Source organism: Leptinotarsa decemlineata, unplaced genomic scaffold (assembly GCF_025532065.1).
Source record: "Leptinotarsa decemlineata unplaced genomic scaffold, Ldec_3_MD MMD2_tig00001365_RagTag_RagTag, whole genome shotgun sequence".
NCBI lineage: Eukaryota > Metazoa > Arthropoda > Insecta > Coleoptera > Chrysomelidae > Leptinotarsa > Leptinotarsa decemlineata.
Genome location: NW_027412561.1, coordinates 119,444 through 263,622, shown reverse-complemented (window position 1 = coordinate 263,622; position 144,179 = coordinate 119,444). Strand labels below are relative to the sequence as shown.

Here is a 144,179-nt window from a genome sequence, read left to right as displayed (position 1 = left end):
AACATAAGTAGATTTGATACATCCAATTACAGTATAGTTAACCAATTCAATATTCGAGTAACAAGTTCAGTCTTGGGTAACTTCAAAGATGAATTTTCAAATGATCCAATCATGAGTTTTTATGGTACAGGTGCTAAAGCATATGATGTGAAATCTGTTGATGGTGAATTTAAGAAAGCCAAAGGGATTAAACGATCGGTAATAAAGAATGAATTGACATGCGAAGATTATCAAAAAATCGTCGAACAAGGTGGTATGATATTCAGAAACATGAATTGATTCAGAAGCGTGTTGCATGATATGTATACTGAATTGAAAAATAAAGTTGCATTATCATACCACGACGATAAACGATTTATCATTCCGAATACTACCCACACTCTTCCTTGGGGTCATAATGATATTGAATTTTATGAAAACGATCCAAATGAGAACATTCGTTGGATAAGTAATATTATTCAACAATCACAATCTCAGGAGAGTCCACTGGATCAATTGATTAATTTATTGTCTGCCGAGATCAATGACTGAAATACCATTCAATATCATTAAAATCGGAAAAATTCAATATCTTCAAAACCGAAAAATTCAATATTGATGTTTATGTGATGTGATATTATTGTATTATTATTGTATATATATTTCTTTAATGAATATAAAATGATGAAAATGTTATTTGTTTTATTTCTATTTTCCTAATCAACTAATGTATATAGTATAATGTAAATGAAAGAAATATCAGTTTGAAAAGAATCATCGTGGGTGCTCAATGTCTAAAACAATTGATAAATTTGTCAGAAAAAGAAAATGGGGAGGTAATGTCATTCGAGGCCCACCCGGCAATGGATTCAAATTAACAAAAGATGGTCATTATGACATGCAAACAAAAATATTGAAAAATACAAGCGAACCAATTGAAAAGAGTGATTGTGTAACTGTATCATATCTTGAGGGAGAAATTAATGCAACAAAGGAAGTCATACTTCAGGCCCTACAAGCTGCAATACAATCCACAATAGGTAATGTTGCTCGCGATGCACGTCAAGCATTCGACGACAAAATTGCAGAGGCTCGGGTAACTTTGAGTCGTAAATACGATAGTCTTGAAAGTGATGTAGAAATGAAAATTTCCGATATAACAACATCTACGGCATCTACAGTGAAAAAATATGATTATTTGGAGCAGAGAGTTGTAGTTCTGGAGAAAAACATAAAATTAATTCAGGTAGTTCAAGTAGTGCACATGGTCTGTTACTGTGGTATCCAGGAATGGACATAAACACAAATGTCAGAGTATTAAAACCAAAACCAAAAGCAATAGATGACGTATTAATTGAACCTACATGGTGAATTGTGGAGTGGAATAGCCCGCCTGGGCAGGGCCTGATTAGGTTAGGTTGGGTGAGAAAATGTTTATTTGAAAAATTAATAATGAAACTTATCAATAACTATTATATATATATATATATATATATATATATATATATATATATATATATATTCTGACTTGAAATTTTCCCAAATGCTAAAATTTGAAAAAAAAATTTAAATTTGACAAAAAAAGTTTTTTAAATTTGAAAAAAAAAATTAAATTTGAAAAAAAAACAAATTTCAAAAAACTATTTTTTTATATGTCTATATCCCCCCCTCCCCCCCTTTTCCTCCTTCTTATTATGTTTTCTAGTTTTTTCTAGTTTTGCCATTCGTTTCACCAAGATTCGAACTTGGATAGTCTGCGTGGTAGGATAATACCTTAACATTCACGCTGCCACAGGCCCACTTATACTAAGAATTTGAATTCTATTCAAATCACAAGGAATAATGGTGAGAAATAAAGAAAAAAATTTTTGGTCACACGGATTTGAACTCATGTCATACGTCTTCATAGGCTAGGGTCTTAACCATTACGCCACAGGCTTATATACTGGTGTTAATAATATTTATTATTCTATATAAGATATGAAAGCTTCATTATTTACAAAAATGAGAATTTGAAAAAAATTAAATTTATATAAAAATTATTGATTTTTTTTATGGGTAGGTAATCCGGGATTTGAACCACTAATATCAATATTTTACTTTTTTATGAATTATTAAAGGTTTATAATTCAAAAAAAAATTTGATCGTCAAGATTCGAAATCTTTCTTGAGATTACAACCCGTTCTTTTCTCGAAAAATATCGATCCTACGAAAAAATTAATGGAGACCAAATTTGTTGGAAATTGAATTTTCTACAACTTTTGTCATTACTATTTTTTTGTGTAAAATTGAAAATAAGTAATAAATTTAATATTACATAATGAGATTACAACCCGTTCTTTTCTCGAAAAATATCAATCCTACCAAAAAATTAATGGAGACCAAATTTGTTGGAAATTGAATTCTCTACAACTTTTGTTTTTATATTTTTCGTGTAAAATTGAAAATAAGTGTAATAAATTCAATATTACATAATGAGATTACAACCCGTTCTTTTCTCGAAAAATATCAATCCTACCAAAAAATTGATATAGACCCAATTTGTTGGAAATTGAATTCTCTACAACTTCTGTCATTACTATTTTTCGTGTAAAATTGAAAATAAGTGTAATAAATTCAATATTACATAATGAAATTACAACCCGTTCTTTTCTCGAAAAATATCGATCCTACGAAAAAATTAATGGAGACCAAATTTGTTGGAAATTGAATTCTCTACAACTTTTGTCATCACTATTTTTTTGTGTAAAATTGAAAATAAGTGTAATAAATTTAATATTACATAATGGGATTACAACCCGTTCTTTTCTCGAAAAATATCAATCCTACCAAAAAATAATTGGAGACCAAATTTGTTGGAAATTGAATTCTCTACAACTTTTGTAATTACTATTTTTTGTGTAAAATTGAAAATAAGTGTAATAAATTCAATATTATAATAATGAGATTCCACCACTCTTTTCTCAAAAAATATCGATTCTACATACACACTGATTATTAAATTCCCCCATTATTGATTTCAATAATATAGATTTACAAAAAATATAAAGATTTTTTTCTCCAGTAACAATTTAAGTAGATGACCAATGCCGGTTCTATGACTGTAGATGACCAATGCCGGTTCTATGACTGAAAATTTTTAATTTTATGTTTCATTAAAAAAACTTTTTTTAACAACACACTGTAGTCCCCGCCCACTCTCCTCCACTTTTAGCCCCGCCCCCTTCCCACCATTGCTCGCCTCACCCAACCATTGCGCATGCGCGCCCCCACCTCACTCCCATAACTCCTACTTCTGCCTACACCCCGAGGAGCGCACTTCTCGGCATTCAGTACGACAAGTCTTCTCATCGAGTGCTGTCCAGCTACAGCAGTCTACTTCAACAGCAGTCTACTACAGCAGTCTTCTACAGTCTACAACAAGCGACTTTTGAGTAAGTTATCAATGTTACTTTTTTATAACAACTAACTTTGTATTATTTTACATTTTCAGAATGGAAAACTACACGCAGGAAATCGACAACGCTGTGGCATCGATCATACCTGTGGATGTTGAGGTGGAGCGACCAGGCAGCCCTGACATGTTCGAGGGAGACGAGGTGGTGATGGTCCAAGAGGTGAAGGCTTCAACTTCGGGTGGTGTGCAGCGGCCACGCAGCCCTGTCTCATTCCAGGAAGACAAGGTTGTTAACAAAGCCAAGCGGCAACCTGCAGCAAAGGTTGGTCCCATTCAAAGGTATAGGAGTAAATGCAATAGGACTAACCCTCATGCAGGTAGTTGGTCGACCGCCAAAAGGAATCCTCCGAGACGTCCCGCACCGCTTGCATTGACAGTGGAAAGACGGAGGGCATATAAGCCGGTGCCGAGGGTGCCATCTTCAGGTGAAATCCTCACACAATTCGCACCATTAGCGATGTTGACACCCATGGAACTTACACCGGTGCCAGAGCCTGCCATGGAGGTCGTGCCACCAGTGTCGAAGCCTGCCGGGGAGATCGCGCCACAAGTGCCACCAGTGCCGGAGCCTATCGGAGAGATTAACCCCCAGGAGATGGAAACTTTCCTACAGAGGTGTAGGGATGTTGCACTCGCTTCACGAAATAGTGAGGCCGCGTTGGCTAGCATTTCCCGGGAGGAGAATGAAATTGCTAGCCAACGGCGCGAGTTGTTAATGGGGATGGCCGAGCTAGATCGAAGGACTGCATCTCTGGAAGAAAGGCGGAAGGCAGAGACGTCTTCGATAGAGCTCAATAATGAACTTAACATATTTATTAAGACATTTTTAAGTAAAGGGAAATAGTTTTTAGGTCAACTAGGATAGTTTTAGGATGATTAGGTAGCATGGTAGTTTTAGGTTTGTAATTATAATTTTAGGAATAAAAAAACAAAAAAAAAACAAATGAAAAAAGAAGTGAAATAAAGGGTGTACATTGTTTTGGTTTGGTACACATTGAACAATGCGATGGTTGGAGCATTTTTCTTCACTCCGTCTTTTCATTATTTTTTTTTTTCAATTTCAATTCCAAGTTCTTTCATCCCCACTCCTCCCCACTCCCTTTCAAAAGTATAAAAGTAGGAATTATCTGTTGGAATATTCAGTTGATCAGCCACCTCCAACATCGAACCTGATTCAACTACTGAGCCCTATAGTGTCCCGGAGCCTCAGATGCCTTACTATGCATATATACAGGAAAGATTGGTTCACTCCACAACCGCACCTCATGACATTCCCTTCGAATTCATGAATAACGACTACAGGATGCAGGTTCAGCATGTCACTGGGAGTGATGAAGCTGACCTATCGGACGGGGATTATCCGGATCCAAACGGATGGGATGACGAATGGGATGACCCACCGCCTGGAGACACCACAGATGATGACGATGACGACGACGACGATGACGCTGGCGATATCAGACATCTACCATCCCCAATCCTTATCGAGGATAGTCCTCCACCATCTCCCATCCTAATTGATGACGATGATGTCCTAAATTCCGACGACGATATGTAATCGTTCCCCTGTTTCTCCCACCCTTTCCTTTCCTTTCCTTCCACGGAGTACACACTTTTTGGTTGGTGTACACGAGGCACTGCGAGGCTGGGGCAGTGTCTTCCTCCCTCTCCCTTTTCAGTTTTTCATAATAATCATTAAGAGTTTCTCTTGATGATCACTCAGAGTTTTCATGTAGATCGTTAGTCTTGGTGCTCTCGAATTTCAAACATTGAATTGTTCTACATTTACACTTCAACCCCCTCCATTTTATCAATATGAATATAGTATCAATCCCAGTTCTACATCATTCTTCCACAATGTCGATTGCTGATTCCACCACCGAACCGATGAGTGTACCAGAGTCTTCTATGATGAGTACAGGACCCATCCAGGTACATGAAATAGATTCTACGTTTGATCATTTTAGTACAACCTTCGCAGAAATGCTGCAACGCATCTACGATCTTCCTGATGATTTCCCGGAACGTATGCAAGAGGAAGTAGATGAGTTAGACGATCTACAGGATAACGAGCTAGATGATCATGCGGACGACATAATTAGTATATCATCTGATTCAGATGAATCTGATGAATATGAGGACGACATCGTCAGTATATCATCAGATACAGATGATTCAGATGATGACACCATCATGATTGTTTCTGATGATGAGGAGCGTTAGTCCATACCATTGTAAGGATTAATAGGAAAAACAGCCCTTTTGAGGGCTACAATTAAAGACAATGAACAACTATTTTCAGAGCTATCATTATACTTTCAATCAGAAATAGGTTAACACTATAGTCAAACTTATGTGAAAGTATCATCATCCAACTCTGTAGTACTCATCATTATATTCAATGATTGAGAAATTACCAACTTCGACTTTTCAGTCAAAGTAATACTCATCATATGTATAGATATTCAATGATTGACAAATTACCAACTTCGACTTATCAGTCAGAGTAGTACTCATCATATGCACAGATATTCAATGATAAACAAAATCCTAACTTCGACTTTTTAGTCAAAGTAGTCATTTATTACATAATCTGTGAATTCTACTACTACCGTTTGTGTGAATAATGTAGCCCTGAAAAGGGCTGTTGTTTTCTTTTGACCAGTAGGTCCACGGTTATTGTGCCACAGGTTGGACATTATTACATATAATACATGTAGATACTCGGGTGAAGTTTGTTAGTGGCCTCTCGCAAGCTTCACACCAATTCTGTCCCATTTCCATAATTGAGACAGTGTTGTGGGTGTTGACATGGGCATACCACCCTCCATTATTGTTTCTATACGAATAAAACCGAAAGCAGCACCAACATAGTTTATTGTTCTCTCCATCTATTGTGCTGATCAATACGTATGCATCCATTGCACAATACAAATCCAAGGGATCTTCCAGTGTCTCACTGACATTGAGTGTTCGCATACCGATCCTCATAGCACCATCACCTTTAGTTGTGTCAGCTTCTATCCCTTCATCATCTCCTTCTTCATCCATGACCCTCTCAAACTCCATCACGTCATCATCTTCGTCGCTTTGGTTGACCTCGTTTTCAACTTCGTCTATCTCATCTTCATCGACTCCAACATCTTCTGCTTCAACTATCACTTCCTCTAGCGGAACATTGACATCCTCATCATCTGATTCGTCTATCCAATTGTTTCCATCAACAGCAGATATTCTATTTAATGCAGCATTTATTTTTGCAGAATTCATCTTGTTGTTGTTTGCTCACAGTTGTAGAGAGTGAATGAATGAACTTCAGGATCGCAAGTCGACTTATACGATTCAATAGGAAACGGAAGTGGTACGACTCCCACCTATCACTTGACTCGTTTTAAGTGGGAGAGAAGGAGATGGCATCTCTAGTCGATGAAAGAGTGGGCTAGTTGACGAAAGAGCGTATGCGCTAGTTTATTTTCTTCTATAAAAGGTGAAGTATCAGTAACATCATCACTTTCCTATCCACATTCTATTGCTATCACATATCATTCCTCCAAACCTAAATAATCATTATCATGAGCTCCATGCCACTATTGATTGCTGAAGATGTTTCACCACTTGTTGATATCGATCACACTGATTTTGAAAATATTCCAGTATTACATTTACAGTCTCAAGACTCGATAAGTGATTTTGATATTAGCGACTTCGTTAACTTCGCAGATGTGCCGGAACCAATTCAACAAATTATCGTTGAAACTCCAATCATTTCACAATCATCATCATCCAAACACCCTTCATCTACCCCCCTCTTGGTGTTGATAAGAAATCCAGAACTATCAAAAGGAAGGTTAATAATGCATCTTCATCGATTGCCACTGAGTTGAAAGAAAAAAAAAACAATCGAAAAGTGGTTTGCGGGAGAAAAAACCTACAACGAAAAGTGACAGATCGAAGAGGAAGACAAAATGTGAACCCAAAGAAATGAAGGGTGATTTGATGACTGAATCGCTATCTTCTTTCACAATACTTCGGTTTGGAGATATGAAAAAGAAAGCGAAATGCCGTCTTGTAAAGGCACAAATGGCTATTGCTGAACATGAAAAGGGTGAGCAAGCTATTAGTGTCAATAAGGACACTCTTCAAGCATTAGATGCTAAGATTGCATTAGCGAAAATTGAATTGGCTAACATGATCAAAGAAGCAGATGAACTACGTTCAAAAATCATGAAAGATGACAAATTCAATCAACGTTCGAGAATGCAAGCACAGGCAGAGCTTGAGGAGTCGACTCGACTTTATGAGACGGCATTATCAGTGAGAGATAATTGGCGAAAAGAGTTGGAGAAAGCATTTCAAAGTGACAGCGATTAGTTTTGGGAATGGTATTGTGTTCTCAATATTGTGAGTTGAAAAAAATTTTAAGCGGGAATGGAGTATACAATTAATTTGATTTGGTATACACAGAACATTGCGAATGGTTGGTGCAATGTTTACCGCTGCAATATTTTTTCAATTCACTTACATATAATTAAAATGAAAACAATAATGAACTTTAACATTACTTTATTCATAAATACATTATTAGATACATTTAAAGCATATTTGATTCATCAATCCAAGAATTCTGTTCACTAGGAAGTCCTAACCACTTTACATATACTTTATTTTTCCTTTTCTTCAGCACTTTCTCGATCAGATATACGTCAGGATTTTCGGTTCGCAATAACTCTTCTTCGTAAAAACATCTTCTAATAGGTTGTTCATTCATATCTTCAAGATTATAGGTTGTGGGGAAGGTTTTGTTAATTTTAACAATCTTGAAGAGTTCCGTGGTAAAGTTCGCAGTGTAAGACTTTGTCAACTCCATTGATACCTTTGAATATCAATCTTGTTGATGGATCAACATTAATGGGTGCCATACCTATTGTACGATGAACTTTATTGTTATATCTACTAGTTATAGTTGGAAGAATATCAAGCCATTTGTGGTGACGTCTCATCGAAAATTCCTTGTAGAGCCACCCCTTTATTGTACGAATCACTCTTTCTGCTATAGCTGCCTTCTTTGTGCTAAATGTTGAAAAATGATTGATATTATATTCTCGCATGAGAGATGAGAAGTTTTTATTGAGAAATTCTTTCCCTTGATCGCTTTGTATGTGTTTGGGAGAGTATTTGGCTTCTTTCAGTACATGTTTTATTGCATTAGTTACTGTACTATCTATTTTATCTTTAACTGCTACAGTCCACAGATATTTGGAGTAACAATCTATCACTACAAGTATATATCGGTATCCTTTATTACTTTTTGCATAAGGTTGCAGTTCAATATATTTGCCATAGATCTGCAAAACCTTCGATGGTGGTTATTCTTCTATGAAAATTACGTCTTGCAGGTTTATGTAATTCATTAACAACTTGTCGTTTGACATCACTTATTTCATTAGTCATTCTATTTATTAGGTTATTGGTCTTTCCTATTAAAATATAACCTAAAACTGTATTCAGAGCATATGGTTCATCACACTTCCCAGATATTTTTCCATTCAATCTGATCTGAGACAAGACGTCTGCCCCGAGAAGAATATCAATATTCCCTGGACAATAAAATTTAGGATCAGCAAGTTGCAAATTCAAAATATGATTCCATGATTTGTATTCAATGCGGAAATTGGGAAGATTGTCACATATTTCATCAAGAATAATAGCATCAGTGCGGAATATCGGTTCATTTTTAAATGAGGGCTTGAACGAAAGAGAAACTTTTCCTTCAGAAGTCGAGGATTTCATCGAGCCCAACGCTTTGACTTCAATAGAAAAGGCTTTCTTTGGCAATCCCAATTGCATTACAACTCGTTTCGTGATAAACGAACTCGTACTTCCACTATCAATTAAACAGCGAAAGGTTTGATAATTTCCTGAATTGTCGGAAATATCAATAAGAGCGGTTGCCAATAAAACATTATGAGATTTGGCAGTAACATTCGAAGCAGCGAGAATACTAGTAGCGGTAAGATGAGGAGAATTATCTTGATTGGCATTCATAATTTCCACAGAAGTAGTTGTGGATGAAGTAGCACCACTTCCCCCCACAGCAGGATTTTTATCGAAATGTAGAAGAATATGATGACTACGCGAAGAACATTTTTTACAACAAGCAGTCGATCGGCATTTATTCAAATCATGTGATCTACTCAAACAATTGAAGCATAGATGTTTGTTTTTACAAAAGTTATAACGCCCAGAAGGTAGTTTATTCGCGAAAGTCGGGCATGTATAAAGTGAATGACTCTCCTGACAGAATAAACAATTTGATGCAGGAGATTTATTCGCAAATAAAGACGTTATTCGAGCAGAAGAATTGTATGTTCTAGTAATGGATATGCCAATAGCTTTTTTCGATTGAGTACGAGAAATTTTCAAAGTATCAAGAGTAACACAGCGGTCATTCAAAAATTCAACTAAATCTGAAAATGTTGGAACTTCGGATGAACAATGTTTCATTTCAAACATGGTGACTGTATTATCGTCTAAACGTTTCAAAAGCATCATAACCAACATAAAATCCCATTCATCTGTGGGAAAATTCATAGATTTGAGAGAAGCTATATTTTCTTCGAATATATCTAATAATTTTCGGATTGAGGAAGAACAATCACCATTCACTCTTGAAGTTCCATCAATCTCATACCAAAGATCTTGGGCGCACAATCTCCGATTCGAATAACGTTTATTCAATGCATTGTATGCAATTTTATGATTTTCATCTGTTACTTTCAATGTCTTTACAATTCCTGAGGCCGGACCTTGCAAAGCAGAAATCAAATAATCGAATTTGTCCACATTCGATAAGGTATCATTATTGTGAATAACTGAGTTGAAATGATCGATAAAGGATGGAAAATTCTTATATTCACCAAAAAATTTTTTAAGTTCCATTTTTGGAAGCTTAACTTTAGAATAATTCGTAATCGTTTGAAGAAATGAAACAGGTGCCTGTGTGCTATCAACCACTTCATCAATGAATTCCATATAAACAGCCTTTACAGCGTAAAACTCTGCAAGAAACGCTTCTTTTACCGCGTCCTCTGGAGCGGCATCTTCATCTGGAAGTGTAAGCAATGTACTGATAATACAATTATGCTGTTTTGTGAACTCGTCTTTTATCGAGTCCAACTCTTCGCATCTAACTTTAAATAAAGTTCGAATAGACTTATCAGTTTTAACCCTATCTGAAAGGGCTCTCAATACTGTAATTTCATTTATAGCAGAATTACGATAAATTTTGTATTTTTTAACCTTATCCATTTTGATATGGGAGCGAATAAACAAAGTGAATTCGAAAGGAATACCCAGAAAGTAACAGGTGATAAAAAACGCGAGCAAAAAACGACAGCGGGAATTGAGGAATTCCAAAAAATATAAAAAAAGTTCAGCGATCGACGGAGCAATGGTATGTTGAGCGCAAGATAATAATTAGTTGGTCATGCGCTGTAGATACACTTCCACTTTTCAACGAAAGTACTGTTTGGCAAGAATATGAAAATAGAGACGAAAATTCAATTTTATGTTTATTAGAAATTATAATTTCGCTACGGAATTCACAAAATTATGCAAATTTGAGAGAGTCACTTTGAAATTAGCAATTTTCAGAATGAAATTCAAAAATGAGCGGTTCAAAAAAAAAATTTTTTTTCTTTTGAATGATATAAAAAAAATCTTATAGAAAACTCTGACTTAACAGAAATGATTCTAATCGCGGCTCGAAGGACCATGTGAGTGGATTGCGGCTGTCTCATCAGAGTCCTGAGATTGGTACCAGTTCTTGTGGTCGAAGCTAATCCGTGTATCAAGAAGCACGATATTATGCGGTGTGATAAACATAAATATTATCAGCAAAAAAAACGAATAATTCACATTTGAACTGGGTAGTCGAGAATGGCGGACAATCAACCACACAGAAAACCAATACAACAACACTGTTTCGTCCCCTTTCATCGCTCCAACACACCACAGAGGACACAATCATATTGAAGTCGTTTTGAGGGTACAGGGTGAAGCAAAATTAAAAAAATAAAAATGAGTATGTTAGCCGTTCCGCAACAGAGTGTCATACGATTTTCAATATTATCATTCTTGATAGAATTGAAATTTTGTCTGACAGCTTCTGTTGTCTCAACTAGTTGACGTTTCTCAAATCCATTTCATTGTTTTTATTTTTAGAATCATTTTTTGTATTCATATTGTCTTTTTAAATTATAGCTTAATTCGCTGATGAAGTGACCTCTAAGATATTCAGTGATCGAATAAATATGAATAACAAGATCATGGGTACATAAAACTATCGAATCCTTTGCGATATCTACCTTCATCTATTTTTCTAAACTTATCGATGACTAGAAATCCATATTGGTCCTCCCAGCATTTAACACACATCAATTGGAATTGTTTGAATGTTACATCGGGTGATACATGGTCTGAATAAATGTGATGTAAATTCGTCTCATCTTGTTCGAACATTATGATGAAATTTGTATTGTCACGCACTAACTGTTTAGGTACCCGTGAATATGTCTGTGCGAGAAAAAAACAATCAACATCCTTATGACGTCCCATACAGAAATATGATCTAATAATATCCTGCTTTTCACATATCACATCATCGAAAATGAAAACAGAATTAGGCTTAGCATCGGAGGGTTCCACAATTTCTGCTTTATTGCTGAATAAAGCAGAAATTGCAGTATAAAAGCCTAATCCTTTTATAGGTTCCAACACATTTCGCAAGTACTGATATTTAGGTTGATTGAGTGATTTCGAATAGAGATACACATTTCTAAATCTCAGTTCTTGTGGATGTGTTAATAGCGATATCATTGCATTCGTCTTTCCACAATTTGAAGGTCCTATAATGAGTCCTCGAACTGATGATGGAAGTAGTGGACCATGTCTGAATACTCTTTGTCCATTCAATCCACACCCAAATTTCTCATGAAGATTATCTACAGCAATTTTTTTTTCTGTTTTACAACGCGCATCGGCCGTGGTTGGATACTATATAAATGTTATTAGCTTAATCATTTCAATGTGTATCATCAAAACGATACGGACGTATTGAAAGTGATCGTAAAATTGAAATAGGTTGTGGTTTTGTTAATGATTTGATAAACGAACTTCCGTTCGAATTACACATACCCGGAGGTTATCAATACTGTGGACCGGGTACAAAATTGAAACAAAGTTAAGCTCGCAACGATCCTGGAATCAATAAATTAGATATTGAATGCAAAAAACACGATATTCAATATTCTAAGCATCCATCCGATCTTGCAGCAAGACATTCAGCCGACAAAGAACTTGAATACAGCACTTGGGATAGGGTTAAATCGAAAGTCGCGAGTATTGGGGAAAGAGCAGCTGCATTACTTGTCACCAACATTATGAAAACAAAAAGACATATGGGCATGGGTTGTAGCAGCACCAATAAGAAAAAAAGTAGGAAGAAACAAACGAAGAAAAATAAAATAAGAAAAGTTGCATTTGGTGCTGGGATAGTTCATAAAGTGCGAAATGTATTGAAGAAAGCTGGCGGAAATCAATTTGTGACGAATAATAACAAAAAAGCTATCACTGTAGCATTGCAGGCGGCACGTAAATACCTCAAAGTTGCCGGTGGAAAGAAGAAAATACGCACACCACGCATAATTCCTATTCCCAAGATCGGTGGACTGTTACCATTGATACCAATTTTTGCTGGACTATCCGCACTAGGGAGTTTGGCTGGAGCCGCTGCTGGCATTACCAAGGCTGTGAATTCAGCAAAAGCCAGCAGAGCGGCTTTAATGGAAGCCAATCGCCACAATAAAACCTTAGAGGCTGTAGCATTGGGAAAACGCGGTAGTGGAATATACCTTAAACAGTACCGTAAAGGTTTAGGACTATATTTAAAACCATAGAAACCCACAAACAAAACAAAAAACTAGTTGTTCCCCTACCTCAGAGGCCTCTCACCGACTTCGATCTCACATATTATGCACAAAAAATGAAAATTCCACATTTTCGTGGTGTTTTTATGCTTGACACATTACCCTCTTCAGGTCCAAGAAAAAACGAGACAGCTATTGTAAAGTTAGATGGAATAAGTGGACCAGGAACACATTGGGTAGCATATAAAAAATGTGGGAAAGAAGTTACATATTTCGATAGTTTTGGAGATCTACCACCACCATTGGAATTGACTAGATTCTTTCGAAAATGTTCGAATGTAAAAATCAAATATAACTATGATCGTCGGCAGAAATTTAATACAGTTCTCTGTGGTCACTTGTGCTTACAGTTTCTCTCTGAATAATTTTCCAAATAAAAATGGATACAACACCAAAACTGGATCGAGAGGTTATCAAGAGAATGGGGTTTTCACTTAGGATGTTTTCAAAATATGGTACCTTGAAAAAAATGGATAAAGTGATGCTTGCAAATATGCCCAAGAAAGTGATACTTGCATGTGTTGCTCATGAGATTGCATATGTTTGGGAAAAGTTACCCAAACATCTACAAGATGACATCGACATAATGAAATATAGATATTGTTACGAACACCATGCCAATGAAAATTCAGATTCGGATGTGAATGATGGTCCAATACCTCGGAAATCTATGTGTTGCATTTGTAATATAGAGGGTATGAATATCGGTATCGATAAAAATGATATTCATTTCAATACAACACCTTCGAAAAAGTGTAAATTGTCTCAGATGTGCTGTTGCTGTGCACAACAATATATTGAAATGTGTTTCAAAAGGTTCATGAGTCATGTCACGAAAGTTCGAGCTACAAGCTGTCGGGACAAGTGTCTTGAGTGCAGATTTTTTTCCACCCATTGAATTGGATAGGAACAGTCGTTATGGATAAGGATTGTTGGGATTCTATGGATTCAATACAATCAATAATATAACTGAAGCAAATAATTTAATAAGTTTCAGAACCGGTAATGACAATCCATCGATAATCCAAAAGTACACAATTGAAATTCCATGTGGTGCTTACGAAATAGAAGAGATCAATGCCGTCATACAGAAACATAACATGTTCAGATTGTTTCATGGTAAAAAACCAAATGATATCGCTGCAGATGACATTTTCTATCTACACGCCAATAATAATACATTCAAATGTGAAATGCGATCCAAATATGAAATTGATCTGACACATCCAAATTCTATAGCAAACATGATGGGGTTTGCTCATGGCATATTTCCACCGAATCAGATACGTGAATCCTCATTACCAATAAATATTACAACTGTGAGACTTATCCGCTTAGATTGCAATATAATATCTGGTTCTTATATAAATGGTGAAGAATCCCACATTCTTTTCTCATTCGATATTGATGTTGAACCTGGATACAATCTTACAAAAGAACCACACAATATTATGTATATGCCTGTCAGTCCAGAAGGTCGTCAATTGATTCACAACATTACAGTGCGTATTTTGGATCAGAAAAATAACTTTATCGATTTTGGAAGCGAAGAAGAGATTTTCATTATTTTGGAATTGAAGAAAATCGAATAACTATTGTTATGGGTTTCCTTTATAACAAACAAAATCGTATTGAACAATCCCAAATCAGAACCAAGTGCACAATTAAAAAGAAAAGTGCACATAAAAAAAAGATCATTCCACAAGTGTATGCTAAACAGTTAACACATAAAGCTCTGTCTGCTAACGATCTGAAATTTTTGAAATCGATTGGATTGAAACAACTAACGCTCTGGAAACTCTTCGTTTTGTCATCATAGCATTCCAAAGTACTACCACATCTGGAGATAGAACACAGGATGTTACAAAATTCATAACTGCCCGATATCAATAGTATTCGAGTATCCTTGAATTCTGAAGTTCATTCATATGAGCGTTGGAATTTGAATTTCGATAGATTGGACAATTCAGAGAGAATCCACTATTCATCATCGATTGTTCCCATCAACCGAATGCAACAAAATCATCAACTGTTGATATAAAGATTGAGTTTGAGACCAGGAAGATCAATTTTCCAGACAACACCAAAGTATATGCATTAATTTTGCATGTTACAGTTTTAACATACAATGCATTGGATGGTTCAGTTCATAGCAGATATTGACACTCTTCAAATTATTGATACTATTTCATTTTTCCACTCTGTAATGTACTGTTTTATAATCTTTTCTTTTTTTTTATTTGTAATTGACTTATATCATGTATTGTAATTTTTCTTGATTATACTATATATATATATATATATATATATATATATATATATATATATATATATATATATATTAATAAAACAAAAAGAAATTCATTATAAATAATTACTATTATTATTCAATCATATTGAATTTGACAAGAGATCGCGTTTTCATGCCAGCAAAACTTTGTGGGCTTTGACCTAAATACACCATCGTATATTTACCACCCGATGAGTTGATACAAGCTATATCATCATCACTGAATTGCAACGAAATTCGTTTTGGTAGCCATGTTTTAAATAATTTATCATTGCTCACATCTTCCAAAGTTAATAAAATTGATTTACCAAACCTTGTAGAATGAGTTGACATATTTTTAATTATGTACACTTCATCAATTGGCAATGATGATAAGGCCTTTTGCTCTAATATTTCAACCTCCTGTACAATCAAATTATTGATTTTATTCAAGTCTACTTTTGAAACGGACATGATGAAAATATGTATGAAAATATAAACAATTTCCAATAGAAAAATACCCTCACCGTCTTCCTTCTATTACGAACTGAATAACACTCTACCAATTGCTAACTGCTGCAGAACTGACATAAGCAACACTTGTCCGCTTCTTAAATACATTCTCCCCACCTCCCAGATACATGCGCCAACGCAACGTCTCAACACTGGATGCGTTAGCAGATGTGTCATTACGAACAAGCCGTGGTCGTTGCGCTCTCGAAGAGGGTAGACGTTAACACATTCCTCGCCGCCTGCGTGTCACCATCGACCGTGAGGGTAGAGCGATTCATTACGTCACAGCCTTCACCGAATCGAGACAGAGGTGAGGACATACCGATGAATACGCATTACTCAGCCATACGCCGTGGAGTGCACATCTCGCTCTCCTACTGCTGAACGGTTGCAGCTGTCACACCACTAACTTGGTGGGCTCACACCGATGGAACATTCATTACTTGGAGGATCTTTGAAGTATGCAGACGTATGTTTGTATACAGACATGCACATGATAACCCTGTAGCTTGCCTGCTGTGACGTCACACCGCTTGGTGGACTCACACCGATGGAACATTCATTACTTGGATGATCTTTGAAATATGCCCCAACAACCAAATGCAATTACGTCATTACGTCACACACACACACACAAAATTTCGAAAAAATTCTGAATGGTCAATGCACCAGACACTTCAAGATCACATCACCTTGATTTCACTAAACCAACAAAAATAAGCAATTAATACGTCATAGTGGTAGGGGGGGCCGAGAATCAGCTGTAAATATCTGCTAGTAGTCCTTATGTTATGTTTGATAGTTAGTTGAGAATCTTTATCGTTATACAAGTGCCAAATTCAAAAATATTCTTCTGAATTGAGGTGTTCTCTTCTGATATTCTTTTTAAAATCAAAGTTATGCTTTATTTTCATAGGTTTTCTAATTTCCATATTGACAATTGATTCAACATCAATCGGCTGATGAAAATGAATTTCAGATTCTTTTACTTTGATAGGTCATTCACAGTATCTTTTATCAGAATCAACAATTGATTTGGGAATATAGGTTTTTTCAAATTTTCATTTCGCTAAGTAGAACTGGACCGTTTTCGATATTGATGAGAAATTTTAAATGGGGTGATCAGTAGTATAACAAGGGGAACCTGAAGTAATTCGAGATCAAGCACTGTACTTATATTTGCTATAATGATAAATATATTATCTTCTGTGATTTGGATTCAAAACATTATGGTGAACATACCAGAAGTTTTGGATACGTTATTATGAATGTGTCGAAATTGGGGACTCGTCACACATCGCAGTCCATTTTTTCTAATACGTTATTGAGATTTTGTCAAAATTGTGGGATCCGACACTACACACGGTTGACATCTTAGCAAATTTTTCAAATGCAATCATGGCATCAACAAATATGGGAGGACCCCGTACTTCAGTGCCTCGTGGGGGAGTACCTCATTGCGAATATTATTTTTTTGTATGCTATCAGAATCAGTTTGCTATGATGGAAGAAGACACAGTTATGAAGCAAAAATGGGGTTTGAATGCATCATGAGAATTGTTTATGAGATTTGATAAATTTTCATGTTCAATCACCTAAATGAATGTCTAGTTTTTATTTTTGTTTTTAATATCAGCTTTAAAAAATATGAAAAGTTGATTTCATTCTTGTAAAACTTTTCCAGGTTCAAGATCAATATCAAATTTAATAGTCCTCCTTTGAAAATCATAAAACTGAACAATGAAAAAATTGTAATATTTTCAATTGTCTTTATTTTTTTAATGTGATATATTTTTATTTCAAGGTCCTGAAAGTGATAAAAACAAATAAATCTGTCTATATTCCTACCAGAGCAACTTTTGAATCTGCTAGTTGTGACCTAAGATCTCCATTAGATTTTTCAATTCCGCCTAGAGAGAATACTCTTAGATAGTTTTTTGAAAATTCTGCTCCCCGAAAACGTATACGGGAGAATTGCACCAAGATCTTTATTAGCGAACAATTTTCAATATAAACATTTTAGCTGGTGTGATAGATCAAGATTATAAGGGAGACAATTATTTTTTTTTATATAATTCATCAAACGAAAAAGTTGATTTTAAGAGAGGAGTTAAAAAAGCTCAACTGATATGTGGACGTTATTGTATCCCAATTATTGAAGAAGTTGATGTTTTAAAAACTACTGACCGGGGAGACAAAAGTTTTGGTTCGTCTGACATCCTTCCGAATATTTCACAATGATAATAATGATGATGGTGATGATGAAATGGAATTAGTATCAAACAAAACATTCAGTAGGGAAGACAAATAGTTTTCATTGAAGAAAAATGACTATTGAAATCTAATTATATTATTTTGGTAGCTATTGTAAATGGTATACTATATACGAATGTATATATACCGAAAGAAGCTCAATATAATGCAATATGTTTTGATATGGAAAATATGAATAAAGAGTGTAATAGACCTACTTGGAAAATATTGAACCTTGCAAAGGAAAATAATGGTGAATTGCCAGTGTTTCAAATGAAGATTCCAGAATCGAATGCAACACATTTCAACTATTAATTCAAAATGATATACCCCAATAAGTCAGAAAATGATCAACGGAATGGCAAATTCTGACTTTTGATAGGAGCTGTGCAAAGAGAAACACGCAATATTTTTCAAATCGTGTATAACCTTAGTTTTAGTAATTATTATATATTTTTTTATTGTTCTAAAAATGGGAAAATTGAAGTATGTCTTTCACTATATAATTAGTGTCTTATTAGTTTCGAAATGATAGGAAATGAATATTTCATTTTGTTCTCTGATATCATAAAAAAATGATTAAAGTTGTTGTTTGAACCTTGAAAAAAAACTTTGATCCTCTCCTTTCTCTTGTGATATAAATAGACAATGAACTAGTGATAATGACTCGAAATTAATTCGTTTCAAGATAGACAAGATATATTTTTAGGAGAACGTAAGTTCCACCTAAATCCAGATAAATCAAAGTATGCATCGAGTTGCTTATGTTGTAATAGCTGACACTGGAAATGGAACTCTAGTATTTGACGAACGGGAATGGACAGAATTAGTCAAAAGTAAGTCAGTCATTGATAGTTTACTAACATCGAGAGAAAATGTGAACAGATCCACGCAAATACTATTTGAATTTACAATGGTGATGCTAGTATCCGTTTGAATTGTCAATCGATGTCAAAATTATAGCTTTCCATACCTATTTTCCAATATAGAATGGATGTATTTGAGTCATGAATATTCTTCAATTGGGAGTAAAGTCGAATATAATCAACAGGTCATTGAAGGTACTTGAAACAATCAAAGAAATTCATCCTGAGATATACACTTTAGGATTGGAAGTAACGTATCATCATCCAGAACTCCTTCAAGGAGAAGAACAGGCATATTATTAGATATGACGGAAAAAGTTACATTTGGTAAATCAAACATTCATTTGCTCTACTCATGGTAAAGAAATAGGGCGTGACCGAATAAGATTCCAACGTCATATTGAAAAATCTGCCACACGTATAAATCATATTTTAGATGTTAATCATAGAAATAAGGTGTATGAACGAATTGAATACTTATATGTTTACATTCTTCATTATTTTTTCCTTACATTTCGATATCTTTTATTTATCCAAGAATTAGGCGATGAATCGAATCCTAACCATTTAACGCTAAACAATAGCTTTTTCGAGTGATTAATCACTTGAAGAAGCTAATATTTAGCAGAACATCTGCAATAAAGTTTGTGGAGATCAAATCGTTTAGGTTGTAGTTTTTGAAATTACTATGGATCTTCATCAAGTAACGGTCGAATCAATCAGAACATTTAACGTACAACTTGTTTCCCTTTTTACGAATAACTTTTTCCACTAGATGAATATCTGCGTACTTGGCTCGTTGTAATTTCTGAGTGGTCCAATTCAGAGTATAAGACTTAATTGAAATAATGTCGATATTTGGATAGGCGAACCTGATCTCCTTTCCTAAACTTGGGTTTTTTGGGTCACCGGTTTTCAGATGTTGGAATGAATTGATGAATTTTGCATTTCTTTTATTCATTTTACTTGGTATTGCCTTAGTTGTGGAATGTTTAGTGTTTTTATATTCTTTTACAATTTCAGGAAGAATGTTGATCCATTTATAAGATCCTTGATAGCTAGATTCCATAATGATGATTCAAAAGTTTCAATCAATCACACGTTTACAAATAATAGATTTTAAATTTGAAAAAGTACTATTATAATTCCTGCTTCAGATTTCGAAAGTCCTCAATCTAAAATTCTTGTACCATATCAGTTTGTAAGTTTTTTGCATTGGCGCTCATTTGTTCTAATACATATTTCATAGCAGCAGGGATATCTTTTCGTCTTCACTGATACAGCCCAAACATATTTACTAAAAGCATTGATGATTACAAGAATGTAATTATATCCTGTTTTTTTTTGCAAATTGATTCATAATAGCTAAATCATATTAGGTCATTTGAATTTTTAACTACATGTCGTCTTTTGAAATTTTTTGTTACTGGCTTACAATCTGCCACTTACTACTCATCTCTTACTATCGGACACAGTAATAATATGTCAATAGAAATCGTTGGAGACGTTCATAGTTCAAATATCATTTCGTCTCCCTTGATGATAGATTTGTTAGCGAGTTGATGAAATTTTTATGTTGTATTATCCTTCTCCATCTTTATTATCTTCATCTTGTCATTTTAGAATACTTGGGAAATTTGAATGAAAAACCATCTCCATTTACTTCAGAATGTGTTATGCTTTCAATCTTGGCAGACATGGGAAATTTAAAGACTATACCTCCATTATCTAATATATAATAATTTTTATTCAAACTATTTTTTCACCTTTCAAGCGAATTAAAACTTCAACGTGGTAATCAAAAAAATCAAAAACATAAAATGAAAAATTCAATTGTTGTTGAAGACATCTGATAATGCTTCTTCTACTTCTCTTTGAAGTTTTGAAAAATGTTGATTGAATCTATTCAAAGGCACTATAGAATAAATTGAAAGTTCAACCTCGAGAATGTTATTGTCAGAGCAAAAACCGTTCGTCTTTAGAATCGTTCACAAGTCGAATGAGAAAAAAGTGAAGAAGTATAATATATACAAGTTGTAATTGTTGTCGAGTACTGAATGAGTATGTACTTAGTAGTACTACAGAAGTGTATGCAGATAAGACCTATCAAAGTGATAACTAGATTTTCAATTGTGGCAAGTGAAAAGAAGGATAATTCGAAAGATGAACAGGCGGAAGATCAATATCAATGTTATGTGTCAGTTATGTGTCAGAGATTAAGAATCTGCAAGAAAAAAAGAATTGGGAAGCAAAGGTTTTCAAAAATGTGAAACGATTTTTTTCTAAATAAAAATTTTGTTTTTCCAAAGATGTTTGTTTTTCTGATTGATTCGGCCGTTACTTGATGAAGGTTCATAGTGATTTATAGCGGAACATGTGATATATTTTTCAAATAAAGTTTGTGGAGATCAAATCGTGAGGTGTAGTTTTTTGAAAAAACAAAAATGTTTAGTTTCAATCAATATTCAACATATCATTCACCTTTCTCCAAAGGGCATTGAATAGTGTCAGCTTTTTTGAGAATTTTATGGTACAAAATATTGTCAAAGTATCGTTTCGATTCTGTCCAATATATAATGAGTTTGACTGAAAGAATGGTTTTTGCTGCCGCGAATAGTTAATATACATTTCCTGTTGAATTTAGGTTGACAAATAAAAAATGGTACATCTATTTGTGCTGATGGTAATTTTGTAACACCTCTGGATAGAGATGTTGGTATTGAACCAGATCTAGGACGAGATTTTTGTAAATGAGGTTTTATAATGTGGAAATGAATATCTCCAGGAAATTTTTTATTGGTAAATCAGCGTTATTTTCACGACGATATGCATTAGTTCTTTTTACAATATCTACATCGTATTGAAATTTCGGTAACAGCAAACAACTTTTTTGAAAATGAATTTATCATCAAATGAAACAAATGTTACATTTTCTCATTTATTACATAAATCATACACTATTCTTTGTTTATAATAATATAAATATACTCGAAAAGCTAGCATGCAGACTATCTAAAGCTGAAGCTTGACATAAACCTTCTATGACTTCTTCCAAAGTTAAATAAGTATTATTTGCACGTTACCATGATTGCGAAAACACTTCGATAATAATCACAAAAGTTCAAAGCATCTACCATAGCGATACAGTCAGAGAGTACACCAAGGTGAGAATTCAGGATTTTGTTTACATCTCTTTGAAACAGCTCCATGTTCGTGGTGTCCTTGGATATGGAAACCTGTTTGATATTACTTTCGATGTATGTGTGATATTAATGTAATCCCCGCATCGTGTTGTAATTGGATCATATTCATACATATTCATCGATTTGTGATTCAAAGAAATTTTTCTTCTTTTGTTGCAGGTTGTCAATGAGGGTTGCCCATTCATAACTTGTTTAATCGATAGAACGAATGGAGACCTGCTGCTTCAAAATTATGCACGGGCTAAAGTCTCTGCATGGACTTAGGCCACATCGAATTTCATAAGATGACATGGAAAAAGCCATCAACAGCAACGCTCTGTCTATTGCATTCTGAGTTCCATTGTAATCTTCACCATCACTTCAATATTACTTCAATTTCACTACCGTAACCACTATCGAGAGACATTTTCAAACTGAATATCCATCTGTGTTTGCATGCTTCAGATCACGTGGTACATTTCATATTGTGCGTTTGTTAAACACACAAATATTTTTTCACAAAAAGCCCTTCCAATACATTGTCAGTGTGCTTGTTTTCCATAAGATTCCATACAAAATCGACATTTTTGATCCAACTGTTATGTTTGTTATCCAAACCCAACCATTTAACGTACATTTTTTCATCTTTCTTCATCAAGACTTGATTTGCAAACAGATTTGCAGTTATTTGTAATTCTTCCCCATAGAAAGCACCCCTAGTAGGTGCACCCTGCATATCTTCTAGCATGAAGATGGCGGGGTGGTAATGTTGAGTTTGATAATTTTGAATAATTCCTAAGTCCAATTGGGCGTATAGCCTTTTTCGAAAACGTGTTTTGCCTTACTGATTCATACAACATCACCGACTTTGAATTTTCTCGGTCCAGCTATATTCAGATGGGTATATATATATATATATGTTGATTTGAGAATTTGTTTTTAGTTGGTTTTGGTTATTTTCGAAGGTTGTATGCCCGTCTTCGAGTGTCGCGTATTATTGTAGGATTTTGTGATATCAGGGAATACAGTCTTTGTTTCAACGTTCTAATGGTACGTTCAGCCATAGAACTCTCAGTGATGCTATATTGATGCGTATTGTAGTGATTTATTCCACGGTTTTTCATCAAAGTTTGAAACTTCTGGACAACGTTTCGTATGCGTCAAGATATCTGCAAACGTTTTGGTAATTTTCTCTCCCGTTTTTTATTTCAGTGGTCTAATCCAATCGAAAAACAATCTATGACGACTAGAATCAGTTTGAAATTTCGATTTTGGTGAGCGGACGCTTTAACTTCTTTGATAACTGTACGGCGTCAAGGATAATTTTTGGTTTATGTAGTTCGTTGACAAGATGAATCTTGTCTTTGGCAGTCATGACGACTGATGGTGAAGTTGTGTGAACCCCCCTCTTTTATAATGGTTATGCTTGAACTGCATTTTGATTTCCTTGATAGTATATCGTACTTCGAATTTATTTCGGTGATTTGTTTGGAGATGTCACCTTGAAATTTAGTTAGTTTTTCATTAACTTGGGTTACTTCTTCTCCGTGTTGATATATGAATGAATCTGATATATAAATGAAGCAAGTTCTTTATCGGTTCCATTCATATATTTTTCATTAGCAACATCATAATCTGTGGTGGCGCTTTTCACATGACACAATTTTACATCACAATGAATATTACCATCTGTATAATGCAACAAACATCCTCCAGAGGGCGTTGGAAATTTTCGCTCTCTGTTGCTGTCGCTACGTCCAAACTTATCGATAACCATTTTGCAAATGGTAATGTATTGGGGAACGTAGTGTATCTTATAGAATTATTTTTGCCCCAGCTGAATTCTTGTGAGCGCTCGATGAATCCAAAATCTTTTTGTATACATTAAAATCCTCAGTATTATGATTTTCAGGCATGTCGAGAAATAACAGTGTTCTTTTCCAGTGATACCCATCCAATTTTATGTATCCGCTACGCTTGTCAAAATCGATTTCTTTTTGGCCTGGGAACCATTTTGAAGATACCTCATCATGTCATTTCCCCATTGTTTTCAAATGTACGGTTGAGACATTGAGACATTGAGACGGTTGATATATTCTTCTGAACTTGTTCTTTTATGCCTGACGCAACTTGTCGTCTTGTCAACTTGTCGTCTTGTTCGTCTTCTGCATACCCACTAAAGACGTTTTCATCATCATCCTCATCTGTACCAGCAGCATGTACGAGGAATTGGAATGGAGTCGTTTCAGACTCTTCCACTTTTTCTTGTTTGACTTCGGTTTTTGCCTCAGTTTTCAATGGGGTAGTAGCTGACTGTGTTGTTGTTTCATTCTTTTTTATTCTTATTTCATTTCTTCGGATTCTTATTTCTTTCATCTTCTTCGGATTTACACAATTTCAGAGCCAAATATTTTTTTTCGAATGATGCGCAATTTCATAGATTTCATTCTTTCGAATAACATCATCGAAAATGAATAGGAATTTGATTTGTCATCGTGAGGGCTTATGATATCCTCATTTTCCCTGAATGGATAATATCCCAACCCTTTGACTTTACTGAAAATTTCTTGAACCACTTGATATTTAGGTTGATATAGGTTGATACAATGGTTTTGAATATACGTAGATATTTTCAATTTTGACACCATTCGGGTGGAATAGCAATGTTAAAATAGCGTTTGTCTTCCCAACCACACTACTATTTTTGGCTTCATTCAAAAAGTCTAAATTTTCAATAGGTAATGTCTTTTCTAATTGAACGACTTCTATGATGTGATTTTTGGACAATGAGTGCGCTACGGTTATAAATAAAAATATCTCAGTTATCACCTAATAATTCTCAATGTTGACTTACTTACTCCGGTGCAGGTATCATCAATAAGCTCCCGTTCGAATTACATCTGCCTGGTTATTAGTAATGCGGACCAGGCACCAAATTGAATAAGAGATTGGAACGCGGTGACACCGGTGTAAATCTTTTGGACGAATATTGTAAAGATCACGATATCGCGTAATCTCAAAGCGACTCCTTAGAAGACCGTCATAAAACAGATCAAGTGTTGGAAAATAGAGCTCGGGAACGCGTTAGATCGAAAGACGCTAGATTTGGTGAAAACGCTGCAGCTTGGCTCGTAACTACAACAATGAAAGCGAAACGTAAGCTCGGCATGGGGTTATCCTTTCGACGTAATATGCTTCAAATAATTACTAAAAATTGGAAGCCACATCCTACCAAGATTGAGAAATCTAGTGCTTCTTGCGAGCTGCTAAAATGGCATTGAGTCAAGCTGAAGGACGTAAAAACATACGGATACCTAGGATAATCCCATTCGAAGCAAAATCCGGAGGAATCCTTCCACTCATACCTATATTCGCTGCCCTTTCAGCTTTGGGTTCGTTGGCAGGTGGAGCAGGCGCTATAGCAAAAACCGTAATAGATACTAAAAATGCCAAAAATAAATTCGAAGAAGATCCACGTCACAATGAAGCTATGGAACATTTAGATTCTGGTTTGTACCTACGTAAAACACCTCGAGGATTTGGTCTGTTCCTAAAGAAACAACAGCAACGCAAAGGGCGAGGTCTTTACTTTAAAAAGCCAAAAATTATACGATTCGGAAATTCAAAAATGTGTCCGTCAACAACTGAGAATTCCACATTTTCGTGGAGTCTTTATGCGTGACACGTTGCCAACTTGTGGTCCTCGGCTGCGAGAATGTGCTGTATTGAACGTGGATTCTCGATTGAATTAAGGCACTCATTGGGTAGCTACATGAAAAACGGCAATGCTGTACAATATTTTGATAGTTTCGGTGATCTCAAACTTCCAATGGAATTGGTAAGATACATATGACAATGATCAGTATCAAAATTTTGACCAGAGTAATTGCGGACATCTGTGCCTACAGTGTCTACTCCATAATGTCTGCAAAAATAGTTGGAGCTGAATTGAAAACTTTATCGATCGACTATTGATCGAGATTGCTGAACCTTGGGAATTATTTGATGTTTGGCATAGATTACCAAAGGACTACCAACATCGATTTGCTTTGCAGATTCGTTTACCATGTTTGATCCACCCGACATGAGGTACAACATCTACATCAGCTGCGTCATCCCTACAAAAAGCAATATATTATGGTTCTGTGAGTTCACAAATAGATTGTTATCATTGTAGAAATGAATGATTTTTATTCAAAATGTCATATTGTCACATTGACGTCATATATTGATATTGATACCATATTTACATTATAATCACCCATTGCGGAATGCATAGCCATAGTTCGGTAGTGACCGGCGGACTTTCAAATTTTGTGCATCGAATCGGGGCAGACGAATGTTTATCACTACATGGTTATCGAAGTATATCACCAGGATATAGGGGGTATAGCGATTAACGGAACTACCACAGCTTCGCTGACCATCGCTGGAAAGGTGAATGCAGAAGGTACATGTAAAGGCACTACCTAATACGAAGCAGGGCACCTGGAAAGATGTAATCATAATCATAATCTATAAAAATTCAAGCTAACGATTATTGGGCAAAAATCGAAATGGACGAAGACCAGATACAGGTAGTAGGAGGAGTAACTTGCTCATTTCTAACAGGATACTGTTTAGGAGAGAACGTTTGGAGAAGTAAGTAACACCCAAATCCTGTGAGGATAAATTGAGCTTACTTTATCAAGGAGAAGCGGAAGTGGTAACCAATAAAATCAATAGTAAACGCTATGTAATAGTAGAAAGTGAAGACAAGGTATTTGCTCTCACTTTACTGAAAAAGGAAAAATGTGTCATGCCGAAATCTGGCAAACCGAGCACACTAGGATAGTAATCAGGATGAACGAAACAGGAAACATATTAACCCACATATGGAAATACTACCATACAATATGGACCTTGATGATCTATGTAAACAGTAAATTCCTATACGTAGAGCAAGCGTATGAGAGGAATCTGGAAAAACAACTCCATTTAGATACAATTCATCGAAAATGTCTGGTACATCGAGAAGTACTCAAAAACCGTTTGTTAATGGCACTCCTGATACCAACCTTGATTAGTCAGATAGTCCAGGAGGATGGAGGATATGTTGGACGTGTTCTAGGGGAAGTACTCTACAATATGAAATGTGTACCAAAATCAGCAAGTATTAGGCGAACCGACAAATGTTACCACGAATTACCCATAGAGGTAAATCCCAAATCCAAGTTTATGGCCCCCGTGACGCGGATCATTCAATATCACGCGGAGAGAATAGACTGCAACGGACTTATTCCCCCCTTGTATTTCATAGACAATGAATTGATTGGCCTAGACATACCCCACGATTAAGAGAGCGCCAAATGAACTAGAAGTGGAGACTTCGCCCAAGTTGAATTTTTCTCCTATACAGGGTAACTGAAAAGTGTAAAACATTAAAGAAGGTGATTCTTCATCGAAAAATAGATAGGATCTTTCATATAAAGAAATTTCATTGGAGCATCCCTTGTTGAGATACAGCCCCTTAAAGGGGGTACATAAAATTTGTATAACAATTTTTTCACAAGCACTAAAAAAGTTACAATATTAAAATTTATTTGGTTTATACCATGGTTGTAAGGGGTGGAAAACGAACCCCTGAAATTTATTTTCAATGTAACTTTTTGTCTTATTATTTGTTTACTATTCAAAAATTTATTTCCGATAGCCTGTTTCATTCATTCAACTTGGGTTTTTTGCCCAAAATAACCAGTTCGCAGCAAAAAATTATTTTAGGAACAACTACAGAGATACATGGTCATAAATGCGAAAATACGAAACTAATCTAGTAGGTCGCTATTAGCGATAGTGACAATTAAATTGGTATGACGCTGTCAGTTTGTGAATTTTCGAAATTGAATTGATACTAATTGTGTGTTGTTCTGTTCTTAATTTGTTACTTTTATAATTCACTTGTTATTAAAATGGCATACACAAATGAGGAGATGGCTGATATGCATTACGTTTACGGTCTGTCGTATATCCGGACTTATCCGTCGAACTCCATGGGACGAAACGAAACGAGAAGCGAGAAACATTGAACCCTTATTGAGTAATGTCAAACGGCAATTTAGTGCGGTCCGAACGAATCGAAATCGACGGATTCGAATTAGCGGAATGTCAGAAAAGGTAGCCTTATAACACAGCATTCCAGCAACGAGACAACAAGGCCAGTGTTCTAATCAAAAGTGCGTCGAAAACTAGGGAGTGTCAAGTAAAAAAGTCAATTCCTAAAATACCGATACCCGCGTCCGACAATATGAACATAGTGATTAATTAGGTCATAGGAAGATAAGAGTCTCTCAGAGGTAAGGCGAACCTCTATATAAAAAAATGAAACATCAACACGAGATGAAAATTAAAAAATTATTAACAAGAAATGAAAATTACAAATTAAAATATTCCAAACCAAGTTAATTTACGACGTTTCAATTGTTATTATTCACAATCGTCTTTGGATGATAAATGGACTTTTTCCTCAGATATCTGACTATTTATAGATCACTCGAGTGCTTTCACTTATCCCCTCTTCCCTTCCTCCGCTTCATCGGATTTAGCGTATGCTCACCGATTGGAACTTGTCCAGATTATGGAAAAACACGTGTCAATTTGAGCAGGTTCATTCTGGACCTTTTTGGACCTCAGGCCCACTTCACACGTCAGCGCCTCGTCTCTGCCAGATGTCCATTATGTGTGAACTGAGCTTCAGCCCTCAAAGCCCACTTCAGACCACCTCTACTTCTCCACTTTTACCGTCATTCAGTCAACCAATAAGCTATCGCGCATACAGTGGGAAATTTGAACCCCCAGTAGATAAGCAAGCTTGGTCCGGGCACAAAATCCCATGTATTTTCTTATGGAGCTGAACTTTTTGCAATTTTTGGTTCAAATAGGAGTGGGTGAAACGTGTGACGTCATCGACGCAGGATGGAATGAGTATCAAAGAGATTCAAGCGTGGAACTTCGCCCCTCGGCCCCCACAGTACTCCGCATCACCGATCGGTTCCTCTTGCGACTCCGCCTCATTCCTCGGTCCCCTTGTCACGTTCCAGTCACGTGATCCTAATTAAAAAAAGTTTATAGTTTATAGATTCGAACCCGGATCGTCCGCGTGGTAGACATTGTCCTTAGCCTCTACACCAATGTAAGACATTGGAAGTAACTGCGAATGATGGATAAAATATCCATATAACAAACATATAACAACAAAACTAACGCTATAAATTCAGCGTTAGTTTTGTCGGGACTGAAATTGACTCATTCATTATACTTGATCGCATTTTTTAATTTCCGTGGAATGTTAGGAAAATTGTGATCGTCATTCCTTGTAGAAGGTAGAAAAATTCACTTAGATTTGGGAAATAATTATTATTTCATATAAAGGTGTGTATACGTGTCTGTATGAGTGAGAGAAACGTGTGACGTTATCGAAGCAAAGAGAGATGGGATGGTATCGATGTTTTACGTTCCTAGCGCAAGCAGGTGTTGCCGGTTGTAAAATAAATCGTTGTTTTTTGCGCAATGTTTGCCGGTTTCAAAATCAAGCAGGAAGGGTTACGCTAGTTGCACACACACCGATTTTGGACGGCCAGTATAAAATCGGCCGATATTTTATTGGTAGCGGGTGCATGCACACTCACCGGATTTTTATCGATCAAACAATGAGTTGCTTTGTTGTCGTAATTAGCACGCACCACCAAAACGAAGTTAATGCGTAGTAACTACAATTTCACCAAGCATTCGAGACTGGAATGGCCGGTAAAAAACCGGTGAATATGCAAGAGTGTATTTAGTTATGTACGCCACTACTTCCCGGTACTGCCGGCGATACAGTGGCAGTGGACGCTGCTCACTTGTATTTTACCAGCGACGATCACCGGTCGGCGTGTGTGCCAGGTCCCATTCCCACATGTGGTTCTCCATTGGAATTAGGACGACCGGTACAAAGTCGGCCGTCCAAAATCGGTGTGTGTGCGACTAGGTTAGGAATACGACTCGATGAAAATTGGAAGCGCGAAAGTGATGTATCAGATTCAAGAAAAAATATGACAGCCCATCAGTTCAACCTGATCCTCTCGATGTGTACGGGGTGTCTCAAAATACATCATTGAAGAAAAACTCATGGCGTCGAAGTGTATAGGGTGCGTCAAAATACATACATCATTTGAAAAAAAAAAACATAAGTTCCACGAGGCTGTAAGTTTTCAACGTGCGATCCCTCAATGTGTACAAGGTATCTCAAAATACATCATTGAAAACAAACATGGCGTCGAAGTGTACAGGGTGCGTCAAAATATATCATTTGAAAAAAACATGTCGGTTCAATGTGTATACAGGGCGTTTCAAAATACATCATTCAAGGAAAAAACATGTCGGTTTAACAGAAGTCTAGCGTTCCAACATGTTGGAAGGACACTAAGTCTAGTATCTTTGTTAACTAAGTTAGCATCATCAGGAGAAGGAGAAGATGACACCAAAAGTGTCGAGAGTATTGTGGAGTTAACATTCGAAAATGGGGAAAGCGATCGTTTCGCGTGCGTTTCGACCGTTTTGCGTACGTTTATTCATTATCGTTTCGTCGGTTTTTTCGTATTTCAATGTGACAGTCATTTATCACTTAACGCGTTTCGCTAACCAAGTAGCTCATATACTTAATCAGTTGCATGTTTTATCGTATGAAGGTTCGTTTTGCGAATTTTCAGACTCCTGAACGAAAACTTGTAGAAACTCAGCCTAACTTTTCTTGAGGAGTGATGTCAGTCAGCCGATCAGAATGGAGGAATCAAATATCGCTCGATTGATTGTATTAGATGATATTGAACTGGAGAATGGAGGTCAAATTTTTTCAATTCTCTGATCGTCTCGAATTCATCTCGAGAATTTTCGAAACTCAAAATATATTACGCATTTCTCACATAATTCACACGAATTTTTTTTCAATGCTTCTCATAATTCACGTAATTAGGGAATTTCCACCAACTTCCTTCAGTTTTCAGATACTCCTGTTAAATTGTTACAAAAAGGGTAGAAACGTTTAATAAGAGTTAAATTGTGTATTTCTCAGGAGATTAACAAAATCATTCATCAAATAACACAAACTCAAATAAAACAAAATTTCCTAAATGTTTTTCAATTCCTGTTATTTTCAGAAACTCATGAAAATATCACACATCTCTTACATAATCCACACGAATTCTTCTACAATTCATGTATCACAAAACTAAGAAATATTCATCAACTTCCTTCAGTTAGGAGATACTCATCTAAGATTGTTACAAATGATGTAGAAACGTTCATCAAGAGTGAAATTGTGAATTTCTCACAAGATCAACAAAATCATTCACCAAATAACCAAAACTCAAATAAAACAAAATTTCCCAAATTTTTTTCAATTCTCTCATACTCTTCTCGAATTCATTTCGATAATTGTAGAAACTCATAAATATATCGCATTTCTCACATAATTCACACGAATTTCACTTCAATTCACGCAACACAAAACAGGAATTTCCACCAACTCCCTTCAGTATTGAGATACTCATCTCAAACTGTTACAAATGATGTAGAAATGTTCAACAAAAGTGAAATTGTGTATTTCTCACAAAATTAACAAAATCATCCACCGAATACAAAATTACCAATTTTTTATCAATTCTCTGATACTCGTCTCGAATTCATTTCAAAAATTGTAGAGACTCATTCATGAGTCTCTACAATTTTTGCGTGATATATTCTATCACGCATTTCTCACATAATTCACAGGAATTCTTCAATTCTTCTCATAATTCATGTATTACATTCTTCCTTCCTTCAGTTTTGAGCATCTCAAATTGGTACAAATGATGTATAAACGTTTAACAAGTGTGAAATTTTGCATTTCTCACAAGATTAACAAAATCTTTCACGGAAAAACACAAACTGATGTAATACAAAATTTCCCATTTTTTCAATTCTCTGATACTTGTCTCGAATCCAATTCGAAAACTGTAGAAACTTATAAATATGTCACGCATTTCTCACATGATTCACACGAATTCTTCAATTCTTCTCATAATTCACGCAACACAAAACAGGAATTTCCACCAACTTCCTTCAGTTTTGAGATTGAGTATCTCAAATGATAAAAAAAACGTTCAAAGAAGTGAAATTTCATAAGATTAACAAAATCATTCACATAATAATACGAACTCAAATACTACAACTACAACAAATTGTTACAAATGATGTAGAAACGTTTAACAAGAGTGAAATTGTGCATTTCGCACAAAATTAACAAAATCATTCACCGAATAACACAAACTCAAATGAAACAAAATTTCCCAAATTTTTTTCAATTCTCTGTTACTCGTTTCGAATTCATTTCGAATATTCCAGACACTTATAATTATCTCAATTTTCACACATAATTCACAGGAAGAAGAGTGAAATTGTGCATTTCTCACAAGATTAACAAAATCGTTCACCGAATAACACAAACTCTATACTACAGAATTTCCCAATTTTTTTTCAATTTGATACTCGTCTCGAATTCATTTCGAAAACTCTTAGGAACTCATAAATACATCACGCATTTCTCACATAATTCAAACGAATTCTTCTCATAATTCACGTAACACATAACTAAGAATTTCCACCAACTTCCTTCAGTTTTGAGATACTCATCTCGAGAATTTTCGAAACTTATAATATATCACGCATTTCTCACATAATTCACACGAATTTTTCTTCAATTCTTCTCATAATTCACGTAATTAAGGAATTTCCACCAACTCCCTTCAGTTTTGAAAGACTCCTGTTGAATTGTTACAAAAAGGGTAGAAACATTCAACAAGAGTGAAATTGTGTGTTTCTCACAAGATTAACAAAATCATTCACAGAATAACACAAACTCAAATAAAACTCATGAATATATCACACATCTCTTACATAATTCACACGAATTCTTCTACAATTCTTTTCATAATTCATGTATAACAAAACTACGAAATATCCATCATTTCCTTCAGTTACGAGATACTCATCTGAAATTGTTACAAATGATGTAGAAACGTTTATCAAGAGTGAAATTGTGCATTTCTCACAAGATTAACAAAATCATTCACCAAATTAACACAAACTCTAATACTACAAAATTTCCCAATTTTTTTTCAATTTGATAATTATCTTGAATTCATTTCGAAAACTGTTAGGAACTCATAAATATATCACGCATTTCTCACATAATTCACACGAATTCTTCTTCAATTCTTCTCATAATTCATGTATCACAAAACTAAGAAATATCCATCAACTTCCTTCATCTCAAATTGTTACAGATAATGTAGATACGTTCAACAAGAGTGAAATTGTGTAGTTCTCACAAGAATAACAAAATCATTCACCGAATAACACAAACTCAAAACAAAATTTCCCAAATGTTTTTCAATTCTCTGATACTATTCTCGAATTCATTTCATGTAGAAACTCATGAATATATCACGCATTTCTCACATAATTCACACGAATTCTTCTTCTTCAATTCTTCTCATAATTCATGTAGAAACGTGCAACAAGAAAGAAATTTTGCATTTCTCACAAGATTAACAAAATCATTCACCGAATAACACAAGCTCTAATGCTACAAAATTTCACATTTTTTTTCAATTCTCTCATACTCGTCTCGAATTCATTTCGATAATTGTAGAAACTCATGAATATATCACGCATTTCTCACATAATTCACAGGAATTCTTCAATTCTTCTCATTATTCATGTATCACACTTCCTTCCTTCAGTTTTGAGATACTCATCTTAAATTTTTTCAAATGTACATCAAATTGTAACAAATGATGTAACAAGAGAGAAATTGTGCATTTCTCACAAGATCAACAAAATCATTCACGGGAAAGGCACAAACTCAATAAAACAAAATTTCCCATTTTTTCAATTCGCTGATACTCGTCTCGAATCCATTTCGAAAACTGTACTGAATCCAGCAAAGAGTTTGTTGTCATTATTCGAATAACCTCGCATGATATAATGTAAACCACAAAAATCCTCCAAAAATCTTGTGTTTGGTAGATTTTTCAGTTGTTCCGGGAGACTGGCTCACTTCCGTCAATGGCGGACCATGGCCAGTGCTTGAGCAATATGGGTGAAGTCAACCGGAAGGAAAGATTACAACGCTGACGCGAATAAATCGCTTTGATGGTGTATATTTATCAGGACTAACTGAGGACATTGAGTGGAAGCAGGATTGAATGCATTTTGTAAAGCTGGCAATTTTGCCATACCCTTGGAGTTCTATGAATATGAAGGTTACATTTGAGCGCGGCATAAGATAAAATATGTATAAAAACCAAAGAAATCAATCAGTTGATGACCTACAAAAAGCAATTGAAAAGAAACACAGTAAAATGAGCAACTGAAAATAATGATGATGAATGAGATATCTATGTAGCTCTTTCCAATTCTAATGACGAAACGGTAGTTTACCTCTGATGGCATAACTGAAGCCACGGTAATTGGATACAGAGATTCGTAATATCCTTACAGAATAGAAATGACATGACATATTAATAACACCGTATACTATTAAAAACGTATATTTTTTGCCGACACTTTCTGGATCGGAAAAACAGAGTTTTGGCCTGTCGGTCTAAAATAATTCGAGATTGATTTCTGCAACATCAAAGGACTCAACTGAAATATAAACTAAGTGCACTGCAGACAAATAGTCCTCCTAATCTTGCACTCACAGAACACTCCAGATTCAGACGTAACTTCGGAATATTTCATTGTACCAGAAGCGATCTCTCATGTCAACGAGAGGAAATAGTGGAACCCCAAAACTGTGATGTTGAGTGGTTTAAAATAATGTCACAGAATACTGAATTCATATGCTGCGTTCATCGAACACCAAGCTATACACAATATAGGGCACTATTCTCTTCACTTGCAAACACCATCGACTTCCTGCAAATCAATCATCGCGTTGCTGAGGCTTTTGCAATAGGCAGCGGAATTACTCTGATTATAAATGAGCTAACTAGATTCCTGACCGTGAGGAGAGATGCTAGTCGTCTGGATTTATTCACAACAACCAAATCCAGAAATTTACACAGTCGCCGTTAGTTCTATGGGATCTCATGACCAAAAACCCATTTCAGTGTTGAATGAATTATCGATGAATATTGGGGAACAACCTAAGCCGCAGAGTTCGGCATTACGGATTTGTTAAGTGGGAGGATCGAAAAGATCCCTTCCAAAATTTTCTCTGGCAGATGTTTGTTTCAGCTCTAATGATCCAATAACTTGCGATCCTAAAGTCACGAAAGTTATTATCATTTATGGATGCATATATTCCTCTTTCAATGAAACAATCTTCTAACGGCAAACCTTGGTTTAACAAAAATTGTGAGCAAGCCGGCAGTGACGCTAGAATCCCAGTGCCGAAAACCAAACTAGGTTTGTTGATGCTCGCAACAGCTGCAAACTTAGAATAAATGGAAGAAGCAAAATACTTCACGATCAGAAAATTAGGGATAAACTGATTGGTCGGTAGCTAATGATGTTATTCAAAAGTTTACAAATCCATATTCACACAACTAACACAACAATTACAACAACCATAAAAAAAGCAGATCTACAAGCTGAACAATTTGCGTCCAATCCACTATCGATTTTCTGGGAGAGGCACCACCTACTATTCCCACACTCGAATCCACAATGACAGAAATTACTTTTCGACAACGTCTTGTCATATTCCTTTTTGTTGAAATATTTCCCGCGTTCAGCATATTCCCAAAAAAGGCAAAAATAATCTTCCAATTGATATTATTATTTACCATTTTTTAATTGTACTTCAACGACATTTTAATTGTACATCAACGAAATATCCAATATACTGCTTTGCTGACGACAGTACACTTATCTCGTCATTCCATTTGGATTCCTAGATATCGGGTGCGGATGCACATCTTCCGGTAGCAGGAGGATCTAGAGTGATTTCGAATTGGGGTGAAACTAACCAGGTTCGATTCAATGCCATAAAAACCAAGGCATCGGTGTTCTCCAAAAAGATGAATGTCTATGAACGGGATAAAATGATGCCAGGACAGATAATTCCACTTTTTGTTACATTGGACACCAATATGTCTTAGCACAATTATGTCGCTGGAATTGCAAAGACTGCTTGGACCACTGTTACGAACCAGAAAACTGTACACACCTCAGCAACTTTTGATGCCTTAAAAGCTAATATCAAACCTTCTTTGGAGTATTGTTCTCATGTATGGAGCTTCGCCCCTAAGCATACCCTGAGGCTGATGGATTCCATTCAGAAAAAAAATATCTGCCTGATTGGAGACGCGAACATCACTTGCAGACTTGATAGTCTGGAAAATCGAAGAAGGGTTGGATTTGTCTTTCTTCTATAGATACTTTCGTGGGAAGTGTTCAAGTGACTTAGTACATTTTATTCCACCAAAAGCAGTACATATCAGAAATACGCGACTGTGGCTGCTCATCATTTTGAGGTTCAACTCAATGCACCTGTTTAAGAACTCTTTCATTTGGAGAACTGCGAATAAACTTGCTTATAAGGTTTTTCCAAGTGGCACCGCTCCTAGAGCGTCTTAAGGGTTTTTCTGTAGTGCTCAGTCCCACGAGAAACCTCGCTTATTTCAAGAATCTCTACGAGTTGTAGATAAACTAGTATGAATTTTATGAAAATCAGATACTACTCATGTCAAGCTCCTACACCCTCAACACAATGAACTGCGCAACACGATAATGTTCATAGAGCCCATGTGGGTTCGAATATCTTTTCTGCGCCAGATGGACTAATCACTTTCTGGTGATAAAAACTATTCAGCTTTTGCAATTATCTGCTCGGAGTTTCCAACTCATATCCGTAGAGTCCAAACAATGGAGATTACTTTCAGAAGGAACTTATTTCTGGTGATTCTCTCAGCTCAATACTCTTTTCTGCATATCCACTCTATTCATCAATGTTGTGCTTAGAAAAACTTGTGTGAATATACTTGTGACACCCCTATGTCCTATGGAGAAGTATTTTCTCAAGAGTACCTAAGAAAGCTAGTATGGATTTGAAATGTATATCTGTGAATTTCAATCCATTAATGCGAAAGGCAACCGACTTAAACATAATGAAGAATATTTTTCAATATTCCTTGAAAATCCTCATAGAACAAATTTTAAATCATGATAGTCATCAAAATCATCATAAAAACCAATCACCAAGAAAAAAAAGTAGTATCGAGTAAAAATCATCTTCACCATCCCCAACCCCCTAAAATTATAAATACGAGTGAACACAGAACTCCCCTGTCATTTATCACTGCAACTACCAAATTGAAAAACATTATTTCGAATGAAAAGTGTAGCCATTACGCTCCCTTGTTATAAATAATTGAAAACACATACATTTTCACAATCGAATATAGTTTTGCAACTCGCTTTCTACGCCACTGATTCTTCAGCCGTCTATAAGATTAAAACGCCGTATTATCTGAAATCAGTGAAATATGCAAAACACAAGTGTCTGTCTGCAACCCTTAAAAATATCCCCACAGATGCGTATGCGATACGGCCTAGCTGCCAACTGAAAAATAAAGCAGGCCTCGTCTCGACGACATTGACAAGTGCCTGCACAATAATGCTGAGCCAGACCCTTCACAAGCTACTTCACCAACGGCGGATTTCATATTCTTTTGTCTCAAACATGAATCTTTCTGCTGGGATATCTAGACCCCTCTCTTGATAGCTGTCGCAAGTGATTGGTAATCTCAACTTCTAATTTCAGAAAATGCATTTTAGTCCTTTTCTTGTGATGTGAAAGTTAAAATATACTGTTAACTTTCAAACTGTTAACTTTCAGAATTCACCTTGTGACTAAAATTGATGATATCAAATACTAGACACTTTTTACATCTTCAGAAATAATAAGGAAACTCAAATCGGAAACCTTACGACATTCCTTTTCAACATTTTGATAAATGCGAAATGTTCAGAATTAAATTTTATAATAATTATCTAAGCCACAATTTTCCTACCTCGTCGCTCTTTAGAAATCAGTTATGAGTGATTTCTTCAATTATCAGCCAACATTTCTAGATAGAGCATAACTATTGAGCTGAATTCACTATTTATTTGATGTTCTTGTTTAAGAAAAACGTTTGTTTGAAGGTGATTGACAATGTTTCATGATGAATTTCACTAGTTCGGACTTCCATTGTCTACTATATAAAATGATTTGAAAACCCTGAAACAACTAAAAAAGAAGAATTAAAAATAGATAGCTGTAAATAACGCTTATATTAGACGAAAAAACATTAACCTCAACTTGAAATAATAGTGAACTAAAATACAAGTAAAAATAAAACAATTGAAGAAAAAATAAAAATGAAGAAATACAAAATGAAAATAAAGATAAAAATAAAAAAGTCAAGAGATTTCAAGCCAAGTTAGTTCACGACGTTTGGATTGTTAATATCCACAATCGCCTTCGGGTGATGACCCGAAGATGATTGCGGATACTAAATAGTGGATAAATAGTGAATTCAACATAAGAATAATATAATTTTTGACAATTTTATCTTCATTCTTTCGCTATTGGTATAGGTATAGACAAATAGTATGAGATTCCTTGATTGTGATAGCTTTGTGTTTTGAACCACACCCTGAATTTCAATTTTTCATATCTTCATCAGGAAATTGCTGAATCATTTCGTCGACAATACTTATGGCAGCTGACTAGGTAAACTCAACGAGAAATTTGATAGAAAGTACTAATAAGTCTAACTGGTACCTTGCCCTAAATTTATTGAGACTTTTCCATTTCGTTAGATCATTACAAAGAAAGGGAAAATTCAAAACTTACAATTCTGGAACTGACATGAAGGTGGGCGGGAAAATTGGCAGTTGGTCATGAAAGTTGTGAATTTGAAGAAGGTTGGTTAATGGGGTAGTGAATTTATTTCAATCATTTGAGTCGCCGGAATCAGATGACATTTGCTGTGTTGTTGCAGAAAAGGACGAGGATTTCCAATTCAAAACCTGTACCTATTCGTGAGAGTTAATTTAACTCTGGGATACATACCTGAAAATCGGTAAGATATGGTGTATGTAATCAACCTTATATAACTTGCATCAAAGGTATTTAAAAAACTACTTAGGCATATTAGGCATATTAGGGCGTATTCCTGACTATCAAAGCCTGGTGTGTCAAGAGCAACGCCTTTATGTCCAGTCACGGAAAGCAAAATATGCTTACAAGAATAAAAAAGTACTTTTGGTTGCTATCGTCCATCATGAGAAAGCATTCCATAATGCGTTTTCAGAATCAGTCAGCCAGCTATTCAGCAGAAGAAGTGGATAAATCGCATATTTATATTGGTATACGGTCGTTATGGAGAACACGACCTTTATCCCCACACTTAGGAAATCTAGTTATAGATTTTACAGTAGTTATACAAAATCAACGCGAAGCGGCCTGGAACAAGAAAAAAAATCCCAAGAAGAGAGGGTAAAATGAGCCTATTCAAATCGACCATAGCGGTATTAACCTACATGCGTGAGATAAAAAAACTACAATTTCTACATCTTTGATGAGAAGAGATTCAATAGTCGAGGTTCAAATAGCTGGCCATGATACTAGATCCCAGGTTAACCTTGAACCAGCATTCAGATAGGAAGGAAAGAAAAACTGACATAACAATAATATTATCCAGACTATAGAAAGACATGGAAGCTGAAATCAAACATGATTCACTGGCAGTTTACATAATGCTGGTTGAATCCATGATAATAAAAACATTAGTATATTGGTCAAAGATGAATCAAGCGACACCTATTAATAAACTCGGTAGCGGATAAAAACTTGTTCGTTCGAGAGTAACGGGAGTAATACACTAACAGCAGCTTCGGCAACACTCTTGAATTTACCTCATTTAACATTTTAAAATTACTGGGATGTCGAAATGACCCAATTCACATTAACAGAGTTTCAACATATACACAGAAACGAACATCCAACGTGTTCACGGACCAGATGACACGAAAGTACCTTTTTACGGAAACTTCATGGTGAAAGTCACAATTCATGAAGAGTTGATGAAATGAGCAGGCTTGCCAGAGGCAACTAGGTGTAGAAATCACACATGCCTAGGTGTAACCCATACATTCAGTGTCATAATCCACAAGATAAATATGTTATGTGAACTATCGCTGTACGATAAATATTTATATTGAAAGAATCAATAGAATTGAATAAGTAGAAACAAATTATTCTCTCGGTTGATAAATAAACGTCCAGCTGAAAGTATATTCAATTTTGCAATGCTTCAAAAATATTAATTTGGAGCATTTTATGTAGAACTGAAGATATTGGCCTACAGAAATATACTCTATTCTGAAACATATATTTCCCCGTTCGGGTTACCATCAATAAAACGGTCAAATTATTCGGCAAACAATTACTTCCAGAAGAATATTAAGCTTTTGTTGGATTTTGTTGGAAATAATAAAACTGTCTCTCTGCAGTTTGAAATACAGAAAAGATACAAGCAAAGATATAATTATAATCGAAAAAATCTGCTATTGTTCATCTATTTCTCGATCTTTCTTGATCTTTCGTTGACTCGTATTTCGATTTTCTAAGATTGAACCCATAACAAGAAATTCACTTTCCTAATTTCCAATGATTAGTTTTTTGGTCTATTTGCCTTTTCATAAGTACACTTCCAGTCTTGTTCGGATGATTCCGGTCTGGATATTTTTGAGCATACACGCTCGATGCCAAAAGGCAATTTCTAAACACCAATCGCTGAAATCACATCTGTCCGCTTTTGAATGGGATAAGTTTTCATTTTCAACGGTTATAATTCAGTGAATAATTTAAATAACGTGAATCACGTAAAACGAAGAATCCAATATATTGCTGTGCTGACGACAGCACACTTGTCTCGTCATTCCATTAGGATTTCAGGACATCGGCTGCATATGCACGTCTTCACCGGCAGCAGGAGGTTGTGCATCTTAATGAGGATCTAGAAGTGATTTCGAATCGGGGTGAAACTAAATAGGTTCCATTCAATGCCACAAAATCCCAGGTATCGGTTTTCTCCAAGAAGATAAAGGTCTCCGAACCGGATATAATAATGTCTGCTTCGAAAGGTTTGTTGGAGAATAAAATGGACACCAATGTGTATTAGCACAATCACGTCGCTGGAATTGCAGAGGCTGCTTCCCAAAAGCTTAGAACACTATCCCGAATTAGTAGTAAACTGTACACACCTCAGTACACACCTCAAATTTTGACGCTTTATATAATTCAGATCAGGCCTTTTTTGGAGTGTTCTTGTCATGTATGGAACTCCTCGCCTAAGCATACCCTCTAGCTGCTGGATTCCATCCAGAAAAGAGCCATCCGTCTGATTGAAGACGTAAACATCACTAGTAGGAGATTTGAGCCGGCTAGGCCTCCTCCCACCACTATGACGTCACGTGGGGTGAATGACCTGAACCGACTTGACATTGAAAAATATGTCTGGTGCATGCGACCTTGAAAAATATGTCTGGTGTATATGACCTTGAAAAATATGTCTGGTACATATGACCTTGAAAAATATGTCTGGTGCATAGGTGGGATGTATACCGCAACCAAAAATCCTCCCCACTCTTCCCCCTCATCCCCCCCACTTCCTCCACACTTCACTCCACCCCCCACGCTCCCCTCCACCCCCACACTTCTCACACACTTCCCCCATCCCCCACACTTCCCCCACACTTCCCCCCCACTTCCCCCCGACTCCATACCCCAACAAAAGTATGACGTCTATGCAAACTAGTTTGCATAGAGTACATACACTCAACCCGAGTACAACACACCTTCACTACACTAAGTTCGAGACACGAATGCCCGCACTGATACACAACCCCACACCTCCACACCTCCACAACACTATGACGTCTATGCAAACTGAACTAGTTTGCATACAATACAAACTGTATAGAGTACATACACCACCCAACCCGACAACACACCATCACTCCACAAAGTTCGAGACACGAATGCACTGCGCTTTCGCCTTAACGCAACGGTGGTGGGGTCGCCTGTGACGCTACCTCTCGGGAGAGTGAGAGTACATGCGTCCTACGCGACCCACCCAACACACGAATGCCCGTTCTGTGCTTTCGCCTTAACGCATCGGTGGTGGGGTCGCCCTGTGACGCTACCTCTCGAGAGAGAGAGAGTACATGCGTCCTACGTGACCTACCCAACGCGAGCACAACACACCTTCACTGCACAAAAATCGAGACACGAATGCCCGTTCTGCGCTTTCGCCTTAACGCATCGGTGGTGGGGTCGCCTGTGACGCTACCTCTCGTATCGTCTCTGTCGATGCATTGGTAGTGGGGTTGTTCATGCCGAGTGTCCAGCGACGTGGTGGGACGTGGGTAGCTATCCATTATATGATGTATTATATAATATGTATTAATTCATCGTCATCAATACACTGGTATATTCAGGTCAGAGTCCACAAAATTTTGCTGGCATAAAAAAAAGATCTCTTGTCGAATTCAATTGCATTGAATAGCATTAGTAGTAATCACTTGAATAAGTGTTTCATTTGTACATAATATTATTTGGATGTCAATTGTGAGGAAACATAAACATTTTCATACATTGTTGAACACACTCACTTCATCGAAAGATGATGAAGTCTTAAGTGAGTATTATTCATTAATGATGACTTCATGGTTGATCTAATGTTTTTTTCCTCATTAGTTTTCAGTTCAATCCATCAAAGATGTTGCAGTATGCTACTGAACATTGGATCAAAGCTGAGGATCTCGCTTCATCCATCCAAAGACTGTCTTCCGAATTGGAGGCATTGAGTGAAAATGCTGAGCATGCAACCAATTATGACTGAGTGTGTGCTATGATGAAGAAAAGATCGAATTGTGTCTTCGTGATGCTGAGAACTACAACAGTGGTGTGGAAGTTTGCGAAAAATTTCTAGCTAGGAATTTGGATCTGAATCATCTTTGTGAGGCAATGATTGAATTGAACCCGAGGAGATTCCTCCACCGTCTTCAACCACATCTATCAGAATGGATCATTCAATTCCAATTGAATGGCCAAAATCGTGAGGAAATTGAAGACTGTCGAGAAAATGATAAATATGAGGAAGAAATGATTTTGAATTGTTTATATGTACCAAAAAATTAAATAAAACACATTGATAAGTTCCATTCCCATTTATAATATTAAAAAAAATTATTACAAAATATAAATGAAAAGAAGAGAAAATGAGTATGAGATTTGGAAAAGAAAGTTTTTGGCTTTCTACTATGTGCAGATCATTCTACTATGTGCATGATGTGTAGATCATGCAAAAAAGTAACTTTTAGACACATGAACACTGAATTATACAGAAGATACTTTTCTTTACTCAGTTTTTATTTCACAACATCCGTTGTGGAATAAAATTAGATATCATTCACATGAGTTCTACTTTGAATGAATGGTAACAAATTGCACTTACATGGAACACTGGTATACATCGATGTTTCGCCGTAAGACACTTGCCCTAAGGCTCTTCTGTACCAAATTGGATATTATTATAAAAAATACACACAATCAATCCATTCATGAATTACGATTTTTGATGTCACGGAATAAGCTTGATCTGCTTATGTCACCGAAGACATCGTAATGACATACATTCATTCACCTATTTGATTCAATCCCAGCCAAGAGAAATCTTATTTGAATTGAAGGAGTTATAATTCTTTCGAAACAAATACTTCTATGGTATTTTAGAAATGTTGGGTTTCTGTAACTCCGTAAAATATACATTAAATATATGTAACAGCATTTTCAATTACCGGGACCAGCAAAGATTCGAGTGATAGCGATAGGAGTACAGAAATAACGATACAAATACAGTCCACTTCAACAGCAAGGCACTCCAGCACCATAAGATTATACATCGTAATTCATGAATGAATTGTGTCTATTTTCTACAATGTTATCCAATTTGGTACTGAATAGCCTTAGCGCTCTAGGGAAGTGTATATATAGTGAGTGTATATATAGTGAGGATGTAAGTGCAATTTGTTACCATTTATTTGAAGTATAACGCATGTGAATGATATCTGATTTCATTCCACAACGATTGTTTGAAATACCAACTGTGTACTTCTTCTTTGCATGATACTTCTTTGCATGATCTACACATCCATGTATAGAGTTACTTATTTTCAAATTGATTACTTTCTTTCTTCCTTTCTTTCCCAATAATTAATCACTCCTAAAAATATAACCCCTTCAATTCGAATATAAGATATAATGAAAAAATACAATCAATGATATGATAGTATCAAAAAGTGTCAATATCTGCTGTGAACTGAGCCATCCAATGCATTGTTGTTAGAAATGTGTCATACAAAATGAGTGCATATAAGTAGAAATCAAGGCGGAAGGTGCCTCAATTTTTGTACATAACCTCAAATTTGTTTCTGCATAAGAATGTGTGTGTCAGAGCGAGAGGATGGGTTTTCATAAGAGCGTGTGCGTAGAAGTGAGAGGGGTCGGTTTGTCATATGAGTGTGACAGAGATGAAGATGGTATCGAGCTGATCCGTTTCAAAGATAACAAACGTTTGGCAGCGTAAACAGTTCGGTGTTGTCGGATGTAAAATAAAGCGTTGTTTATGGGGGCGATGTAGCTTATGAGGCGTTGCCGGTTTTTTGGAATCAAGCGTGGGAAAAATGACGTCGTCAACGACGATGATTAGCAGGGTCTAATGTTTCAACGTGCGATCCAACATGTTAGAAGGGCAGTAAGAGCTGTTCAAGTTGACGCGTGAAAAATTTAGCGTGATAGCGACACGGTTGAATCATAAAAATAATGGTATAATAATAATAATGCGGGAAAAATCGGTTCCAAAAAAAAACATGACGGCAGGCATTCAATACATCGTTAAGAAAAACACGGTTACTAAAGTAAAAAGAAAAAATGGGTGCCAGCGAGGTATACAAGGTGTATCATTTCAGAAAAAACATGCCAGTTTAACGAGGCTCTATCGTTTTAGCGTGCGATCCAACATGTCAGAAGGACACTGAGCAGCATTTTCGTTAACCAAGTTAGCATCATCAGGAGAAGCTAATCAAGATGAATTTAACGGAAAAATTCTACAGGGTGCCTCAAAACATATCGTTTGAGAAAAAAAGAACGGTAACGAGGATCTAACGTTTCAACGTAAGATCCAACATGTCAGAAAGATACTAAGCAGCATCTTCTTTAACCAAGTTCACATCATCAGGAGAAGTAGACCAAGAAGATTTTAATTTTGCTCATATCTCACCTATTTAATCGGTGATCTACATAAAAACTCTCAGTATCAACGGAAATGTCTTCGAAAGAGTATGAAGGCCAATTAGAATTCGAAAAAGAAATTGTTCATTTCAAAAAAAGACATCAGTTTTTTTGAAGATAAAACTGAAATTACAAAGCAACTAGATAACTTTTGTCTATCGTGGAACCGTAAAAAGTAGAATCCTGAAGAAATAAATCGACAGCAAGAAGCAAGTGTTTTGAGATCACTACCTACATCATCAACATATCCGTTGAAACGTATTCAACCTATTGAGATTGTTATTGGAAATAATCGGCAGAGATATGGAAAAGAAACTACTTTTATTCGAAATAACTTAACATTGAGAATATGAAAAATGTAATGAAAAATGTTTTTACAATTGTATACGTAAATATTAGCATGTACGTTCATTTTTAATTGTGAAAATTATATTGAAATTTGTTGAGAAAAATTTGAATATATATGTAATATGGAAATTTTATGAATATACGCGTTGATTCATTTCAATATGATGGACATTTGTAAAGTAATTCATTTTTTCATTGAATGAGAATTTTTTATGAAATAAAAACGATGTATAATGGGAAGTTGAATAATCAACTTGCAAATCGCACATATTTGCAGGAAGTACTTGTAACTTGATAACAAATTTCTCATACCACAGTTCAAGCGAATAGTCACAATATGAGAAAATTTTGCTGAAAACAATTGAATTGCTCATCTCAACATATTTTCCAGAATGTTTTTTATATTGCAATCATATGGGTGGGGACACCGATAACCACTGTCGTATAAAAATACCAGAAACTTGAATGCAGCAGTCAAGTCAGACAGTCAAGCTGTGTGTTTTGTTGCGATAAAAAAACCTTAAAATATTCAAGGTGAGTTTTCATAAAACATTATTAGAGTGCTACAATTCGGGAATTAATTATTTTCGAAAAATATTATTGTTTTTGCTTCTATCATTTTTATTTTTACAGATGGATTTATCTAAACTAAAAAACATTACTTCAATTACAGAAAAAAAGAGCATATTGCAATTGAAGAACATACCTGTGGGAGAACCATAGGAAATATTGTCGGCAAGAGAGGTCACAAGCAAGTTTGGTCCAACGATTTTATTGGAGTTGAAGGATACGTCACTTTTTTGCCGCGACGTACCACCGAAGAGTACAAACCATTTTTGACTGAATTCACTGGAGGAAAGTATTCTTTAGTTTACGAGGGAACTATCAACATGTTAAAACCTCAGCCAGCTGATTCATTCAGAGTAGTGGAGAGTTGAAGTTTTTTTGGAAAAATAAAAGAGAGTAAATTAATTTTTTAAAGCCATATTATTTTTCGTATTTAAAAAATGTGTAGAATAATTAAACAGTCAGACGATTTGTTACAACATATTAAAAGAGTACGTGATTCAATTTTTGATAAAAATTTCAAAAACAGAGATATACAGATTTGGATGAAATGTAATAAAATCATCAAAGCAAATGCGTTACCTATCGACTCAATGAAAAAATTACAAACTAATGTTGGACATTTCAAACATTTTCGAAAATTGATTTTAAATTACAAAAGATATGTTGGGTTAGGATTCAATTCACCAAGTAGTCAAATGGGAAAATGTTATGTCAGGCTTAAAGAGCCTGATGAGAACAGCGGTAATAATAATTGATTTATATCATGAGTATTTAGGACAATTTTCAGATGATGCATTCAAAGTTTTTGAACAGAAAATTGGAAATATTTTGAAAATTTTCACATTGATTGTCAATACTACATTTTGTGGACAGTTTGTTAAAAAATAATGGAGGAAGATGAGGACGTTCATGAAATTTATGATTTCAAATATTTCAATACTAAAAATGCTGTTATAGATTAATCGACTGATTTATGTGTATCGTTTGCTGGAAATATCAAAGATGAGATTTTCATGAAAATATCCGAGTTTTTCGATCGAGGTTCATGAGCTGCGTTAAGTCATTAGAAGTTAATATCAATAAAATAGAAGTGAGCAACGGTCATCCTTTATCGAACTACCAAAAGAAATTTCAAATAAAAAGGGGTGTAATAATGTGAAAAATTCAGGCATGTTTGTATTGGGCAATAGTCAGTGCATAATATCCTGTTATCGAAAATTCAGATCGAGTAACGAGTTATCCACATTTTTCTGCTGTATTGTTCACAGCGAAATCGAAAGGACCTATCTATGCTTTTGAACAATATTTTTAAATTTGAAAAATTGAATAATGTTTTTGCGCTGGAATTGATTGAAAATGAGAAAACACTTTTTTATAACGTAGTATCTGCTTGAATTACGAAAAATAAGCTTGCAGTACATGTTAATTTGCTTCTTATTCCAAACAAATATTTTCTGGAGTTGAATAATTACGATGCTCCACCAAAAGATGATGATGATGATGATGATGATAATCAGTTTGAAATCAAATTTGATTATTGTTGGATTGAAGATTTAGGGAAATTACTTGGTTCACAGATGGTTCACAGATGTCAGCCAAAAAAAGTAAAATATTCATTTGTGACCGTCGCGTAAATTATTTTTCTAGTGAAAGTAAATTAACTGAACATGAGGAATTATGTTCGAATTTGAATAATTGTAAAATGTCGGTTCCTAAATACAATCATGTCAGAAATTTTTCATACAAACAATCTACCCCATTCATAATTTACGCTGATTTTGAATGTCAGTTGAAAGATTTCGCCGATTCTGATGTTAATTCCGATAGAAAAACAAAGAAATATCAAAAACACGTACCTTTCAGTGCAGGTTACTACCTGAAATGCTCATACGATGATAAATTATCATATTTCGATAGTTATAGAGGAGAAAACTGTATGAATTGGTTTGCAAATGAAAAGGCTGAAATTTCAAAAATGATGAATATGAAAATAAAAAACTGTACCTGTAGTGGAGAAGCCCAATTCATGTGAGGTGGTAATATGTCATATTTGTGAAAAAAGCTTTTTCAGCTACGGATGTGATTGTTGGCGATCTTGATCATTTAAGTTAAAAGAAGTAGGTAGACACCTCACAAAGAAGAATATTGAATAAAAATTTACTAAAAATCTTCATTTGTTTTAATATTATGGAATCACCGGTAAAATCCATGTGGTTTAAGAACAATTGACAATGTTGTTGTAGTGATTTATTTAATATTTTTTCATAAAAGTTTTAAACTTATTGTTGTTAAATTCGGTCCCTTGATCTGTTTGTAGATTATTTGGGCGACGTTTCGTATGTTCCAAAATATTCGAAAATGTTTTGGGGATTTCTTCTCCCGTTTTGGATTTCAACGGCCGAGTCAACACGAATTTCGAAAAACAATCTATGACGACGAGAATGAGTTTGAAATTTCGATTGTGGTGAGCGTAGGATCTCATCTCAGTCAAATCCATCTGCCATAAATCATCCAGTCCCTTGATGATGGTACGACGTCAAGGAAAATTTTTTCTAACTGGTTTATGCAGTTCACGAACAAGTCGAATCTTGCCTTTGGAAGCCATGTGACGACTGATGACCGATAATGTCAAACTTGTTATTTCATTATGTTGATGGATAAAAATACATTTTGTTGATTTTCTCTATATCAAATTGTACCTTCGCTAAATCCGAATTTATGTTGGAAATTTGTTTGGAGATATCAACTTGAAAGTGCTCCATCATGTCGTTTTGTTCAATTTTCAAAGTTTTGTTATGCGAGTGAACCAAACCGGTAATTTCTGTTATTTTCATTAACAAATCTGCTTGAATATTTTCAATATTACTTACATATTCCTGATTGAATTTTTTGCAAAGCGCCACCGCCATATTTGTTTGTACCATTTGAACAAAATTGGTATTGAGTGTTTGAAATTTAGTGTCGAATTGTTTGTTCACATTCTCCTGTTCTTGAATATCATTACTCATTTTTGTTACTTTATAACAACTTGAGTTATTTGATGTTGACATTGATCGACTTGCTCTCGCATTTTTGTTAGATTTTCATTTACTTGGGTCATTTGTTTTTGATGTCGACCGCTTTGATTCTGTATAGTTGCATACATTTTTTTCTCAACTTCATCCATGTATCTTTGTTGACTGCATCTGATGCGTTCGTAGATCTTTTCACATTACATAATTTCAAATTATCGAAATCAATGTTGCCATCGGGTGTGTGTAGCAAACCACCACCAGTGCCTATTGCTGATGCTGCGTTTTCTATTGGAGCCTGCGTCCAAACTTGTCGATAGTCATGATGGAAATGTGACACACCGATAAGATTCTAATAATATGCGTTCTTTCTAAGCGACTAAGCGACCGAGATATCAACGCATTGAATTTTTGTTGAATTTTTGATACGTTTTTTGTGACGGAAATGAACGTTTTGAAATTTTTTGATGCGATTTTCATGTCAATTTTGCATTATTTTTCGTAGCATGTTACAATGTAAATCATATGGTTTTTTGCACAGAATCAGAAGTGAAACAAACTTTCTCAAATTCAAGAAAAAAGTCAAAGACTTTTTGGTAACAAGTTGTTTTTACTTCCTGATAGATTATGAAAATAATATTTTGTGTAATATGTGCTGTTACTGATATAAGTGCTATGAGATAAAATATCTTTTGTAAAATGTGACGTGTCATATATACATTCATGTATCAAAAATGATGACTAAAATTTGACTTTGACTTCTCCGCCAATGTCATGCTAGACGGAGATTTGTAGACATGTAGTGTCAACAAATATTTCTCACACATATGCATGTCCTACATAAACTTCCGCATGCTTATAAATGATGTAATGATTTAAAATGTCGCACTACGTTTTTCTTTTCGAAACAATACAAATCTGAAGCCATATAGTAGATGATATTGATATGATTTCAACTGAAAAGCAGGTTTGTTCTCACTTTGGTCTGTTTCTCCCCCACCATGTCAAGATCTGACAGAGCAGTTTGGTTTGAGCTTGAAACTGAACGTGAGTTCATTCACTGCCCAGGTTATGCTAGACGGAGATTTGCGGAGTTTCCGAAAGAGATGCATAGGGTCATGCCATTTTGCAGTAGAATAGATTGATATTTCTCACACATGCAAATGCTCGCCTAACAAGAACTTTCACGTATTGCATTACAATCTAATCATTTGAAATGCAACACTATATTGCAATATCTAACGGTGGAGTGTGGATTGACTGTGAAAATGAATACAAATTTCATTCTTTGCGAACATCATGGGAAGTTCTCCAAAACAATGTATACAGTCACAACACACCATTTTACAGCAAAAAAGACATATTTTTCACACCTAAATATATTTTGAACATGAACTTTTACATGTCGCAATACACATGTTTCAATTTGAAATGTATTACTATCTTGTTCTTAAAATTCAATATTATCCAAGATTCAAGCCAATATACCATATGACGTAAGCGTATATTCAACTGAAAAGGAGGTATTTCCACACTTCAACCTGAAAACTGATTTCTCCCCTCGACCATTTCATGATCTGACCTTGAAGTTCAATTTGATCTTCAACTCGACTACGTGGTCATTTTCTGTCGATGTTCTGTTAAACTGGTTTGTGAGTCCCCAAATATTACATAATGCACACATTTTTTGTACATACACACGCATGCTTCACACCATGCATGCTTATGCTTATGTAGTAGTATTTTTCTCTAGAGAATTTATCTAGTTGAAGCTGCGATGATTCTGCAACCCTGTTAGGAATCACACGTTGAAAGGTAAGACCTCGTTAGTAGTTAGTTAGCACAAGTTTCTCAACTTCTGAGAGTTGTCGTTCATATGGGGGGTGACATCTGACTAACGGAAAAACAGATTTTAAACAGAACAGAATGATGTATCCATCAGAAGTGCAATACTAGGAGTTTGATACAAACTAGCATTCTATTCCAACACATAAGTTGTATTCGACCTAATATCGATACTTACGATCAGTGTAGGCTAAAGAAGTTCAATTTATTCAATATGAAGTTTTCGCATATTGGTTTCTCTATTCTTTTAATCAGTATAACAATAACTTGCTGCATGATAAAGATACAGTAATGCAACTTGTCGCTATCGAATTGGGTACGGTAATAGCGCGATAAACATTTTTGTCAACATTTTTACTATTGTTCCTGTAAATATAGTGTTTCAGATTGATATATCATCATAGAAATTCATTTTTCTGATATACTATGATTCCATAAGACATGTGTCTCAATAGCAGATTTTATTCATATTCATATTTGGTCACATTACTTCTAACGCAAAGTTTTTCCCGCTAGGTAGTGCTGTTTCTAATTTACTGTTCGAGGAATATTTTCTGGTGCTCCATTTCGCTCAATCATTTATTGTTGAACCTGCTTCTGCAATTTTGAAAAATGTTTGCTGATGTGATGAAATATATCGCATCTATATTGATGAAAACAAGGAGAAATCAGTGAAGGATGGACTTGAAGAGTGTTATAAGGCTTCTAAACGAATAAAAAAAGATCTGACAAATACTACTCCTATGGGTGGGAAACAAAATCTACTAGCATTTTTGGTCTATATTACAACACTACGTAATCAGATGAAATTTGAGATGAAGAAAGGAGCAGGCCTGATAAGTCGGAAAGAAACAGCCTCTAATCGGCTTTCAATTCGCGTATCCGGACTGGAGTGATTAGTAATCTCAAGCATAAGAACCCTACCTCATTATTGATCGACTGTAAGACCCTTTTCGTGAGACGAATTCAATATGCATTGAAAAAGGATGCATTTTTAAAGGTTAATATGACATTCGGTGGAGAATTTGAGGTTGTCATTTGAGGAGTGAAGTTGTAAGGTATTCACTTTCCGATTAAAATTATTCAGATGAATAGTTTCGAAGAGCAGAATGATCCTTCAGTCAATGTTTACACATTGAAACTTTTTAAATCTAAGTATTCTGTAATACCGCTAAGATTAAGCATAGCAAAAAATAAAACCAAACATGTGAATCTACTCATGATTCAAGACATGTATTACGATGAAAGATGTGAGGATTCAATAAATATCTATGATGTTACGTCACCAACCAGAAAACACTTTTTTTCAATACAAGATCTATCTAGTTTGGTGAGTAATCAACTCGACAACCATAGTGGAAAAAAATATTTTTGCCATAGGTGTTTTCACTGTTTCTCCACGCAAGCTATGTCAGATAAACACCTTGAAGACTGCTCGAAGACAAGGGAATGCCTACCAAAATTACCTATGGAGCGAAAACATATTTTGAGGTTCAAAAATTTCAAAAATTAAATTACATCGCCTTTCGTCATATACCGTGTATTGGTATCTGCACAAGATGACAATAAATATCAACGACACATTCCGGCATCTATTGGATATTATGTGAAACGCTCTTATGATGATACACTATCATTTTTTTATAGATCATTTCGTGGTGAAAATTGTATGAAATGGTTTGCCGACGGGATAGGTCAGTTTGCTGAAGATGTTGAAACTGTGTTCCAGTGTCCATTTGATGTAGATATATCAGCCAGCCAGGAAACATTTTTTCAGGCAGCAACTCATTGTCATATATGTGACAAACCATTCAATATATCAGATAAAATAGTATGCGACCATAATCGTCTTATACCTAAAAATAATCAATCGCGGACTATCACACAATGAGTGCATTATAAACTATCAAGATGATCAAACAATTCCCATCGTGTTTCGTAACTTATCAGGGTATGATGCACATTTTGTTATAGAAAATATTGCATTGGATCTCAATGGAAGTGTCGCCGTTTGGCCGATAAAAAAGGAAAAGTATATCTCCTTCACTAAAAATATTTCTAGCAGCAACATCCACTTCAGATTTTTTAACTCATTCAGATTCATGATATTTTCGCTGAATACGTTAGTATCATATCTATCAGATTTTCCAAATCTCGTATCACAGTTCTCCATCCTCTCGAATGATGAAGAGTAGATTTTGACAAAAAAGGGTGTAATGCCGTATGATTATATCGATTCTTTCAAAAAATTCAATGAAGATTGTTTACCCCCTATCGAAACCTTTTACAACAAATTGGAGGGAAAACCGTGTCCCAGGAGATCTTACTTACGTGCCAAGCTGATATGGGCTACTTTTAATATAAACACATTGGGAAAATATACGGATCTGTATTTGAAGACGTATGTTATGCTTCTAGCTATGTCTTTGAGCAGTTTCGCTAAAGTTGTAATAAAACTTACGGTTTGGATCCTGCCCATTATTTCCTTCTGCCTGGCTATACATGGGATGCTATGTTATTCAAAACGAAACAGCAACTTGAACTTCTCACCGATGTAGATCAGTTGATCTTTTTCGAAAAGGGAACAAGAGGTGGACTGAGTCAAGTTTGCTTCATGCGAAGTCACAGCTGATAACAAATACATGGGTGACAATTATGATAAAGCCAAAACTGACTCGTACCTGATGTATTTCGATGTTAATAATCAATATGGTTGGGCAATGTCTCAATATCTACCATACGGCTGGTTTGAGTGGATGGACACCAACATTGATATCACAACTGTGCCTGATGATGCCTCGGAAGGTTATATACTAGAAGTTCATATGAAGTATCCAAACAATCTTCACGATATGCATAACGATTTACCATTATGCCCCGATTATGTGGATCCTAAGACAAAAAAATATTGAACCGAAAGTACATCGGATGTGAAACAATTTAAATTGATGGCTACTCTACAGTCGAAGGAAAAGTATGTGAATCATTACAGAAATCTCAAGCAGGCCTTAGTACATGGTCTATTTTGAACAAGATTCATCGTGTTCTAAAGTTCAAGCAGTCCACATGGTTGAAGCCCTGCATAGATTTGAACACACGTTTGCGAACTGCTGCCTCGAATGATTTTGAAAAGAACCAATTTAAACTAATGAATAATGCCGTATTTGATATGTACTGCTATCTTCAATACTCAATTTTTGTCCCATATATATAAATATTTGTTTCAGGGAAAACTATGGGAAATCTGAGAAAGCACTCTGATGTTCGCCTTGTAACGAGTTGGGATGGGCGATATGGTGCCGAAGTCAGAATCTCCAATCCTCGGTTCAAGAGTTTGACTGTCTTCGATGAAAGCTTGACTGCCATTGAATTGGGAAAATCCGAAATATTCTTCAACAAACCTATATATGTTGAAATGGTAGTACTGGATTTGGCAAAGTTGACCACATATAATTTCCACATGGCTCCTAGGTATAGAGAAAATTTTTGCGCAGTTTATACTGACACGGACAATTTGATTTATGAAATTATAAATTATGATCCATATGAGATGATGAAAAATGATTGTCATCAGTATTTCGATAGTAGCGATTATCAATCAAATATAATTTACAATATTCTCCGAGCGAATAAGAAAATGATTGGATTGATGAAGGATGAGAACAATCAAATCAATCAAATCTAAATTATACTCAACTAAAACTGCAATGTCAGAAGATCAATTCACTGATCTGAAAAAAAGATTGAAGCAGGAGAATTATGAAAATGATGAAATCAAACAAATTGTGGCCAATTTCGGAGTATCGAAAAGCGAAAGGCGTTAAACATAATGTTATCAAAACAAAAATCGCTTCCGAAAATTACCTGACCTCTTTGGAAAATTGTACTGGAAAAGCAATCACACAAAAAATTAATAAAATCCTATAAGCATAGGGTGTATTCAACAGAACAAAAGAAGACTGCTCTGAATCCTAACCATGATAAACGCTATCTTATTCACGAAAGCTACCATACTCTTCCATGGGGACATTACTCAATTCAAAGTCTATGAATATTGATTATTAACAATATCAACTACAAATTATTCTCGTCTCACATGAACGGTTCTATGTACGAGTGGAAATCACAAATCACAATTAAAGTTTTTATTAACATATTATCTTGTTGCTGATATACAGGTGTATTTTTGTGAGTCAAAGCAGAACTATTGGAAAAATGAACGCTACTGTCATTTATTTCAAATTGAACCACACACCTATTTTCATTCGAGAGAGGTTTTATATAGGGCTATTGGCGATGTTTTTTTTCCCTCTACAATCTAAAAATCAAACGCTCCAGCAGCTACTACTCCAGGGTGGTGTGAAAAAGATCAATAAAAACTGTTTCAACGATGAACTCATAACCTGATGATATTAACCCCTTGTCCTCATTTTTTAGGGTAATATTTCTTGGTCTCTTCCTTCGAAGGGCTCATAAGTGTCTATTAAGTCGATGTATTTCCTGAAAATATCAAATTCAACTCTTCCATCATATCTTTTGTAAACAGAAAACAAAAAAAAAATTATATATTGTGTAAGATCTTGTTCATTATATCTTTTCGGTTTACTTTTTGTAAGAAGTTGTTTTGAATTATTAGTCAACTTGAGTGTGTTTTTATTGATGTTCAAAATATTATTTTCAATAGAAACATTTTTTTTATGATATCCATCATCTTGTAGAATCGTACCATAACACAAAGGAAAGATCCATGTTGACTTTACGAAGACACATTGACATTACCAGATACATAACCAAAATAACCAAAAAAATAGCCATTAAATCATCTTGTATGAAAGCTGTTTGGAAAAATGTGTAACTGAAACTGGTTTTGATATATTTCAGTTCAAGATCAATTCAAAAATATCTGTTAATTTCTTTTGAGTACATGTTGTTGATATATATATAGACGAAATTACACATAAAAATTCAGTTTTGACCAAATTGCAGTAGGTATATTTCATAGCAAAGCACTCCATTAATTATGAATCTCGATATTATATAAAATGCCGCTAGAACGGAAGCGCTAGGGGGTGGAGGAATGCCAGGAAGTCACCCTGAAGCCGAGAGAGGCTTGGGGGTGGCCTCATGGCGGGGTCAGTACCTCCACAAGGAGTTTAGAATTCCACAAGAGCTAACTGAAGCAAACCGACCTCCCGTCGTACCCAGACAGGAACTGAGTCCTAAAATCCCTGGGGCTCAGGTCTGGAAGGCCAGCCAGCCGTTACGGCAAAGGGCAAATGTCGGCGGGGGCGGAGTCGTAGGACACGCCCCCTCCAAGGAACCCGACTACAACCCCTCCGAAGGACACCATTCTATTGATACACAGAAAAATTACACACCAGTAAATCTCAAAATCAAGTAACCCGCATAACACCAAGTGCATATTTGAAATATATTGGTAAAATTTGAGAAAATGTTTTCAATGTGTAGTAGTATGATCGCAACCTCCATCATACCAATTTTCGATTATGTAGCTCCATATTTGACTTTTGATGAAATTGAAGATATTTGTCTAGAATAGTGGAAGGATAGATGTGGTTGATTGGTAATTATGAAAGATTTTAATCTCAATAAGGACTAATATTGAAAAGGGTATATGCTGATAATAACATGTTTGTTCGACTTGGCATTTTCTATAATATCGAGATTCATAATTAATGGAGTACTTTGCTACGAAATATACTGCAATTTGGTCAGAACTGAATTTTTATGTGTGATTTCGCCTATTTATATCAACAACATGTACTCAAAAGAAATTAACAGATAGTTTTGAATTGATCTTAAACTGAAATAGATCAAAACCAGTTTCATTTACACATTTTTCCAAACAGCTTTCATACAAGATGATTTAATGGCTATTTTTTTGGTTATTTTGGTTATGTTTCTGGTAATGTCAATCTGTCTTCGTAAAGTCAACATGGATCTTTCCTTTGTATTAGGGTTTGATTCTACAAGATGATGGATGTCATAAAAAAAGTATGTTTCTATTGAAAATAATATTTTGAACATCAATAAAAACACACTCAAGTTAATTAATAATTCAAAACAACTTGTTACAAAATGTAAACCGAAAAGATATAATGAACAAGATCTTACACAATATATAAATATTTTTTTTGTTTTCTGTTTACAAAAGATATGATGAAAGAGTTGAAATTGATATTTTTAGGAAATACATCGACTTAATAGATACTTATGAGCCCTTCGAAGGAAGAGACCAAGAAATATTACCCTAAAAAATGAGGACAAGGGGTTGATATCATCAGGTTGTGAGTTCATCGTTAAAACAGTTTTTATTGATCTTTTTCACACCACCCTGGAGTAATAGCTGCTGGAGCGTTTGATTTTTAGATTGTAGAGGGAAAAAAACATCGCCAATTGCCCTATATAAAACCTCTCTCGAAAGAAAATAGGTGTGTGGTTCAATTTGAAATAAATGACAGTAACGTTCATTTTTCCAATAGTTCTGCTTTGACACACAAAAATACAACTGTATATCAGCAACAAGATAATATGTTAACGAAAACTTTCAATGTGATATGTGATTTTCTCTCGTACATAGAACCGTTCATGTGAGACGAGAATAATTTGTAGTTGATATTGTTATTAATCAATATTCATAGATTTTGAATTGAGTAGTGTCCCCATGGAAGAGTATGGTAGCTTTCGGGAACAAGATAGCGTTCATCATCGTTAGGATTCAGAGCAGTCTTCTTTTGTTCTGTTGAATACACCCTATGCGTGTCAGTATAAACTGCGCAAAAATTTTCTCTATACCTAGGAGCCATGTACTCATAATGGAAATTATATGTGGTCAACTTTGCCAAATCCAGTACTACCATTTCAACATATATAGGTTTGTTGAAGAATATTTCGGATTCGGATATTTTGGCTTCGGCACCATATCGCCCATCCCAACTCGTTACAAGGCGAACATCAGAGTGCTCTCTCAGATTTTCCATAGTTTTCCCTGAAACAAATATCTATATATATATATATGGGACAAAAATTGAGTATTGAAGATAGCAGTACATATCAAATACGGCATTATTCATTATTTTGAATTGGTTCTTTTCAAAATCATTCGAGGCAGCAGTTCGCAAACGTGTGTTCAAGTCTATGCAGGGCTTCAACCATGTGGGCTGCTTGAACTTTAGAACACGATGAATCTTGTTCAAAATAGACCATGTTCTGAGGCCTGCTTGAGATTTCTGTAATGATTCACATACTTTTCCTTCGACTGTAGAGTAGCCATCAATTTAAATCGTTTCACATCCGATGTACTTTCGGTTCGAGATTTTTTTGTCTTAGGATCCACATAATCGGGGCATAATTGTGAATCCTTATGCATATCGTGCAGGTTGTTTGGATACTTCATATCAACTTCTAGTATATAACTTTCCGAGGCATCATCAGGCACAGTTGTGATATCAATGTTGGTGTCCATCCACTCAAACCAGCCGTATGGTAGATATTGAGACATTGCCCAACCATATTGATTATTAACATCGAAATACATTAGGTATGAGTCAGTTTTGGCTTTATCATAATTGTCACCCATGTATTTGTTATCAGCTGTGACTCTTCGCTTGGAGCACTCAGTCCACCTCTTGTTCCCTTTTCGAAAAACATCAACTGAACTACATCGGTGAAAAGTTCAAGTTGCTGTTTCGTTTTGAATAACATAGTATCCCATGTATAGCCAGGCAGGGTGAAATAATGGGCAGGATCCAAACCGTAAGTTTTATGACAACTTGAGCGGAACTGCTCGAAGACATAGCTAGAAGCATAATATCCGTCTTCAAATACAGATCCGTATATTTTCCCAATGTGTTTATATTACAAGTAGCCCATATCAGCTTGGCACGTAAGTAATATCTCCTAGGACACGGTTTTCCCTCCAATTTGTTGTGAAAGGTTTCGATAGGGGGTAAACAATCTTCATTGAATTTTTTGAAAGAATCGATATAGTCATACGGCATTACACCCTTTTTTGTCAAAATCTACTCTTCATCATTCGAGGGGTTGGAGAACTGTGATATGAGATTTAGAAAATCTGATAGATATGATACTAACGTATCCAGCGAAAAACTCATGAATCTGAATGAGTTAAAAAATCTGAAGTGAATCTTGCTCCCAGAAATATTTTCAGTGACGAAGATATACTTTTCCTTTGTTATCGGCCAAACGGCGACACTTCTATTGAGATCCAATGCAATATTTTCTATAACAAAATGTGCATCATACCCTGATAAGTTATGAAACACGATGGGAATTGTTTGATCATCTTGATAGTTTATAATGCACTCATTGTGTGATGGTCCGCGATTGATTATTTGTAGGTATTAGACGATTATAGTCGCATACTATTTTATCTGATATATTGAATGGTTTGTCACATATATGACAATGAGTTGCTTCCTGAAAAAATGTTTCCTGACTGGCTGATATATCTACATCAAATGGACACTGGAACACAGTTTCAACATCTTCAGCAAACTGATCTATCCCGTCGGCAAACCATTTCATACAATTTTCACCACGAAATGATCGATAAAATGATAGTGTATCATCATAAGAGCGTTTCACATAATATCCAATAGATGCCGCAATGTGTCGTTGATATTTATTGTCATCTTGTGCAGATACCAATACACGGTATATGACGAAAGGCGATGTAATTCAATTTTTGAAATTTTTGAACCTCAAAATATGTTTTCGCTCCATAGATAGTTTTGGTAGGCATTCCTTGTCTTCGAGCAGTCTTCAAGGTGTTTATCTAACATAGGTTGCGTGGAAAAACAGTGAAAACACCTATTGCAAAAATATTTTTTCCACTATGGTTGTCGAGTTGATTACTCACCAAACTAGATAGATCTTTTATCCAAAAACAGTGTTTTCTGGTTGGATTTAAAAAGTTCCAACGTGTAAACATTGACTGAGAGATCATTCTGCTCTTCGAAACTATATATCTGAATAATTGTCATCGGAAAGTGAATACCTTACAACTTCAGTCCTCAAATGACAACCTCAAATTCTCCACCGAATGTCATATTAACCTTTAAAAATGCATCCTTCTTCAGTGCATTTTGAATTCGTCTCACAAAAAGGGTCTTACAGTCGATCGAAAATGAGGTAGGGTTCCTATGCTTGAGATTACCAATCACTCCAGTTCGAAAACGCGAATTGAAAGCCGATTAGAGGCTGTCTCTTTCCGGCTAATCAGGCCTGCTCCTTTATTCATCTCAAATTTCATCTGATTACGTAGTGTTGCAATATAGACCAAAAATGCTAGTAGATTTTGTTTTCCACCCATAGTAGTAGTATTTTTCAGATCTTTTTTCATTCGATTAGAAGCCTTATAACACTCTTCAAGTCCATCCTTCACTGTTTTCTCCTTGTATTCATCTTTTATGAGGCTCAATATAGATGCGATATATGCGATATATACGATATTTTCAAAATTGCAGAAGCAGGTTCAACAATAAATGATTGACCGAAATGGAGCGCCAGAAAATATTCCTCGAACAGTAAATTAGAAACAGCACTACCTAGCGGGAAAAACTTTGCGTTAGAAGTAATGTGACCAAACTAACACGGTTGCAGAATCATCGCAGCTTCAACAAGATAAATTCTCTAGAGAAAAATACTACAACATAAGCATAAGCATGCATGGTGTGGAGCATGCGTGTTTATGTACAAAAAATGTGTGCATTATGTAATATTTGGGGACTCACAAACCAGTATAGCAGAACATCGACAGAAAATGACCACGTAGTCAAGTTGAAGATCAAAGTGAACTTCGAAGTCAGATCATGAAATGGTGGAGTAGAGGAATCAGTTTTCAGGTTGAAGTGTGGAAAAACGTCCTTTTCAGTTGAATACACGCTTACGTTATAATATGGTATATTGGCTTGAATCTTGGATAATATTGAATTTTAAGAACAATATGTTAATACATTTCAAATTGAAACATGTATATTGCGACATGTAAAAGTTCATGTCGAGAATATATTTAGGTGTGAAAAATATGTCTTTTTCGCTGTAAAATGGTGTGTTGTGACTGTATGCATTGTTTTGGAGAACTTCCATACCCCGTTCAGCATGATGTTCGCAAAGAATGAACTTTGTATTCATTTTCACAGTCAAACCACACTCCACCATCAGATATTGCAATATAGTGTTGCATTTCAAATGATTAGATTGTATTGCAATACGTGAAAGTTCTTGTTGGGCGAGCATATGCATGTGTGAGAAATATCAATCTATTCTACGGCAAAATGGCATGACCCTACGCATCTCTTTCGGAAACTCCGCAAATCCTCGTCTAGCATAACCTGTTTCAAGCTCAAACCAAACTGTTCTGTCAGATCTTGACATGGTGGGGGAGAAACAGACCAAAGTGAGAACAAACCTGCTTTTCAGTTGAAATCATATCAATATCATCTACTATATGGCTTCAGATTTGTATTGTTTCGAAAAGAAAAACGTAGTGCGAAATTTTAAATCATGACATCATTTTTAAGCATGCGGAAGTTTGTGTAGGGCATGCATATGTGTGAGAAATATCAGTCTATTCTCCTGTAAAATGTCAAGTGTTGACAACTACATGTCTACAAATCTCCGACTAGCATGACATTGGCGGAGAAGTCAAAGTCAAATTTTAGTCATCATTCATACATGAATGTATATATGACACGTCACATTTTACAAAAGATATTTTATCTTATAGCACTTATATCAGTAACAGCAAATGTCACACAAAAATATCATTTTCATAATCTATCAGGAAGTAAAAACAACTTGTCACCAAAAAGTCTTTGACTTTTTTCTTGAATTTGAGAAAATTTGTTTCACTTCTGATCCTATGTGATAATGAGTTAATACATTTTGCTCCGGCATGAAGTGGCGAACCTTTGTACTCATTATGGTTTATTTTTTCCTGATGGAAGTCGTTTCTCCGTCTCGTTTAATGACAGTGAATTACCTCATTTCTTGTTAGCAAATGGGAATGTACATGAAGGTAGCTTAATATTTTGTAAAGATAAATGAATGGTAATGTGAAAACTTTTTTGTCTTGGAATGTTTTCTTACAAGATTCTCTGTATTTTAGATCAAAAATTAGTTTAATGAAGCGTTTGTGCCTTATAAAATTTCAATTTATTTCTGATGAGTGTCCCCAAATGGTAATATTCATATTGAGCTCAGAATACACTAGACCATAGTATATATCCAAGAGATTATATCTCAAAAAATTTAATTTCATTGTTAGGAAGGCAAAATACGTTTCTCAGAGAAGTGCATAAGTATTCGATGTGATTATTGAAAGACAATTCATTGTCAAGTTGTGTTCCAAGAAATTTTGTATATTCTGTTTCGAAACCTAGATTTATTTGAAGAGGGCGCTGATACTTACTTGAAAACTGGATAAATGTTGTTTTATTTTCACTGTTAACTGATTGTTTTCACACCAACATTCGAATTTATTGATTACTAGTTTCGTTTTATTTTCAGTTCCATTTAGATCTAGGGACGTCACAATGTTGTGTCATCGGCATACATGAAAACTCGACCCTCGAGAAAATCCTAGTTTTAGTTTTAAGGTTAAACCAAACTTCACCATCAGATTTTGCCAATGTGTAGAAAAAAAGAGACCAAAGTGAGGCGATACCCACGTTTCAGTTGAAGTTACGTCAATATCATCTACTATGTTGCTTCAAATTGTAATGTAATTATATTTCAAGAAAGAATATAGTGTAGCATTTTGAATCATCATCAAATATGTGGTACCTAGCTCATGTTAGACGTGCATATGCGTGAGAAATGTCAGTCTGTTCTCCTGTGAAATGTTATGTGTTCAGTCTACGCATCTGTTTTGGGGCAGATAATAACCTTGCATTTATTTCAAAGTCAAACCAAACTCAACGGGTAAATCTGGCAATGACAGGTAAATGAATTTATTTTCGATCAAAGTGATGGCACATCCTACTTTTCAGTTATAGTTACGCTGATGTCATATGCTGTGAAGGTAGAAACGGAATGCAAAAGCTACGTGCATTATCAAAATCGACAAGTTTTTTTGTCATACGGGACCAAGAAATACAGGCACATGCTATAGAAAATAGGCTCATCAAAGCAGTTGTCTCTTTTGACAATTTCTAAATTCTAACCAAACCTCAAGATTTTTCCAAATCCTTATATATTTATTTCTCTTCCGAATATGTATTCTGTAATTCAATTTCACTCTCTTCAGTGTTTTCCGTACATAAAATAGACCTTAATAATAACTGTTCTTTCATTCGTCATCATGAATATAACATTGCATTGCAAGATTCAGATCTTTAATTCCATTGGATAGTTACAAGCAACAAGAATTCACTCTCTGAACTCTCATTTCTTATCACTTGTACTTTATTGGTTTGTTTCATGTTGAGTCATTTGAATACATGCAATGAACTTTTCTCATTACTTATCTCTAATTATTTTATAACGTTTAACTTTGCAGTCCGACGCGGGCCTCAATAGTTCAATAAGGTTTCAAAGCGAAAATGTTAGGTCAAATTTTGCTATAATAGGGAGAATTTTTGTCAACTGTTATATGTATACAATTCGCCCTAACCATACCTTGGCACAGCTCAATTCGACAATTTTCAGATTAATACTTCACGAGATTCTACAATAGTATTTATACGAATGCACGTTATTTAACTCTCTTCAGTTCACCCTACTTTGCTACCCACTAGAGATGCCTGACGTCACAGCCAAGCCCACCTCCCAACGGGATGTGATAACAGATGTCGATATGAACAGGCAGTGGTCGTTGCGATCTCGGAGAGGGCAGACGTTAGCACAGTCCTCGGCCGTCTGCGTGTCACCATCGATAGCGAGGCTAGAGCGATGCGTTACGTCACAGCTTTCATTGTATCGAGAGAGGCGAGGGCACACCGATGAATACGCATTACTCAGCCACACGTCGTGGAGTGAACATCTTGCTCTCTTACCGTTGAACGGTTGCTGCTGTGACGTCACACCACTACTAACTTGGTGGGCTCACACCGATGTAACATTCATTACTTGAAGGATCTTCGAAGTATGCAGACGTATGTTTGTACATAGACAAGTACATGATGAAATCCTGTACCGTGCATTCTCACACACACACACACACACACAAAATCTTATATGAAAAAAATCTGAACGATCCATGCACCAGACCCTTCTAGGTCACATCTCCTTGATGTTACTAAACAACAACAAAAAAAGCAATTAATACGTCATATCTGGGGGGAGGCCCAGAACCGGCTGTAATCTGTGATTTACACATACCACCTATGCGCCAGACATATTCTTCAAGGTCATATATACCATACATATTTTTCAAAGTCGCATGCACCAGACATATTTCTCAAGGTCACATGATTCGGTCTAGGTCATCCACCCCACGTGACATCATAGTGGTGGGGAGAGGCTTAGAACCGGCTCAAATCTCCTACTCTCAGATCTTTCAACCATTTTGGCCAAGGCTTGATCAATTCTTCCGGTAAAAAACTATCCCAGGAGAGTCTAGAACGCCACATCTTCTGCATCAATATTTTACCTCGTATAGTAAGTGTTGATATTAAGCCAAGTGGATCGAACACCGACATAATGCACTTGAGAACATTTCTTTTGGTAGTTTTTTCATCATGAACATGTACGATATCCAATTTGAAATAAAAATAGTCATCATCGGTATTCCACCAAAGTCCCAAAACACGATGGAATGAAGTTTCACCAATGATCCTTGAATGGGCCAATACAGCTTCAGATTTAAGTCTCTCTCGTATAATCTGAGAGTTTGTCATCCAATTAACTATTTCGAAGCCTCCTTTCTTCTGTACCTTGCATACTTCTGAGATAGTATGAAGTGCTTCCTGTTCCGTATCCTTGGAATCCAAGTAATCGTCTACGTAAAATTTGTTTATAATTACGTTCTGAATTTCGGAATCAGAACAAAATTTTTCAGCATTAAAGTTCTTCACAAACTGGGCACATACGGGGGAGCAAGTTGCACCAAACGTCATCACCGTCATTCCATATATTTGCTTTCTGGTAGGATGTCATGATCATTTTTCCACAACAAACCTATCTCATATCTTTCTCCTGTATAACAAATGGAATTATCCATTATAGTCATTGCCCTCTCATTATCCTTGCTCATCTTGTCTGGTGTTACTGATACTCCGAAAGACTCTGTTGCAAAATTTTCTTTTATGAGTTCTTCAATGTCGTCAAAAGCTTCTGTTTTCTCACAAACATGCAGATTGAAGATTTTTTCAACATTGATAGGACTTGGACCGTGTAGTGACCAACCTCAACCTAATTTACACTTGGTAGCTACAGGTAAATTATCTGATCCACAACGTATTTGTCTGGGTAATATCAAATGTATATTGTCCTGTCCAATCAGAATGACAGGTTTTTCTCGTTGAATATCTTAAATTTGGGATATCCTTCAAATGAGAATATTTTCTCCAATCTGTCATTCTGATTTCTTGTTCTGGAAGTGATAGATTTCTAATAGTTCGAACTCCTTTCAAAGTGAATTTTTTATCATCATCATTAGTTTTTGATATTTTCAAATTCAGTCTCATTGAATTTTGCTGTATCGAATGATTTTCATTTACCCACTGAAGGCAAAGTGATTCTGATACAACCAGAAAGTTCTAATTCATCAGCTATCTCCTGGTCTAACAGCGTTACCGTGGATTCTTCATCACATAATGCCAAAACTGACAAATGTCCATTCCGTCCATTGGAATTGTCCTCAAAAAAATTTTGGTGTTTGATATATTCTTCATTGCACAAACTATTTCAGAATTATTTTCCATTTATTCGTTGACGTTAACTTCCGGATTTCTAGAAGGTAGATCTTTATATAGTAACTGATGATGATATAGTTTACAGTAATTTTTGCCACACACTTTTCTGTATCTGCACTTAAACTTTTGGTGTTTACTTCCTAGACAAGAAAAACAACGTTTTGTCGGTTACAACTTTCCACCGTTTATCTATATCATCAGCTTGCATCTGTGGACAAAAGTTATCATGATATTTTTTGTCACAGTGGTTGCATTTCTTCTCTTTCATTTCGGAAGTACTGAGAAGTCTACTTCTACCTTCATATGACCTTTGTTCAAATTTGGAGTATTTGCAAGGTGAACTAACATAACAAGCTGCATTAGAAATAGTTTCCAACCATGAAGAGATATCTTCCAGGGTCACATCACCCCTTTTAGACGAAACAATTTCTCCCCAACTCAATTTCACTAATCCAGGAAGTTTAGTGAGTAGTTCTTCGATTAATTGAGGATTCTGCAGATGTGCCATGGATTCTAGGGTTTTCATAATAGATACCATGTTATTTACTTCTGCTGAGAATAGTATTGACTTTTCCAAATTGTTATCTCTGATGGAAGGCATACCTTTTATTTTCATGATGGTGGTTTCAATAATAAATTCTGGTCTGCCAAATCTTCTTTGTAGAGTATGGATTACTAAGTCTACATTATCAGCAGTCAGTAACATTCCAGCAACCAAGGACTTTGCTTCACCTTTGAGATGTCGCTGTGGTTTCAAAATAATGTCTTCGTTTGAATAACCGCAGTATTTTCGTAATTTAGTAAGTTGCTTATGAAATAGCGGCCATTCCTGGGGATTTCCGTCAAAATATAGAAAGTTCTTTTCCATCAACTGTCTCTTCTGGAACTTATCTGTTTCAACTGGATCACTTATACATAGAGTAGCTTGAGTAATGTTTCTTAAAACATTAGTGATAGTTTCACTGAGTAATTGTATATATTTGTTATTATTGGAGTTATCAGTTTCCGGAACAATAAGACTGTATGTTTGACCTAATCCATCTGGAATGTCATTTATTTATGTTATTTATGTTATTTCGTATCAAACTTTCGTGCCGAAAAAATATCCAATTTTCATCAGGACAATTATTTTATTGACAATGTCAAATTTACATTCAAACTCTTCCTTTTCAACAACTCCTTAACAACAATAATTCAATGGTAATAAGATCAAGAAAATAAAATAAAACTCAAACTAATCAAAAAATCAACAATTTCGATAGCTTTGGTAATCTCAAACCTCCAATGGAATTGATACGATATTTTGGAAAAGACACAACGATTACATATAACAATGATCGGTATCAAAATTGTTATCAAAGTAATTGTGGACATCTGTGCCTACTGCATAATACCTACAAAAATTATGGGGCTTTTTTTGATAAACTTTTACAAAAAAGTTAGTTGTTATTATCGTGAAAATAAATGATATTTTCATTCAAAATCTTGTTTCAATCATTATTAAAGGAAATTTCGTATTGACATTAGTTATGTCATGTCTATGATATTAACGCTAACAAGTCGTTCTTCGACGCTTTCCATCGATTTTAATCTGCCCATTCTATTGGATTCCGATTCCGAATACAGTTTAAGGAAAACCCTGAGGAATTTTTTATCTCAAACCGAATAATAATACGCTAAAAAGTGACATATTCTGACTGAAACATTCGATTGATTTCCAACCTGCAAATAGTTTGGCTCGCATTTTCGGGTTTTCATCTACTCTTTTCAAAACTTACATTACGCATCCGATCTACCTGTAGATATCATGAAAGTACCTACCATACACATAGATAGCAACATTACGTTTGGACCATTCTACAACGACACACTCTCATACGATATACGAATTTGCTGTTGATGTAGATCCAGGATACGCAATTGACGAAACGCCTAATCTCCTCATATACCTACCTATAGCACACAGAGACCATACGCTTCGCCAGTCTTCACCAAAACTTTCAATAGTTGACAACTATTAACAGCAGGAATAAATTATTTCTGAAATCTCTGGGTTATCATGTTATCCAATCAAGTGTTCAACAACAACAAAACCGCAAGTGGCGGACCTACTACCCTTACGTCAAATCTTTTCGCAACAATGATGTTATTGAAATCCACATTAATCAATCCGATGCCTATGATGCTTTGTACGATAGCTTGCTATTCATCAGCGAAAAAGTTGAGAGGACCAAGAGAGATGGTCATGTGACCTTTGTGAACAATGCTGGTGGTTTCATGTTTCAATCTGCTACCTATGAGTGGAATGGTGGATAATTGGGAGCAGTTCGTGAAGTTGGAATTGTTAGTACTGTCAGAGGCTTCCTCACCTACACCGATGAAGATATCATACACTTGGCAATCTCAGGATGGACATACCCCAAGAGCTTTGGCATCATTCAAACTACATCTTTAACGTTCAAACATTTCTTGAATATTTTCAATGATTTTCGATGTGTTTCCTATGGTTAACACACCATCCGATTAGTACGAGCTGGAGATGATAGCAACTGTTTCAAAATAGATGAGACTACTGGTACAGTAGCATCGAAGACTGAAGTTAAGAAATTGAAAATATCGAACTGAAAGTTAAACGAATCTTTCCTCATGATCAAATCAAATTGCAACTTTTGAAAGCTATCCAAGCCGACACTTTCTCATACCGTTCAGAAAATATGCTCCATATGCTGCCTGCTCTCACACAAGGTGCAAAAAATGAAATATGGGCCGTAAAGACTTCCTCGTTCTCCGAAAGCTCTCGCTATGTGGTTCTATGTTTCCAAAAAGATCGTGATTACGATCTTTTTGACAAAGTCAACAATGATCCAAAACAATTCAACCATATAAATATCACCAATATAACGTTGACTCTGAACGGTGAAAATTACCATAAAGAAAACATGCATCTGAAATTTGGGAGAATGAAATTTTTGATAGCATATTTCGATCAACTACGCACAATTGGGTCTCAGCTACAAGATGACCAATCAACATAATCCTCTCATCAACACTGCCGACATTATACAAAAAACTCTCTTTGTCATCGATTGTTCCAGTAGGGACGAAAGCATGTTCCAGTGTTGATGTAAAACTTGGAATCGAAGCATCTGAGGGATTTCCACAAAATACACGAGCCTATTGCATCATTGTGCATGATACTGTCATCGAGCACCTCCCACTCAGCGAAATTATCGAAAAGTGTAACTGAAATTCAAATAACACTTCCTCTCCCACACCTCAATCAAAAATATTAAAACTTCAAAATTAGTTGTAATGAGTGTTAGTACTGTACAAGTTGTCAACATGAGAGTTGCATTCGTAGATATTCAGGGATTTATTGTAAATGGAGTGTTCATCCCTAAAAAACTCACCATCGAAATTGGGTTTGAACGGAGCCATTACATGTTCATGCCTCCACAACCGTTTGCCGCATTAAATGATCATTTAATGACAAGAAAATCGCATCTCATCTGGAAAGAAATGTCCATGGTATTCGGTACTCTGATGGAGATATCGACTATTTCAAACTGAACAAAATACTTCAATCCAAGTTGCTGAAAGCTGCCGACTACATTTACGTTCGTGGTGAGCAAAAATCAGAATTTTTGCGATAGGAATGTATAACTTCCGGAGTTTATCCTATAATCATTGATGTTTGCAAAATTGACCTCATGCAACTGGAAACTTTGAAAAAGATGTAAATCCATGTCATACTACTGGACAATTTTCGTGTACTGAGAGAAATCATCAGTGCATCTACGCCAATGTTTTTGAACACGTTATTACCTTTTTGATTTGACATGGAGAGACTATGCAAAATCATTAGTTACCGAAATGCTTCCGGCAGCTTCAGATATATCAACCGCTTGTGAAAAAATCAATGATTTCATCGATAAACACGTCGATCGCTATGATATATATGCGGAGATTATAGAAAAATGGACCAATCGGAAAAAAATACTGATGAATTTCATAACTACTACTGAAACGTCTACAACTGAATATGGTGAACACTACAAAAGTTGCCCCTGGTCGAATCCCAATACCCAATGTGGTCCTGGTACATGTGAATGCGCATTCATATTTCTATATATATTAGAAGCAAAACTGTTATAATCAACACTATTATTATTATTATTATTATTATTATGAATATCATGACTATTTGTATTTATAAAATAAAAACAACAATAAAAATTATTTGGCGCTCCGGGGCGACTTCATTGATTCCAGTGGCGCATTTGCTTTTTCAGCTGCAGGAAAATCCGGAAAAACCTGCAGCACCACATCATCTGAAGATCTTGATCTAACAATGTCCTCTTTCTTATGAAACAAAATGTAGGGTGTCTCCAGAGGCTACAATAAATTCAATGCATCGCCAGAACACTTCGTGACACGACTATCGTCAAACTTAAACCAGTCCGTTTCGTCTTTGACCAAGGCGTAATAATGACCAAATTCAACGCCAGAACCACAGTGAACAATGACTGCATGAATATCATAATAGTGGTCTGCTAGGTCTAGTGGTCTATTTCGAACCTTCCAAAGAGTTTCTTGCTTCCGTTAGAGGTTGAGTCTTGTTGAAAATCATCAGTGTTATTATTAGATTGACTGGTGCCTCAGCTATACTTGTTTCCTTATAACAGTCAGTTAGTTTGCCGCTTGTTTGAAATACAGTCGATCATCACCTGTTAGAAATTCCATTTTACATTGAAACAGACCCTACCCTGTAAATACTTTTTTCCTCCATCTACACAATAATTTTCCTCCTTTTGATGTGCTGCACGTCACGCCATCTGTGTTTATATGAAAACAAAATTGAAACTTCTTGATCCACTTCTCCTGATGATATCAACTTGGTTGAAGAAGATGCTGCTCAGTGTCTTTCTGACATGATGGATCACACGTTGAAAAGTTAGACCCTCGTTACTTGATTAACTTCTCCTGATGATGCTAACTTGGTTAACAAAAATGCTGCTCAGTGTCCTTCTAGCATGTTGGATCGCACGCTAAAATGATAAAGCCCCGTTAAACTGGCATGTTTTTTCTAGAATAATACACCCTTTGTACCTCGATAGCAGCCATTTTTCTTTTTACGTTGGTGTAGCCATGTTGTTTTCTTTAACGCTGTACTGATCCTGCCGTCATGTTTTTCCTTCAAGCAGATTTTTCCCTCATTATTATTATTATACCCTAGTTTTTATAATTCAACCGTGTCGCTATCAAGCTTTATTTTTTACGCGCCAACTTGAACAGCTCTTACTGCCCTTCTAACATGTCGGATCGCACATTGAAACATTATACCCTGCTAATCATCGCCGTTGAGGACGTCATTTTTCCCACGCTTGATATAAAAAACCGGCAATGCCTCATTAGCCACATCGCCCCCATAAACAGCGCTTTATTTTAATCCGACAACACCGAACTGTTTGTGCTACCAAACGTTTGTTATCTTTGAAACGGATCAGCTCTCTCACACTCATATGACAAACCAACCCCTCTAACTTCTACACAAACGCTCTTATGAAAACCCATCTTCCATCTCGCTCTGACACACACACTCTTATGCATAAACAAATTCGAGGTTATGTGCAAAAATTGAGGCACCTTCCGCCTTGTATTTCTACTCATATACTTTGGTGTTGTTTGGAAACTTGGTCTTCCTGGTTCCGAATTCAACCTTTATATCGATAGTTGTTAATTTTGTGGCATTTGGTTGATGCGAACAATCGATGATGAATAGTTGATTCTCACGAAATTGCCCGATATCTTATAGAGGTTCACTCATGTTCTTTTCATAATAACTTCTTTGAGAGTTCTCATAAGCATAATAAGCTGAGGAAACAAGTTTCTTGTCTAAATCCAAATTCCAACGCTCATATGGATATACTTCAGAATTCAAATATACTCGAATATTATTGATATCTGCAGTTATGGATTTTGTGATGTTTTGTGTTCTATCTTCAGATGTGGTAGTACTTTGGAATCCGATGATGCCAAAACGAGGTGTTTCCAAAGCATTGGTTGTTTATGGCCCATATATCTAAAGATGTTCCACGTAATGAAGGAAGTTCATAGAAGTTCCACATACGATAATCTAGCTTGATTTTTGCATTGAAACCGCTTTTCTATTCACAACTATGAGTTTATGTTTATCATCTGGTACTATATGTCTTATTTTCAATTCGATTTTATTAATTTCCAAATCAGCATCGATCTCACCAATATATGAGTTCTTGAAAGATCGAGCTATTATTAGAATCAGCTCTTTTTCAAGACATTTTTGGTGTAATCTCAGCAGAACCCATCAAATATTTCAGTGGTAAATTTAAACTGAATGTGACTAGTTGCATCCAAGATATCCTGTTTTGATTGGGAAAGCCCCCATCCAGTTGTTGATAAGGTGTTTGCATGCGATGGCCCAAACGAGATCATAGTTTGCATTGTATCATTGCATTGTAACATTGCATGTTATCCCCGGTTTTCTAACAACAGCCACCCATTTCATAACGGATGTCATCAAAAAGGAAAGCAATTGCATTATTCGAGAGATAGCATGTTTTCGCTGCATCTTTAGGGGTGAATTTTTCCTCTATGTAGATGAAACTTTCAGCAGTAGCAAGTATAACATCTTGATTACTAATAGCAATTCGAATTTCATCTGAATTCCTAAACAGTGGCGATCAATATGGTTTATATGTGTGCGTGCTCATGTAAACTTATGAGGGAATGATCGAGCACTGGTTCATCAAAAATATTCAACTTTTCATTGTTTGTTTCGAGCACCATTCTTATTTCCTCACCTTCAATCCAATCGATTCCCAGAATTCAAGATCTTTCACAGACAGAACGTTGTGTGCTAACTGTTTGGCATACATTTTTCTTTTTGATGGTGCAGATGGTTTTGGTTTGGGATTGTTCAATACGATTTTGTCTATTAAAAAGAAACCCCATAACAATAGTTATTCGATTTTCTTCAATTCCAAAATAATGAAAATCTCTTCTTCACTTCCAAAATCGATGAGGTTACTTTTTTGATCCAAAATACGCACTGTAGTGTTGTGAATCAATTGACGATCTTCTGGACTGACAGGCATAAATATAATATTGTGAGGATCTTTAGTAAGATCGTATCCAGGTTCAACATCAATATCGAATGAGAAAAGAATGTGGGATTCTTCACCATTTATATATGAACCAGATATTATATTGCAATCTAAGCGGACAAGTTTCACAGTAGTTATGTTTATTGGTAATGAGGATTCATGTATCTGATTTGGTGGAAATATGCCATGAGTGAACCCCATCATGTTTTGCTATAGACTTTGGATGTGTTAGATCAATTTCATATTTGGATCGCATTTCACATTTGAATGTATTATTATTATGGCGTGTAGATAGAAAATGTCATCTGCAACGATATCAATTGGTTTTTTATCATGAAACAACCTGAACATAATATGTTTCTGTATGACGGCATTGATCTCTTCTATTTCGTAAGCACCACATGGAATTACAATTGTGTACTTTTGGATTATCGACGATTTGTCATTACCGATTCTGAAACTCATTAAATTATTAGCTTCAGTTATATTATTGATTGTATTGCATCCAAAGAATTCCAAAAGTCCTAGCTTCAGTTATATTATTGATTGTATTGCATACATAGAATTCCAAATGTCCTAATCCATAACGGCTGTTTCTATCCAATTCAACTGGTGGAAAAAAATCCGCACTCAAGTCACTTGTCCCGACAACTTGTTTGTAGCTCGAACTGTCGTGACATGACTGATGATCTGTTGAAACACATTTCAATTTATTGTTCTTTAGTAAGATCGTATCCAGGTTCAACATCAATATCGAATGAGAAAAGAATGTGGGATTCTTCACCATTTATATATGAACCAGATATTATATTGCAATCTGAGCGGACAAGTCTCACAGTAGTTATGTTTATTGGTAATGAGGATTCGTGTATCTGATTTGGTGGAAATATGCTATGAGCATATTTATTTATTTATTCTTCACAAGAGAGGAAACTTTGGGTGGACATGAAAAACCGACGTTTTCAAGTTGCAAAGAAAGAAGAAAATGCACAAAGTCTCTATCGATCCATAAGTTTCTCCTTATTTTAGTCATTCATTCCAAAAGATTTTCCCAAACAGAAAGATTTAGAGACAAGTTAAATGTTGCCATCGATGGATTAGACATGAACAATTATGCAATTATGTCCTTATAATCTATTTGCACTTTCGAATCACACTGTTTCTACCTACAGCGGACATTTTACAGCATTCTGCAGACATCCTTATACTGGCAGGTGGCACGAATACAATGATTCACACGTGTCACCAATTTCACCAAAATCGCTTGAGTGGAGATGCATACATCCTCTTTAATGAAAAGGAGGAAACAAGTTCCCACCTATGAGCGTTTTGAAATGTTATTTTTGTACTGTTGTTTTTTTAATGTTATAATGAAATAGTTATGTAAGATTTATGTTATATTATATTTATTGATTTATTGTTTGCACAGCAACAACACATCTGAGACTATTTATACTTATTGAAGGTGTTGTATTGTAATAAATACAATAAATATTGATACCGATTTCACATCCTCTATATTACAAATACAACATTCAGATTTTTGAGGTATGGACCATCATTAACATCCGAATCTGAATTTTCATCGGGGTGATTTCGTAACAATATCTATATTTCATTATGTCGATGTCTTCTTGTAGATGTTTGGGTAACTTTTCCTAAACATATGAAATCTCATGTGCAACACATGCAAGTATCACTTCCTTGGACATATTTGCAAGCATCACTTTATTCATTGTCTTCAAGGTATTTTGAAAACATCCTAAGTGAAAACCCCATTCCCTTGGTAGCCTCTCTATCCAGTTTTGATGTTGTATGCATTTTTATTTGGAAAATCATTCAGAGACAAACTGAGCACAAGTGACCAAAGAGAAATGTATTGAATTTCTGCTGACGATCATAGTTATATTTGATTTTCACATTCGAGCATTTTCGAAAGAATCGAGTCAATTCTAATGGTGAGGGTAGACCTCCAAAACTATCGAAATATGCGACTTCTTTCCTAAATTATTTATATGCCACCCAATGTGTTCCTGGTCCACTTATTTCATATAAATTGACAATAGCTATCTCGTTTTGTCTTGGACCTCAAGGGGTAATCTTTCACGCATAAAAACATCACGAAAATGTAAAATTTTCATTTTTTGTGCATAATAACTGAGATCGATATCGGTGAGAGGCCTCTGAGGTAGGAAATCAACTAGTTTTTTGTTTTGTATGTGGGTTTGAATGGTTTTAAATATAGTTCTGAACATTTACGGTTCGGTATAAGGTATATTTCACTACCGCGTTTGCCAATGCTACAGTCTCCAATGTTTTATTGTGGCGATTGGCTTCCATTGAAGCTGCTCTGCTGGCTTTTGCTGTATTTGCGGCCTTGGTAATACTAGCAGTGGCCCCGTCAAACTTCCTAGTGCGGATAGTCCAGCAAAAATTGATATCAATGGCAAAAGTCCACCGATCTTGGGAACAGGAATTATGCGTGATGTGCGGATTTTCTTCTTTCCACCGACAGCTTCGAGGTATTTACGTGCCGCCTGCAATGCCACAGTGATAGCTTTTTTGCTATTATTCGTCACAAATTGATCCCAGCCAGCTTTCTTCTATACATTTCGCACTTTATGAACTATCCCAGCACCAAACGCAACTTTTCTAATTTTATTTTTCTTCGTTTGTTTTTTCTTACTTTTTTTCTTATTGGTGCTACAACCCATGCCCATATGTCTTATTGCTTTCATAATGTTGATGACAAGTAATGCAGCTGCTCTTTCTCCAATACTCGCGTCCTTCAATTTAACCCAATCCCAAGCGCTGTATTCAGTTCTTTGTCGGCTAAATGTCTTGCTGCAAGATAGGAAGGATGCTTAGAATATTGAATATCGTGTTTTTTGCATTCAATATCTAATTTATTAATTCCAGGATCGTTGTGAGCTAAACGTTTCAATTTTGTACCCTGTCCACAGTATTAATAACTTCCGGTAATATGTAATTCGGAAGGAAGTTTGTTAATCAGATCATTAACAAAACCACAACCTCTTTTAATTTCAGGATCATTTTCAATACATCCGTATCGTTTGATGGTACACATTGAAATGAATAAGCTAATAACATTTATATTATCTCCAACCACGTTACGATGCGCATTGTGAAACAGAAAAAAAAGTTTGCTGTAGATAATCTAGATGAGAAATTTGGGTGTTGATTGAATGGACAAAGGGTATTCAGGTATGGTCCACTACTTCCATCATCAGTTCGAGGACTCATTATAGGACCTTCAAATTGTGAAAAGACGAATGCAATGATATCGCTATCTCATCTCAGTCCACAAGGACTGAGATGTCTATGAGATGCGATGTCTATTCGAAATCACTCAATCAACCTAAATATCAGTACTTGCGAAATGTTTTGGAACCTCTAAAAGGATTAGGTTTTCATACATTCAGCAATAATGCTAAGCCTAATTCTGTTTTCATTTCCGAAGATGTGATATGTGAAAAGCAGATATTATTAGATCATATTCCTGTATGGGATGTCATGAGGATGTTAATTGTTTTTATCTCGCACAGACATATTCACGGGTACCCAAACGATAGTGCGTGATAATTCCAATTTCATCATAATGTTCAAACAAGATGAGACCAATTCACACCACATTTATTCAGATCATGTATCACCCGATGTAACATTCAAACAATTCCAATTGATGTGTGTTAAATGCTGGGAGGACCAATATGGATTTCTAGTCGTTGATAAGGATAGAAAAATAGATGAAGGTAGATATCGCAGAAGATTCGATAGTTTTATATATCCATGATCTCGTTATTCAAATTCATTCGATCACTGAATATTGTAGAGGTACTTCAGCGAATTGTGAATACAAAACATGATTTTGAAAATAAAAACAATTAAATTAATTTGAAACGTCAGCTAGACACCAGAAGCTGTCAGGCAGAAATTCAACTCTATCAAGAATGATAATATTGAAAATCGTACGACCCTCGAAAAATTGTATGAGCTATAACGAAACCATGCGAAGATGCGTATGGTATTCAGAATGATGAATCCATTTAGAATTGTGTTGCATGATATGTATACTGAATTGAAGAATGAAGTTGCATTAATAATGCAACGACGATAAACGATTTATCATTCCGAATACCCACACTCTTCTTGGAGTCATAATGGTATTGAATTTTATCAAAACGATCCGAATGATAACATTCGTTGGATAAATGATATTATTCAACAATCACTTCTTCAGGAGAGTCCACTGGATCAACTATTTAATTTACTGTCTGCCGAGTTTAATGACTGATGAACCATTTAATGTCGTTAAAACCGGAAAATCCAATATAGATGTTCATGTAAGTATTTATAAATGAATAATAATGTGTAGCAAACTGTATTGTGATATTCATGTATTGTGTACGTATATGTATTACTTTTACCAAATTACTTCGATGAATATAAAAATGATAGAAATTTCATGTTTTATTTCTATTTTCCTAACCAATTACTTCAAAGCATAATGTGAATGAAAGAAATATCAGTTAGAGAAGAATTGTTGTGGGTGCACAATGTCCAAAACAATAGATAAATTTGGTAGAAAAAGAAAATAGCGTGGTCCTTCCGGTAATGAATTTAAATTAACAATAGAAAAATATTGAAAAATTCAAGCGAACCAATTGACAAGAGTGATTGTTTAACTGTATCATATCTTGAGGAAGAAATTGATGGAACAAAGGAGGTCATACTTCTAGCCCTACAAGCTGCAATACAATCTACAATAGGTAATGTTACTCGCAATGCACGTCAAGCGTTCGACGATAAAATTGAGGAGGCTCGAATAACTCTAACTCATAAATACGATAATCTTAAAAGTGATGTAGAAATAAAAATTTCTGACATAACAGCATGAACAATGAAGAAATATGAAGATTTGGAACAGAGAATTGTAGTTTTGGAGAAAAAACATAAACTTAGTTCATCAGTGATAGACCATTACTGTGGTACCCAGGAGTCGACGTGAACCCAAATGTTAGAATAATAGAATCAGAACCGAAACCAACAGATGACGTAGTAATTGAACCAACATGGTGAATTACTGTACTTGAATCTTTGCCTCTGCGCACACTCAGTCCCAAGCCCCACCTTCGAACCCGTTTCCAAAAGAGTGAATGAAGAACCAAAAGTGTGCGTCTACCCAATGATGATTGCGGGGGCTATTGTGTGCTACTTTTGCCTGAAGTGTTTCGAACCTATAATATTCAATAATATAAGTATTTGTAGAAATATTTGTACTACCTGTGGTGCTGCTGTTCCAGCTCCGCTGCAACGTTGTTTGCGTTGCGATATATACTCGATGAATTATTGGAATCCTGTATGCACTACATGTACAAGTACTTGGGATCTATGTCAGAAGGTTGGTCAACTCTACCCCAATAGGAGAATTCATTTCTTTCAATGTTGGTGTCTGACACATGAACAACAAATATTGAGGAGGAGAATCAAAGAAAGTTCCACATCAACAGAGATACATTAACACTTTTGATCTTTATTACCGTCATTGTCCTCTATTATTAATGAATATATTATTTTGAATCTATTTGTATTATTTTCTCAGATTATAAAAATGCATGCACCAAAGTGTTCCTCTTAAATCACAAAGATCGTCACATGCATGTACAGTGAAAGATCGCATGTGCTAGTTGATGAAAGAGCGCATTCGTTCGTTTATTTTCTTCTATAAAAGGTAAAGTATCAGTAACATTATCATCTTTCCTATTCACATTCTATTGCTATCACATATCATTCCTCATACCTAAATAATCAGTATCATGAACTCCATGCCGCTATTTATTGCTGAAGATGGTTCACCACTTGTTGATATCAATCATACTGATTTTGAAAATTTTCCAGTATTACATTTATCGAGTCAGGAGTCGATAAATGATTTTGATATTAACGACTTCATTAACCTTGCAGATGTGCCTGAACCAATTGAGCAAATTTTTGTTGAAAATCCAATCGTTTTGCAATTATCACCACCCAAATATCTTTCATCTACCCTTCCTCTTGATGTTGATAAGAAATCTAGAACAATCAAGAGGAAGGTTACTCATACATCTTCATCGATTGTCACTGAGTTCAAAGAAAAGGAACAATCTAAAAATCATGTGCGAAATTATAAGTCGTGGGGGTTGTTTCATTGATTTCAACAATTTCGAAGAGCTCCGTGGTAAATTTAGCAGTGTAAGACTTTCCAAAAATATTTTTGTACTTGCTTGTACGTACATCACTCAATCGGAATTTGGATTTACTTTGTTATCCTCCAATTCGTTTGATACCTTTGAATTTCAATTTTGTTGTTGAATCAACATTGATGGGTGCCATACCTATTATACGATGAACTTTATTGTTATATCTACTAGTTCTAGTTGGAAGAATATCAATTTGTGGTGACCTCCCATCGGAAATTCATAGTAGAGCCATGCCTTCAGTGTACGAATCACTCTTTCTGCTATATCCGCCTTCTTTTGTGCTGAATGTTGAATAATAATAATTATATTCTCGCATGAGAGATGAGAAGCTTTTATTACAAAATTCTTTCCCTTGATCGCTTTATATATGTTTGGGGGAAAACTTGGCTTCCTTCAGTACATGTTTCATTGCATTAGTTATTGTACTATCTGTTTTATCTTCAACTGCAACATTCCACAAATATTTTGAGTAATAATCAATCACTACCAGTATATTTGGGTATCATTTTTGTGTAAGGTTATAGTTCAGCTAGATCTATTCGCCATAGATCTGCAAAACATTTGATTGTGGTTATTCCTCTGCGAAAATTACGTCTTGCAGGTTTATGTAATTCATTAACAACTTGTCGTTTGACATCACTTATACCATTAGTCATTCTATTTCAAAACTATTAAAGAGAAAAAGTGATAACGTAACTGCATTGAATGATGATGTGACAGTGATCATTACTTGTGAATATGTTAATATATTATACTTTCTTCACGTAATTCTTCAATAATTGAAATTATTTCATTGTCATGTCCAGTATGCCCAGCTGACTTTGAAGCCACAAACAGTCGTAAGCAAGCAACTAACTCTTTCGGTGAATTACACTACACATACTTCACAGGTAGATATGTTTTCTCCATTTTCACTCGTTTGAGTGTTCCACCAATTTTACTCCTACTTCTTATTTGGATATTGTGATGGATATTGTGTTGGATATTGTGGTGTGGTGGTATTCACGAAATTTTCTGGAATATGTCTTTTTATAACCATTCTTCAATTGATATTGTTTATATGGAGCATTCGTTATTTTTAATATTTTGGAATATATTTGAAGAATTTCTTCATTATCAACATCTTGCGGATTCTTCAAATAGGTCATACAAGTCTGGATTACCTGCGTGTTCATATTTTTCCACTTTATTAGCATTTCTAAATGAAATGTTTCCATCCAAGCAGGATATTATTGGATCATATTTCTGTGTGGTCATGGCGATGTTGATTATTTTTATCTCGCACAAACATATTCACGGGTGCCCAAACAGTTAGGCGTGACAATACCAATTTCATCATCATAATGTTCAAACAAGATGAGTCGAATTTACACCACATTCATTCAGATCCGATGTAACATTCGAGCAATTCCAATTGATGTGTGTTAAATGCTGGGAGGACCAATATGGATTTCTAGTCGTTGATAAGGATAGAAAAATAGATGAAGGTCTACCTACATCTATTTTCATATTCATATCTATATCGCAAAGGATTAGATAGTTTTAAATATCCATGATCTCGTTATTCAAATTCATTCGATCACTGAACATTGTAGAGGTCACTTCAGTGAATTGAGCTATAATTAAAAATAGACAATATGAATATAAAATATGATTTTGAATATAAAAACAATGAAATGAATTTGAAACGTCAGCTAGTTGAGACAACAGAAGCTGTCAGGCAGAAATTCAACTCTATCGAAAATGATAATATTGAAAATCGTACGACACTTGAGAAATTGTAAGTAAACTAACTAATAACTAAACCATTGAATGTTTTATCATCAAATGCTACTTCGAAATCATCAATGTTATCGTCAAACCATGAACATGTTCAATCTACTTCAAATTATCCCCTGAGTACTTCAATAGTAAAAAACAATCTTTTGGTAGTGTATCATCTGTGAATAGTGACACGATCACACTTCAAGACGATATGACAACAACTCTATTCGAAACACATCGTCCCACATCGATTCCTCGGTTCCTGACTTCTCACCTATTATGAAAGGAAGCCGTGAAGATGTTTTGGCGAAACATTTGAAACATATTTGAACATATGAAATTCAGCATATGATGAACATTTGGTGTACGTAGGGATCCTATTACACAAAAGCTGAAAATTGGAAGTCTAGTGGTACATGAATGATATTTTTATTTATTTTATTTTATTCATTTAAAGTAGAACTCATGTGAATGATATCTGATTTTATTCCACAACGAATATTTGAAATGCAAACTGAGTAAAAAAAAGTATCTTCTGTATAATTCAGTGTTCATATGGAAGTATTTGTTTCGAAAGAATTTTTTTCTTTCGTGTAATTGTTCCGTGTAAATGTTTATATGGAAGTAGCTGTTTCAGGAGGACTTTCCTTCAGTTTGTGTTTGAAAGTTACTTCTTTGCATGATCTGTACATCCAAGTATTTTCAAATTGATTACTTCCTTCCTTTCTTTGGAAGATTCGCTCATCTTTTTTTGTATCGAGATGGAGTAGTAGAAAGCCAAAAACTTTCTTTCCCAAAACTTCACTTTGTCTCTGCGAAATTATCATCCAATCGATACAATACACACGTTGTTTGATGAATGATATTTAATCAAAATGATGAAATAAATTAGACTAAATAAATTTCTTTAAAATAACAAATCTTTTTTTATTTTATAATGAGTCCTCGAACTGATGATAGAAGTAGTGGACCATGTCTGAATACTCTTCGTCCATTCAATCCACACCCAAATTTCTCATCTAGAGTATCTACAGCAAACTTTTCTTTCTGTTTCAAGCTGCGCATCGTGCCGTGGTTGGAGACTATATAAATGTTATTAGCTCATTCATTTCAATGTGTACCATCAAAAAATACGGACGTATTGAAAGTGATCATGAAATTAAAAGAGGTTGTGGTTTTGGTAATGATTCAATAAAAAACTTCCTTTCGAATTACTTGTTCCCGGAGGTTATCAATACAAAATTGAAACAACGTTTAGCTCGCAACGATCCTGAAATCAATAAATCAGATATTGAATGCAACAAACACCATATTGAATATTCTAAGCATCCATCCGATCTTGCAGCAACATTCAGCTGACAAAGAACTTGAATACAGCGCTTTGGATAGGGTTTATTCGAAGGACGCGAGTATTGGAGAAAGAGCAGCTGCATCACTTGTCACCAACATTATGAAAGCAAAAAGACATATGGGCACGGGTTGTAGCACCAATAAGAAAAGAGTAAGAAAAAACAAACGAAGAAATATAAAATTAGAAAAGTTGCATTCGGTGCTGTTCATAAAGTGCGAAATGTATTGAAGGAAGCTGGCGGGGATCAATTTGTGACGAATAATAGCAAAAAAGCTATCACGATGGCATTGCAGGTGAATACCTCAAAGCTGCCGGTGGAAAGAAGACAATCCGCACACCACGCATATTCCTGTTACCAAAATCGGTGGACTATTGCCATTGATGCCAATTTTTGCTGGACTATCCGCCCTAGGGAGTTTGGCGGGAGCCGCTGCTAGCATTAACAAGGCCGTGAATTCAGCAAAAGCCAGGAGAGCTGCTTCAATGGAAGCCAATCGCCACAATAAAATGTTGGAGGCTGTAGCATTGGGCAAACGCGGTAGTGGAATGTACCTTCAACCGTACCATACAAACCCACAAACAAAACAAAAAACGAGTTGATCCCCTACCTCAGAGGCCTCTCACCGATATCGATCTCAGATATTATGCACAAAAAATTAAAATTTCACATTTCCGTGGTGTTTTCATGCGTGACAGATTACCCTCTTCAGGTCCAAGACAAAACAAGACAGCTATTGTCAATTTAGATGGAATAAGTGGACCACGAACATATTGGGTGGCATATGAAAATTGTGGGAAATAAGTCGCATATTTAGATAGTTTCGGAGATCTACCCTCACTATTGGAATTAATTCAATTCTTTCGAAAATGTTCGAATGTAAAAATCAAATATAACTATGATCGTCAGCAGTAATTTAATACAGTTCTCTGTAGTCACTTGTGCAGTTTGTCTCTGAATAATTTTACAAATAGAAATGCATACAACACCAAAACTGGTGGGGTCTGGTGGGAAATGGGGTTTTCACTTAGGATGTTTTCAAAATATGGTACCTTGAAAAAAATGGATAAAGTGATGCTTGCAAATATGCCCAAAGAAGTGATACTTGCATGTGTTGCACATGAGATTGCATATGTTTGGGAAAAGTTACCCAAACATCTACAAGGTAACATCGACAAAATGAAATATAGATATTGTTACGAACCCACCCGACAAAATTATTCGGATCTTAATGATGGTCCTATACCTCGAAAATATGTATGTTGTATTTGTAATATAGAGGATGTGAATATAGGTATCAATAAAAATGATATTTACTACAATACAACAACCTTCGAAAAAGTGTAAATTTCAGTCATGTCACGGAATTTCGAGCTACAAACAAGCTGTCAGGACAAGTGACTTGAGTGCGGATTTTTTTCCACCCATTGAATTGGATAGGAACAGCCGTTATGGATTAGGACTTTTAGGATTCTATGGATGCAATACAATCTGTAATGACAACTCGTCGATAATCCAAAAGTACACAATTGGAATTCCATGTGGTGCTTACGGAATATATGAGATCAATGCCGACATACATAAACATATTATGTTCAGGTTGTTTCATGATAAAAAACCAATTGATATCGTTGCAGATGACATTTACTATCTACAGCCAATAATAATATTACATTCAAATGTGAAATGCGATCCAATTATAAAATTGATCTGACACATCCAAATTCTATGGCAAAAATGATGGGGTTCACTCATGGCATATTTCCACCAAATCAGATACATGAATCCTCATAACTAATAAACATTACAACTGTGAGACTCATCCGCTTAGATTGCAATATGTTATCTGGTTGAATCCCACATTCTCTTCTCATTCGATATTGATGTTGAACCTGGATACAATCATACTTAAGAACCATACAATATTATATATATATGCCTGTCAGTCCAGAAGGTCGTCAATTGATTCACAATATTACGGTGCGTCATTTGGATAAAAAATAGGCTTATCGATTTTGGAAGTGAAGAGGAGATTTTCATTATTTTGGAAATGAAAGATATCGAATAACTATTGTTATGATTTTCCTTTATAATAGAAAAAATCGTATTGAACAATCCCAAACCAAAACCAACTGCACCATTAAAAAAAGTGTGCATAAAAAGAAGCTCATTCCACAAGTGAATGCTAAACAGTTAGCAAACAGTTAGCGTTGTGTACAGAACGTTTTCTGTCTGTGAAAGATCTTAAATTCTTGGAATCGATAGGATTGAAAGTGAAGAAATAACAATGGTATTCGAAACAAATAATGAAAAGTTGAATATTTTTGATGAAACAGTGCTCGATCATTTCCTCATAAGTTTACATGAGCACACATATAAACCATATGGATCACCACTGTTTAGGAATTCAGATTCAATTCGAATTGCTATTAATAACCAAGATGTTATACTTGATACTGCTGAAAGTTTCACTTACATAAAGGGAAAATTCACCCCTAAGGATACAGCGGAAACATGCTATCTCTCGAATAATGCAATTGCTTTCCTTTTTGATGAAATCCGTTATGAAATGGGTGGTGAACAAGTGGATTTTGTTAGAAAACCGGGGATAACATCTACAATGAAAAATTGCTACTCACTTGATGACTTCTAAGCATTTTTCCACGAATATATATATATATATATATATATATATATATATATATATATATATATATATATATATATATATATATATATATATATACTGACATAAAAACTTGGCTAGTCGACTTGGGTGTCACACCAATAGGTGGTTCCACTTATGTTTTGCTTGCGTTTACGCAGCTTTTTTTATCAAGTACTGTCTTGGTTATTTCTCATTTTGTTTCCAATCAAGGACCGCCTGCCCGGTTCTGACGATGCCCAATAGGCTGAAACAGCTGTATACCGGTGGCTCTTAAATTGAAATCAATATGGGAATGATCCAAGAGTACTTATCTATTCATGTTTTGATTTTCACAACGAATTGCCTTTCTTAGACGTATTGGTGAAGAGGACCGACACTAAATAGGAAACATCTGTATATCGAAAACCTACTCACACAGGACAGTATCTGAACCAGAAATTCAACCACCATCAATTGACTAAGAGATTCTACTACATCAAGATTCTACTAGACCGTGCTTTTGGGCTCTGTAATGCATAGGGAGGTCTCGAAAAAGAACTAGGCATCATCAAAAATTACCTTCAACGGAATGGTAACTCCAGAGTGATGGTAGAACAGGCTCCAGCTAGGAGACAGCAAGAACTACACAAGCACGAGAAGCTTCCACAACCAGTACTTGTACTTTCCTACATCAGAGGATTATCGGAAATAATAAGAAGGATTGGGTCCAAGTATAACATCAGGACCTGCTTCAGATCTGGAAACACTATCCGTAGCAGCCTCACGAAAACTAGGCCACCAAACGCGGACTGCGATTCCAAGAATTGCATTTACCGGATACCCTGCGAGTGCGGAGAAATATACATCGGTGAAAGTAAGAGGCCAGTGAAAGTTCGCATTACTGAGCACACGAAATATCAAATCCGGAATAGCAGAGCATGTTTGGACTCATCAATATAACATCAAGTGGGCTCAAGCTGAAATCATCCACAAAGAGGAATACTGGTTTAGGAGAAAATTCAAAAACCCGCGTATATGTTGTCTAACAACGCATTTAGTCAAGCTAGCATAGAGATACGTAACATATGGAAACCTCTAATCAAGCAAAAAATGACCAATTCCCAACAAACCCGCTACATCTCCCGCTAAAACCAATGAAGCGGAAAGAGTGAAGAGGGGATGGGTGAAAGAACTCGAATGACCTATAAATAGTTAGATCTCGGAGGAATAAGTCAAGTTATCACCCGAAGACGATTGTGGATACCAACAATCGAAATGTCGTCACATAACTTGGTTTGAAATCTTTTAATTTTTCATTTTTTTTAATAATATTTTTTAATTTTTTCAATTTTTTTATTTTTCAGCTTTTATTAACATTTCAATTTTTTTTAATTGTTGCTTGGTAGTTGCTTGTATGTTATTTCTTTGTAATTTCAGATTTTTTATTCATTAAAATTGTTATTTTTAGTTAATTCTTTTCATTTTTGAATTTTTTGAAGGTTTTCATATCAATTTATATTATATTAGACAATGGAAGTCCGAACTGATGAAAAGGAAATCCATATTAACGTGGACAGTTTCTAGTAAATAAGTTTTTGGTCACTGACACCAGACAGCATATTTTTTCATTTTATTATGTCATATCCGACCTTGTTGTTTATTATCACTTTCTGATATGTACAGGGTTACCCTCGAGTGATGACTTCAGACTAAGAGTTTGCATCGAAAACGCTACGCCTATCTTCCAATGGATGCTTATGAGATCCATTTCAATGTTTGAAATAATGGTAACATATAAATTGGTAAGTAATTGGAGAACTATTTAGACAGAGATGATATAATTTCTCATTGAATAAATGCCTCAAGCATTTTATAGACATTATATTAGTTACTTTTTGCCACGTAATTCAAATTAATTTTTTAAAAGTAGTTGCAAAATTGAAACTATCACACAAGAAAATGATTTTAGGCGCCCTGACAAACCATTGCGACAGATCTAATGAAGAAAAGTTCCAAATACATTGGTTTTGTTTTCCGTAGTGAACAGATTTTAAACACTCAGATATATTTTGATGGTTGAGGTGAATCTTTACTTTTTTTTGTCTATAACTAGATATATTTTCACCTTTTCAAAATTAAAATTGATAATTGAAAACATACTTTGGTCAAGCGAATTTTATCAAAAGACATACCTATTAGTTAATAGCTGAGGTCTTTGCTCAAAGAGTTCAAATGAGATAATATAGTTGAAATAAGAGTATAAATTTCAAATCATATGGGATCAACGAAACTTGCTCAGCATATCTTTATTAATTGGGAGCCTCATCCACACTAAACGGACTTCGAATGGTCCACAATGTTCCGATACATCCCACAGTAATGAAGACTGTTCTGAGATGTTTCACAATGATCTGGTATGTTTCGGAATATTTCCGAACGTTTCACAATATTCTCAAACATTCCAGAATATACCAGTATGTTCTGAAATGGTCTTGGTAAAACTTTCTCATCTCTTCACAAGCAAGTTATCTAGATGAAAATGAGAAGCTTTTTCATGGATTGGGCATAGAGAATTACCACATCATATAATTATCTCCCTTTATCGTGGGATGGGCCCGACATTCCTGATTATTTCCAAAAGTTCTATTACATTTCAGAATACATGATTTTTCTCTATTATCTGAAGGAAGACTCTTTGCCTTCTCTAGATCATTTGGCAATGAGTTCTCTTTTTTGCCGATACTGGTAATCTCCATCAGTTTAAAATTTCTGTTAGAAATTCAATTTTCTCGGCACATTTCTATTTCGGCATGCTCATTTTTATCAGCAACCGTTACTTCTTCCAAGGGTTTTCTACAAAACCACCTTACCTTGATTTCTGAAGGACATTCTATAAATTTATCCGGTTTCCTCTGAAATATCAAAAGTATTAGTAGAGCTTATTTTGTTCATTATCGATTTAAAATTGACTCTAGATGTATATGATGGATTTGGCCGATACTTGATGAAAATCTATAACACTTTATTGTGATATTTTCACTTAAAAATTTCTCGAAAACGCAACACGGGCGTATCTTTAGTAACAATATTCTACATATTCAATGCTCAATATATCTAGTTTCACAATTAGACGTATCTACATTTCAAGTACCTGATTTTTACCTAAGTTTGTGATGAATTAAAATTCCTGAGCTTATGTCCCAGTTTCCACATTTGAAAAAATATTTAGTAAAGGGGAGTAATTCAATTCTAATTGTTCATTCAGTAAATTACCCGAATTCCTGATTCTATTGATTTCTAAACATTCTAGAAGATTGAGATTCAAATTCTTCTCTTCTAACTGTAACACGTCGCTTTCATGATTGAACTCATGTCCTTCTGCTGAAAGGTGGTTTGTAAATGTGGAATTGGTCCTTCTATTTACAAAACTACTATTATGCTCTTTAATTCTTTGGGAATATAAGCATGAAGTTGCTGCATTCAATATTATGCTTCTCAAACTATTGAATATTCCGCTGTCTGAGAGTAATTTCCAGAGAGAGCTGAATTTGATCAAACAAATCGCGGTCAACAACGGTCATAAGGTAGACATTATAGACTCCATTCTTTCCAAAAAACTACAAAAGCAAATCATAGACCTGATCTACCTAAATTAAGATGCGATAACGTCGGTTATAGGACATTGTCATATTTGGGTGAATCAACCAATGATATTGTCCGTTTTTTGAAATAGGAATGCGTAAACGTAGCTTACAGAACGAATAATAAGCATAATAAGCAAATTTATTAAAAAACAATAAAAGGCAAAACTTCAGTGTCGGATAGCTCAGGAGTATATAAGCTGACTTGTAGCTCTTGTCAATACTGTATATTGGCCAAACGGGGAGAACATTTTCTCAAAGAATTAAAGAACATAGAAGTAGTTTTGTGAATAGAAATACCAATTCCACATTTGCATACCACTTTTTAGCAGAAGGACATGAGTTCAATCATGAATACGACTTGTTACATTTAGAAGAGAAGAGTTTGAAACTCAATCTTCTAGAATATTCAGAAATCAATAGAATCAGGAATTTGGGTAATTCACTGAATGATCAATTGGAATTGAATAATACCCCGTTACTAAATATTTTTCAAATGTGAAAATTGGGAGATAAGCTCAGATAATTTAATTCATTACAAACTTAGGTAAAAGTCAGGTACCTACTTCTAATTGTTAAACTAGATATATTAAGCATTGAATATGTAGAATATTATTAGTAAAGACACGCCTGAAAAAGCCAATGTATGGCGAAACACGTGTTGCGTTTTTGTAAAATTGTTAATTGAAAATCTCACAATAAAATGTTTTTTAAATACGATGTCTATGAATGGTCTCAAAAACTCAAGAATCGAAAGACAGAAATGGTAATTGTTTATACATAGTTACTTTCCAAAATGCATGTATTCAAAAAAGGATCTTCTACTTATCAAGCATTTTCAGTATTCTGACACCCCGACCACTTGTACTCATTTTTACCAAAAATGTACATACACGAACAGATATTAAATGTGAATTATATATATTTATATTATATATATTATTATATATATATATATATATATATATATATATATATATATATATATATATATATATATATATATATATATATAATTACATATATATATATATATATATATATATATATATATATATATATATATATATATATATATAGTAGTGTAACAAAGAGACTTCTGGCGCAAAATCCCATGTATTTTCTTATGGAGCTAAACTTTCTGCAATTTTTGGTTCAAACAGGAGTGGGGGAAACGTGTGACGTCATCGACGCAGGATGGAACGAGTTTCGTAGCGATTCAAGCATTCACGGCCCCCTTAGTACTCCACATCACCGCTCATGCCCTCTTGCGACTCTTCCTCACCCCTCGGCCCCCTTGGTACTCCACCTAACCTATCAGCTCCCTCGGCCCCTTCAGTCACGTGATTTTAAATAAAAAAAGTTTATAGTTATGAGATTCGAACCTGGGTCGTCCGCGCCGTAGACATTGTCCTTAGCCTCTACACCATCGTAAGATATTGAAGTTAACTGCGAATGTTGGGTATTTATAGCGTTAGTTTTGTCAGGACCGAAATTGACTCATTCATTATACTTGACAGCATTATTTTTGATTTCCGTAGAATGTAATCGTCATTATCATATTGAAGATAGGAAAATATACTTAGATTTGGGAAAATAATTAATATTTCATGTAAAGATGTGTATGTGTGTGTAAGAGCGAGAGGCGCGTGTGACGTAATCGATGCAAAGAGAGATGGAGATTGAGGTTTTACCGGTTGCTAGTGCAAGCAGGTGTTGCCAGTTGTACAATAAATCAATGTTTATGGAGTAATGTAGCGTTGCCGGTTTGAAAATTAAGTTATAGAATACACAGAGTCATCTATGAGTCACTAGCTGAACTATCTATTGGTTGAAGAAGGACACTGTAAACACTAGACTCATAAGACTGCATCTGTCAAATGTTAATACATGCCAGCATGTCAGGTTCGGCGTTGCCAGTTGTACAATAAATCATTGTTTATGGAGTAATGTAGCGTTGCCGGTTTTGGAATTAATCGTGAACTACTCGACGAAAATTGGAAGCGCGAAAGTTATATATTAATAATAATGAATCAGATTCAAGAAAAAACATTACAGATTAATGAGGCTGTATCGTTTCAAAGTGTGATCCCTCAATGTTACAAGGTATTTCAAAATACATCATTGAAAACAAACATGACGTCGAAGTGTACAGGGTGCGTCAAAATATACCATTTAAGAAAAAACATGTCAGTTCAACAGAAGTCTAGCATTCCAACATGCCAAAAGGGCACTATGTTTCGTATCTTTGTTAACCAAGTTAGCATCATCAGGAGAAAGAGGAGATTCAAAAGTGTCGAGAGGTTAAGCGTTGTGGACTTAACGTGAGGGCAATGGGAGAGCGAAGTATTCGACAATGACATTTCAAAATACGTGGTTTTCCGTGCGTTTTCGATCGTTTTTCGTGCGTTGACGATCGTTTTTCGTGCGTTTTCGACCGTTTTACGTGCGTTTACGGTCGTTTTTCGTGCGCTTTCGATCGTTTTTCGTGCGCTTTCGAACGTTTTGCATACGTTTTCTATTTTTTGTTGAGGGTATCATAAGGCGGTGAGGTTAGATAAATGATTTGGAAATTTATTATACATTTTTATTTTGGTAATATATCACAAAGCCATTTGTATAAAATATCTACGTTTCGGAGACTGCAATTGTAGTTGGTTCGCTTGCGAATGTGATGCATACAGGGTGAGGTACCTTCGTTGTTGTCGAATGTGGGAACCAACCATGTTGTATTGTCATAGCCCTCCAAATTCACAACGCGTGTCGGTATATTCAACTCGTGAAATTTTTCAGTTAGAAAGTCATATTTTTGATGTCCTCGCACATAAATGACATCGACACCTTGTAGATTCTCCATGAGGATGGCATCCAATTGATTATATTCCACAAAGCCAGAGGAATACCTCAATCCGTGAATGTTTCGCTCCAAGTAACAGGCGGTACGACGATCTTCTTTACTCAAACTGGAAAATGGTGTGTTTGGCAGCAGTAAAAAGTTACTACACTGAATTCCAATCCTAATGGCTATTTCTTTAGGATGGAATTTTTGCTCGACGGTGAAGCCTTGAATATCTACAACAGCTATTCTCATGTTGACTCTTCGATTGATACTGAAGCAAAATAACATGTTCAGTTCCATTTTTTAATAATTTCGCTGAGTGGGAGGTGTTCTATGACAGTGTCGTGCACAATTATGCAATAGGCTCTAGTATTTTGAGGAAATCCCTCGGATGCTTCGATTTCAAGTTTTACATCAACACTGGAACTTTTGATGCTCTCATCCCTTCTGGAACAATCGATGACAAAGAGAGCTTTGTCCGTGAAGACGGTGGAAGTAAGAAGAGGATTATGTTGATTGGTTATTTTGTAGCTGAGACCAAATTGTGAGTAGTTGAAATAAGCTTGCGAAAAATTCCCCTTTGCAAAATTCAAATGCATATTTTCCTTGGGGTAATTCTCACCGTTAAGAGTGAGCGTTATATTGGTAATATTCAAATGATTGAATATTGTTGGATCATTGTTGACTTTAGTGTAGTCACGATTTTTTTGGAAACATACAATTACATAGCGAGGGCTTTCGAGGAACGAAGAAGTCTTGACGGCCCATATTTCATTTTTTGCACCTTGTGTGAGAGCTGGCAGCATATGAAGTTCCCATTTTCTGAACGGTATGAGAATAGGAGTGTCTGCTTGGATAGCTTTCAAAAGTTGCAATTTAATTTGATCATGCGGAAAGAGTCGTTTAACTTTCAGTTCGATATTTTCAATTTCCAATTTAACTTCCGTTTTCGGTGTTAGTGCAGCAGGAGTCTCTTCTATTTTGAAACAGTTGCTATCATCTCCAGCTCGTACTAATCGAATGGTATGTTTACCGTAGGAAACACACTGATAATCGTTGAAGATATTCAAAAAATGCTTGATGGGTATGAGCATGTTGAATGTTAGATGAGTTGTGTTGATGGCGCCTGTATTGTTGGGAAAAGTCCAACCGGAGGTGGCCAAGTGTTTGATATCTTCGTCGGTGTAGATGAGAAAGCCTCTAACAGTACTAACAATTCCAAGTTCACGAACTGCTTCCAATTCCTTACCACTCTGCTCATAACTAGCAGATTGAAACATGAAAGCACCAGCATTGTTTACGAATGACACCTTACCGTCCCCTTTAGTTTTCTCAACTTTTCCACTAATGAACAGCAGACTATCGTACAAAGCATCGTAGGCATCAGATTGATTGATGTTAATTTCAATAACATCGTTGTTGCGAAAAGATTTGACATATGGATAGTAGGTCCGCCATTCTATCTTTTGTATGGACTCATCGATTTGCGGTTTTCGGAAAATGTTGAACACTTGATTGGACAACATGATAACCAAGAGATTCCAGAAACAATTTATTTTCCGTTGTCAATAGTTGTCGACTAGTGAAGGTCTTGGTGAAGACTGATTTGGGGTATGGAGGTGTATTATTTTTATAGATAGTCAGCACCATACTTCCGCTTCAATTCCAAACGAATTATTATTTCTTCGTTTCGGAAATCAATGAGCCTAGAATGTTGGTCGAGCACTCGCAGCGTGATATTGTTTATTTCGTCTCTATGTGCAATAGGTAGGTAAATGGGGTGATTAGGTATTTCGTCAATTGCATACCCCGGATCAACACCAACAGCAAATTCGTATATCGTATGAGTCGGTGTGTCGTTGTAGAAGGCTCCAAACGTAATGTTGCTATCTATGTGTATGGTGCGTACTTTAATGATATCCACAGGTAGATCGGATTCGTGATGTAAGTTTGGTTTGAGAACAGTAGATGAAAACCCCAGTATGTGAGCCAAGCTATTTGCAGGTCGGAAATCAATCGAGTGCTTCAGACAGAATATTTCACTTTTCAGGGTATTATTATTCGGTTTCAGATAGAAAAAATCCTCAGGGTTTTCCTTGAACGTTTTAGGCGTGATGTATTTGTTTATTAATTCTTCAATGTCACCAATTTCGTAAGATCCAAGAGGTATATCGATGCTTTTCTGTTTAGTTTTGTCAGCGTTTTCATAGTAGTAGAATTTCGTACCTTCTTCAATGTTGGGTATACTGTTGTACGAATGGAAACTGAGCAAAGCCAAAGTATATTCAGAATCAGAATCTAATCGAATGGGTGGATTGAAATCGATGGAGAGCGTCGAAGAACGACTCGTTAGCGTTAATATCATAGACATGACTGATATAATGTCAGTATGACATCTCCTTAAATAATGATTGAAACAATAACAACAACATTTTGCATAAAAATCATTTATTTCTACAATAATAACATTCTATTTGCGAACTCACAGGACCATAATACATTGCTTTTTGTAGCGATGACGCAGCTGATGTAGGTGGTGGTACCTCATGTCGGTAATGGATGAAACATGGTAAACGAATCTGCAAAGCGAATCGATGTTGGTAGTCCTTTGGTAATCTATGCCAAACATCCAATAATTCCCAAGGTTGAGCATTCTCAATCAAATAGTCGATCGATAAAGTTTTCAATTCAGCATCGGTTAAATCTCGCAAAGATTTATCTCCAACCATTTTTGCAGACATTATGGAGCAGAAACTGTAGGCACAGATGTCCGCAATTACTCTGGTCAAAATTTTGATACTGATCATTGTTATATGTAATCGTTATACCCCCTCCAAAATATCTGACCAATTCCATTGGAGGTTTGAGATTACCGAAACTATCAAAGTATTGTACAGCATTGCCGTTTTTAATGTAAGCTACCCAATGAGTGCCTTTATTCAATCGAGAATCCAAGTTCAATACAGCACATTCTCGCAGTCGAGGACCACGAGTTGGCAACGTGTCGCGCATAAAGACTCCACGAAAATGTGGAATTCTCATTTGACGGGCACATTTTTGAATTTCCGAATCGTATAATGCTCTATGGGGTAGCTTCAGTAGGAGTTTTTTTGCTTTTTCAAGTAAAGACCTCGCCCTTTGCGTTGCTGTTGTTTCTTTAGGAACAGACCAAATCCTCGAGGTGTTTTGCGTAGGTACAAACCGGAACCTAAATGTTCCATAGCTTTATTGTGACGTTGATCTTCTTCAAGTTTCTTTTTGGCATTTTTAGCATCTATTACGGTTTTTGCGATAGCGCCTGCTCCACCTGCCAACGAACCCAAAGCTGAAAGGGCAGCGAATATAGGGATGAGGGGAAGAATTCCTCCAGATTTTGCTTCAAATGGTATTATCCTAGGTATCCGTATGTTTTTACGTCCTCCAGCTTGACTCAATGCCATTTTAGCAGCTCGCAAAGCCGAAGCACTAGATTTCTTAATATTGGTAGGATGTGGCTTCCAATTTTTAGTAATTTTTTGAAGCATATTACGTCGAAAGGACAACCCCATGCCGAACTTACGTTTCGCTTTCATTGTTGTAGTAACGAGCCAAGCTGCAGCTTTTTCACCAAATCTAGCGTCTTTCGATTTAACGCGTTCCCAAGCTCTATTTTCCAACACTTGATCTGCTTTATGACGGTCTTCTAATGAGTCGCTTTGAGAGTACGCGATATCGTGATCTTTACAATATTCGTCCAAAGGATTTACACCGGTGTCACCGCGTTCCAATCTCTTTTTCAATTTGGTGCCTGGTCCGCAAAACTGATAACCAGGTAGATGTAATTCGAACGGGAGCTTATTGATAATCGAATTGACGACACCTGCACCGGAGTAAGTCAACATTGAGAATGATTGGGTGATGACTGTGATGTTTTTATTTATAAGCGTAGCGCACTCATTATCCAGCATCACATCATGAAAGTCGTTCAACAAGACAAGACATTACCTATTGAAAATTTAGACTTTTTGAATGAAGCCAACAATAGTAGTGTAGTTGGGAAGCATGGTATATTATTACCCAATTCGTTTCGTGCAATAATTTGTGGGCCGAGTGGTTGTGGAAAGACAAACGCTATCTTAACATTGCTATTCCACCAGAATGGCGCCAAATTTGAAAATATCTACGTATATTCAAAATCATTGTATCAACCTAAATATCAAGTGATTCAAGAAATTTTCAGTAAAGTCAAGGGGTTGGGATATTATCCGTTCAGGGAAAATGAGGATATCATAAGCCCTCACGAAGCCAAATCAAATTCCATATTCATTTTCGACGATGTCGCATGTGATGGCCAACAGAAAATTCGCGAATATTATTCTGTATGTAGGCATAAGAACATTGACGCCGCCTATCTTTGTCAGACATATTCAAAAATCCCCAAACAATTGATACGAGACAATAGCAATATGATTGTACTTTTCAAACAGGATGAAATGAATTTGAAACATGTATTCGATGAACACGTCTCTCCCGACATGTCTTTCGATGAATTCAAGAGAATGTGTGCCGAATGTTGGCAACATCGATATGGAACCGTTGTAATAATGAAAGATTTCGATAAGAATGGTGGACGTTATCGTCAAGGATTCGACAAATATATAAGTATACACAGTGCGTGATGTAGTATCATTCACCATCATGAAACCGTTGAGCAAAGAAGTTGATGTTATTCGAAAGAATAAGATCAACGAAATTGCACGCATCATTCGAAAAAAATATTTGGCTCTGAAATTGGGCAAATCCGAAGAAGATGAGTCATTGCAAAGATTTTTCAAACCTCTGTCTATTCCATTGAGGAAAATAGCTAATAAAACAGCAACACAGTCAGCTAGTACCCCATTGAAAACTGAGGCAAAAACCGAAGTCAAACAAGAGACAGTGGAAGAGCCTGAAACGACTCCATTCCAATCCCTCGTACATGTTGCAGGTACAGATGAGGATGACGATGATGATGATGAAAACGTCTTTAGTGGGTATGCAGAAGATGAACAAGACGACAACGTTGCGTCAGGCATAAATGAACAAGTTTTAGAAGAATATATCGATCAATATCCGATAATGTCTCAACCGTACATTAAAAAACATTGGGGAAATGACAAGGAAATCGACAAAGTATACGGTCCCATATATGATGGGGTATCTTCAAAATGGTTCCTAGGCCAAAAGGAAATCGATTTTGACAAGCGTAGCGGAAACATAAAATTGGCTGGGTATCACTGGAAAGGAACACCCGGTATATATGAACTGTTATTTCTCGACATGCCTGAAAATTATTACACTGAGGATTTGAATGTATACAAAAAGATTTTGAATTTATCGAGCGCTCACAAGAATTCGGCTGGGCATCTAAAAGGCACACAGAGATACAAGTACACCAACATAATCAAACCGTTGTTTCCTACAGCAGGAAATCGTCGTAAAACTGGTACTGGGTTTTTTCAACCTAAAACACCTCTCACTACTACTACTGCGATGACATCATGTCTACCCAAAACGTCACCTCTTGCAATGACATTCAATACGAAACCCATTGAATACATTTATTGGGACGATCCCAACGAGCTATGCGAACGTCTCAAATTATTGCTAGCCTCTCGAGATGCAGGAAATACTTCGCACAACAATGAAATCATTGCCATTTTGAATGAACTCAAAGAGGCAAAAATAATTCTATAAGATACACTACGTTCCCCAATACATTATCATTTTCAAAATGGTTATCGATAAGTTTGGACGTAGCGACAGCAACAGAAAGCGAAAATTGCCAACGCCCTCTGGAGGATGTTTGTTGCATTATACCTCAGATGGTAATATTCATTGTGGTGATGTGAAATTGTGTCATGTGAAGAGCCCCACCACTGATTACGATGTTGCTAATAAAAAGTATGTGGATGGAACCGATAATGAACTTGCTTCATTTATATATCAACTAGCTAAGAAACACGAAAAACAAATGATCCAAGTAAATGAAAAACTAACCAAATTTCAAGGTGACATCTCCAAACAAATTACCGAAATAAATTCTACTATCAAGGAAATCAAAAAGATACAAAATAAAGTTCAAGCAAAACCATAATAAAAGAGCGGGGTTCACACATCTTCTCCATCAGTCGTCATGACTTCCAAAGACAAGATTCAACTTGTCAACGAACTACATAAACCAATTAGAAAAAATTATCCTCGACGCCGTACAGTTATCAAAGGAATAGATGACTTATGGCAGATGGACTTGGCTGAGATGAGATCGTTCGCTCACCAAAATCGAAATTTCAAACTGATTCTAGTCGTCATAGATTGTTTTTCGAAATTTGTGTGGACTCGACCACTGAAATCAAAAACGGGAGAGGAAATTACGAAAACGTTTGCAGATATCTTGACACATACGAAACGTTGTCCAAAAAATTTACAAACCGATCAAGGTAAAGAATTTTACAACAATAAGTTTCAAACTTTGATGAAAAAACATGGAATAAATCACTACAATACGTACAGTATCACGAAGGCTTCTATGGCTGAACGTATCATTAGAACGTTAAAAGAAAGACTTTTCAAATATTTTAGTCTGAATGGCACCTACAAATGGTTGAATGTCTTGCCTGAAATCACAAAATCCTACAATGATACGCGACACTCGAAGACGGGCATACAACCTTCGAAAATTACCAAAACTAACGAAAAACAAATTCTCAAATCAACATACACCCATGTGAAAATAGCTGGACCGAGAAAATTCAAAGTCGGTGATGTTGTACGAATCAGTAAGGCGAAACACGTTTTTGAAAAAGGCTATACGCCCAATTGGACTACGGAATTATTCAAAATTGTCAAAGTCAATATTACCAACCCCGCCACCTTCATGCTAGAAGATATGCAGGGTGCACCTATTAGGGGTGCTTTTTATGGAGAAGAATTACAAAAAACTGCAAATCCTGATATATATCTCGTTGAAAAAGTCTTGAGGAAGAAAGATAAAAAAATGTACGTAAAATGGCTGGGTTTGGATAACAAACACAACAGTTGGATCGAAAATGTCGATTTTGTATAGAATCTTATGGAAAACAAGCACACTGACAATGTATTGGGAGGGCCTTTTGTGAAGAAATATTTGTGTGTTTAACAAACGCACAATATCTGAAACGGACCACGTGATCTGAAGCTATAAGAGCGCAAGCAAACACAGATGGACATTCAGTTTGAAAATGTCTCTCGATAGTGGTTACGGTAGTGAAGTTGAAGTAATATTCGACAGTGATGGTGAAGATTATAATGGAACTCTAAATGCAATAGACAGAGCGTTGGAGCAATACGAAATGGCTGCTCGAAACGAACATCAATTGCTGTTGATGGCATTCCCCATGTCATCTTATGAAATTCGATGTGGCCTAAGTCCATGCAGAGACTTCAGCCCATGCATAATTTTGAAGCAGCAGTTCTCCATTCGTTCCATCAATTCAACAAGTTATGAATGGGCGACCCTCATTGACATCCTGCAACAAATAAAGGAAAATTTCTTCGAATCACAAATCGATGGATATCTAGACGAATATGATCCAATTACAACACGTTGCGGGGATTACATTTACGTCACACAGTACATCGAAAGTAATACCAAACAAGTTTCCATTTCCAAGGACACCACGAACATGGAGCTGTTTCAACGAGATGTAAACGATATCCTGAATACTCACCTTGGTGTGCTCTCTGACCGTATCGCTATGCTGGATGCTTTGAACTTTTGTGATTATTATCGAGGTGTTTTCAATATAATAAAATCATGGTTACGTGAGAATAAAACTAATTTAACTTTGGAAGAAATCATAGAAGGTTTTTGTCAAGCCTCAGCTCTAGATAGTCTGTATGCTAATGCTTTACGTGAATATTTATTTTATTATAAACAAAAAATAGTGTATGATTTATGTAATAAATGAGAAAACGTTGTAACATTTGTTTCATTTAATGTATAAGGTGAAAACAACAGCTTTAAAAAGTTATTTGATGGAAAAAAAAAACACCAAAATTTCAATATATATTTTATTCAAATTTTATCAACGTGTGTGTACAACAATAAATAAGTATACAAAATTTCAATATATTTCATTCAAATTATATCAACGTGTACATGTACAATAATAAATAGTATGCAAAATTTCAATATATTTCATTCAAATTATATCAACGTGTACATGTACAATAATAAATAGTATGCAAAAACTGAAATACTCAAACATATTTCTGTTTGCAGTCAATTCTTGAAAAGTTGGTGGTCTCCTACCGCTGTTGAAAATTCTCAGAGTAACACACACCTATTCGTCATATTCAAACAAGGACAAAATATATCAATCAATCACATCAATAGAAATAAAATCCAAATGATAACCTCATTTCAAGCTATAGTGCCCCCAAGGTAAAGTGTCAGATGATTTGGGGATTAATTTTCGTTTATCGTCGTGTGGACTCAAGCCTATTTTCACCTGCTTGATACTGAAAACGCTGTGAGCGTATGATCGAATAGTGAACTGCTCACATATTTTTTCTTTAAAATTTCTGAGACAATCCATATAATCTTTGAAATCAATTTTATTTCTGACTACATTATATCGAATTCCCTTTGATTTTTTGATAACTTTTCCACCCTGCACTTTGTAGGTGTACATTTTGGAACGTAACCCTGCAAAGTGCGTGATGATTTTACCATTTGCTTCATCTTTCATTAACCCAGGAATTTTTTTATTCACAAGTGGAATTTGAAATTTATTATCGGGCGAATAATCGGAAGTATCAAATTTTGATAGGTTATTTTTGATGAGTTCTGAATAGACATCTTCACACGTTATTTCGTAGATGAAGCTATCTGTATCTGTATACATTAACTTGCAATTTTCTATACCTAGAGTGGGCACCATGAAATCGTAATGGAAATCAAACATGCATGTTTTTGAAATATCTAAAATTGCCATTCCGATGTACAGAGGTTTATTGAAAACAAGTTCAGTCTTTTTCAATTCAATAGCCACCAAGTCTGTATCGAAAACGGTTCGACTCTGAAATCGAGGGCTCGCAATTAAATTTTTGGCGCCATAACGACCGTTCCAGGAATTCACAAGTTTGACCACCCTGTGTAATCGAATGTTTTCCATCGTTTTCCCAAAAATAGCATTTACCATTAGTTTATATAGATTTTTGCCAAAAGAACTGGTGGCTGCAGCCCTTAGACGAGTATTCAACTCGATGTAGGGACGCAGCCATGCAGATTGTTTGAATTTCACAACCCGATGAATTTTGGTTAGAATCAAACCGTTTTTCAATGCTTGTTTCAAGTTGCGATAATGCAAAATATATTTGTCTTTATGATACAGGGTACCCATTAATTTTTTTTGTTTGGAATTTGGTGGTGCTTGATGCTCTGGACAAAACGGAAAATCTTTATGTGAATCATGTAATCTCTCAGGTATTCCAAATCAACTTCCAATATGTAGCCTTCTGAAGCATTGTCAGGAATTTCAGTTATATCTTTGTCAAAATTTTCCACCCACTGAAAACCGTCGTAAGGTAAAAATTCTGACATTGCCCACCCATATAAATTATTGACGTCTAAATATAAAAGATATTTTGAAGGTTTTTCGGGATTGTATGCTTCCATATATTTATTATTTGCTTCAGAATATCTATTTGAACAAACCGATATTCCGCCCCTTATCCCCTTTTCTACAAACATAATCATGTCAATGTCTTTTAAAATTTGTAATTTACACTTTGTATACTTCAACATGGCATCCCACGTGTACCCAGGCATAGTATAATACCATGCGGGGTCCAACCCATAAGTTGCCATGCTTTTTTGACGAAAATTTTCAAAAACGTCTGCCAGTAATAAAATATCTGTTTTCAAATATAGGTCCGCATACGATCCCAAATTTGTAATTTCGAATGATTCCCAAACATTTTGTGCGTGAACATATTTCTCTTCTGTTATGTGTTCATCATTTAATTTATTATAGAATTCTTCTCGTGATGGTAACTCGGTGATGTTCAATTTTTCCATGCTATCTATATAATCATACGGAAATACTCCCTTCCTGGTGAGAAGAGCGAATTTCTCCTCATCTAAATGACTAAATTCTTTTTTTAAAATTTCCAAATCATTTTGATCCAATGTGGATACTAATTCATCCAACGATGTTCCCATGAATCGAAAAGAATCTATAAATCGAAATTTAATTTTAGTTTCAGCATCCTTCTGTGTAAAGGAAATGTATTTTTCTTTATTTGAGGGAAGTATGCTCACACAGCCTTTTTTTGCGATATCTCTGATAATGAAGTGACTGTCGTATCCTGAAAGATTATGAAAAGTAATGGGTACCACGAATAATTTTCGAAAGTTGACATTACAGGGGGCTTGGTGGGCAAAACCGCGGAACGCCCCCGTATAATGATTGTGATCGTACACAATAACATCTTTGGGGGCGAACGGTTTTTCGCAAATATGACAAGTCGTTGCAGCACCGATATTATTTAAAGGCACTGTCATCGGCTCAATATTCTTAATTTTAGATTCAACAAATTTTGCAATATCAGACAACTCATTGGCAAACCATTTCATACAGTCTTCACCTCGATAGCTTTTGAAATGAGAGAGACTGTCGTCATAGGAACACTTGAAGTAGTAGCCTGCACTGAAAGGTATATGTTTTTGGTATTTTGTAGTTTTGTTAGATATGCTTTCGTTACATTTTTCCAACAGTGACTCGAAATCAGCAAAAATTATAAATGGGCATTTTTGTTTATAAACATAATTTCGAAATTCCACATAATCGTATGTAGGAAAGGAAATTTTACAATCATTCACTTTTTCGCACAAAACAGTATGATCATTTAATTTTTGCTGACTTGAAAAATAATTCAGGCATCTATCACAAAAAAACTTTTGACCTCTATGATTACTCATTTGTTTTGAAAATAGTCTAGACATGTCTTTGATCCAACAATAATGGAATTTAATTTCAGTCTCGTCATCGTCATTAATGGGTGGAGCCTCATAATCGTTCAATTTTGGAAAATATTTGTCTTGAATCAATAACAAATTAACATGTCTGTCTCGTTTTGTTGTCGTGAGTCTGGCAGGTACTACTACAAAGAATGATTTTTCCTTTGCTTGATTCAATTCCAAAGTGTAAACATTAATAGAAATATTATTAAGTTTTTCAAATTTGGAAATTTGATGTAAATCCATTGGAGTATTTAGCCCTGTAGTATTCAAAACTGTAGAATAGTGTGGATATTTTGACACCCTTTGTGGATCTTTTGCTACAGGATACAAGGCGCTAATAATACTCCAAAAGAAGCACATTTCGTCATTGTTTTGTACATTAATGCATGCCTTCTTCCTTGCGATTTCTTGCGGCAGTGGAATGAAAGAAGAACCATTACCAATCACATATTCATTAACTGCTACCTCCAACAAAAGAATTTTACTCAAAGCCCACCCCGACTGTTGTTCTTCAAATTCGCCTAATTTATTCAATATAACATCCACAGCGTTCTCATTGTACCAAGAAGCCAAGTCCGTACTTGAATCGATAACTTTATTTGGCGTACTGAAATATTTGCGATCAACAATTTCCCCATCATTTGATTTTTTAATAAAATCCCCTGATAAAGTAAAATTAACTTTGAGGCATGACATTTGTTTCAAAATTTTGGAAATCTCACGTTTGAATAATGGAAAAGCATCGTCTAGAAACTTTTTAGGATCTTTATGAGTTAAATTGATGATTACCCCCGTTGTTACTCTACTATTGAAAACATTGTTAACATTTTGCCACTTTACCCTGGAGCTTCGTCGCTTCAAACCCGAGCCTGTATGTTTATTATTCATCATTTTTATAATCACTTTGAAGCGTTTCAATTCCCCAACTTGTGTAATTATTTTCTTTTTTTCCCCAACCGAAAATTTAATTTTTTTCATAGCTAAAATGCATTTCCTTATATGTTTATTAATAAATTGTATAGCTTGTTTGACAATATGATCCGAATAATCATCTCTGATGTGTAAAATGTATTTATCAATTACCGACTTGATTTTTGGAAAATCGACCATTTGGATTTTATTTATTGACATGACTCACCGATATTTTGTTCACAAATGAAATTCTAGGTGTTATGAGTCGGTTTTGGAAGCTGCAGATAATTGAATTTCGTTCTGTGGACACTGTTGAGATGGTTCTGGAAATTTTGCTAAGTTGGATTTGGATGTGGTTGTTGAGATGACTCTGAAGTTATACTGCACACGTTGATGTAGTGTTCTGAAATAAATTTGATTTTCAATGCAAATATACACCAGAGAAAAATAAAATTCAAGAGTGGGGTAATGTGTTTCATGGAGTGATTGTGAAAAATGAACGAGCTACAGTTATAATTGAAAAAATCAACTGTCATTCAAAACAACGAATTTAAAACACATATTCTGCAAGTACTAAACACATAAAAAATATTGAAAACACTTCTTTATGCGGATCATATCTATGAATGAAAAAAAAATGAGTCGAATAAAAAATATAGTATACAACCACAAACTCTATACATATATTGAACAGAGAAAAAAAACAGTACTAACCTTAATTTCGTACAATTTCAAATGAAACAACACGACAGCGTATTTTCCTGATAAAAATTCTTCTAAATGGGGGTGATACTCCTCCGTCACTCGGTGTGGTAACAAATTGTTGTTGTTGTTAATTGGTTCCCTCTTCACGACTTAATTTGAATTTTAGGAAATCCACCTGCGAGAAACCAAAAATAAAAAAACAATGTTTCAAATTATACGAACACTCTCTCAATAAACGACAACATGAATGAAAGTTATTCGTAACTCACTATGCGTTTTATTCAACTAGAAAGCTGCTCACAAAATGAGCTTCTGTTTACTACATAATAAATGTGTATATAGACAAGATATGGCATTGTCAAAGGCAAATAGATAAAATACGAGAAAAACTCTTATTCAGCTTGGATGATTCTCGAGTAAAATTCATAATCACGTTTCCCGTTATGAGGCTGCCATCTAACATCAAAACAAATTGTGCGGTACAATAATTACTGTAAGAGATAGTATTCGAGAAAAATGAATGTCAGCAATTACCGGTTCTTATCTTTTATTCATTATTAAAGATTGAGAAATATCAGTATTTGTTATTCCTTATCTTCTGATGTATGTAGGATAAAAATAGTTGCCCAGGGTTGGCTTAAGGAATACGTAAATACCGCTGAACCGTTTTGTATTACAAAATAATTGAAAAAAACGTTAACCGTCAAAAAGTATGTTTAGAAAAACACTCAAGTATATTAATCTGAGAAAAATTTTGGCAAATTGATGATAATTCAACAACAACTCTCACCACCTTTGAATTACATTAAATTTTAATAATTTTTTTTTGTGAAACAGTCAAAGACGTTTAAAAAATCTTGCAATAAAAATTCATAAAGTGAACATGAAAAACACTTACTTTCAGATAAAATCGTTACACTTGTCACTAGTATCACTGATACAACTAACTCATCACTTCACCTCGCAGGAGGTATTTATAGGAAAATAAGTGATGACATATTTCAAAATCAAACAAAGAGCCTTTGTTCCGTCGCTTTGAGAACTGCATATCTCTGGGTGCAGATTCGGCATTGACAGTGATCAATGTCACCTTGGATACGAATAGGAAAATAGGTGATGACATATTATGCAATCAAACAAAGAGACTTTGTTTCGTCACTTTGAGCCACGTGCCTGGCTTTATCGATAAGTGATAGCGATAATTCTGCACACCTATATTATATATTTTTACCAACTTGAAATGAAACAACATTTACTCAATAAAAATATTCATTTTCTTTATTAAATTTCATAATTGTTGTACAACTCTAATCTTGTTGCGTATTCTAGAACAAATTCAACAGTTTTTTTTTAAATGACGAAGATCTTGAAATATCTTTTTCAATTCACATTTGAATGGTGTATTCTTTGGAATTGCGCCTGCGCAAATACCCTCATTGACTGGTCGAACGAACCGATTTCCATTATTTACACTAGCCTTCACGCATATTTCCTTGGAATTTCACCCACATTCGTTTACATATTGAACAGAAATTATTGTAGTCGGAAGTACAAAATTTGTTTTTCAGCATCGTTGACGACATATTCTACACTCTGAGGCTGGAACACTTTGTCTTGAATGCGTAAATTATTCAACTGCTTGAGAACCATTTTCTTTTCCTCATATAATTGAATATCTTTACTTATTTGTTGGACACGTCTCTCAAATTCCTCTACTTTACGTCTGTATTCTCTGAATGCCATTTTATTACTAATGTTTGTTTACCAACGACGTACGAAACATCGTTTCCCTTCGAAACTATGCAAAACAACGTATTTTGAAATGTCATTGTCGAATACTTCGCTCTCCCATTGTCCTCACGTTAAGTCCACAACGCTTAACCTCTCGACACTTTTGAATCTCCTCTTTCTCCTAACGATGCTAACTTGGTTAACAAAGATACGAGACGTAGTGCCCTTTTGGCATGTTGGAATGCTGGACTTCTGTTGAACCGACATGTTTTTTTTTAAATGGTATATTTTGACGCACCCTGTACACATAAACGTCATGTTTGTTTCCAATGATGTATTTTGAGATACCCCGTATACAATGACAGATCGCAGGTTGTCATATTTTTCCTTAAATCTGATTCATTATTAAAAAATATATCACTTTCGCGCTTCCAATTTTCGTCGAGTAGTTCACGATTAATTCCAAAACCGGCAACGCTACATTACTCCATAAACATTGATTTATTGTACAACTGGCAACGCCGAACCTGACATGCTGGCATGTATTAACATTTGACAGATGCAGTCCTATGAGTCTAGTGTTTACAGTGTCCTTCTTCAACCAATAGATAGTTCAGCTAGTGACTCATAGATGACTCTGTGTATTCTATAACTTAATTTTCAAACCGGCAACGCTACATTACTCCATAAACATTGATTTATTGTACAACTGGCAACACCTGCTTGCACTAGCAACCGGTAAAACCTCAATCTCCATCTCTCTTTGCATCGATTACGTCACACGCGCCTCTCGCTCTTACACACACATACACATCTTTACATGAAATATTAATTATTTTCCCAAATCTAAGTATATTTTCCTATCTTCAATATGATAATGACGATTACATTCTACGGAAATCAAAAATAATGCTGTCAAGTATAATGAATGAGTCAATTTCGGTCCTGACAAAACTAACGCTATAAATACCCAACATTCGCAGTTAACTTCAATATCTTACGATGGTGTAGAGGCTAAGGACAATGTCTACGGCGCGGACGACCCAGGTTCGAATCTCATAACTATAAACTTTTTTTATTTAAAATCACGTGACTGAAGGGGCCGAGGGAGCTGATAGGTTAGGTGGAGTACCAAGGGGGCCGAGGGGTGAGGAAGAGTCGCAAGAGGGCATGAGCGGTGATGTGGAGTACTAAGGGGGCCGTGAATGCTTGAATCGCTACGAAACTCGTTCCATCCTGCGTCGATGACGTCACACGTTTCCCCCACTCCTGTTTGAACCAAAAATTGCAGAAAGTTTAGCTCCATAAGAAAATACATGGGATTTTGCGCCAGAAGTCTCTTTGTTACACTACTATATATATATATTGATTTCAATCTTAGAGCTGTTTCAGCCTGTTGAGCATCGTCAGTAGTGGCAGGCGGTCTTCGATTGAAGACAAAATGTGAATAACCACGAAAAGTACTCAATTAGTGGTTGCGTCATCGCTGTTCGAGAGATAACGATTCAAGTGTGCCTATGAGAACAATAACGTTGGATATACAGGGTGTCGTTTCAAAACACATCAATTGTACAGGGTGTGTAGCTTCAAAGAAAAAAGACATAGTTGCCAACGTTAGAGAAAAAAAAACATGTCTGCCATGAAGGTATACAAGGTGTGTAGCGGAAAAAAAACATGGCTGACAACATTAGAAAAAAGTATGGCTGCTATGGAAGTAAGTATACAGGATGTAATTGCAGCGTTGAAAAAAAGTTGTCATGGATGCATACAGGGTTTTTAGCGTTGAAGAAAAAAACATGGCTGCCATCGCAATATACATGTTGTATCTGCAGCGTTGAAGGGTAAAACATAGCAGCTAACGAAACGTAACGATGATGGTTAACAGAATATGAATTACCAAAATTTCGTATCTATATGATTCATCGAAAACTAACACTTTCGGTTCATAAAAATTGAGATAGAAGGAAACTAATGGTGAATTAGGATTGCTCATATCTAGGAGAATCCGAATCTACAATGAAATGACCATTTCCGTTTTTCACTTCCGATTTCGATAATTTCCACATCAATGGATTCGTTTCGATGTCAAGAAACACATTTACGCATGTGTAGAAGTGTACAAGGCATATTCGAGCATTTGAAGAAATGTAAAAGGCATAGGAGGCTATCTTTGTTATTAGTGAAGAAAGATGGGTGATATGGGTATTCTAACATTACAATTTTCACTGGAGAACATGAAAATGAAAAGCATGGGTTTATATCATGCATTTTATCCATTTGGTAGTTTATTATCAAACCATTTATATAAAATATCGACATCATTGAGACTGCAAGTGAACGGACGTCCTTTGCAATGATGCCTTCAAAACACCGCATTGAAAAAGTTAACTGGCGTGAGATCGGATAATCTTAGTGGCCAATGCCACAGCCCTGAACGCGTAAACCAACGATCATTAAACATTTCGGAGAGTATGAAAATACACCACTCAAAAAAAAACTGTTATCAATATGTATAGGGTGGCTCGAAATACACCATTTAACAGAAGAACATAACGTTAATGCGTACAAGGTGTGGTAAAAATACATTATTTGGAAAAACATGACAGTTTAACGAGGTCCCAACGTTTTGATGTGTGATCCCTCAATGTGTATAGGGTGTATCAAAATACATAATTAAAAACAAAACATGGAGGCAATGTGTACAGGGTGTCTCAAAATACATCATTTAAGAAAATAACATAACATCAATGTGTACAAGGTGTGACAAAATACATTATTTGGGAGGAAATGGTGTTTGACGGGGCCCTAACGTTTTGAAGTGCGATCCCTCAATGTGTACAGAGTGGCTCAAAATATATCATTAACGAAAAAAAATGGCACGAAGTGTACAGGTGTGGCAAAAATACATTATTTGGGAAGAAACATTACAGTTTAACAGGACCCCAACGTTTCAATGTGCGATCCAACATCCCAGAAGGACAAGCACCATTCATCATCGATGATGGTGACCAATGTATGAATTAACAAAGTTTTGGATCTTTACGATTCATCGAAAATTAAACAGTCCCGTTTCATAAACATTGAGATAGAAGAAAACTGATGACGAATTTGGATTGCCCATATCGAGGATAGTTCAAATCTATAATTTGAAATGGTCATCTACGGTTTTCACTTCCGGTCGTCTGATTTCGATAATTTTGGCATCAATAGATACATCTCGATGTCAAGAAACATATTCGAGCATTTTCAGAAGTGTAAAAGACATAGGAAGTTAACTTTGAAGATGAAAGGATACGGATACTCTAACCTCACAATTTTTACTGAAGAACATGAAAATGAAAGTCATAAGTATGTAGCATGTATTTTCTTCATTTTGGTAGTATATTGTGAAGCCATCTTTATGAACATCGTATTGAGAGTTATGTTTCAGGAAAGAAGAGGGCGTGTCTCGGTAATATTCATTAGATATGATATACTTTTGATTAGCGACTTGAGGATAAAACTGAGGTTATGAGAAAATAAGATACTTTTTGTCTAGCGTGAAACCATGAAAAGTTCGTTTCTGAAGAAATAAATCAACAAAAAGGAGCCAGTGTTTTGAACTATACCTTGAGACTACTACCCACAGTAACACGATATCCGTTAAGATGTATTCAACCTGAGATTGTTATTGAACATAATAGGTGTAGGTACATATGAGAAACAAACATGTTCAATACAAGCAACGTTGAGGAGAATATGAAAAGTGAAATAAATATTGTTTCTGCATTGGATTGTATAATTATCACTCATTTCAATCATGAAAATTATATTGAAAATTGTTAAGAAAAAATTTGATGATATGAGCTGTTTCATTTTTTATGTCAGTATCACTGAATATAACAGTTAGAGAATATTTAGTTGAAAATTATATAAATATGTACGACGAAACGTTCATTTGTGTTCATAACAGAAAAATTTATAGGCTGTCGTTTACAGGCACACGTTTCAGCGTGTGATTTTTTCTGTATACAGTGTGGATTATTTGAAGTGTACTACCATTCGTCATTCATGATTTTTAACCAAGTTGGTATTATTTGACCGCATTTATACTGCGATAAAGCATTTATTTTTTGTTACGAAAAATGCTATGAAAATTTCGCAAAAATATAATGTGTTAAAACAATTATTTTCGACAATTTATTCGAATCAAAAAAGCCATATTGAGCTTCCATTTCTTGCAAAAGCCTATAATTTGCATTGTAATGCGTCACCGAAAATGAAGCAGATTTGACACGAAACAACGCTTTGAAAACATCAAAAATATAATGCGATGAAGCTTCAATTTTTGTCACGAAAAACGTATGGAAAATATCAAAAAATTTCGATGCGTTGTCCAATGCCATTTTGTTACGGTTATAAAAATCGTAACTTCAAATATTTCTGGTTATAATTTCGAAATGCTTTTTATTGTCTTTAGTATGACTAGTGTCTAACAAGACACAACAATCCTTTGTGTTGGCGTAGTTTGTACTAAGTGATTTCAACCAAATAAACAAAGTCACTGGTTGAACGGTATTTGCGAAGCGTTACTATCTAGAGGTGTTGTTTGTAGAACGTACCTCAACTGCAATGTTATCAGTTGGCAGGACTGCGTTGTGGTCTCGAAGTCGATTGTCTAGTCCATTAGACTAGATAACGTTGGGACTAACTCTTGATGGAGTGATTTTTTATTTCACATGTGATGAAAATCATATCAATAAGATGTTTCCTGATAGGGAATTGTTAGTAGGAAAAAGTTGTTTAGTATAATGTAAATAGGAATCGAATTATAGACTGAATGAAATGATTCAGAAAACATGTTCTGTGATTTGTCGCTGATTACGTTCCTGTAATGTGTAAATATATTCATTTTTAGTGAAAAGAGAAAGGAACATTTGTGTTTTTTACCACTTTTATTAAAACATAAAAAGGGGTAAAAAACATAGAAATCTACATTTCTCTTTTCTTTATGATTTCCTACCATGTAGTAACGGCTACATCCATCAATTTATTCATTTTTAGTCTTGTTGTTTTGGTAGGCACTGACGGAAAAACGTCAGGGTTAAAGATCACTTCCGGGAGGATTACTTGATCTGGAGAGAAAAGGTGGTGAAGATATAGGTCGCTGGTGAAAAAAAAGTTAACTGGTCCAACGTTAGGGTAATATCAATTTAGAGTATCCGTTGGTACATGAGGAATGTTACCCTTTGTGACAGGATTCAGGAAAATTTGTTTTATATGCCTAATTCCAGTAACTAGTTCACGTGGCCATCTTCTACATATGAAAAAAATCTCGATTCTTTCGAGGTAAGTTATTTGGTTTTATGAATTTCACTATCATGAGAGTTTTCTCTTTTGTTTCACGAATTTTTTTTCTTCTTTTATGTATGTATGAATCAACCTAGTCAAATCAAGAGTAGATTTGAGGTTCATGTAAGAGATTCCAATTTTTTTTTGGACTCATGGAATAACGATAGGAATGTCCATTTAGGAGATTAGTTAATCTTAAAATGGTGGATTCTTTCATCAGAATGTGGTCATTCTCCACATTTTGCTGATACTGGTAGTCGTCTAGGGAATATTGTATCCCTTACCCTTGGAGAGAAAAACAGAAGGCTGAAGTTGAAGTCAAAACAATGGCATGAAATCAACAGAAGGTCAGTTATATCCATTGTCAAGGTAACCTTTTTACAGTGTTGAATATGTGTTCAATACGCCTTGTATACGTTCCTCATGAACTAACGAACGGTCGAGCGAACAAACGAATTGCCGCTCTGTATATATTATCCAGAAAAATTTTCTCAATCTAGCACAGACAAGAAGTGCTCTGACACATACCTGCCTTTGTCATATACCTACCTTCTCCACACATGAAAATCGACGCAACAGAATTTTACATACATTCCTCACTACATATCATAAAAATCTTTTCTCTCAATCATGGAATTTCATTTTTCAAACAGTAAGTCTTTTCGTATATGCTTGAAAAATATATATCGTTAAAAAAACGTTTTTTGGAAACGATTGAATTGTCCAAAATGGCATTAGACAACGCATTGAAATTTTATATTTTTCATATGTTTCTCGTGACAATCAAATCAAAGCTATATCGCATTATGTTTTTGATGTTTTTGAAGCGTTTTTTCGTGTCAAATCTGCATCATTTTCCGTGACGCGTTACGAAACAAATCATATAGGTTTTTGCAAGAAGTGGAGGATTAAAAAATGCATTTATCTCGATCGAATAAATTGTCAAAAATGACTATATTGAAGCATTATATTTTTGGAAAATTTTCACTGCGTTTTTCCTAACAAAAAATGAATGCTTTATCGCATTAAAATGCGGCCAACTCATTATCTCCTGATGATACCAACTTGGTTAAAAATCATGCATGACAAATGATAGTACACTTCAAAATAATCCACACTGTATACGAAAAAAATCACACGTTGAAACGCTAAATACAATTATTTTCTTTCTCAAATGACACCCTGTAAATTTTTCTGTTATGTTCACCAACATGTGCTCAACTCCTCTTGATGATGTAAACTTAGTTAATAAAAATACGGCTCAGTGTCCTTCTGGCATGTTGGATCGCACATTAAAATGTTAGGCCCTCCCAGTCATCGTCATCATCTCCTGTTTTTAGTCGTGCCGTGTTCCCAACGCTTTATGTTGCGCACGCTAACTATGATTTTTTTTCATCAACTCCTGATGATGTCAACTTGCCTAGCAAACACTTATTTCCATGCGAGTTTATATAACATAAATGAATGCTTCATCGTACACATTTATATAATTAGCTACTGAATATTCTATAACTCTTATATTCAGTGATGCTGACATAAAAAATTAAACAGCTCATATACTCATCAACTTTTATATTACATGTAGATTCAAATTTTCACAATTGAAATGAGTACACATGATAGTATTACACAATCCAATGCTACTCCACTTTTCATATTCTCCCCAACGTTGCTTATATTGAACATGTTCGTTTCTCATATGTACACCGAATATGTTCAATGAAAATCTCAGATTGAATCCGTCTTAACGGATATGTTGTTACTGTGGGTAGTTGTCTCAAGGTGTAGTTCAAAACACTGGATCCTTATTGTTGATTATTTCTTCAGAAACCAACTTTCCATGGTTTCACGATAGACAAAGGGTATCTTATTTTTTCGTAACATCCATTGATGCCAAAATTATAGAAATCGGATGACCGGAAGTGAAAACCGGAAATGACCATTCAATCGTAAATTTGATTTCTCCTTGATATGGGCAATCATTCTTCATTAGTTTGCTTCTATTCCAATGTTTATGAACCGGAAGTATTTATTTTTCGATGAATCGTAAAGATCCAAAACTTTGTTAAATCATGTATTGGTCACCATAATCAATGATAAATGGCATGTTGGATCTAGCGTTAAAACGCTGGGCACCCGTTGAACTGTCATGTTTTTCCCCAAATAATGTATTTTTGTCACACCTGTACACTTCGACGCCATATTTTTTTCTCAAATGATATATTTTGAGCCACCCTATACACATTGAGGGATCGCACTCAGAAACGTTAAGTCCTTGTTCAACCACCTTTTTTTCACAAATAACGTATTTTTGTCACACTTTGTACACATTGACGTTATGTTATTTTTTTAAATTATGTATTTTGAGACACCCTGTACACTTAAAGGGATCGCATGTCAAAACGTTAGCCCACGTTGAACTGTCATGTTTTTCCAAATAATGTATTTTTGCCACACATTAACGTTATGTTTTTTATCATGTATTTTGAGCCACCCTGTATACATTGACGCCGTGTTTTTTCCAAATAACATATTTTTGCCACACCTTGTACACATTGATGTTATGTTTTTTTTTTAAATGATGTATATTGAGCCACCCTGTACACATTGCCTTCATGTTTTGTCTTTAATTATGTATTTTGATATACCCCGTATACATTGAGGATTCACACGTTGAACGTTGGGGCCTTGTTAAACTGTCATGTTTTTTTCTACACCTTGTACACGTTGACGTTATGTTTTTTAAATGCATATTTTCAGCCACATATTGATATAATTTTTTTTTCAAGTGGTGTATTTTCATACTCTCCGAAATGTTTCATGATCGTTGGTTTACGCGTTTAGGGCTGTATGGCATTGGCCACCGCGATCACCCGTTGCCACGCCAGTAGACTTTTTTATTGCGGTGTTTTGAAGGCATCATTGCAAAGGACGTCAGTTCAACTGCAATCTCGAAAATGTCGATATTTTATATACCTAAGTGGTATATATGAACCTACCAAATGAATAAAATGCAGGATACAAACCTATGCTTTTAATTTTCATGTTCTCCAGTAAAAATTCTAATATTAGAGTGCCCACATCTACCTCCCATCTTCACTAATAACAAAGTTAGCCTCCTATGCCTCTTACACTTCTACAAATGTTCAAATATGTTTTTTGACATCGGAACGAATCCATTGATGTCAAAGTTATCGAAATCGAACGACCGGAGTGAAAACCGGAAATGGTCATTTGTCATTTTTATTGTAGATTCGATATGCTCGATATGAGCAATCCGAATCCATCACAATTTTAATGAACCGTAAGTGTTTTTTTTTTCGATGAATCGTATAGATCTGAAATTTTGTTGATTCATATATTGGTCACCACCATCTTCACGTTACATTAGCAGCCATGTTTTTTCCTTTGAAGCTGCACACCCTGTATGCCTCTATGACAACTTCTCTTCAACGCTGCAAACACACATACCTGTATAGTAGTCATGTTTTTTTCTAACGTTGGCAGACATGTTCTTTTCTTTAACGCTGCACACACACACTGTATACCGCGATGTCAGTCATGTTTTTTTTCTTTAACGCAAGGAAATATGTTGATTCTCTGAAGCTTCACACCCTGTTCAACATTTTATTGATTTGTCTGGGAACGACACCCTATATACTCAATATTATTGTTCTCATAAGCACACACAACTCGTTATCTCTCGAACAGCGATAACGCCAACGATAATTGAGCTTTATATCTGAACAAACACTGATAAGCACTGGAACTTCCGTTCCAGTTCTCTTATTATAAATCAACGAATTTGAATTTCCCGCTGTACGTGCGGTAGCTCCTGTTTGGTCGACTGGATGACGGTAAAAATGGGGAAGTGGGGACGACTACGCCGCACCTACTTTGAATTGGGTGTTCCACAATGTTTCGATTGGAAGTCCAAAAAGGTCCAGAATGGACCTGCTCAAATTTCCATGTGTATTTCCATAAGAAATGCCATAGAACTCTAACAGCTATATTACTGGGTTTTACTAGTAAGTTCTTCAATATAATGAAGAGATCTATAAATTAGAATTATATTATTTTGGAAGCTATTTGTATCACTCTGATATGTGGGTATCACAGAATTTCTATCACTCGAATCACCGATTCCTTGGGAATTGAAAGGAATATTGTTTATTGATTTGGGAGGATAGGAATTTTCATAAAACTATGTTTGAGTAAATTTAAACTTTCTTGTTTGTGAATTGGATGTCATAGCTTGATGTCTTTAATCTTCATTTTCATTTTATGTGGGTGGTATGAATAATAATTAATGTGGTGATTTAGCACATGATCTGCTGGTAAAGCAAATCAATTCATCTACATACATCTACAGGTAGCTATAGCTGCCTCCGTGCTGATTTTGATAGTTTTCTTGTGAACACAAGATCTATCAACTGAAACCACAAATGTGCGGTTGGCTCCTGCTGGTGGCTCCGTGCATTTGTATTTCTATCTTTTGGTAACCAAGTGTTGCCCATCCTTACACTTGGCTGCACCATACTGATGATGGGCCAAAAGCTCGAAACACGTGTCTATGGTTTGCCGCTTTCTTGAGTGCTATGTCCGATATTAACTTCCATTTCTATATATATATATATATATATATATATATATATATATATATATATATATATATATATATATATATATATATATATATATTGTTATGATATAAGTATTGTTCATTGGAATTTTGACAAAACCTAATTAGCTCATAAGTTGTTCATTTGAAGTACAGATTAAATACCTTACCTTAAGTAGAAATTTCTTATCGTTTGTTTTCAGTATAATGGTTACGCACATATATCAACAACAAGTAATCTTTCCTCAATCAGTTTGTTTCACTGAAGCTCAAATGTCACAATCCATGATTGAATATGATCAATCACCATTCATATATATTGCCTGAAACACAAAAACAAATTAATAAACCATTTAGATCAATATCAGCAAACAAAATAACATTACAAATTCATTCAAAATTATCTAAATCAATATGTAGTAAGTACATCAAAGTGTAACTGAAAACAACACTCAGTATATGATAAAACCATGTAGTTAAAATGTTGTCAAGCCTACTAAGTTATTGTCAATGGAAAGAGTTCATAAAATGTGCAAATTCCTGATTTCAAAAATAAATATTGTAAAATTGAAAATGTGAACTGTCATAAGACAATCAAAATTGTTAATATTAGATATTAGATTAAGTATGTTTATCCAAATGGTGAATAAACTAAGGTTAGTTTGTATAAAGTGCCAAAAAGTTACAAATTATAACAAGTTGACATGATCTAGAATTTTCGAGAATTGGTTGCCAAGGAAATGAGGAGTTTATTGATGGAGAAAGCGAAGGGAGTCGATGAAGAACACTGGAAGAGGAAACACGTTGAAATTTTGCTAAGTTTTTGAAAATTGAATTTGATCTGAAAATAGTAGGTGAAAATATTTAAAAATAAATAAAAATCCAGTAATGATAATTAGTGTGAACAAGCAGCTAATTGAAACTTACCAGGATATCCAGTTTTAGAAAATCCAACTAGACCAGTCACAGCTTCTAGATCATATTAAGGTGAAATAAAACCTATATACCATTCCAAAACATGTTGCTGATATAAGGAGGCAGGAGAGACTTTTTCATTATTCAGTGATCACAAACTCAATAAACATTATTTCACCATTTCGAACATTAATTTACAAATCATAACATTGTGAAAATTGTTTTTGTCGATAAATCAATATTTGTCACTTTCCAGTCATTCACTGTTTATTCACAAACAGAAAACTGTCATTCTATGATAAAGGTTAGAAATCATAGAACAAACATTACCATAGAGTGGTAATCTGTACTCATTTTAGATTAAGTTATGTTTCACAGATTCTAGGTAGTGATAAGTTGATTAATATCAATGCTGTTTTTTTCTCAAATTTTATATTATATTTATTTAGCAATTTGAAATTTTATTTGGCACAATAAATTTTGGTAAACATCAAAGATCTTTCCAAGAACTCTACCTGTGGAGAGAGAGGGCGCTGCATGCTGTATAAATCCGACTGAGCTGAGCTAGACAAGGTAGGAAGTTTCCTTTAGGATAGGGTATCACCTAAAGTACAGGTTGTCAAAATTTTAGTAAACATATAATAATAATAAAAAATATAACAAGTAAATTCGGAACCCATTTATTAATATAAAAAATTAATTAAAACAATTCACTTCAAAATAAATCACAAATCACTATTATACCAGGATATATTATATAACAATATATATATATATATATATATATATATATATATATATATATATATATATATATATATATCTATAGAAATACGGAATATTGTTGGGGATGCAGTCAAAAAATACTGGGCTGTTGTTTAAAGAATACTCTTTGTTATATGGTCGAGCTTTCGAGAATGTTCATTCCCTTCATCAAGAAATCTACAAGAAATTGAAAACATTGCAGCAAAATTGTAAAACAAATAGATAAAAAATGTACTTACTAACTTGAGGTTATAGTAAAAAGTCAAACGTTGCAATGAGAAAAACAAAGTTGATACTTTTCATTGTGTAGAAAAGTGTCACACATTAAATTTTAAGTTACAGAGAAAAAATACAGCTCTTATTTCATTTAAACATTCAATAAATAAATTTGGAGGTATATCTCCACTATTTGACAAATTCAAATTTTTATCATTTATGGGATAAATTAAATTATTTGGAAAAGTATTCACTCTGGAAAAGGAGCTGAAAAGTAGTTTGTTCAAAAGTTTATAAGGATATGAGTTTTCTAGGAGAATACCTTTCATTTTTTGGGAAAGAAAGTTTTTGGCTTTCTACTACTCCATCTGATACAAAAAAAAGGGATGAGAGAATCTTCCAAAGAAAGGAAGCTTATTCCGTGACATTCAAAATCGTAATTCATGAATGAAGTGTGTGTATTTTCTATAATGTTATCCAATTTGGTACTGAAGAGCCTTAGGGCAAGTGTCTTAAGGCGAAACATCGGTGTATACCAGTGAGGGTGACAGTGTTCTATGTGAGTACAATTTATTACCATTCATTCAAAGTAGAACTCATGTGAATGATATCTGATTCTTATTCCACAACAAATGTTTGAAATACAAACTGAGTAGAGAAAAGTATCTTCTGTATAATTCAGTGTTCATATAGAAGTATTTGTTTCGAAAGAATTATTTTCTTTCGTGTAATTCAATGTTTATATGAAAGTAGCTGTTTCAGGAGGACTTTCTTTCAGTTTGTGACTGAAAGTTACTTCTTTGCATGATCTACACATTCATGTATAGAGTTTCAAATTGATTACTTCCTTCCTTTCTTTGGAAGATTCTCTCATCCTTTTTTTTGTATCAGATGGAGTAGTAGAAAGCCAAAAACTTTCTTTCAGAAAAAATTATTCACTCCTAAAAATATAACCCCCTCAATTCAAATAAGATTCCTCTTGGCTGGGATTGAATCAAATAGGTGAATGTATGTCATTACGATGTCATCGATGACATAAGCAGATCAAGCTTATTCCGTGACATTCAAAATCGTAATTCATGAATGAAGTGTGTGTATTTTCTATAATGTTATCCAATTTGGTACTGAAGAGCCTTAGGGCAAGTGTCTTAAGGCGAAACATCGGTGTATACCAGTGAGGGTGACAGTGTTCTATGTGAGTACAATTTATTACCATTCATTCAAAGTAGAACTCATGTGAATGATATCTGATCCTTATTCCACAACAAATGTTTGAAATACAAACTGAGTAGAGAAAAGTATCTTCTGTATAATTCAGTGTTCATATAGAAAGAATTATTTTCTTTCGTGTAATTCAATGTTTATATGAAAGTAGCTGTTTCAGGAGGACTTCCTTTCAGTTTGTGACTGAAAGTTACTTCTTTGCATGATCTACACATTCATGTATATAGAGTTTCAAATTGATTACTTCCTTCCTTTCTTTGGAAGATTCTCTCATCCCTTTTTTTTTGTATCAGATGGAGTAGTAGAAAGCCAAAAACTTTCTTTCCCAAAAAATTAATCACTCCTAAAAATATAACCCCTTCAATTCAAACCTTTTATTTCTTTGACACATTCATCTTTAAAAAGTGAATGTGTTAATTGATCACTCTGTTCTTCATGGTAAGTTCTAAGTTTACTTTCATCTTCGTTGGATGGTAAGGATGGTAGTTCAGTAACCTGTTACTTGCACATGGTTTCCTATACCATCTTGTACGTGAAACATTATCTGGATTTCTGCATACACGCATTTTTAAGAATGGCAAATTGTTATTACCTTCCTCTTCAGCTGTGAATTGCAGATGCTCGTTGAAACTGTTAAAAGTTGTTAATGCTTCTTCATTTCTCCCACGAAGAACAGATAGGATCAAATTGTTCACGTAACGTTCAATAAAAGGAATACTAAAAGGGATTCTATCCTTTACATTCATAATCAGGTCATCTAATACAAAATTTACTAAAATGGGGGGAATAGTTGAACCCATTGGGGTACCAAAAATTTGTTTATAGAAAGTGTCCTGAAAAACTAGGACATTGGAGTCAAAAATATATTCTGAAATCGATTTAAAATTCGGAAAATCAAGCATACAATGCTGTATGCTTGATGTTTTGTAAGTGGTTTTGTAAACTAATAATTATTACATTCAAAGGCAAATTTGTAAAAAGTGAAACTACATCGAAACTCACTAAGGCATAGATTTTACTGCATTATAGATGGTCTGTATTTTCATGCACCATTTTATCCTTCTCAATCCTAGAAACTATTTTGTTTGCTTTTTGTTGTAAGGTGCTAACTGGATTATAATTTAACTTTTTATAATATTTGTTATCACTAAGTAATTCAAAACGTTTAGTAGAGTATTCCTCTTTGAACATTATAACTGTCACATTGCCTTTGTCACTTCTTACTATATAGATCTCAGGATGTTATTTTAAAAAGAATTTGTATTGATCAAAATTTTTTTAAAAAAATTATAATTATCTGAATTTTTATGGAGGAAATTTGTAATGATAGGTTTGCATTGAGCAAGATAGATATCTTGAAAGTTTTTATCAATATTGAAAAGTATATTTTCTAAATCAGCAAGAAGGTTAGAAAGTATAATTTCTTTAGTTGAGGAACAAATTCCAAATTTTGGACCAAGAGCCAGAAAACGTTTAATATCTGAAGGTATTTCAACGTTTGTGAGATTCTTTATCCATTTATCTTGTATTTTAATTGAAAGGAATTCATTATTTTGAAGATTGTCAAATTTACTTCTGTTTTTATATTTTATTTTATGAAAAAGTGTATTATATTTGATAGCAAACCTTCGTTCATATTCTTCAAAAGTGGTAGCCGGCAACGTGGCAGATAATATTCGCTTAAGGTCATTTAAACCTCTTTCTAAATTTATGAGTTCACAGAAGGTGATTTTAATTTCTAAGTTTAAAATATTTTTCCTCAACCTGTGATTGAAACTCTGCACGGATCATCCAGTTGTTCCTCCTCGGTAGTGTAATAATGTTGTCACGTAGCCAATACCATTGGTTACGTGATTTGGAAATATGTGGTACTTTCTACATTTCAGCAAGAACAGTTTTCTGTTTCTCATCGACGGCAACTTGGTGTTCGTATTTGCCCATGTTTTCCCAGTGTGTAACTGTTTGTAGACCAAACTGCAGTCGGATGTTCGTGAAGAGCCCTATGTCGAGAAGTTATAATGCGAAGGGTAGTCTTGACTGACTAGTTAAGGAGAAGTACGGAATATTGTTGGGGATGCAGTCAGAAAATACTAGATTCCTATCTAGTAAAATTCTAGTAAGATTCTATCTAGTAGAATCTTTCACTCTTTGCCTGAAGTACACAAACCTGAACTGTCGATGAGACCCCTTGTGTCATCAATAAATTCACCTAATAGCAAACTGGCTAAATGGTTGGCCAATATTCTGTCTATGTCATACAATACTGACAACGAGTTTTATGTGAAAGATTCTATTTCCTTCAGTAATTTCATTTATAATTATAAACTTCCTGAAGACTATGTCTTAGTGAGTTTCGATGTAGTTTCACTTTTTACAAATTTGCCTTTGAATGTAATAATTAATAGCTTACAAAACCACTGGGATGTCATCTCTCAACATTGTATGCGGGATTTTCCGAATTTCAAGTCGATTTTAGAATTTATTTTTGACTTTGACACTTTCTATAAACAAAATTTTGGTACCCCAATGGGTTCAACCATTTCCCCCATTTTAGTAAATTTTGTATAAGATGACCTGATTATGAATGTAAAGAATAGAATCCCTTTTAATAATCCTTTTATTAAACATTACGCGGACGATTTGATCCTATCTGTTTCTCGTGGGAGAACTGAAGAAGCATCAAAAACTTTTAACAGTTTCAACGAGCATCAACAGTTAACAACAGTTTACCATTCTTAGATATGCGTGTATGCAGAAATCCAGATAATGTTCTACGTGCAAGATGGTATAGGAAACTATGTGCAAGTAATAGGTTACTGAACTACCACTCTTACCATCCAACGAAGATGAAAATAAACTTAGCACTTACCATGAAGGGCAGAGTGATCAATTTAACACATTCACTTTTCAAAGATGAATGTATCAAAGAACTAAAACGTATTCTCCTTGAAAATTCATATCCTTATAAACTTTTGAACAAACTACTTTTCAGCTCCTTCTCCACAGTGAATACATTTCCAAATAATTTAATTACTCCCATAAATAATAAAAATTCAAATTTGTCAAATAGTGGAGATATACATCCAAATTTATATTATATATTTATATTATTTTTCAAAACATTACCATATTTTCAGTCCTGAACACCCAAACTCCTGAACGTTATCAAGAGTGATAATATTAAATTTGCTCAATACATTGTCATCACTACGAATAGTCTTTTTTCCAAAATTAAAACTCCGTTAAAAACTTCAGAAAAATCAAATGTAGTATATGAAATTCCTTGTCATACATGTGACAAGACATATGTTGGTCAAACATCTAGAATTTTATCAGGACGTATAACATCACATATAAGTGATTATAATACAAATAAAACCACCTGTGCACTTGCAGAACACAAAGCACACAATGAACTATACCGAAGTTAGGGTTTTGTGTACTGAAAGCAACTTACAAAAACGGTTGTTTAAAGAAGTGTTCTTCATCAGAAAGAATACCAACAACATGAATAAAAAGACTGAGATCAACAACCTCAGCAACATTATTAATTACATTTTGAAATTGGAACTCATTCCCCCAGGTCCCCAAGCAACATATAGTGTGTGGGTTTGGACGCAGTGCTGAGTCTGTCATTCACTTCAATTGTGAGTACTTGACAGTACTTTGAATTGACAGATACTTTTGAATTTGCTAGTGTCAACAATGCTGTTGTTGTGCCTTTTGGTAATCCTGTTTTTGTTTTTTACTGTCAATTTTTAAACTTCAGATATCATAATGCCAATTATCAAATTTCAAATATTTCCTGTTTCCTCTTTCTTTATGGTTGCCACCACGCTACCAGAAGTGCCATGCATGGCCAGTGAAATAATTTTCAAAATTTTAAATCTTTTAAATGTTTAAATAAAATAAGTTCTGTATTTTTTTTCTGTAACATATAAATTTAATGTGCGACACTTTTCTACATGATGGAAAGTATTAACTTTGTTTTTCTCATTGCAAAGTTTGACTTTTTACTATAACCTCAAGTTAGTAAGTACATTTTTGTATCTATTTGTTTTACAATTCTGGTGCAATGTTTTCAATTTCCTGTAGATGTATTTATGAAGGGAATAAACATTCTCGAAAGCTCCACCATATAACAGAGAGTTTTCTTCAACCCAACAATATTTCGTATTTTTCCTCAACTAGTCAGTCAAGACTACCCTTCGCTTTATATATATATATATAACATGTATGGCCAATATGGCGGCCGAAAAAAGTGTGCAACAGTTGTGCAAAACGAGTTGAAGTATGTTGTGATGTGTTTCACAACATAATATACCAGGCAGCAGATCAAAATACACAGGTTATCTGAAGTGGATTACTTGAAAGAGGTGAACAAGCTCCTAAGGCAGATACTTTTGGACAAGGACACAATTATCAGTGATAAAGAAACTCTCATAACACTTCTCAAAGAAAAAATAACATTGTTAGAAAGCAATTCACTTCGTTTATTGGTAAATCCATTATCTGACAAGGCATCTCTTGAAATTAACTCATTTAATTCCACTGGTGCGACAAAAAAAGCTGAAAATAAAAACTTATCTCAGCAAACAAACAAAAGTAGCAAAAAAACATCAAAAGAAAGCAAATGGGCGGACACAGTTGTTTCTATGGAAATACAGGATGTCCCAAGCAAGACAGAAAACAAAGAATTTCAGCTGCTGCAAGAAAAAACATTAGTGAAGTGCAGTGAAATTATTCACTTGAATGACGATCTTGAAGTTAAACATGACAGCAACCCCAATGATTACAATTGGAAATCAGTCTCTTACAAGAAACACATAAATAAAAAAATTGATGGGTCACCTTTTCCTCCTGAATCGTATGACACAGGGCAAACGAACAACCTACTCCCAGTTGCACCAAAAAGAAATTGGATTTGGATTGGTGGTCTTGATCAGTGCACCACCCTTGAAAATGTTAAACTATATTTGAGGGAAGCGTTTCCAGATAAAAGCATTGACTGTTTTGACCTGAAATCTAAATACAAAAAGGGGTGTTTCAAAATAGGAAGTTTCGATTTATCTTTGGACGAACTTCTGGATCCTGATAACTGGCCCTCTAATTTATCTATACGTCCCTTTCACGATCAGTGATCAACAATATGCTACATATACCGCATCCGAAATCTCTGCTGATGGTAACTCAGGGTTTTTATCCGAGGAAAAACAAAGTAATAACTATTCATTAAAAATACTTCAATTGAATGCACAGTCAGTGACTAATAAAATTAACAAATTGGAAGTTCTCGCATCAGTAGAGAAACCGGACATTATTAGTATTATTGAATACTAGTTTGATATTGAAAATATTGAGTTCATGTCTATACCTGGTTATGAAATTGTATCCAAATTTTGTCGCTCATCTCATATACATGGGGAAACGTCAATTTATGTTAAATCATCCAATGTATCGCGGAGCCTAAATTTTGGGAAATGGCTCGAAGAAATCCATTGCGAATGCAGTGGGATAAAACTAGTTATAGAGGACAGAAAGATTTGTATACTTAGTATTTATAGATCTCCAAACGGTAACTTTGATACGTTTATGAATAAATTATTTTGCATATTAGAAAATAGTGTAGGCTATGCTGATGATATCTTTGTTTGTGGCGACTTGAATGTCAATTACCTAGAAAATACTACTGAAAAGATCAAATCAGATGAATTACTACTCAATTTCAATTTACAAGTGACATTTTTGACTCCTACTAGAGTTTTTACCAACCAGTCAGGGAAAACTTCATCTACTAAAGTCGATTACATATTAACAAACGTTGAGAACATGTTTTGCAAATCTAATGTTTATGAAGGTAGTTTCAGTGATCACAAAGTATTCACAGTTACTTATAATATGCCATTAGAAAAATCTAAACTTATTGAACAATCTTATGTTATTTATAGAGATGTATCAGAGCATAACTTGAAACAACTCTCCTCGACATTTTTCAAAACCAGTTTGTTACACATTTTATTTTCAGTTGTTTTTTTTTTAATCAATAGCGTAGAATATATTCCAATTCATACTCTAATTCAACTCGATTTGATCCTCACTATATGAATATTATTAATTATTGTTGCATTTATTCTTTATTGTCCAATATTGTTATGCTAATTTTGGTTACTCCAACGGGCTGATCAGTTACCTTGGCCACCTACGGTAGAATAGTAGCAGTCCATATTTCCTGCCGAGAACAGGTATTCGTAGGTAATCAAGGTGAAAAGTTTCCTGCATTAAGGGACCCAGCGCTATTGCCAAGTTCCGCTGATAATTTCCTCTGTTCTCTGAGGGCGTTTCCTTACTGGTTTTATTCTTCTTTTCCACGGTTATTATTCATTGTGAGTCATTGTTGTGTGGGATAATTAGGCTGACTTTGTTATATGAAACCTTCATTAACAGAAGTTGTACAATTGTTATAGAAATACATTCATTTATTGCTATTGCCATCTGGACAATAATTCCGCAACTATTTCCTGTCAGCTGTTGTAGGAACTGTCTACTATCGATTTTTGAAATCGATTACCGATGTTTCTCCTTATTGTTTTTTTTTGGAAGTGAAGAGACGAAAGGAGCCATTTTGTTCGTGATCTTTGAAAGAAACACATCGGGCCCAATTTTCGAAAGTGGTTAAGTAATTGGCATTATTACCCTAGAGTGGGGATCAGCATTTTTCGAAAGTTAAGTAGTGATTATAGTACCTTCTATTGTCTCTTGTTGGTTTTTGGAGAATTTGTTAGAGGTCAATCACACCCTTTAATGAGGATCAGAGGCCCTGAATCGGTGAGTTGTGTCAGTTTTTTTTGATGTTTAAGACTTCATGCAATTCTATTTTTCTCATGCAGTTTCACTTCACATCTGTTGCTAGCGGTATCTGGCCGTTTTGAAGGAGAAGAGACGTTCCTGTGGATGGTACGAAAAGTTTTTTTTTTATTTCATTTCCAGTTTTTATTCGATCTGTTTTTTGAGCAATTCCAGAACTTTCGTCACTCAAGCGATTCTTCACGATTTCAGAGGATTTTACCAGTCCAGAGAGCTAATTTGGGAAAAATATTGGCGAGTTATTTTCCACAGAAAACCTTTGTTTTGTCAGAAGAACATTAATCTAATTAAAATTGATTTACCAGCAGCAAAAACCCTTTTCTGAAGGTAGGAATGACTTCATTAATTAGTTGTTATTTTCCTTTATTTCATTTGAAAATTAGTATACATTCAATTCGTGATATTTTTCATAAGTTTTATTGATCTGAACAATGCTATATATTTGGAGCTTCGAAATTAAATCAATTATGTTTTTAACACTATCTCTTTCAAAACCTATGGTGGACTTCATTTTCTTTTTGAACTCAGGATAGACTAGTACAGTCGATTAAATAATTATTTTGTACTAGAATTATTTGAAATTGAAATAATTCGATAGCAGAGAGATATTTATTTTTTTTTTAATTTTACTTTATACAAGGAGTATCAATTTTGCGATCATGACTTATAGTGATGTTATTTATTTTTTTTCTATTTTGAGGGAGACTGATTTCTCTACAGTTAGTTGTCGGGAAATGAATTATAATAAATTAGGGGTGGAAAATTGCAATTTTTTTTTTTATTTTTGATATCGATGAATAATTTTGCATTCAGTTTTCATTTGCCAAATGTTTGAGATATACCGGGAGATAATAAAAATGAAGGTTTTAGTTTGAGTCAGTAAACCATTAGTGCAATAGCCACCAGGTTACAGGGTGAAAAATTAGAATAAATAAGCACACACAATCAGAAGTTTGACTATAACATAATATTCATTAATTCATGTTTTTATTTAACGAAATATAACCGATTTCTATTATTTCTGAAGGGTTTTATGGTTGGGTTTTGAAACTCGTCAACTAATCAGAAAATCCTGACCTTGTCTACCTAGCCTAATTTGGTTTTACTGACCAAGCATAGAAATTTTGACGTGACTGGCAAGTTTGGTATTTTGGAATCCCATAGGCACCAAAGGACCTGTCAAGTTGGAACGCAAGTACCTAGTGATAAGCGGGAAATTTCTCTAATTGTATTATCAATTCATTATTGTATGCGATACGTCTCATTTTTTTTTTATTTTTTTTTATATTCTATGGAAAGCGGAGATTTCCTCGTTGATAGGATTTTCAATTTCACTTCATACTCCTATACATGCGCCTGCGCTTAAGCTTAAGCTACGGTCGGGAGACAAAAGCAGTCAATAACAGAAGACGGTTGATCTCTGATAACTATTATATTCGAGATTTTGCTTTTGGATGTGAGAATATAAACTTTTATTTTCAATCTCATATAACCAGGTATATGTTGTTTATTAGTATTTCTACAATAGATATTGCTCTATCCTTGTTGTCAATTACTCGCCTGATCCATCCCATTGTTTCATGATTTCAGTGTGATGAACTTCTAAGAAATTTTTTTTGGACAATAAAAAAATCATGTGGCGCCCATTATAAAAGTTTGATTGAACCACTCCCTTCTCCACTGGTTAAAGGTTAGCGGCAATTGTCCAAATAATAAGTAATTGACCTACGAGGTAACGAGTTGTTTTTTTAATTTTTTTTTATTGTTTATGATTTGGAACAAATATATTTGAGGAGAATTTTGAGCGCTACAAGTTTTGATGTAATATATAACAAAATTGATATAGATGAGAGCTTTCTGACCTTCATGAATATTATAAGTGATGCTATCGATAAATGTTGTCCGACCAAAAAACACAAATCGTCCACTAGTAACAAACATAACTGGATAACTCCTGAAGTGAAATAGGCCAGTCTTGATTTAAAAAGTATGCATTGGTTATGTAAAAATATAGGCAACGAAGATTCTCGTGCTGCATACAAAAAAGCGAAGAAAGACTATGAATCATTAATAAAAGCTTCAAAGTTGAATTTTTACGAAAATGTAATTAAGAATTCTAACAATAAAAATAAAACAGTTTGGAATCTAGTTAACAAAGAAACGAACAGAAAACAAATCCAAAGAGATATTACTCTCAACTATAATCATAAAGTAATCACAGACAGAGATCATGTTGCGAACATATTTGGGGACTATTTCTCTTCAGTAGTAGAAAATAGCTTAGCAGACCATTTTGGCGACAATAGATCATCCGTATGCACGGTTTCTGGAATTGAATCGAATACTTTTTTCTTTATGCCCGTTAACGAATGTGAAATTGACGCAGTAATTAACAATCTAAAAAATAAAAAAAGTACAGGAATTGATAATATATCAGTGAGAATTTTAAAAGAAATTAAGTAGTAGGAGATTTGAGCCGGTTCTAAGCCTCCCCCCACCACCATGACGTATTAATTGCTTTTTTTGTTGTTGTTTGATGACGTCAAGGTGATGTGACCTTGAAGTGTCTGGTGCATGGATCGTTCAGAATTTTTTTTCCGGTTCTAAGTCTCCCCTCACCACTATGACGTATTAATTGTTTTTTTTTGTTGTTTAGTGAAGTCAAGGCGATGTGACCTTGAAGTGTCTGGTTCATAGATCGTTCAAAATTTTTTTTTCATATGAGATTTTGTGTGTGTGTGTGTGAGAGAGAGAATGCACGGTACAGGGTTTCATGATGTGCTTGTCTATATACAAACATACGTCTGCATACTTCGAAGATCCTCTAAGTAATGAATGCTCCATCGGTGAGAGGCCACCAAGTTAATAGTGGTGTGACGTCACAGCAGCAGCAACCGTTCAACGGTAAGAGAGCAAGATGTTCACTCCACGACGTCTGGCTGAGTAATGCGTATTCATCGATGTGCCCTTACCTCCCTCGATGTGGCGATGGCTATGACGTAACGCATGGCTCTACCCTCACTCTCGACGGTGACGCGCAGGTGACGTGGATTATGGTATTTAAGAAGCGGGCGAGTGTTGGTTATGTCAGTTTCCATCGAGTGAGTTAGTGAGAACATATCATAGAAAATGTATCCTTGTGAATGTGGTAAATCTTTCACTCGTAGTGACAACCTTCGTCGTCATCAGCTCCAGAGTTGTCAAGGAGGTCCATCAGTGAAACGGGTGAGATTAGATGACGCTGCAACACCTATGTACATATGTAATTGTTGTAATGTGATGATTCCATTGACTCAAGTGAATTCTCACAATAGAAGTCTGCAACATAAGAATAATGCATCACTCACAATTGAGTGATGGTGTTCAAATTATAAAGAGCGCCTTCAAGCGTCGGATTGCTACATACAGGGTGCAGAGTTCCATTGTTTCCACCGATTACATGTTATTCTTTAATGAAATCAGGCAGAAAAGTATAGAATTATTGGAATTAGCCATCAGGGTTCACAAAATCATCAAAGTGAATATGGAAGTATTTGGGAGTTATATTCTGCAAACACAAGACCTGAAGCAAACCAAATCATTTAACTGTCAGAATAGAACAGTTGACCAATCTACTGATTTGAATTCATTATTTGATGGATCTCGAAATGGGATTATCGCTCAAACTACAGAATTCCAGGAACGTGATTCAGGTAAGCATTTCTACCACGTTTTAATTGGATGAATCAGTAATTCTGATTTATATTTAAGTTTGGACTTGTGAAAAAATCATATTTCTGGAGGTGAACATCAATAAATACAGCCTGCTCAGTGTATGTTCATATGTGAAGCTGCCTGAATGTATCGAGCGTAGGAAGGCCGTGGTTAATGTCTGTAATGAAGATCAGCATTGTTTTGCATGGGCTATCACTTCAGCACTACATCCTGCAATCGATAGAAGGTCAGAAGTTTCATCATATTCACATTTCAACACAGTCATAGATGTAACAGGTATGAATTTTCCGGTAAATTTGGAGGATATTGTGGAATTTGAAGACAAGAATGATATTTTAGTTAATGTGTACGGTTTAGAAAGTAAATTCGAGAATGGTAAAATAATGTATGAAATAATTGGACCATTACGTTACTCTCAGAGAAGACTTAGGAGACATGTCAATTTGTTACTTATCACTGATGATTTTGGTAATAGTCATTATTGTTGGATCAAAGATCTTTCAAGATTAGTTTCAAGCCAATTATCGGCTCATGAACATAAGAAATATTTTTGTGATGGCTGTTTATTATATTTTTCTAATGAACAATTACTATTACGTCATAAGATAAATGATTGTAATCACTTGAGTACTACAACACCATCAACCAATTTCAAAGTCAATAAATATGGGAAAATGGTGCCAGAAAATATACTAACTTTTGAAAACTTTGAGAAACAAATGAAGGTACCTTTTGTAGTGTATGCCGATTTTGAAACAGTACTCAAGCCGATTCAAACCACTAAACCAAATCCTGAATACTCGTACTCGATCAAGACATTCAAACATGAGCATTATTCATCTGCTTATTCGATTAAATGTTCATACAATGATGATTTATCAAAATTTGTTTCGTATAGGGGTGTGGATGCAGCCCAGAAATTCGTTAGCAAAATCGAAGATGATTTGAAAAATATTTATGAAAATCATCTCAGGTTTCCTATTCCTATGGATGCACAAACTCCTGAGGAAGAGGAACAGTTTGCTTCTGCCACAAATTATGGCATTTGTTCTAAACAATTCAATGATGGTGAAGTTAAAGTGAGGAATCATTGTCATCTCACAGGAAAAAAAAAGGTACCCTGCTGCTCATTCATAATGTAATTTGATAGTGATGAACACACATAGAGTATTGAGGTTCAAGCAATCATGTTGGATGAAGCCCTATATAGATTTGAATACTGAAATGCGTAATCGGTCTAATAACAAATCTGAAAAAGATTTCTACAAACTAATGAATAATGCAGTCTATGGGAAAACAATGGAAAAGTTCATTATGATAAACCATTGTATTTGGGATTTTCCATTCTGGAATTATCTAAAACAGTTATGAATGATTTTTTTTATGGATGTATCAAACAACAGTTTCGAGAAGATGCGTCCTTACTCTACACTGATACCGACTCCCTCATTCTCAAAGTGAATACTGACAATTTCTATGAATTTTTCAAAATAATATAAATAAGTTCGATACATCTAATTTTAAAATGGGAAACCAATTCAATATCCCAGTGACAAAGTCAGTTCTGGGCAATTTCAAGGATGAATTCCCAAATGATCCAATGCTCAGCTTTTACGGGGTGTGTGTGGCCCCCCCACACACTCCCAGGGGTGTGGGGGGGGGCACACTACGCTCGCGCCGGCACGAGCGTAGCGAATCAGGCCGGAGGCCGTGCGGAGCGCGGCCCGCTTTCTTTCCACCATTGCTAGCCCCGCCCACTTCCCACCATTGCTCGTTCCACCCCATTCACACCATTGCGCATGTACGCCCCCACCTCATTCCCTCCACTCCCAACGATGTTGATACCCGAGGAGCACGCTTCTCAACAATCAGTACGACGACTCAAGTCAAACAGAGCAGTCCAGTCCACTCCAGCTCAGTCCACTCCAGTCCGGTGAAGAAGCAGAATTTTGAGTAAGTTAACAATGTTATTTCTTTTTTTTTATATCAACTAACTTTGTATTATTTTACATTTTCAGAATGGCATCCAACACCCAGGAGTTAAACGATGCGGTGGCATCCATCATGCCTATGAACGAGCAGGAGAAGGCAGCAACTTCGTGAGTTAGGGCCCGATCTGTCAGCCCTGACTTGTTCGAGGAGGAGGAGGAAGTCAGGGTTGTGAAGAAGGTTTGTCAACGACCTGCAGCGAGGCTTGGTCCTATTGAGAAGTACCGAGCTACTTGCAATAAGAATAATCCTTATGCAGGTAGTTGGTCGACCACTCGTAAGAGTTTAAGGCCCTCCACGCCGCCCGCAGCAGCACCAGCAGTGGAAACACCTAGGGCGCCTTCTCCGGAGTGCGTTGTATTGACCTCATTGGCGGTGCCGCTATCACCGCTGCCAGCAACACCGGCGATTCCCCAAGTGTTGGTGCCACAAGTGCGACAACCTATCGGAGAGGTCAGTGAGATGTTGAGCGGTTTCCTACAGAGATGTAAGGAAGCAGAACATGCAGCCCGATCAAGCGAGGCCGCGTTGGTTAACATGAACCGCGAAAAGTCTGAAATTGTTGACCAACGGAGACAATTAGCGGAAAAAATGGCCGAACTAGATCGGAAGTATGCATCTCTGGAGGAAAGGTGTAGAGCAGAGACCTCTTCGATAGAGACGTATAAAAAGTTAGTGGAGTTTGTCAAGACTTTTCCGTAAATTAAGTGAAAATGAAAGATTAGTTTTAGGTTGATTAGGATTATTAAATTATGATAGTTTTAAATTTATATTTGTAATTTTAGAAAAATAAAGAAAGAAGTGAAATGAAGGGTGTACATTGTTTTGGTTTGGTACACATTGAACAATGCGATGGTTGGAGCATTTTTCTTCACTCCGTCTTATTATTATTTTCATTTTTTATTTCAATTCCAAATTCTTCCAGACAAATACCTCACATCAATTTAATCTCTTGTAAATAATCTCTTAGGAAGAAAATTAAAAAAGAAAAGACATGTTTCATAATGAAATCAATAAGTATATTTCATATTATTCATTTTTACATACAACATTGCATAACACCTACCTACCCGCCACTCCCACCCTCTCCATTTGAAGAGTATAAATGTAGGAGTTCCCCAATGTAATATTCAGTTGAGTAGCTATCGCCAGCATGTCAACAACTCAGGAAGCTGATTCCACGACCGGATCCCAGTTGAAACCTTTGTCAGAACCTAGAGCTCCTGACTACAGGAGTGACAACGACAACGACGACGATTCGGACGTGGACATGTAAGTCGATTCCACTACAGAGCCACATAGAGGTCCTTCAACGTTTTGGAGCATTGATTCCCGGATTCAAGTGCTTCATGTTACAAGCACTGACGATGGGCAAAGGTCGGACAGAAGCTGCTGCCCAGTGGTTGATGCGGCTGGCTTTCTTACGCAGAGTTGAGAATGAACTCAATTCTGATGACGATATGTAATCCATTTCTCCTTTTTCCTTTCCTCCTTTCCTTTCCTTTTTCCTTTCCTTTCCTTTCCTTTCCTTTCCTTTCCTTTCCCTTTCCTTTCCTTTCCTTTCCTTTCCTTTCCTTTCCTTTCCTTTCCTTTCCTTTCCTTTCCTTTCCTTTCCTTTCCTTTCCTTTCCTTTCCTTTCCTTTCCTTTCCTTTCCTTTCCTTTCCTTTCCTTTCCTTTCCTTTCCTTTCCTTTCCTTTCCTTTCCTTTCCTTTCCTTTCCTTTCCTTTCCTTTCCTTTCCTTTCCTTTCCTTTCCTTTCCTTTCCTTTCCTTTCCTTTCCTTTCCTTTCCCTTTCCTTTCCTTTCCTTTCCTTTCCTTTCCTTTCCTTTCCTTTCCTTTCCTTTCCTTTCCTTTCCTTTCCTTTCCTTTCCTTTCCTTTCCTTTCCTTTCCTTTCCTTTCCTTTCCTTTCCTTTCCTTTCCTTTCCTTTCCTTTCCTTTCCTTTCCTTTCCTTTCCTTTCCTTTCCTTTCCTTTCCTTTCCTTTCCTTCCACGGAGTACACACTTTTTGGTTGGTGTACACAAGGCACTGCGAGGTTTGGGGCAGTGTCTTCCTCCCTCTCCCTTATTAGTTCTAAAAGACATGTTTCACAATGAAATCAATAAGTATAATTTTATATAATTCATATTGTATCTTATTCATTCAATTATCTCTTTCATTGAATATAGCTCATGTCATTCTGCAATTCATTCCCACTCAATCCTCTATTCTCCTCACTCCCCCCACTCCCTTTCAAAAGTATAAAAGTAGGAATCATCTGATGAAACATTCAGTTGATCACCTAGCTTCGAGATGGAACCTGATTCAACTAGCGTACCATACAGCTACCCGGGGTATCAGTTTAATTACTGGGAGAACTATCAGGAAAGATTTGTTACTTCCACCACATCACCTCACTCGCTTGAGCCCGACTTCCCGGATCATGATTACAGGATGCAAGTGTTACACGTCACCGGGACCGACCAAGCAGACCTTTCGGACAGTGAGTACCCGGATCCTTCCCAATCAGCTGAGGATCATCATGAGTTCTGGAACTGGCACGGAGATGACGAGCTCGATGAGTGGGACGACTCCTACGAGTCCGACGAGTCCGATGAGGAAGATCCTCCTGACCCGCCTATCCTCATCGAGGATAGTCCTCCACCATCTCCTATCATAATAGAATGAATCCCTTACCCCTAATCAACCCCCTAATCAATCCGTAATCCTTTCCTAGGAGTACACATACTGTTGGTTGGTGTACACAGGACACTGCGAGGTTGAGGCAGTGTCTTTTCCCTCTCTCTTATCAGTTTTTTCTTAATTATCACTCAGAGTTCCATGAAGATTGTCATTTTTGTTGCTTTCGAATTACAAACAATAAATTGTTTTACATTCACACTTCACCCCTCCAATTTTTTTTGATATAAATATAGCATCAATCCCAGTTCTACATCATTCTTTCACAATGTCGAGTGCTGATTCCACTACCGAACCGATGAGTGTACCAGAATATTCTATATCAAGTACAGGACCCATTCAGGAACATGAAATAGATTCAACACTTACTCATTCCAATATAAGCTTCGCAGAATTTCTGCAACGCATCTATGATCCTTCTGATAATTTCCCAGAACGCGTAGATGAACGTATGCAAGAGGAAGTAGATGTAGAGTTAGACGATCGAGAGAAGCTACACGATCATGCGGATGATATAATTAGTATATCATCTGATTCAGATGAATATGAGGACTTATGTCGTCGTCCTCATATTCATCATATCATCAGATACAGATGATTCAGATGATGACACCATCATCATTGTTTCTGATGATGAGGAGCGCTAGTTCATACCATTGTATGGATTAATAGGAAAAAAACAGCCCTTTTCAGGGCTAGAATTAAAGGCAACAAACAACCATATTCAGAGCTATCATTATACTTTCAAACAGAAATAGATTAACATTATAGTCAAAACTTACGTGAAAGTATCATCATCCCACTCTGTAGTACTTATCATCATATATATATATATATATATATATATATATATATATATATATATATATATATATATATATATATATATATATATATATATATATATATATCCCAACTCATACTTTTCAGTCAAAGAAGTACTCATCATATGCACAGATATTCAATGATTAACAAAATTCTAACTTCGACTTTTTTAGTCAAAGTAGTCATTTGTCACATAATCTGTGAATTCTACTACTATTGTTTGTGTGAATTATGTAGCCCCGAAAAGGGCTGTTGTTTTTTTTGACCAGTAGGTCCACGGTTATTGTGCCACAGGTTTGACGTTGTTACATATAATGCATGTCGACACTCGGGTGAAGTTTGTTAGGGGCCTCTCGCAAGCATCACACCAATTCTAACCCATTTCCATAATAGAGACACTGTTGTGGGTGTTGACATGATGATACCACCCTCCATTGTTATTTCTGTGTGAATAAAAACGAAAACAGCACCAACATAGTTTCTTGTTACCACCATCAATTGTGCTGATCAACACGTATACATCCATTGCACAATATAAGTCCAATGGATCTTCTAATGTCTCACTGACATTGAGTATTCGCATACCGATCCTCAAAGCACCATCTCCTTCAGTAGAGTCAGCTACAATCCCTTCATCGTCTTCTTCTCCATCCACAACCCCCTCAAATCCACCACGTCATCATTTTCATTGGCCTCATTTTCAACTTCATCTATCACGTCTTCATCGACTCCAATATCTTCTTCTTCAACTATCACTTCCTCTAGTGGAATGTTGACATCCTCATCATCTGACTCGTCTATCCAATTATTTTCATCAATAGCAGATATGTTATTCAATGCAGCAGCTATTTTTCCAGAATTCATCTTGTTGTTTGCTCACACTTGTTTGCTCACAGTTGTAGAGTGAATGAATGAACTTCAGGATGGTAAGTCGACTTATATGATTGAATAGGAAGTGGAAGTGGTACGACTCCCACCTACCACTTGACTCGTTTTGAGTGGGAGAGAAGGATAAGTTTCCCCTCTATATTTTCACATGATGTTAATTTGTATAAATAGAGAATGTCAGTATAGGAGAGAGCAGTCAGAGTTTCTATAAGTCATCTCTTGATGTTCCTATTCGAATTAGTAAAATGCCGTTTCCAAAAGAGTGGGATGAAAAACCAAAAGTGTGTGTCTACCCAATGATGATAGTGGGGGCTATTGTGTGCTACTTTTGCCGAATAAGTAGACCTAAGGAAACAATTATTCCTTGCACTGGTATGTGCAATGATTGTACGTCGCGGATTCAGCTGTCGCCTCCATCTCATCCACCGAAGCGGCCAAAAATAGAATATCGTCAGCAACAGTTACCTGTTGTGCCTGAAGTGTTCCGAACCTATAATATCCAATAATATGGGTATTTGTAGAAATATTTGTGCTACCTGTGTTGCTATTCCAGCTCCGCTGCTACGTTGTTTGCGTTGTGATACATACACAACGAATTGTTGGAATCATGTATGCACTTCATGTAGAAGTACTTGGGATCTGTGTGAGAAGGTTGGTCAACTCTACCCCAATAGGAGAATTCATTTCCTTCAATGTTGCTGTCTGACACATGATCAACAAATATTGAGGTCAAGAATCAAAGAACATTCTACAACGACAGAGACACATCAACACTTTTAATTTTTTTTTGTTTAATTAATGTCATTGTCTTCTGTTATTAATAAATATATTATTTTGAATCTATTTGTGTTATTTTCCCACATTTTGAAATGCATGCAACAAAATGTTCCTCTTGAATGACAAAGATCGTCACATGCGTGAACAGTTTAGTGAAAGAGCGCATGTGCTAGTCAATGAAAGAGTGGGCTAGTTGATGGAAGAGTGCATGCAAGAGCGCATGTGCTAGTCAATGAAAGAGTGGGCTAGTTGATAGAAGAGAGCATGCGTTAGTTTATTTTCTTCTATAAAAGAAGTAACATCATCACCTTTCCTATTCACATTCTATTGCTATCACATATCATTCCTCAGACCTAAATAATCATTACCATGAGCTCTATGCCGTTGATGATTGCTGAAAATGGTTCACCACTTTTTGATATCGACACTGATTTTGAAAATATTCCAGTATTACATTTACCGAGTCAAGATTCGATAAATGATTTTGATATTGACGACTTCGTCAACTTCGCAAATGTGCCGGAACCAAATGAGCGAATTGTTGATGAAAATCCAATCGTTTCGCAATCATCACCACTCAAACACCCTTCATCTACCCTTCCTCTTGGTGTTGATAAGAAATCTAGAACAATCAAGAGGAAGGTTACTAATACATCTTCATCGATTGTCACTGACTTCAGAGAAAAGAAACAGTCGAAAAGTGTTGTGCGAGAGAAGAAACTCACAACGAAAAGTGACAGATCGAAGAGGAAGCCAAAAGGTTCACCTAAAGAAATAAATGCTATCTTCTTTCAGTCCTCTACATCGGTTTGGAGAAATGAATAAGAAAGCAAAATGCCGCCTTGTGAAGGCGCAGATGGCTATTGCTGAACTTGAAAAGAGTGAGCGGGCTATTAATGCTAATAAGGAAACTCTTCAAGCATTAGATGCTAATATTGCATTAGCGAAGGTTGAATTGGCTAAAATGTGTACGGATGCAGATAAACTCCGTTCAAAAATTGTTAAAGATTATCAATTCAATCAACGTTCGAGAATGCAAGCTCAGGCAGAGCTTGAGGAGTCGACTCAACTTTATAAGACGGCATTTTCAGTGAGAGATAATTGGCGAAAAGAAATGGAGACTACATTTCAAAGTGACGGCGATTAGTTTTGGGAATGATAATGTGTTTTCAATATCGTGAGTTGAAAAATATAAGCGGGAATGGAGTATACAATTAATTTGGTTTGGTATACACAGAACGTTGCGAATGGCTGGGGCAACGTTTACCGCTGCAATATTTTTCAATTCACATACTTATAATTGAAATCAAAACATTTACTTTATTCGTAAATACAATAGTAGATACATTTGAACCATATTTGATTCATCAATCCAAGAATTTTGTTCGCTAGGAAGGCCTAACCACTTAACAAATATTTTATTTTTTCTCCTCTTCAACACCTTCTCAATCAGATATACGTCAGGATTCTCGGTTCGTAATAACTCTTCTTCGTGAAAACATCCTCTAATCGGTTGTTCATTCATATCTTCAAGATTATAAGTCGTTGGGGTGGTTTTATTAATTTTAACAATCTTGAAAAGTTCCGTGGTGAAGTTCGCAGTGTATGACTTTCCAAAAATATTTTTGTACTTGCTTATACGTACAATATCATTCAATTGGAATTTGGGGTTACTTTGTTTTCCTCCAATTCCATTGATACCTTTGAATTTCAATTTTGTTGTTGAATCAACATTGATGGGTGCCATACCTATTGTACGATGAACTTTATCGTTATATCTACTAGTTATAATTGGAAGAATATCAAGCCATTTGTGGTGACCTCTCATCGAAAATTCCTTGTAGAGCCATGCCTTTATTGTACGAATCACTCTTTCTGCTATAGCCGCCTTCTTTGTGCTAAATGTTGAATAATGATTGATATTATATTCTCGCATGAGAGATGAGAAGCTTCTATTGAAAAATTATTTCCCTTGATCGCTTTGTATATGTTTGGGGGAAAACTTGGCTTCCTTCAATACATATTTCATTGCATTAGTTATTGTACTACCTGTTTTATCTTTAACTGCTACAGTCCACAAATATTTTGAGTAACAATCAATCACTACAAGTATATATCGGTATCCTTTATTACTTTTTGCATAAGGTTGTAGTTTAGCTAGATCTATTTGCCATAAATCTGCAAAACCTTTGATGGTGGTTATTCTCCTATGAAAATTACGTCTTTCAGGTCTATGTAATTCATTAACGACTTGTCGTTTGACATCACTAATTTATTAGTCATTCTATTTCAAAATGATTAAAGGGAAAAGTTGATAATGTTACTGCATTGAATGATGATATGATAGTGATCATTACTTGAGAATATATCTATATATTATACCTTCTTCACGTAATTCTTCAATTATTGAAATTATTTCATTGTCATATCCAGTATGCCCAGCTGACTTTGAGGCTACCAATAGTCGTAGACGAGCAACTAACTCTTTCGGTGAATTCCAGTATACATAATTCACAGGTTTAGAATTATATGTTTTCTCCATTTTCTTTCGTTTGAGTGCTCCACCAATTCTACTTCTTATTGGATATTGTCGTGAGTCTAATAGAGGTTTGATAACTTCACGAAATTTTTCAGAATTTGTGTTTTTGAAACCATTCTTCAGATGATATTGTTTATATGGAGCATTCGTTATTTTCAATATTTTGGAATATACTTGACGAGTTTCTTCATTATCAACATCTTGCGGATTCTTCAAAGAAATCATATCATACAAGTCTGAAGTACCTGCGCATTCATATTTTTTCACTTCATTAGCATTCTAAAATGAAATGTTTCCATCTTTGAAATGTACCACTAGACTTCCCATTTTCAGCTTTTATGTAAAAGGATCCATACGTACACCAAATGTTCCATCATATGCTGGATTTCTAGATTTTACATTATTCAAATGTTTCGCCAAAACATCTTCACGACTTTCATTCATATTAGGTGAGGAGTCATGTTCCGAGGAATCGATGTGGAACGATGATGGTGTTTCGAATAGAGTTGTTCTCATATCGTCTTGAAGTGTGCTCGTGTCACTATTCACAGATGATACACTACCAAAAGATTGTTTTCTTCCTACTGGAGTACTCATGGGATAATTTGAAGAAGATTGAACATTTCCATGGGTTGACGATAACATTGATGATTTCGAAGTAGCGTTTGATGATAAAACATTCAATGGTTTCGTTATGGGCTCATACAATTTCTCAAGTGTTGTACGATTTTCAATATTATCATTCTTGATAGAGTTGAATTTCAGCCTCACAGCTTCTGTTGTCTCTACTAGTAGACGTTTCAAATTTATTTCACTATTTTCAGAATCATTTTTCGTATTCATAATGCTCTTTTTGAATTATAGCTCAATTCACTGATGAAGTGACCTCTAAAATATTCAGTGATTGAATAAGTTTGAATAATAAGATCATGGATATATAAAACTATCGAATCCTTTGCGATATCTACCTTCATCTATTTTTCTGTCCTTATCAATGACTAGAAATCCATATTGGTCCTCCCAGCATTTAACACACATCAATTGGAATTGTTTGAATGTTACATCGGGTGTAACATGATCTGAATAAATGTGGTGTAAATTCGTCTCATCTTGTTTGAACATTATAATGAAATTGGTATTGTCACGCACTAATTGTTTGGGTACCCGTGAATATGTCTGTGCTAGATAAAAACAATCAACATCCTTATGACGTCCCATACAGAAATATGATCTAATAATATTCTGCTTTTCACATATCACATCATCAAAAATGAAAATAGAATTAGGCTTAGCGTCGGAGGGTTCCACTATTTCTGCATTATTGGTAAATGTATAAAACCTAATCCTCTTATAGGTTCCAAAACATTTCGCAAGTACTAATATTTAGGTTGATTGAGTGATTTTGAATAGAGATACACATTTCTACATCTCAGTCCTTGTGGATGTGTTAATAGTGATATCATTGCATTCGTCTTCCCACAATTTGAAGGTCCTATAATGAGTCCTCGAACTGATGATGGAAGTAGTGGACCATGTCTGAATACCCTTTGTCCATTCAATCCACACCCAAATTTCTCATCTAGATTATCTACAGCAAACTTTTCTTTCTGTTTCACAATGCGCATCGTGCCGTGGTTGGCGACTATATAAATGTTATTAGCTTATTCATTTCAATGTGTACCATCAAACGATACGGACGTATTGAAAGTGATCGTAGAATCAAAAGAGGTTGTGGTTTTGTTAATGATTTAATAAACAAACTTCCTTTCGAATTACATCTACCCGGAGGTTATCAATACTGTAGACCGGGTACAAAATTGAAACAACTTTTAGCTCGCAACGATCCTGGAATCAATAAATTAGATATTGAATGCAAAAAACACGATATTCGATATTCTAAGCATCCATCCGATCTTGCAGCAAGACATTTAGCCGACAAAGAACTTGAATACAGCGCTTGGGATAGGGTTAAATCGAAGGACGCGAGTATTGAGGAAAGAGCAGCTGCATTACTTGTCAATAACATTATGAAAACAAAAAGACATATGGGCATGGGTTGTAGTACCAATAAGAAAAAATGTAAGAGGAAACAAACGAAGAAAAATAAAATTAGAAAAGTTGCATTTGGTGCTGGGATAGTCCATAAAATGCGAAATGTATTGAAGAAAGCTGGTGGAATCAATTTGTGACGAATAATAGCAAAAAAGCTATCACTGTGGCATTGCAGGCGGCACGTAAATACCTCAAAGCTGCCGGTGGAAAGAAGAAAATCCGCACACCACGCATAATTCCTGTTCCCAATATCGGTGGACTTTTGCCATTGATACCAATTTTTGCTGGACTATCCGCAATAGGGAGTTTGGCAGAAGCCGCTGCTGGTATTACCAAGGCCGTGAATTCGGCAAAAGCCAGCAGAGCGGCTTTAATGGAAGCCAATCGCCACAATAAAACCATGGAGGCTGTAGCATTGGGTGAACGCGGAAGTGGAATATACCTCAAACCATACCGTAAAGGTTTAGGACTATATTTAAAATCATACAAAGCCACAAACAAAACAAAAAACTAATTGAACCCCTACCTCAGAGGCCTCTCACTGATCTCGATCTCAGTTATTATGCAAAAAAAAATGAAAATTCCACATTTTCGTGAAGTTTTTATGCGTGACAGATTACCCTCTTCAGGTCCAAGACAAAACGAGACAGCTATTGTTAATTTAGATGGAATAAGTGGACCAGGAACACATTGGGTGGCATTTAAAAAATGCGGGAAAGAAGTCACATATTTCGATAGTTTTGGAGATCTACCCCCACCACTGAAATTGACTCGATTCTTTCGAAAATGTTCGAATGTAAAAATCAAATATAACTTTTGATCGTCAACATAAATTCAATACAGTTCTCTGTGGTCACTTGTGCTTACAGTTTCTCTCTGAATAATTTTCCAAATAAAAAATGGATACAACAACAAAACTGGATCGGGAGGCTATCAAGGGAATGGGGTTTCCACTTAGAATGTTTTCAAAATATGGTACCTTGAAAAAAATGGATAAAGTGATGCTTGCAAATATGCCCAAGGAAGTGATATTTGCATGTGTTGCACATGAGATTGCATATGTTTGGGAAAAGTTACCCAAACATCTACAAGATGACATCGATATAATGAAACATAGATATTGTTATGAACACCACCCCGATGAAAATTCAGATTCAGATGCTAATGATGGTCCTTTACCTCGAAAATCTATGTGTTGTATTTGTAATATAGAGGATGTGAATATCGGTATCAATAAAAATGATACTTATTACAATACAACACCTTCCAAAAAGTGTAAATTGACTCAAATGTGCTGTTGCTGTGTACAACAATAAATTGAAATGTGTTTCAAAATATTCATCAGTCATGTCACGAAAGTTCGAGCTACAAGCTGTCGGGACAAGTGTCTTTGAGTGCGGATTTTTTTCCACCAATTGAATTGGATAGGAACAGCCGTTATGGATTAGGACTTTCGAGATTTTATGGATGCAATACAATCAATAATATAACTGAAGCTAATAATTCAGAGAGTTTCAGAATCAGTAATGACAAGTCATCGATAATCCAAAAGTTTACAATTGAAATTCCATGTGGTGCTTACGAAATAGAAGAGATCAATGCTGTCATACAGGAACACATCATGTTCAGATTGTTTCATGATAAAAAACCAATTGATATCGTTGCAGATGATATTATCTATCTACATGCCAATAATAATACATTCAAATGTGAAATGCGATCCAAATATGAAATTGATCCGACACATCCAAATTCTATAGCAGAAAAGATGGGATTCGCTCATGACATATTTCCACCAAATCAGATATATGAAACCTCATTACCAATAAACATCACAACTGTGAGACTTATCCGCTTAGATTGCAATATAATATCTGGTTCATATATAATTGGTGAAGAATCCCACATTCTTTTCTCATTCGATATTGATGTCGAATCTGGATACAATCTTACTAAAAAACCACACAGTATTATATATATGCCTGTCAGTCTAGAAGGTCGTCAATTGATTCACAACATTACAGTGCGTATTTTGGATGAAAAAAATAACCTTATCGATTTTGGAAGTGAAAAAGAGATTTTCATTATTTTGGAATTGAAGAAAATCGAATTACTATTGTTATGGGTTTCATTTACAATAGACAAAATCGTATTGAACAATCCCAAACCAAA

At 35.3% G+C, this 144,179-nt stretch overlaps 1 protein-coding gene and 2 long non-coding RNA genes across 4 annotated transcripts; 2 read left to right on the top strand and 1 right to left on the bottom strand.

The window, feature by feature from the left end:
* The first annotated feature begins 2,832 nt into the window (after nt 1–2,832).
* Nucleotides 2,833–4,285, top strand: LOC141482477 (uncharacterized). The gene is made up of 2 exons (XM_074175809.1): nt 2,833–3,414; nt 3,474–4,285. The coding sequence occupies exon 2, from the start codon at nt 3,475–3,477 to the stop codon at nt 4,279–4,281; it is 807 nt and encodes a 268-aa protein (XP_074031910.1). The 5' UTR covers nt 2,833–3,414; nt 3,474; the 3' UTR covers nt 4,282–4,285.
* A 53,599-nt stretch (nt 4,286–57,884) lies between these two features.
* On the bottom strand, nt 57,885–117,904 carry LOC141482484 (uncharacterized). Its single transcript, XR_012465558.1, has 3 exons — nt 117,489–117,904; nt 116,732–116,884; nt 57,885–58,699 (listed from the first exon to the last, which is right to left on the bottom strand). It is a non-coding gene; the product is annotated as an uncharacterized lncRNA (long non-coding RNA).
* A 5,953-nt stretch (nt 117,905–123,857) lies between these two features.
* Nucleotides 123,858–133,710, top strand: LOC141482476 (uncharacterized). Of its 2 annotated transcripts, XR_012465555.1 has the most exons (7): nt 123,858–126,506; nt 126,569–126,635; nt 126,738–126,872; nt 127,573–129,646; nt 129,713–130,237; nt 130,296–132,212; nt 132,278–133,710. It is a non-coding gene; the product is annotated as an uncharacterized lncRNA (long non-coding RNA). The 2 variants fall into 2 exon arrangements; XR_012465554.1 differs by having other exon boundaries at nt 127,573–130,237.
* The last annotated feature ends 10,469 nt before the right edge of the window (nt 133,711–144,179 follow it).

Bases quoted from the DNA above. Each gene is read 5' to 3' on its own strand.
- LOC141482477 (XM_074175809.1), top strand. From the start codon at position 3,475: ATGGAAAACTACACGCAGGAAATCGACAACGCTGTGGCATCGATCATA.